Genomic DNA, 121896 nt, shown 5'->3' on the forward strand with positions numbered 1-121896 from the left:
GACATGGAGGTCGGCGAGCACGAGCTGCTCGACGTCGGGGCCGGTGCGCCGTCCCCGTTCTCGGTCCTGGGTTGCCACCCGGACAAGGAGGTGATCTTCCTCGCCGCCGGCGCGCGTTCCACGTCGTGGCGTACGATCTCGGCAGCGGCAAGGTGCAGTACCTGGGCCGTGTGATGTCGCCGCTCGCCGGGTGATGGTGACCGCCTCGAGGGCGTGGTTCCTTACCGCCCGTGCATCGTCGACGCGCTTCCTCAAGACAGCTGGTGAGTCTATTTTATTCCTTGCACTGAATGACCGCTTAATCTGTTCGCGCCAGCATCGAGTAGGCTCGTTTGCAATCCACGTTGAGGTTTGAGCCTTTGACCGTTGCTTTTTAAGCACCATGAAAGTCAATATCTCTAAATCCAGGTTGCTGCTAGCAAAATACTTTTGATTACGAATTCAACAACGCCAGTTTTAGGGTACATGATTGGGATATATTTTCGATCTCATTTCCTTTCAAAAAACCTCGAATCTCATTTGAGACTGTATGCGTGACAAATTACTGCAAGTTTTTAACCAGAGATTAACATTTCTCTACCTGGACATTGACCACATATTCATGCGTACTCTTTTTTTAAGGGTATATTCATACGTACTCGAACTAATCCAGTGTCTTCCTTATTCATCTTCAGCCTGTTCCCAAGCTTGAAGAGCGCCGTCAAGACTCAATGATTGGGCCACGGTGCGGGAAAAGATGCCAAGATTTCATTTCCCAGTTTATTCGCTGTTACTTCTAGATACAGATTGTATCATTAAGTCCATCGACAAATCTGGGCGTGCTGCTTAATGCCAGCATAAGCATAAGATTGCAAGCAATAAAGTCCTCCATTGTTTTTTTTCTTGTTTTGTTTTGACTGAGGTAAAGGTAATATTTTGTGGCGAGGAAGCAATTTTTTTTAGTAGTAGTACTAGTTGGTTTATAAAGATAAAAAAAAGTGTTGCAGGTCAGTGAATTCATACATCTCTAGCAAGGCCCACACAAGGCAGCTGAGTACTCTTGCCATTGAGAAGGCATTACTGACCAAGATGTAGTAGAACCTCGTTGTTGCCTGACTGTACATATTCCTGTAGCTCGTAGGAGTTGTCGTGTGCCAGGAGCTTTGCCTATAAAGAGGTAAATATAATCCTTGGAGAGCAACACTGAGACCATTGAGAAGAAATGTAAATACAATCCTTGGAGAGCAACACTGAGACCATTGAGAAGAAATAAACATTTTAGACCAGGTAAATCACATTATCAAATTAACATGAACTATCTGGAACCGGGAGCTAGCTCTTTCTTTTCCAATTTTTTTACTATTTCTTTTAAATTTGGGCATTGTATTTAGGCAGTATCGGAATCTCATGGTGAATGAAGTACCGAGCCAAAATCTAGAAATCCTCACGTTAATCGAAAAAAAAAAAATTACTCACCACTGCCATTACGAAAATTTTAAACTAAAATACACATATATATGTTTATAAATTACCCACCAATATTATTAAAATATATTTCTCCGCAGGTGAGCATGCTGGGCTCGCTAGATCGCCACCTAGTGCCACGCGCTGGAGCGTCTGGACCAGGGTTTTAAAATCCGACCGGACCGGCCTAACCGCCGCCCTCCGGTACCGGTTTACCGGACCGGTTAGGCCGGTAACCGGTGGAAACCGGTTGAATTCAAATCCAAATTCAAATAAATTCAAAAACTCCCATGCAACCGGTTTCGATCGGTTTATCGGCCGGTTTGACCGGTTTACCGGCCGGTTTTACCGGTTTACCGGTCGGTTTGACCGGTTTGAAATTCAAAAGCTCCCGTGCAACCGGTTTACCGGCCGGTTTGACCGGTTTACCGGCCGGTTTGACCGGTTTGATCGGTGGGCCTTCATGGGCCGGCCCATTTTTTTTCTTTTTCTTTTTTGATTTAACTTTAAATTCCCACAAACTATACTAAATGAATGAATTTTTGAGAAAATTTGACACCATTAGATTCATCACACCTTGAAGTATTTTTAGCAATTTTTTGAGAATTTTTCATTTTTTAAATTCAAATTTAAAATTTGAATTTTGGCCGGTTGGGTACCGGCCGAAACCGGAACCGGACCGGACCGGTTTGACCGGTAACCGGTCAAACCGGAGCGGTTCCCACCGGTTAGGTTAACCTTGGTCTGGACATCACTGGCTGCCCGCTGGTCACGGAGGGCCTCATCGCCGTCGCTCAGGGTTGCCCGGAGCTGAAGTCGTTGACCATCGAGGCATGCTCCGGTGTTGCCAACGAGGGTCTCAAGGCGATCGGGCGGTGCTGTGCTAAGCTGCAGGCAGTGAACATCAAGAACTGCGCTCATGTTGATGACCAGGGTGTGTCTGGCCCCATCTGCTCCGCAACCGCCTCATTGTCCAAGGTCCGGCTCCAGGGTCTGAGCATTAGCTTCTTTTGCGGTGATTAAACAGAGCCTCCACGCCTAGAAATTTCCACGTTAATCGGGAAAAAAATTAAAATTATCCACCGTTGCTATTATGAAAAAACTAGACTAAAATATCTATATACATGTTTATAAATTACCCAAGGTTACCATTAAAATATATTTCTATTTATAAATATAAATCTATCCATCGTTTTGCATATCAAGCTACATATCGTGCATACCTACAGAATACAAGCTGCACAAACAATTCACATGTTTTACCACACGTATATCTTATTATATTACCAAAATCCCAAATGCATCTTCACGATTATATTATTATTAGTCAAAATAAGCAAGATAATTCTAGACTTTGCACTATATTAAACTACCACCTGGTCTGCAGTGATCATGATGAAAGGGTGACCAAAGTTGGGTCAGCGATGAGGATCACAGAGTTGGAGGCTAAGAGCAAAGGAAGTACCGCGCCGCAAGCTTCTTCATCCTCCGTCTAGTCTGGAGACTACCCATCACCTACTACCTACTGGTGATGTTTGAATGTGCATGTCCGCAAATCCAATGCAAGCACAAGGCCACACACTGCACATCAAACCTAATCTTTTTCGCAATCCTCCTGCATCCCTATCCTTGCTGAGGGAGGGTCCTTGACACCACTCTAAAGGTTTGTTGCCGACATTGCTGCAAGACACTACCGCACCTCACAATTAACACCACAAGCTCAAAAAAATTAACACCACAAGCAGATCAGGAACCAGAACAATATCGATCAGGTCATAATTGGTATAGTAAGCTCATTAGACTTGAATATGAACATAGGTTGCTGAAATTCTGAACGGAATTTTGCGCTCTGCACTTTGGAGATTTGTTGGCTTCCAAAAAGCAATAAATTTGGATTGATTGTTCTCAAAAAGAAACTAGACCATGGAGGCATGACGCCATGCAACAGACGACGAAATTAAATATAGTAGCAACAGACAACCAATATGATCATAAAGTAGGAAAACTAGCAAAAGAACAACCGAGTCTGTTGAACTGAGCAGTGAACAGTATTACTGCAAGGGCTGGCAGATAAGAAATATGATACTACTACTACAACGAATGGTAGTAGATAAGATCGAGAAGATAGACAGTCGTGACATAATTAGGGCTGTGCGGTTGTCATTCGGCCACATCACTGACAAAGAAAGATGTAGGCAAAAGGAAGCACCACTACACTAGCAGCAGAGAAGCACTCTTAATTACTGAAGCAAGTAGTATGTGATGAGAAAGATTTAAGTTTATGAGTAATAATTAAATATAAAATATAAGATATATTTAGAATATCAATACTAGCCGTGCGAATGCGCGGGTCACCTCGCTAATTACATGTAAAAATATAGTTTTTACTCATAGCTTAAAAAGAACAAAGTTACAATAAAAAATAAAGAATATAACCTTATAACATATCTAGCCGCGCAAATGCGCGAGTGGCCCACCTAGTTATCTTATTATTTGGCCAACAAACGGAGCCTCCACATTCGCTCTCAAGGCCTAGAAATTCTCACATTAATTGAAAAAAAAGAAAAATTAAAATTACCCATCACTGCCATTACAAAAAAATTAGACTAAAATACCTATATATATTTATAAATTACCCACCATTATCATTAAAATATATTTCTATTCCGGTGTCCGGTCGCGGAAGCGCGTGTTCGCGGCGGCGGCCGACAAGCCCGTGACGGCCGCGGCGCCCAAGCGGCAGAAGCGGAGGGAGGAGCCGTCGCTGGACGCGGGGGATGTTCCGCAGGTGATCGATGCTGGGCTCGCTAGATCGCCACCGAGTGCCACGCGCTGGAGCGTCTGGACATCACTGGCTGCCCGCTGGTCACGGAGGGCCTCATCGCCGTCGCTCAGGGTTGCCCGGAGCTGAAGTCGTTGACCATCGAGGCATGCTCCGGTGTTGCCAACGAGGGTCTCAAGGCGATCGGGCGGTGCTGTGCTAAGCTGCAGGCAGTGAACATCAAGAACTGCGCTCATGTTGATGACCAGGGTGTGTCTGGCCCCATCTGCTCCGCAACCGCCTCATTGTCCAAGGTCCGGCTCCAGGGTCTGAGCATTAGCTTCTTTTGCGGTGATTAAACAGAGCCTCCACGCCTAGAAATTTCCACGTTAATCGGGAAAAAAATTAAAATTATCCACCGTTGCTATTATGAAAAAACTAGACTAAAATATCCATATTCATGTTTATAAATTACGCAAGGTTACCATTAAAATATATTTCTATTTATAAATATAAATCTATCCATCGTTTTGCATATCAAGCTACATATCGTGCATACCTACAGGATACAAGCTGCACAAACAATTCACATGTTTTACCACACATATATCTTATTATATTACCAAAATCCCAAATGCATCTTCACGATTATATTATTATTAGTCAAAATAAGCAAGATAATTCTAGACTTTGCACTATATTAAACTACCACCTGGTCTGCAGTGATCATGATGAAAGGGTGACCAAAGTTGGGTCAGCGATGAGGATCACAGAGTTGGAGGCTAAGAGCAAAGGAAGTACCGCGCCGCAAGCTTCTTCATCCTCCGTCTAGTCTGGAGACTACCCATCACCTACTACCTACTGGTGATGTTTGAATGTGCATGTCCGCAAATCCAATGCAAGCACAAGGCCACACACTGCACATCAAACCTAATCTTTTTCGCAATCCTCCTGCATCCCTATCCTTGCTGAGGGAGGGTCCTTGACACCACTCTAAAGGTTTGTTGCCGACATTGCTGCAAGACACTACCGCACCTCACAATTAACACCACAAGCTCAAAAAAATTAACACCACAAGCAGATCAGGAACCAGAACAATATCGATCAGGTCATAATTGGTATAGTAAGCTCATTAGACTTGAATATGAACATAGGTTGCTGAAATTCTGAACGGAATTTTGCGCTCTGCACTTTGGAGATTTGTTGGCTTTCAAAAAGCAATAAATTTGGATTGATTGTTCTCAAAAAGAAACTAGACCATGGAGGCATGACGCCATGCAACAGACGACGAAATTAAATATAGTAGCAACAGACAACCAATATGATCATAAAGTAGGAAAACTAGCAAAAGAACAACCGAGTCTGTTGAACTGAGCAGTGAACAGTATTACTGCAAGGGCTGGCAGATAAGAAATATGATACTACTACTACAACGAATGGTAGTAGATAAGATCGAGAAGATAGACAGTCGTGACATAATTAGGGCTGTGCGGTTGTCATTCGGCCACATCACTGACAAAGAAAGATGTAGGCAAAAGGAAGCACCACTACACTAGCAGCAGAGAAGCACTCTTAATTACTGAAGCAAGTAGTATGTGATGAGAAAGATTTAAGTTTATGAGTAATAATTAAATATAAAATATAAGATATATTTAGAATATCAATACTAGCCGTGCGAATGCGCGGGTCACCTCGCTAATTACATGTAAAAATATAGTTTTTACTCATAGCTTAAAAAGAACAAAGTTGCAATAAAAAATAAAGAATATAACCTTATAACATATCTAGCCGCGCAAATGCGCGAGTGGCCCACCTAGTTATCTTATTATTTGGCCAACAAACGGAGCCTCCACATTCGCTCTCAAGGCCTAGAAATTCTCACATTAATTGAAAAAAAAGAAAAATTAAAATTACCCATCACTGCCATTACAAAAAAATTAGACTAAAATACCTATATATATTTATAAATTACCCACCATTATCATTAAAATATATTTCTATTCCGGTGTCCGGTCGCGGAAGCGCGTGTTCGCGGCGGCGGCCGACAAGCCCGTGACGGCCGCGGCGCCCAAGCGGCAGAAGCGGAGGGAGGAGCCGTCGCTGGACGCGGGGGATGTTCCGCAGGTGATCGATGCTGGGCTCGCTAGATCGCCACCGAGTGCCACGCGCTGGAGCGTCTGGACATCACTGGCTGCCCGCTGGTCACGGAGGGCCTCATCGCCGTCGCTCAGGGTTGCCCGGAGCTGAAGTCGTTGACCATCGAGGCATGCTCCGGTGTTGCCAACGAGGGTCTCAAGGTGATCGGGCGGTGCTGTGCTAAGCTGCAGGCAGTGAACATCAAGAACTGCGCTCATGTTGATGACCAGGGTGTGTCTGGCCCCATCTGCTCCGCAACCGCCTCATTGTCCAAGGTCCGGCTCCAGGGTCTGAGCATTAGCTTCTTTTGCGGTGATTAAACAGAGCCTCCACGCCTAGAAATTTCCACGTTAATCGGGAAAAAAATTAAAATTATCCACCGTTGCTATTATGAAAAAACTAGACTAAAATATACATATACATGTTTATAAATTACCCAAGGTTACCATTAAAATATATTTCTATTTATAAATATAAATATATCCATCGTTTTGCATATCAAGCTACATATCGTGCATACCTACAGGATACAAGCTGCACAAACAATTCACATGTTTTACCACACGTATATCTTATTATATTACCAAAATCCCAAATGCATCTTCACGATTATATTATTATTAGTCAAAATAAGCAAGATAATTCTAGACTTTGCACTATATTAAACTACCACCTGGTCTGCAGTGATCATGATGAAAGGGTGACCAAAGTTGGGTCAGCGATGAGGATCACAGAGTTGGAGGCTAAGAGCAAAGGAAGTACCGTGTCGCAAGCTTCTTCATCCTCCGTCTAGTCTGGAGACTATCCATCACCTACTACCTACTGGTGATGTTTGAATGTGCATGTCCGCAAATCCAATGCAAGCACAAGGCCACACACTGCACATCAAACCTAATTTTTTTCGCAATCCTCCTGCATCCCTATCCTTGCTGAGGGAGGGTCCTTGACATTACTCTAAAGGTTTGTTGTCGATATTGCTGCAAGACACTACCGCACCTCACAATTAACACCACAAGCTCAAAAAAATTAACACCACAAGCAGATCAGGAACCAGAACAATATCGATCAGGCCATGACTGGTATAGTAAGCTTATCAGACTTGAACATGAACATAGGTTGCTGAAATTCTAAACGGAATTCTGTTCTCTGCACTATGGAGATTTGTTGGCTTCCAAAAAGCAAGAAATTCGGATTGATTGTTCCCAAAAAGAAACTAGGCCATGGAGGCATGACGCCATGCAACAGACGACTGAATTAAATATAGTAGCAACAGACAACCAATATGATCATAAAGTAGGAAAACTAGCAAAAGAACAACTGAGTCTGTTGAACTGAGCAGTGGACAACATTACTGTAAGGGCTGGCAGATAAGAAACATACTACTACTACAATGAATGGTAGTAGATAAGATCGAGAAGATAGGCAGTCGTGACATAATTAGGTCTGTGCGGTTGTCATTCGGCCACATCACTGACAAAGAAAGATGTAGGCAAAAGGAAGCACCGCTGCACTAGCAATAGAGAAGCACTCTTGATTACTGAAGCAAGTAGCATGTGATGAGAAAGATTTAAGTTTATGAATAATAATTAAATATAAAATATAAGATATATTTAGAATATCAATACTAGTCGTGCGAATGCGCGGATCACCTCGTTAATTACATGTAAAAAATATAATTTTTACTCATAGCTTAAAAAGCACAAAGTTATAATAAAAAATAAAGAATATAACCTTATACCATATCTAGTTGGTATTAAATGCAAAGTTTGTTGGTCAGCCAATCGGAACATGCAGAGCGCCTCTTCGCCCACTACGGCCGGCGCATGACGAGTCGCCCGTTCTCTTCTCTCTCTTTATTTGTCTCTCCTCTACGTAGATATAAGCCAGCTATTCATCCATCGTAATACTTGCTCTTAGACAATCATTGCACAAATCAAAGGGTATGGATTTTATTTTTACTTTTACCATTCTAGCCTTAATGAGATTGCTGTGATTTGGTTGCTTTTCCACGTGGCACATGCCTCTTTGCCAGTAAAGATTAAGAGCAAGACTAAGACTAATAGGTTTCGCCGGCTGCTGGCTGTGAGACGGACGGGATCGTGGTGGGCCCCGCTGCTCAACCAATAGCTGCAGCGGGTGTTCGCCTGCTCGTACTCTCTCTTCTGCTCGACGTCGGACCCAGCCGGCTCCACGCCGACCATAATACAGGCTCTAGAAAAAGGATAGTTGGATTGCAGGTGCCTGCATCGCCGCGCACGCTGCCCGGTGTCCGCCGCCCGGGCGATCTGCCGCTGGCCCCCCTGTACTCCGCGTCTCGTGCGCGCAAGGCGGGACCGCGAGAGCCCTCCCTCTGCACACGCGCGCGGCGCGCACCTGCGCTCCTTCACTTCGCACCGGCCAATCCTCCCAGTCCCAGACGGCCAGACGCGTTCCCACGAGAGCCGCCTCAGCCTCCCATGCGCGCGCACTGTTCCCGCCTCAACCGCACGAGCTATGCAGCCGCCTCAGCCTACGCTTCTTCCGGCAAGGCGGCGCGACGCGCGCTCCACGCGGCGGCGCCCGCTCCCGATCACAGGCAGCTCGGTGGCGCGCCGCCCGGGCTCGGTGTGCCCGCCGCGCAGCACCTTGGGTGCACGCCCGGCGAGGGCCTCCGGCCGGGCGCGCTCGAGCTCGCCGCGGCGATCAGGTCGGCCTCGTCGGTCCCGGACGGCGCCCGCGCCCGCGCCATCGGGAGGTGCCTCCACGGGCTCGCCGTTAAGGCCGGGCGCGTGGCGAGCAGCGCGGCGGTAGCGAAGGCGGTCATGGACATGTACGGGCGGTCCGGGGGCCTCGCGGACGCCCGCCTGGTGTTCGACGAAATTGCGCTCCCCGACGCCGTGTGCTGGAACATCCTCATCGCCGCGTCCTCTCGCGGCGGGCGCTTCCACGTCACGGTCCGTCTGTTCAGGTCGATGCTCGCTTGCGGCGCGGTGCAGAGCATGCCGACCGCGGTGACGGTGGCTGTGGTTGTTCCGGCATGCGCCAAGTGGAGGCGTTTGCAGACTGGCAGGAGCGTCCATGGGTACGTGGTCAAAACCGGCTTGGAATCAGATACTCTGTGTGGAAATGCGTTGGTGTCGATGTATGCAAAGTGTGGTGGAAGGAGGGCAATGGATGACGCATGCAGAGCATTTTCTTCGATTGGTTGTAAGGATGTTGTTTCATGGAATTCAATCGTTGCAGGGTACATAGAGAATGGGTTATTTCAGGAGGCACTTGGGCTGTTTGGCCAGATGATCTCACAGGGATTTCTTCCGAATTATTCAACAGTGGTTAACATTCTTCCCGTGTGCTCATTCACAGAGTTTGGGAGGTATTATGGGAAAGAAGTTCATGGTTTCGTGGTCCGGCATGGTTTGGACATGGATATTTCTGTTTGCAATGCACTGATGACACATTATTCCAGAGTGTTTGAAACGAAGGCTTTGGAGTCTGTGTTTGCAAGTATGGATGGGAGGGATATCGTATCTTGGAACACCATTATTGCCGGATATGTGATGAATGGGTATCACTCTAGGGCGCTAGACCTATTTCAGGGGCTTCTGTCCACAGGAATTGCTCCCGATTCTGTTTCTTTTATCAGTCTGCTCACTGCTTGTGCTCAATTACGTGATGTCAAAGCAGGGATTGGGGTTCACTCTTATATCTTTCGAAGGCCAGCGCTTCTACAAGAAACATCCTTAATGAATGCTCTCGTCACATTTTATAGCCAGTGTGACAGGTTTGACGACGCTTTCCGTGCTTTCACAGGTATTCTGAACAAAGATTTAATATCATGGAATGCAATTCTGTCTGCTTGTGCTAACAGTGAGCAGCATATTGAGGGGTTCTTTGGACTGTTGGGTGAAATGTGCCATCAGTGGGACTCAGTCACAGTCTTGAATGTTGTACGCATGAGTGCCTTCTGTGGGATTAAGATGGTTCGTGAAGTGCATGGCTGGTCCCTACGAGTTGGTTATACAGGTGAAACTTCAGTAGGGAATGCTATTCTGGATGCGTATGTGAAGTGTGGATACTCACAGGATGCAAGTATACTTTTCCGAAACCTTGCTGGGCGGAATATTGTAACTGACAATATAATGATTTCTTGCTGCATGAAGAATAACTGTATAGAGGATGCTGAGGTGATCTTCAACCATATGGCTGAGAAAGATTTGACTTCATGGAATCTGATGATCCAATTGTATGCACAAAATGACATGGATGATCAAGCTGTCAGTCTGTTTAATCACTTGCAGTCTGAAGGATTGAAACCTGATATTGTCAGCATTACAGGGATTCTTGAGGCTTGCATCCATTTGTGTTCTGTACAGCTTGTGAGACAATGCCATACCTACATGCTCAGATCATCCCTAGAAGACATCCATCTTGAAGGGGCTCTTCTTGATGCGTACTCGAAGTGCGGCAACATAACCAATGCATATAACATCTTTAAAGTCAGCCCAAAAAAGGACCTTGTCACATTCACTGCCATGATTGGATGTTATGCGATGCATGGAATGGCAGAAGAGGCAGTAGAGCTGTTCTCTAAAATGCTTAAACTTGGCATTAGGCCGGATCATGTAGTTCTCACCACACTGCTGTCAGCATGCAGTCATGCTGGGCTTGTTGATGCAGGAATCAAGATTTTCAATTCCATCAGAGAGATTCACAGAATTGAGCCTAGAGCTGAACACTATGCATGTATGGTTGATCTTCTTGCCCGTAGAGGACGTCTCCAAGATGCATATATGTTTGCCTTGGATATGCCCCCTCACGCAGTCAATGCAAATGCATGGGGCTCCCTTCTAGGGGCATGCAGAGTCCATGGAGAAATCGAACTTGGCAAGCTTGCAGGTGATCACTTGTTCACTATGGAGGCTGGGAACATTGGGAACTACATCCTTATGTCAAACATCTATGCAGCTGATGAGAAATGGGATGGTGTTGAGCATGTCAGGAAACTTATGAAGTCCAAAGATATGAAGAAACCTGCAGGATGCAGCTGGATTGAGGTTGAGAAGACCAGGCATTTATTCATAGCCAGTGATGTTAAGCACCAAGATAGGTCTTGTATTTATGATATGTTAGGATGTTTGTATCAGCAGATCAAAGATACCCAGACACAGAACATGGCAATGATACAATCTATGTGACCTCCAGTTGCAGTGTTGCAGAAACTAGAAGTGGAGTGCTCTTTATCAAAGATGTGCTCATTGACTTGCCTGACTCCGTGACTTGGGTTTGCAAGGCTTCCACTTCCTGTCTGCAAATTAGTGATGAAACTGCGCTTGTCTGACTGAGGTATGCAGTAACCTAAGCATGTAGCATTGATGCGTATGATGCATTCTAGCTTGTCTCCTGACTGCTGGTGCTATTGATCTGTGCGTGAAACTAATAATTTGTAGGCCTTAATGTTGATATTTTGTCAATACAGTTGTTCTGCGTGAAACTAACAAATTCATCCTATTGACAGAGCCAATGATGAGGATTTACAGTTAGGTCTATTGAGCTTCAGTTGCTTATAAGGCAATTGCTGTGATCTGTCCAAGAACAGTATGCATGTTCATGTCCTAGCAGATGGTAATTTAATAGCATCCCATGCCATCTTGATTTCACTTCTTTTTGTCTTTGTAAACCTAGGTATAATAGATTTTCATTTTATTCATGAATTTCGTTTCTGGCATTTTGTTATCTTTTATAACTTTAAAATATGTGGTAAGGGTTGGCTGTTAATTTTACTTAGATCCAGAGGCAAGAATGTATTCTGCTCTAAGTAAAATAAAGTTCTTTTTCTCTTGACTGCAATAGGCCTATACCTAATACCTCATCATAGCGTTGTGCTCATACCTGTACTAAAATCCTTCATATGGCCTACTGTCATCTTTTCCGGCTATCCCTTCTCTCTTACTAAGGTAATCTATTATGGTGATTGAAGTAGGATTTACACCTTTAACATGAGAGAGATTTGTTTCCATTTTTAAAATGAGTAAAAGAAGCTTACCTGCGCTTTCAGTTTGTTTCTTGAGCTGTTGAGCATGTTGACCTTTGTATGCATTGGTGAATGAGGCCAAGGTGAATGAGGTTCTATTTTTTTTTTTAACAAATGAGGTTCTAAAGTGATTTTCAAGGTAACTGGGGTTCATAGGAAATATAACTTGTGACTTGCTGTTAAAACATGTTGACATTTCCTTCATTCCGACCATATTTTTTTCTTTTTCGAACCGAGGCTATTACCCCATTTCCATTAACTAGAACGGAAATACAAGCGTTTGATCCCTTCAGCAAGGGGATGAAAAGGGGTGAGAATACAAGTCCATGAAGACACGCCCCCTATCCTGACTTGATTCAAGCACAGGAAAGGGGCAGGCAGACAGAGAACCCAGGATTCCCAGGCCCCATACTGCAGACAGAGTTTAACACGGTCTTAGTGCATTACAAACATTAGAAACTAGAGAAGGCAGCACAGACAGCAGAGGCGCATGTAGACATTCCAGCCATGCAAATCAAAAGATTACAGAAGATCTCCAGACATTCTTCCAGTCGTTGTTCTCCATCTTCAGTCAGTCCTTGTCATTGTCACTATCGTCGTGGACATCCGGTGGAGCAGCCAGTTGGAGCAGCGGCCTCGTCTGTCCTCGCCGCGACAGAGCTCTGTACGCATAGGAGAGCATTACCTTCACACCGTCTTCCAGCATCCCTTTCAGCTCCGCATTGTAGAGACCTGCCCAATAATTCATATATGCGCCAGCATGTAATATTATTTCAGCAGGGTTTTTAATCATTTTTTTGTCAAAACACGCCCTGTTTCTACATTTCCAAATAGCCCAGCAGACCGCTGCAAGGCCAAAGGTGTGGAATGTTCCACCACTCGGCATCCACCTCCGAATCCAATCTTTATATTGAGTGAGCCCCCGTGGGGTGTTATTAGCTCCCAAACACCTGCCAATTACCCCCCAAACCACTTTGGCTACCACACACTCAAAGAAGAGGTGGTCACGAGTTTCAGGCAAGGAGCAGAAAAAACAGGTGGAATCCCCAACCCAGTTTCGTTTGATCATATTGTCTTTAGTGAGTATAGCATTTTGCTCTAGCAGCCATACAAAGATTTTGATCTTATAAGGAATTTTTGCCTTCCATATATGTCGGAAATGCATCCCAGCATCTCCATTGGTTAGCCAATCATAGGTAGACTTGGTGGTGAAAAGACCACTTTTCTTATTCCATTTCCAAATGATCCTATCACTCTCATTAGTAAAGGGGAAGGAGTAGACTCTGTCCACTACCCCCAGCCACTATTCAAACAGAATGGGTGAGAGCCATCTATGAAAATCAATATGTCCATGTCTCAGCAAAAAGTTGTGGACAGAGATATCTTTTTCAGTACACATCTCAAATAAGACAGGATGCATTGAGCAGAGTGGGTTAGGGTCAATCCAGGGGTCCTTCCAAAAAAGGGTCTTGGTTCCATTCCCATTCTTAATGGCTCTCCCCCTCATGTAGATAGTTCTTACTTGAAGCAGATCCTTCCAGACTGGAGAATCAGTCAACCTCCATTTTGCACTACTAATCAGATCATTAGAAAGGTATTTAGCTTTCACAATGTCTTGCCACAGACCATTTTCCATTTCCAGTTTCCACCACCATTTGCAAAGTAAACTGATATTCATTTTTGATATATCTTTCACACCCAAACCTCCTTTTTTCTTGCTTTTACAAATTGTAGTCCATTTTACCAGGTGGTATTTCCTTTTCCTCCCTCCACCCTGCCAGAAGAACCGTCTTCTCTGTTTATCCAAATTTTTCACAATGGTTTTAGGTAGTAGAAACATTGACATGTGATAGATCAGGGCATTAGAAAGGCTAGAGTTGATCAGAGTCACTCTACCAGCAATAGACATGGAACTGCCCTTCCAGGTGGCAAGCTTTTTCTCATTTTTTTCCACCAAAGGAAGCCAGTCTTTTATGTGTAGGCGCCCAGGACTAACAGGTACACCCAGGTATTTTAAGGGGAGTCTGCCAATTTGACAGTTAAACAAGTCTGCATATAGCATATCCAGCTGGTCATCACCATGTATAGTAATCACCTCACTCTTGGAGAAATTAATTTTGAGACCAGACATCATTTCATAGAAGTATAACAAAAGTTTCATGTTTCTTGCATAATCAATATTATTTTGTAAGCACACAATGGTGTCATCTGCATATTGGAGAAGAACCACCCCTTTGAGTATAATGTTGCTGGCCAGGCCCATAATTAGACTTTCATTTTGAGCCTTCCTCACCATTCTTGCCATACAATCAGCAACAAAGTTGAATAGAATGGGGGAAAGTGGGTCCCCTTGCCTAACTCCTTTGGAGCTAACAAAATAAGGCCCTGTCACATCATTGAGTTTAACACTCACAGTCCCTCCAGACACAACTTTTTGTATCCACGAACACCAAGTATTGGAGAAACCACTTAGTTTCAGAACATCAAGCAAAAAGGCCCAACTGACCTTATCATATGCTTTTTCAAAATCAAGTTTCAAGACAATCCCCACTTCATTGTTTCTTTTGGTTTCATGAAGAATCTCGTGCAAGGCCAACACACCATTCATGATATTCCGCCCTTTTAAGAAAGCGGACTGAGTATTGAGAATCTTCTTGTCAGCCACTTTTTCTAATCTCAAAGTCAGAACTTTGGTTATCAATTTGTAGAGGCAATTCAACAGACATATTGGTCTGAATTGTTGAATTTTTTCAGCTTCTAGAATCTTGGGGAGAAGAGTGATAATCACATAGTTAATTCTGCTGACATCCAAAACCCCAGAGTGGAACTCATGGAAGATATTTATGATGTCATTTTTAACAATGTCCCAGCAACTCTGATAGAATTCAATGGGGATGGAATCAGGGCCAGCAGCCTTGTTTTTTTCCATTTGAAAGAGGGCCTCTTTCACTTCTGCTTCAGAGAAAGGTTTTATTAGTTCCTCATTTTCTTCCTCAGTCACCTTCTCATCACTTCCCCACAGGTTTGGATCAAGTGGGAAGGCATTTCCGGGAGCTGGGCCAAATAACATCTTGTAGTAGTCTGTGGCATGTTTAATTAAATTCTCATCCCCTTCAATGATACCATTATCGCTTTTGAGGGAGATGATAGTATTTTTTCTCCTTCTACCATTAGCAATTCTCTGAAAGTACTTTGTATTCATATCGCCCTCATGCAACCATTGCTCATGAGATCTTTTATACCAATACAATTCTTCTTGTTCTAGTATTTTCATCATCTCAGATCTCAAATAAACTTTTATGTGCATTTGTTCCAGGGATAAATGGGCATCTTCTTCATCTAGCTCCAAAGCCATCAGCTCATTATGAATATCATTTTTGGTTTTCTTCTGCTGCCCTCTCACATTGAACCCCCACCCTTTGAAGAACTGCTTGAACCTTTTCAATTTGATTTGCATTGTATCAAGTGCAGAGTTAGCATGGCATGGTTTCTCCCATAGTTTTTGTACTGTATGAAGGAAATCAGGGTGTTTAATCCACGACAACTCAAATCTAAAGGAAAGCTTGCTCAGCTGTTTCCTGACTCCATCAGTCAAAATCAAAGGGTTATGATCAGAAACTTCCCTTGGAAGTTTGTAAAGCATCACCCCAGGATAGAGATCCTCCCAATCTTTGCTTATTAGAATTCTGTCCAGCCTTTCAAGTGTTGGATTATTTTGATTATTTGACCAGGTGAATTTTCCACCTGCCATATGAATGTCTATCAGCTCCTGAGCAGCAATGATGGAGTTGAAAACCCCAGAATGTCTATGTATACCTCCACCTTTATTTTTTTCAGATGTAAACCTTAGGATATTAAAATCCCCACCCACCAGATAGGGGCCTTTATTTTTACTGCAAAAGGATGCTAGTTCTGTAAGGAATTCAACCTTGTTCTCCTCCTTGGGAGCACCATATACATTGAGGAAATTCCATTTCAATTTTCTTCCTCTGTCAAAAATGTTCAACTGTAAGATATACTTGCCTTCATGAAAAGATCCAACATCATATATGTCAGTGTTAATACCACTAAGGATACCCCCAGATTTGCCTTTGGAGGGAATCCATTTCCAAAGATAATTACCAGCGGGGTCGATGAGTCTAATGGTTTTGTCATCGATATCAGCCTGTTGCGTCTCCTGCAACCCAATAAAGTAGAATTTGTGTTCAAAGATTAGATTATTGAGAAATGCAGAGACACCTGATTTTTTGATGCCTCTGTAGTTCCAGATAAGACCTCTCATTTTTTCTTCTTATTTTTCTTAGGATGGATAGGGGGGCTGATATTGGGTTTCCCATGTCAGCCTGCCCCTTCTTCTGCTGCATACAAGGATTTTCCTTGTTTCTACCCTTATTTTGTTTCTTCCCTGACAGAATCAGTTTTTGCACAGATTTTCTGTGTCTCTTAGGTGTGACAAGGACAAAATCATCCTCCTCAGATTTTCCTTCTTCCATCCAATCTAGTAAATTTATATCATCTTCATGTTCATTTTGGGAAAGATTCATGCCCTTGTCAGTATTAGAATCAGGAGTTACAGTTGCTTTCATTTTTTCGTGGAGAGCTAGCCTAGCATTTTCAAGGTCTTTCAACATGTCAATCAATTCATAATCACAACTCCCCAAATTAACTCCCATGTGGATGCCTTTATCAATAATATCATCATGACCAAGAATGGAAAAAGAATTAGAAGAATTGATAGTAATACCTTCATTAGTCCTCTTCTTGTTGTTCTTGTCTTGATTCCCACTCAGCTTTTCCATCATGTTCATCTGAATTCTTTCACTAGTCCTCCTGTCAACCCTCTGTTTTCTGAGCTCATCACAGGGATTCACCAACTCCAGCAAGTTCATATCCTTTTCCTCCCCATAGTTGATGTTCACATTAACAGGTCCATCACTATCCACCTGAATTTCAGAGATTTTGGCTGACGATTTTTGCCCCTTGGCTAAGTCAAAAGCATACTGATTCACCAAGTCCACTTCCTGCTCAGAAAGGTTGGTAACCAACCAATGAGTTTCATTAGATCCAGATGGCCCACCACCACCCTTGAACATCTTGTTAACTTGGTCTGCAAAACCACCATTTTCATCACTGTCTTCTGTTGATTCCTCCTTTTCCAAATCATGGCTTGGTTCATATGTTGCAGCAGGTATTGTATCCTCATCAGGGAGAAAAGATGATCTATTACAACCCATGTCATTAACACCACCCTCTTTACCCTTCATAAGGATATCATATAGTACACACGTCCACACGTCTCCCCTTGTTGAGGACAGGTTTAGTGTAGCAGTTGGTATTGGCACTTGGCAATGCGTCAACTGTCAACACGGTCAATAGCATTTCCTTAGGCAGACTCTGAACAAATACCTGAAGGTAAAAAAGCATTTAGGCTTGAACCAATGATTATAATTATCTTTTCCACATAATGCTCATGGTGACCATTAATTGTCCACGTTCTATTGTTTGTCTTCCAGATCTAAATTTTTCATCGTACATGTTGCCAGTTCCGCTGCTTGAGCCTTCACGTGAGTGAAGTTTGAATAGGAAACTTTATCCAATTGGTCCAGAAAGCCACTTTCGAGAAATAAGCATGCAGAATCCTGTGCCTGCTACGGCTCTGAACTTCCTGCAATTTTGGTAAGAAGCTGATTTAAAATTCGTTGCGGATTGGTTCCTGATTATTGAATTTGGGGATATGTGCTATGGCGTCATTTTTGCGTTATTATTCTGCTGCGCTGCATATCCGTTCCAGGTTCCACTGCTGCTAATCTCAAATCCGAAGGATCTGGAAATCCCTGACCCAACTAACCGAGTTCTCGTTTTCAGGATCATATTGGAGAGGGTTATCATCTCAATATGCTTCTTCAGGCCCAAGGTCGAATTGCTCAAGTTTACCATCAATTGCTGGATCCAGTTCAAACAGCAAAGCCAAAAGGGCAAGTTCTGGTCACTTTTCTGTATGGCGCTCAATAGCTGCTCATAATGTTCTGCACTGCTGTTTGCACGTATCCTCCCAGATAAGGGGAAGCAGGAACTAACTGCTGCAGGCTGCATCATGAGGAGGAGCTGGATGGATGTTTGGTAAGAGCAGAGCAAAGCTCTCGAGAAGCAAGTCTGAAGCGTTGGCCGGCCAATGCCCCGAAAGGGAAGATGCGACGAAAGGGTCCAGGCTTGCAGCCGTGCAGGGCACGCGTTTTTTTCCCCGGAAATACCCCTGGCCGCCGTCCACGAAATTCCGAGCCCGAACAGGTCACCAACCAAACTCGGGGTCGGCCGGGCGGGGAAGACCGTTCGGCCGCACTGCTATAATAGCGTCCTCTGCGCCCACGCAGCCGTCCCCTTCGCGCCGCGCGGAGAACTAGAGGGGAAAAAAAAGTCGATTCCCCTTTGCTCTCTGCTCGCCGGGAAACTCTGTCGCCGTTGATGGATCTCGGAAGGACCAAGTCCGCCGCCGCCGTAGCACTGCTCGAAGCGACCTCCCGCCCGACCGGACTGCCCTTCTCGGCCCCCGCCACGCCGTGGTTCCGGGAGCTGTGGGTCAACGCCTCCAAATAACGGGTCTCCGACAGGTACGCTCACTGACTCGATTCGGTCGGATACGTGCTTTTTGGAATTTCTGGGGTGGATCGGGATGTTCAGTGCGTGTCAATTTTGATGGCCTTGCTGTTAAGCTGGCTTGGTTGCTGTTGGCTTTTGCAACCAGTAGTAGGTTGTCCATTCGAACTACTTCACCATTGCTTCTCCACCATACAAAGATGAATCCGATTGTCCGAATCATACTGATAACAAGTCCTGATAGTCGTGACAATGGTTAATCCAAACATGGTAGATAGAAGTGGAGCTTGATTGTAACTAGTCTCTTTTCAGCTTTCAATCTTCTAAGCCTACTCATTATGAGGAGCCTGTCTTGGGTTAAGTGAGCTGACCCTTTTTCCCTATGTTATAGGAGAACATTGGTGGATTTCTCAACTGGTGGTGGGAAATAAACCGAAGGCCCCAGCATCCATCCTTGTGATATCAATCATAACATTGGGGCCTTCTTCAGTTTACAAATTAGACTGTTCAAGAAGGCGTCCAACAGTCAAAATGCATAGACAGAAGATCCCAAACTCTGGGTGGGCTGCGTTTGATCGCAAGTGGCGCAGCACAGATGGCAGAGGGGATGAAGGTGGGGGCGATTCTTTTCCGGCTCTCTCAGATTTTGGGGCTCCCAATTCTGCTAGCAGCTCCATTACAGGAAACAGTGGGCTGAAACCAAAGCCTTTTGCTTCAGTGGTTCGCCCTAGTGTTGATTTTGGTGCTGTTAGCAATGGGGGCGGAAGAGATCATGTGGGTAATGTGAATCATGGTGCAAGTGCTGCATCTGATAATAAATATAAGCTGTTGAAAGATGCTCATAGTTGGGCTGACAGTAATTTAATCGAGGATGTATTGGCTGCTGTGAATAATGATGTCACCCAAGCATCTGATTTGTTGAAAGCTATGGTCTCTCCTGACTTGCAGACAGGAGAGGGCAGCACATGTGGCCAACTTGCTGCTGAGATGAATAAACCTCATAGTTTACCATCAGAAGATTCTAGAGCAGACAATAGAAAGCCAGGTAGCTCACATTTGTTGCCACTGCCAATGAATTTGTCCTCCATACCCTTGGAGCCTGAATTGGAGGAGCTTGATGATGATTACTTGAACTACCGGAAAGATGCATTGAAGATGATGAGGTATGCTAAAAAGTCCTTGTTTTGCTCATGGTTTGTCAAGTTGTCTGACTTAGCATAGAATATGATCTGGGTTATGCATAGGAGAAGTGTATCTACATTTTCTTTCCACAAGGAGTCAGGATGATCATGTTAACCATAGAACCTGCATATGTGACTCTTATAATTACAAACTTGCTTGAGCATTCAGAGTCAATAATTTGTAAAGTATTCTAGATAGAATTTGAGAACCATGAATTATAGGGCTGACTTGAGTCTTTAAAAATTGTTTGGCTAATAAGAATTTGAAGTTGGCCATATTTTTATTTAAAGCCTAATGGATATCCTCAAACTATTTACTGCATTCTTATGGCAGAGGTTTGTACACTTGTTTTTGTGATGATCAAAGTCAACTCTTCTCAAGTGAAATAAGGAACCTCTTTCTTTCCTTTTGGTCACAGAGCTGCCACAAGGCATTCCCAGTCCGCTAGCAATGCATTCCTGAGAGGTGATCATGCGGCTGCCAAGGAACTTTCTCTCAGAGCTCAGGAAGAGCGGGTGGCTGCTGAAAAACTGAATAATAAGGCAGCAGAAGAAATATTTCGTCTCAGAAATAGTAATAATGACATCTGGAAGATAGACATGCATGGTCTACATGCCTCAGAGGCTGTAGAAGTATTGGAGAGGCATCTTCACATGATAGAGTTCCAGCAAACTGGGAATAATTCAACTTCAGCTGAGGACTTAGCTAATTTGGAAGGTGCATATTCGGAATCAACCACTGGTTCAAATGTTGAGCTTGCTGCTGAGAAGGTAGTGTTACAGAGACCTAAGCAGGCTATTTTACATGTGATCACAGGTAATATGTTGTTCCTCTATGCATTGCTTGCTATTGCATATAGTTGGTGGTTTCATATCAAAAATTCAACTGTTTACGTTCATATAATTTTCTTGCCACTATCTTTGAAATTATGATCTGCCAATGTGTAGTTTAATGGATGATGAGAGTATCTCTCTTACAAATAATGTATTTATTTGGTTTGTTTAACAGCATAGAAGAGAGAATACTTGATCTCATTTCATTATTATCACACAAGCTTTGGTGAGCACTCATTTCTGTTTGCGCTTTACATAGGGATCGGCAAACATAGCAAAGGGCAGGCTTCACTGCCTGTTGCAGTTAGGAGCTTTCTTATTGAGAATGGGTAACAGTCTATCCCATTTGTACAACCAAGTATAACACACAAGTCTGGATGTATGATTGATAGCTTTCTGTGCTTGCAGGTATCGATTTGATGAGCTGAGGCCTGGTGTTTTTGCTGTTCGTCCCAAATTCCGCCGCCAGTGAACCTGCAGAATTTTGTACAATTGTAACATGATGCATAAGTTGTGCCTAGAATGGCAGGAGGGAATAGCAGAAATTCCAGCAATAGTCTATTTATCTTGAATTTAGCAAATTTATACATGTGTTGATGTTATTTAGTCTCACTGAACTGTAATTTCGTAGTCACTTGAGAAAAGACACATAATTCGTTTGTAATGTTCTGTAACTGTTCTAGCGTACAGATTGACATGCAACATTGTACCACAGAATTCAATTGTAATTGTCTGTAACCAGTATTTAGTTACTCTATAGCCTGAGGCTATGCGCTTGTAAACATTACCTATTGTCTTTCTTTTTTTTGAAAGATTAAACATTACCTATTGTCGCAAGTAACAAGTATGCAACTGCTCTATCTTCTTTGCGGTATGGCAATAGACACAAGAGTTCCAGATCACCTTCTCCGCTCTAACATTTGACGGCGATGTAGTGCAACTGTCCTCCAAGCTCCAAGCGTGCATTTCTCGTCCTCCAAGCTCCAAGCGTGCATTTCTCATCAAAAAAGCATGGAGAGGAGCTTTGAAAAGGAAATCCAAATGGAAACGAGAAGATAGAAAAGCAGCAGAAATAGAGTGTGGACTACGAACAGGCTTGCTGCGCGAAATCTGCCGCGAAATGAGGTATGCCCTCTGTGCAGAAGCCGACCGGAATCAGCGCATCATATCCTCGTTGCTTGTCGCTACTCCAAGCGTCTTTGGGGCCTAGTTGCTGTTTGGGCCTCCATCCCCCAAGCCGACCCCTCAAGGTGGCCGGTTACAGGCACTGTGAGAGACTGGTGGCTTAGCATGGGAACCTTGGAGGGGGTTCCGGGCAGCGGATTTCGCTCGCTCCTTCTTCTTGTGAATTGGGAGTTATGGCTTGAGCGCAATACGAGAACCTTCAAGCGTGCGGAGCGGCCTGTACATATTATGCTGCTCAAGATCAAGGAAGAGGCCAGAACTTGGGGTTTTGCGGGAGCTAAGCATCTCTCTGCGCTGCTGGAGGGTGCGTAGGTTCTCGTTCGATTTTGTGTATTTTTTTCTTTTTTGTTTTCTCGTACATGCTTTGTTTTTTCTCCTGTAAATGGTCGGCCGGGATTTTTTACTTGTAATTTTCTTCTATATTATATTAATAAAAATAGCGCAGTATGTGGGCGTTCGTTCAAAAAAGAGAAGCAGCAGAGCACTTCATCGCTGCACAGTTTGCCACGTGGCAGTCGTTTCTGCGGCACACCCCTCTCTGATCCTCTGTGGCCTTGGTGCCGCGGCAAGCTTTCATTCTCTCTTTCATGTTTGTGCAGTCTCGTGGTTCTCAAATGCCCGTGGCCACAGGCCCGCAGCGCCACACCCACGCCACGGTTAGTTGGGTTGCGGGACCCAGGCGTCAGTGTCACACCGCACGCTGCCGAAGCCTGCCTGTCTCCTCGCCGCTCGGAGGCTGGCGTGACCGTGTGAGCCGGCGGCGCGCGGGCAAGCAAGCGATGGCCTCCCCGGCGGCAGCGACGCGGCACCCTTCCCCCACCGTCCTGGCCTCCGCCCCACGCCACCGGCTTTGCCTCCGCCGCCGTGTGAGTGCTCGTATTCTCCCCCTGTCGCCAGCCCTTGCGACCGCACTGCTACTTGCCTAGTATTCGTCTGCGCCGCGTGCCTGTGTTGTGAGTGGTGACTTGGTCCGATTCCATCCGGGGCCTTGTCCTTTTCATTCCTAGGCTTTTTTTAGAGGAATTCCTAGGCTTTTATGTTGAGTCGCGTAATCCTATAGTCGAACTCTGTAATTTCGTTGATGGAATCTCCGTCCAGCGCCGCGGCCAGTGGGCGCCCAACACGGCAGGGTTTGAACGCTGCACTTCGTTCTGAAGAAGCGGGAGACGATGGGAACATTTAGGGGAACTAGTTTAGTACTAATTATCCGGATCTAGTAGAGTTGAATTACATACTCACTCTGAGTGTTTGATTTGGAGGTTGATTGAGATGGTAGCAATAGTTTGGATCAAATGTGTGAATGTGTTTACTGCAGGGCCAAATTGATGGTTTGGATCGCCAATATTTGGCTATAAGATATACACGGAAATCATGATATCTGATTGTAGCATATACTGATGGTGGGTCCATAATTTTGCCCATTTCTAAGGTTTTGGTCATACTTCAATAATTAGGAGAGAAATGGATATATCACACTGCATGTGTGCCTTTAGCATGTGTTACACTTAATGCTGCAAACTGCCCAGGTTATTCATGAATGAGTTTGGTCACTAACGATAAGGTTTATGCCCATTCTGGCATCTGTTTAGTTTCCTTTGCCTATCTTCTGTTATGTATAATGTTTGTTCATTCTGCTACAAAATTTTATTCTAAAAATTAAGTTTATTCACTCCGTCAATGTTCGTTTTCAGGGACATCCACCATTGAAACTGGGCTACCAAACATCATGGTTAAAGGTCAATGCCCTGCTTGGGTGGTTTAGGGGAGACACGACAACACGTGAATTGATCCCTCCTGCTGAATCATATACACTCTCAGGGTCAGCCTCAGAGGTGTTTTGTGTTTCTTGGGTGAAATATGTTTTCAGGACCTATGCACCTAAATCATGATTACCTTAATCATTACTTTGTTTCAGGAAGGTGCAAAACCACGTGAGGTGTCTATTTCTGTTGCTTCTTCTATCATGGACATTCCTGCTGCAGATTGGGATGCCTGTGCGTGTGATCCAGCTGGTCCTGAAGAGTTCAACCCCTTCCTTACCCATGCATTTCTCTCAAGCTTAGAGGAATCAGGTTCTGCAGTGAAGGTATGCACATTAAGCATTACTGTTGATTTCTTGCTGAGAATGGAAAGTTGGACACCTCACACTCATAGTGTGATATCTGTGCTAACCCATTTGTAAATTTATTGAAGCATTGATGTGAGTATTTTCCTTTGTCCTGTAGGTTAGTTTTCTTGTTGAATCATAAAATGGCATTTCAGTTTTAATTGTTAAGCACTCAAGCCAACTACAAACATTTGCAATGCTGTGCACATTGTTGTTGACAATATATTTGCCACATTTAATTGAGAACAGAACAGCGGACAAGATTTGTGCTGCAATGTCGCCAGACATATTGATGAATCACAGATTTATGCGTTCCCTATGACGATGGAGTTGCTTTTTCTATGTGCTTAGCCTGACCCCCACATGATTGGATGTGATGCATAATAAGTTACTGTCTTTGTAAAATTGACTCCTGTAGATTGGACAGAGTCAATGATTAGCTGTGGCTTTTGTTATGTACTAGTATGCATGGTTGCAGACTTTGTTATCTTCTTAACCTCCTTGAGACCTTATCTCCTCGACTAATTTCAGGAAACAGGTTGGTTACCTTTCCATGTTGTTGCACGGGATGAGACTGGACATATTATAGGTGTTGTTCCACTGTACCTAAAAAGGTTTAACATCATTAACAGAATATCATCTCTTGTTTTCCTACTTGCTGTGTACGGTATGCTCCTTTCATCTTATTCAATGGCTGAGCAACAATAATGTGAACTTGCAGCCATTCTAGAGGAGAGTTTGTGTTTGATCAGTCATGGGCAGAAGCTTACTACAGCTATGGCCTTGAATACTATCCAAAGCTACAGTCTTGTGTGCCATTTACTCCAGTAACTGGCCAAAGAATATTACTTCGAAGTACACCATACCGAGATCAAGTTTTTGATGCACTAGTCAAAGGTTTGAAGAGCCTGACTACCAAGGTATCAAAGTTAGAATTTTTTTTGCAAGTATTGGTTTGGAGTAATTTGCTTGATGCCTAAGAATTATAACAAACATCTTATAATGTGTATGTTCTGCTGTTAATCAGTACCGTTTCCCCCTTTTTTCTTGGGTTGTTTTCTTTTTTAAGTGGCGAGTTAGTTGGTGTGAGTTGTACTGAGTGCTGAGGTTCTCTAACCTCTGCACTCCCCCCCCCCCCTGTTTCTTCCTTAAATGAAATGACACACAGTTCTCCTGCACTGTTCGAGAAAAAATCAATTCCGCTTCCGCCTATCAGCTCTTTATTTCAAATGGCGTTGTGATATCCTCTAGGATCACCATTTCTTGATTCTTGACTCATTTTTTCTCATTTTGTTTTTCTTGACATGTACAATTTATATCAAGTCTGCTTCATTTAACTAGAAGAACTATGTTGTCTGCTTGCAGCTACAAAGCTCCCAAATCAGCACTAGGTCATTACTGAATTTGTCTGTTGGCAATAAGTCTATGATGAACTAATTAGAGTTTTCAAGATATGGCTTTCTTTAGAATCATTTCTCTTGATGGTGTTTACTGGTTTAAGTTTTTGTATATGTGAAGTAGCAATAACTTTTTTTCTCGAACAGCGCAGGAGAACTGCACGTCATTTCATTTAAGATAGGAAAAAAAAGGAAAGAGTACAGGGATTAGAGCACCCCTGTACTCATTACAACTCACACCACTTTACAGACTATTACAGTAAAGGCAAAAACATGACCAGCGCCCACCAGAGCCTAATTGGCCGGGGTCAGCGACCTATCAAGGAGCTCGTTGAGCTTGGAGGCCCCAGCCAAGCACCAAAGAACACACTCACTAGACACTCAGGAGAGGCTGAACACTTGGTTGAGCCCCCTCGAACACACAAGCATTCCGGTGCTTCCAGATTTCCCAAGTGACCAAAACAATGAGGCAATTGAGGCCCTTATGACAGTCATTAGGCGCAGACTTAACAGCGGCACACCACCAGGTGGATAAACTGACTGTCGAAGTGGCCGGCCCTCGAATGTCCAGGTTTAGGTGCTGGGAGATCAGCGATCAGCATTGACGGGTGAACACACATGTGAGCAGGAGGTGTTGGGCTGATTCTTGTTCCTGGTCACATAGTGGGCAAGTAGGTTGGTGAGGCAGACCCTTTTGGCGAGGCGATCCGCTGTCCAAATACGTTGTCTAATTGCAAGCCAAAGAAAGAATTTGCAGCGCAACGGAGCCCAGCTCTTCCATATACGCCTCCATGAAGGAAACCTGATGGAACTAACGAAACAGGCCGCGTAAGCTGATTTGCTGCTATAAGATCCTGACTGAGTTAATTTCCAACGAAATTGATCTGGGATACCCTGCTGTAGTGTAATCCCATCCACTCGATCCCAGATCTGGAGATACTCCATCAGGACCTGAACTGAAAGTTCTCCCTTAATATCACGAACCCAACCTCTATTCTGCAAAGCCTGTGCTACAGTTCTTGACTTAAACACCCTCCTTGGTATAGCTTGCAAAAGATTGGGGGCCAATTCAGCCAGAGTACTACCACCCAGCCAGCGGTCTGTCCAAAATAGGATGGACTCCCCGTTGCCGACTACTGAATCAACTGCCATATCAAAACGTAGCAATAACTTTTTAGACCTGCTACGTTCATTTATTAATAACTTCTGTTAGCTCTAGAGGAGACAACCTTTGGACGTATTGAACTAATTAAATCTTTTGGTTTCTGCTGCATTTCAGATGAATGTGTCATCATTGCATATTACTTTTCCATCTGAAGGTGAATTCAGCAAACTGAAGGATAATGGGCTGTTACAAAGAATTGGGTTGCAATATCACTGGAGAAATCGGAACTACAAAAGGTATGCTAATATAAGATGTGATTACTAGCATTTCCTTCTGGATGGTTCAATGCTTGAAGGTGGGACTTCTAAGTTCTAACCTTATTATACTGTAACTTGGGGCCAATGCCCCTTTTAATACTTGGATGGAACATTTAGTTTTTAGGAAAGTTTAATGGATCTACCCACAATCAAACTCACAGCTTGGGCGCATCTACAGTTTCGAGTACATATAACACTAAAGTCCAGTCATTTTTCTCTTCTTTTCCTTAACCTCACATGTTTCATAAAAATCATGACACTCGGTTGTTTATATACTCTGTCATTTGATGTACTAGTTTATCTTGAAATAACAATAAACCAGAGAACTTTAGCATTCTGATTAGTAGGCTATGATTTCTTATTTGCTTATTTTGATTAATTTCTTCCTGTATGAGCACCAAAATAAAATGCTTGTCTTGATCAAATTGCTGTAGCTAAGAGAACACATATAAGCTAAAACATATCTAGAGATGCGTGCACCACCATTTTAAAACAGTGGACTTTCCATGTTGTGACCTTTTTAATGGAATATGCTCTGATATATTGATTTTGCATTCTGAGTGTACATGCTCTGGTTAGCTAGTTTCTTGTAATAGCTCTATATGTCTGATACTTTCTGTTAACCCCTTCTTTCAGTTTTGATGAGTTTCTGATGAATTTGAAGCAGCCCAAACGGAAGAATATCAGACAAGAACGCAAAAAGGTTTTCCTCCTTTTTGACTCGTTGATTCAAATGTGATTGACAATTGAGGATAATGTTTATAAAACTTGCCAGATTCCTGCTCAAAATTTGCAAATGAAGCGACTTCGTGGAGACGAAATAAAGGTAATTATCAGACAGAGATAGTTATTTATTGTCACCCCATTCATTTCCTTCCCACGTCAGATTGTTTCACCAATATTTTATTATCTTTGTTGCTTTCTGGGCAACTTATAGTTGTTTTCATTCACATTGCAGGGCAGCCACTGGGACACATTCTATAAATTCTACCGTAACACAACTGATAATCAGTTTGGTTCTGCATTCCTCATTTGATACATAACATTATATGATTCCCATGGGGTTCTTGAAATGTCTGTCCATCTTCTGTGAGCATTACTACATATCATAGTCCGGCACCATTCTTGTTCGCCCACTCTATTAGACATGAATGACTTCATTAAAGGAATAATATTTTGAGTGTGCTACTGTTTAATAACTAAGAAGACCTAAAAGTAATAAGAGCAAGAAAGGGATAGAAGTATTGGAGCTTGAAGCTTACTGATAAGCTGCATGTAACAGCTAACACATAGTCTTCTATCTGGATAGGAAGAGATGAAGTTTTAAGAATAATCATAACATAATTACTCACCTTGTAGCACTTCTTTTGTTCGATAGGTATGGATTGTGTGGAGTTTGTTTGGCAGTAATATTTGCTTGCTGTATTTCCCCTCATAGCTTAATTTTCTTTGCAGCTGGGGCAGACCATACTTGACGAGGGAATTCTTTCATCTCTTAGGAGAAAAGATGGGTGACAATGTGATGCTTATTGTTGCTGAAAATGACGATAACCTTGTTGCTGGTGCTCTTAACCTTATTGGAGGTGATACACTGTTTGGTCGACTATGGGGATGCTTGCCAAATGCTTATTTTCCCAACTTGCATTTTGAAGCTTGTTATTATCAGGTAATTTGCACGTCCTTGGAACAATATAATCCAGAAAACGCCATTATTTAGTTCTCTTATGGAAATGCTCGATCCAGGCAATTGAAGCAGCCATAGAATTAAACCTGAGTAAGGTGGAGGCAGGTGCTCAGGGAGAGCACAAGATCCAGCGTGGTTACCTCCCAGTGACAACTTACAGCTGCCACTACTTCTCAGATCCTGGTTTTGGTGCAGCTATTGGAAATTTTCTTACACGTGAGACAGCTCAGGTATTTTTTGTGTCAATACTTTCAACCAGTTTCCCGCCAAAACCATGTGCTGTTCAGCACTGCCGTATCACTGTTCCACTATGCATGCCTGGCAATAATCTTTTTATGTTCGCATCTACAACGCTGCTATATGAGTACATATTATCTTTAGCTAATCAGTGTACTTTTTGCCGTCCAAATGGCAAACTCACTGCAGGTTGAGTACTTCATCTTGCATCCTTAACTGTGAAACTTGGTTTCCTGTTTTCGGGTCAATAGGTAGCAATGTGTACAGCATCGTTACCAATAAACTTGCATAGCATCCCCTTTTTTCCTCCCCCTATTTGTACACGTCGCACAGCTATGAGTTTTGTGTATGAAAATAATTTGTTGTTACCATCGTCAGACACTTTTTGGAGCTAAATGCAAATCAATGTTTGCTGGTGCTCAAAATGTAGCTAGTTGGTTTGTTATATTTTTCCTCCTAGTGATGCGCAAATGTTGATATTACTAGTATGGCATATATCTGATGTCACGCGGACCACAAGTTTTAGAATATGAAAATACAGCGTATTCTGATAGATGTTTTGCATGCCTTCCTGCCTTTTACTGAATAATGCTCTTTTCTTGTGTAAATATCAGGTTAAGCATGTTATTAAGGTCTTACATGATTCTGGTCCATACAAGGATGACATATTGAAAGAACTTGCACCTGAACAAGAGGATAACAAGTAGAACATTGAAAGGACTAGCTGGTCTGCATACATCATAGAACTAGAATGTTATATAGCGATAGGAAAATAGGAATACTGGCTGATCCCATCATGTCTCTACAAGGAGCTGATATTGTTGAAGTCAAAGAACCCCACATCTGTACATTGCTTGGAAAGTTGGAATGTAAATATTTGAGATCTAAATCTGAAATCATTGTCTCTGAGGTGCCACGTCTGAACTGTTTCTAAGACAGCATGTAGTTCAGATGTGACATCCAACTCGCATCTGCTTATTCGAAATTTTCTTGCACGTGAGATAGCTGAGGTAATTTTGTGTGAATATTTTCAACCAGTTTGTAGAGATTATTCCAAAGTTATTCCAGTTTGTAGAGTCACTATTAGATGCCCGGCAAGAATCTTTTCGGATCCTCAGTTGCCAGTCTGCCATCTGCATAGTATCAGTTGTTAATGAACGTACCTTTTGCCGTCCAAATGCCGAACTCATTGCAGATTGTTGAAGCACCACTACATCTGGCATCCTTAAATGTGAATCTTGTTTCTCCTATTTTGGGTTCAATAGTTCCACTGTTATGGCGTCAAGTTATGATGGCTGATGCGTCTCTGCGCTGCAGACTGAGTGCTCCTGTGTACTGCACCATCGCCAATGAAATCGTGGAGACCAAAGAATTAATTGTTACCTGTCATCAGTCTCACGTTCTGGAGCTAATGCTACTATGTGTTTGCTGCTGGTGCTCACGCCGAGTACAGTTGATGCTTTCGTTACTACAATCTGAACATCTTAGCAAACATGTGCTGGATTCCCCACTTACATTTATTGCTGCATGATGCCTGATTTTTTTTTTTTTTTGCTTTTCCAGCTTATTGTAGTTAGTTCTCTTTGTTGGTGCAACCGTCATGTTAAGCATGTCATTAAGGTCCAGTGTGATTCGGGTCCATACAAGGAAGGCATACTGGCACCTCAACAAGAGGAAGACTAGAGGATAACAGGTAGAACAATGAAATGAAGGGTACTGCAATTATTTTTTCTCGAATACGCAGGAGAACTGCACATCATTGTATTAAAAGGAGAAGAAGAGTCTTACATAGACTCACACAGAGACACACTCAAAACGCACACAGAAACACACACATACACACACGCACAAGGAAAACAAAAGAACACAGGACCACCTCCTGTTCAGAGTACCAGAGACACAATTGAGACCTGACCAAAGTGTCAATGGTTAGCCAACACCCATGGGCTTCATCCTTTGCCATGACCAGGGCTGCAGCAATGCTGGGTGTAGCACCATTAAAGACACAATCATTCCTATGCCTCCAAATGGTCCAACTTCCTAGGATGATCAGTGAGTTGAGTCCTTTTCGCATGTCACCAGGGACCGATTGATCAGCTTTTGACCACCATTCATCAAAGGAAGTGTCACAAGGTTGAGGGGCAAGAACAGCTAGGCCGACCTGTCGGAGCAGGTCAAACCAAAACTGTCGGGCAAAAAACACATCCAACCAGGAGATGCTGGATATCCTCTTCAACTTGATCACAAAGTGGGCAGCGTGCTGGGTGGGGAAGATTTCTTCTGGCTAGGCGGTCTGCTGTCCAGCAACGCCTGTGAGCCACTAACCACATGAAGAACTGACATTTGGGAGGGGCCCAGGACTTCCAGATTCGTTCATAAGGTGCAAAAGAAATTGCACCCTGAAATAGAGCATCATAGGCTGATTTGGCTGTGTATTGTCCTGAAGAAGATAACCTCCAGATGTGCTGATCTGGTGAGTCTTGCTGCAGCACCACCCCTTCGATGAGATCCCAAAGAACCAAGTATTCCATCACTGCATCAATTGACAGCTGCCCTTGAATGTCTTCCAGCCACCTCTGATTTGTAAGAGCTTCCAGTACAGTCCGTTTGTTTGCCCTCCTTTTAGGCACTAGAGCAGCTACCTCTGGTGCAATAACTTGTATGCTTTTTCCATCCAGCCAATTATGGGTACTACAATTACACAGCTCAATCTTACAGAAGTACTGATGGGGAAAGGTAGAAATACGTACCTCCCAAGTCCCAACTCGGTGACTATGATGTTTCCCAACTCGGTGACTATGATGTTTAATAAACATCATAGTCACCGAGTTGGGACTTGGGAGGTACGTATTTCTACCTTTCCCCATCAGAAGGATCTGGTGCTACATCTAGTCAACCTGTGTTGCCCTCTCTCATGGGATCCGGGTCTGAACTCTGAACTACAAAACCGGTGAGCAGTTGCCATCACCCAGGACGAAAAGGCAGGAAAAGACGCCCCCCGGCGTCGCATCAGCGTATCAGCCCCAAGATCCAGGCCAAAAAGGACGCCAGGTACCTGCTCGGATCGATCACGCATTGCATTTTGATTCTGTACAAGGATACAAGGGGTTGTTGGTTCCTCCTCCCCATGTCTCTCCCACCGAACAAAGGCCAAGAAGCAGCAGCAGCCATGGCCGGCTCGTCATCAAAACCCCGGTTAGAATCTCAAAGCAAACAATCTACCTAAAGGCTAGCTAAAATATCCGCGGCTGTTGGAGCCTGAAAACGTCCGGCGATCGGTGCAGCAGCGGCTGCAGGAGAAGAGCTCTGGGTTTGCATCAGTCTCCTGTTGGGCGGGCCCTGCACCGCGGCTTGCCGGGTTGTCGCTGCTCAGGCGCACCAGAGGGCGAGCGAGCAGCCGCCGCGCGACGACCATCTGTGCAGGAGCTCGCCCACGCACAGCACGGCGTAGGCCAGCACGACGAGCTTGAGCAGCAGCGGGAAGTGCTGCGCGAGCTCCACGCGCGACGAGTGCAGGACCTGGACAGAGACACGGCAACAACCATCAGCGAAACCGATCAGCGTCGCTGCAAACGGATTTATTTTTTTTCAATTTTCATTATCCTTTTCTTGTGCTGTGAGCCTGTGACGAAGCATCTGAGGCGTACCATGGCGACTCCGGCGAAGTTCGCGCGCCGTCCCGACGGCGACCCGGCGGCGGACGGCGGCAGCACCAGCGGCTTCCTCTTGGCCGCGGCGTCGCACTCGCACGGCGGGGAGGCCAGCTTGCCGGACCTGGCGGCGGAGCAGTTCCTGAGGCGCTGCACGTCCTTTCTCCGCAGGGGCTTCACGATGAAGTCCTCAGCACCAGCGTTCAAGCATCTGTTTCAGAGCCAAAAAGAAAAAGAAAAAACAAACTCGTTAGAATCTTGCAGCATTGCCTGCAGGATCATACTGCAATTCTGCCGCGCAATTGATGGTCAAGATCGTGCTTGAATGTGCCGAGCGAAGGCCGTGTTTAGTTCCAACGCAAAATTTGCAATGGAATCTTACTAATTTGAAGTACTAAATGAAGTCTATTTATAAATTTTTTTTTACACAGATGGGTTGTAAATCGCGAGACGAATCTAATGATGCTAATTAATCCATAATTAGAGGATAGTTACTATAGCATCACTGTTGCAGGCATTCATAAGGACCTCAGCCTCACCAAAGGCACCTTCATTTTTTTTTTTTCTTTCTTTCTAAGTTTGCACAAGAACTGATGCTGGAAAGAGGAAAACATTGGAGGTGCAAGGCTCACCTGCTGATCCGCTGGGGCTCGTCTTCAGACGACATGACGATCACCGGGATCGGCTTGAGGGGGTTCAGCGCCTGTCAAGTTTGGTTTGCAGCGTGCGCGAGTGAGACTGACATGAAATGCAGGAACGGAGCAGACGCATACACGGGCAGAAATGCAGAGATGCAGTGACTGGCTTCGCAGTACCTTGACGGCCTTGAGCAGGTCGTATCCGGTCATCTCGGGCATGCAGTAGTCGGTGAGCACCATGTCGATGGCCTGCTCCTGCAAAGACACCACCGGCTTAGCTTAAGCTTAGCCAAAACGTATTACTGGTACATTAAACAACTGTTGGAGGCACAGAAATAAAGGTAAAGGAGGAGCGAAAAGAAAGGGGACAAATAAAAAAAGGCAGTGAGGAACAGGATTCCGTTGGAGTCTGTACTGCAGAGTGCAGCGCAGACACCCACACTGTGCTGTCCCTACTGTGCTGAGCTTTTACAGGGCATGAGCAGTGGAGTCCTACTTAACCGTGCCACTGCCTGTAATGCAGCATCAAGCCACTAATGCTATCTTAAGCGCGGCATTATGTTACTAATGCTATCTTAAGCGCGGCATTATGTTAGGGGAGCAGCAGCAGTAGCAGTGAACTAGAGGCAGCTTTCTTCAGGCTACGGTCGTCTGTGGCTGGGAGAGGCGGCAGGGTTAATTTTCTTTTTCTTTTTTTTTCCTTTGGCCGCCATGAAAAGCGGCGACCTTTTGCTTCCAAAAGAGGGGCGGAGAACAGAAGCCGTCACGCGCGCATGCGCGCACGCGGACGCGTGGCCCGTACGGTACGGCGCGGCGCCGGCCGGCGGGTCGCCGACAGGTGGCGCAGGCGCCCATGCCCCGGTGGAATGGCGGGATGCGGCAAGCTGGTAATCGTAGGAGTACTACGGCTATGCTTGCTGCTACACTGTCGTGTGGTGAACCTGAATTGAGCATGGCGATCGATGGCGATGGCGAGGCAGGTCGTGTTTGTTACCTTGCCGTCCTTGAGGCCGAGGAGCTCCATGGCCTTCTTGGCGCTGTCGACGGCGATGACTGCACGGGAAATTGCAGGACAAGTTTATTAGAGTCTTGCAGAACAGCAGTGACAGCAAGCACCACGATGAATGAACGCTAAAAGTGACAACACCAGATGGAATTCAGAAATGAACCAATGACACGAACTACGCGATCGATTGCCATGCCAGCAGCATATAGGAGTTTCAGGATTCAGAGTTGGGAAGCAGAGGAAGAATGGTTCGAGTTGGCAGTGCGAGCGAGCGAGCGAGCGAATGAATCGCAAGGGTAGGAAATCAGGGCAAGGACCGAGGTGAGAGCGGCGGTGGCTGACCGTGGAAGGAGCCGGCGCAGGAGTCGCTGCTGAGCAGGAGCTGCGCCACCCGGCGGTCGACGGGGGAGTCGTCCACCAGCAGCACCCTCGTCACCCCCTCCCCTACCTCCGCTCCTCCTCCTCCTCCTCCGACTGCCATCGCCATCTCTGCCTCTCCCCGCAGTGTCCCTCTGATCTTCCTCTCCGACCGGCACCGCGGCAGCAGACGCAGGCAGCGGCAAAAGCTTTCTACTCGTGGCGTGGGCAAGGAAGAGGATTGCCGGTCGGGTGCTCTTATAAAGCGTGACGCCACTGGTGACCAGGCAGGAGAGAGAGAGAGAGAGAGAGAGAGAGAGAGAGAGAGAGAGAGAGAGAGAGAGACGAGGAGGAGGAGGCAATCCTCTCCTCTGACGGCTCGCCAGGACAGGGGGGTTGTAGCATGTGTCAGGCAACAGGCGGGCGTGGGAGCGGGAGACGGTGGGGCAGCGGGAGGAGAGAGAGCCCCCAAAGAAGAAGAAGAGGAGGGGGGCGCCGGAGAGCGGGGCACGGGGAATTGCTTTTTCCTCTAGATTTGGCTGTCGGGAATCTCTCCACAGCACAGCACAGCACACCACTCCACTCCACTCCTACGTTGGAGGCTGCTGCTGGAGAAAGAGAGCGCCGCGTTTGGAACTGGGGGTGCGATCGAACTGGGGCGATTCGGTTCGATTCGCCGGAGCGGGCGACGGCGACCCCCCTGGCGTTGCTGGATATGGCGGGGGACTAGAGAGAGAGAGAGAAAAAAAAAAGGCAGCACGTGGATTCGAATTCGATCGGGCTGCCATGTCAAAGCGATCGGAGCGGCCCCGGCGCGGCGGCGACGGATGATCCATTGATCTGCGCATCCCGCGACGTGTAGACATGCACCTTAGGAGGAGCCGGAGCCATTTTAAGAGAAACCGAATCGCCTAGTGAAGCTGCATTTTTTTTTTCTTCACCGTTTTTTATTGTTTCTTCAACGGTTTTGGTCCCCAAACAAAACGCCCTCGTTAAGCATCGTGGGGCGACGTTTTTTATGTTACCTCTTGTTTTGTTCTTCTTTGTTCGAGATTGCACCTTGATTTCAAGGCACAACGACATGCCAAGGGCGTGTTTGATTCATCGAGCGAAATCCGTCTGATCTGACGAGATCTTTTGCGTATCTCCCCGCGAAAAGGTGTGAGATTTGAAAGCGATCCGACACCTCCGTCCCAAAATATAAGCATTTGTTGATTATTTGTTGACTTCTGTTGATCATGTTTGGCCATTCGTCCCAAAATATAAGCACACACAGGAAATGGCGATCGCTAGGCAGAGGTCGTGGATCGCCCGTTTTGGATCGTTCCCCTTGGTGGTTTCCGGTATCCCCCTCCCCTGCATGCGGCCGCATGCCTCTGCCGTAGGCTCTGGCATCCCATAGTGCCGCCTCCATTCATTCGGCTTACTTTGGCCCCTGATGACACGGCGTACTGTGTTGTCCGCGTACCCCCACGCTGAAACGGCACGACCGGGCTTGATGATACGAGATACGGTGTCAGCGACCATGCATCATCGTGCACGAAAAGGAGGAGCACCGTGCACCGTCCGTGGGCAATGCTAAAACGCGCGCGCCCCAGGACAGTAAGTAGCGTGCGATTTCCAACAACCTCGGCATATTCCATTTTCGGCTTCGCGAACATTCCCTTTCCATTTTCAATTGCCCCGCGCAGAATATGACTGACGGCCCAAGAGGGTGGAGATAATTCTCTTTCTTTTTTGGGCCGCTCACACTAAATGCCACTATGGGCCAACAGATGAGGGCGCATTTTTTTTTTTGGACCGTTGGGATGTAGGGAGTATATTAGGGTGGGGGGAGTCAGATAAAAGTTACCTTCAAATTAATAAAAGTTTGTAAATAAAAAATTATAACTATTAAAAATGAAAAATTATTATGTCAGGAAAAAATGTAAAAATTTGTTAAAAATGATATTAATGAGAATAAAATTTGTAATAGCGATAATGTCATGTATAAGTACACGCAGACCACATAGAAAATACGTAATTCTAAAAAAGCTTATTATTTAAATCCGTTTCGTTGATGTAGACTGCCAGTTCTTTGCTTTTGAAACACCAACATGAATACATCATTTCTTTGGATATCTGAAAAACAAAAAACAAACGATATTATTAGTACCAAAAAAGTACCAAAAATATAATGTGTTAAAAGTTATGTATGACAAAATCTATTGAAAACTTGTATGACATATAACTTATGACACGTACATAAGGTAGCTACCTTTGTGTACTTAAGTTATGTCGTCCTACATAACTTGTCGAACTAATGATGTACAAATTAGGGGGGCATAAAAGAATATCTTGTATACATAATATACTATAAAACAATAATATTTTCATTTTTCTGACAAAAAATAAAATACTTACATAAGTTTGTCTCCATAAAAAGTTTTGATGCGTTAAAAGTTATGTATGACAAAATGTATTGAAAAATTTGCTGCCTTGTCTGCATAACTTATGTCGTGCTACATAATTGGATGTTCTAATGATGTACAAGTTAGGGGGCATAAAAATATCTTGTATACATAATTTACTATTATACAATAATATTTTCATTTTTATGACAAAAAGAAAAAGAAAAATTGTATACATAAGTTTGTCTACATAAAAGTTATGATGCGTTAAAAGTTATGTATGATAAAATGTATTGACAAATTTGCTGTCTTGTGTGCATAACTTATGTCGTCCTGCATAAGTTATTGGTATCTTGTATAACTTATGATATGCAAAGTTGGTGGAATAAAAAAATTGCTTTGTTATAATACATAATTTACTGTTACATAATAATATTTTATTTTTCATGACAAAAAAGAAAAAGAAAAATTTGTACACATAAATTTGAATTGTGTACATGAAAAGTTGTGAAAGCATTTGGAAATTTTATGTATGATAAAATATATTGAAAAACTGGTATAGTATGTAACTTATGCATAATTTGTGTCGTGCCACGTAAAGTATTGATACCGTGTATAACTTATGATGTCCGAGTTGGGCATCCCGTTAACACAAAAGTAAACACAGTAAACACATACTTTGGCACATATGGTAAAGTAATGTTGGAAAGAAAATATCAGAATACATGGTGTGGCAAATACGTGTAAACAAATATGTCCTAACTCGTTGAGCCGAGTATGACAGCATGACGTGACTGACCCTAACCAGTTAGGACGAGAATGGCAGTATTACGTGACTGACCCTAACCAGTATAGCATGTCATCATTAGTATATAGTTAAAATCCATTAAACAAAAAGTATATGGTCATGGAGTATAACCCTTAAAAATCCAGAGCACCCTAACTCGTTGGGCCGAGTATGATAGTATGACGTGACTGACCCTAACCAGTTAGGACGAGAATGGCAATATTACGTGACTGACCCTAACCAGTTAGGACGAGAATGGCAGTACTACGTGACTGACCCTAATCAGTATAGCATGTCACTATTAGTATATAGTTAAAACCCTGAAGCGCATCTAGGCCGATAGATGCTAATGGTAAGTTTCGGTGATTAATGACAACCGCATGCGACTAATGTGTGTTTTAAAGAAAAAATCAATGACTGGATTAGTCTCATATGAAATATGGAAGGAGACCCCTCATTTCGAAACAATCATGCGTGCCAAGGACTCAATTTGAAAGATTAAGGACCTTTCTAGTATCAAGTGTCACAAGGAGATGAAGGACACTTGATTTAGCTAGGTTTTACAGTTTCTAGTTCTTGATCGTACTATTAAGAGGGGTTCATGAGTTAGTAGCTTGATCAAAATTGAGTTGGCCTTAGAAATCTTGCACACTCACTAAAAAACAGTCTAAGATGATCAATAGAAGTTAACACAACGCTTGGAAGAAGAAACAATCGAAGTTACATTCAAATCCAAGTCAATTCAGCTGAAAACAAAGAAAAACAGCAGCACCGGTTGAACCGATGCCCTAGTATCGGAGCATCCGATGCATGGTGGAAGGACCGATGCCCTGTCGGTCTATCTTCTCTGGAAGCAGGCAGGAATAAGTCAAAAACTCTATAGCACCGGTTGAACCAATGGTCAAAAGATAAGCACCGGTGCAATGGAAGTACTTTGTTCCAGAGAGTATGTTTTGGTGGACCTCAACTCCTCTTCAGCACCGGTTGAACCGACACTTCAGAATCAAAGCACCGGTGCATTGAATGTACTATGTTCTAGAACGTTTGTTTGAGTTGATCAGTGAACCTCTTCAGCACCGGTTGAACCGATGCCCCTACGGAGCATGCACCGGTGTAATGACGCAAGCCTGGATACTGTGTCAGAACCTCAATGGCTACAATTCGGATACAGAGAGACCGGTTGAACCGACGCCTCAACTTTGTCACCCGTCGGTTCTTCCGGTGGTCACGGTTTTTCTGCAGTAAACTTCCAATGGCTATGTGACCTCCTCCACTCTATAAAAGGGCACCCCCTGGCTCATTTCAGTTGCCTTTGACACCTTGAATACCTGAGGCCACCCTTGAGAAGAAGAGAAAGTGCTTTGAGCAAAAGAGAGAAGATCTAGTGCTTTGTTTGTGCTTCAACCTTGAAGAATTCATCCTTTGCAAGTGTAGCAAGTGTGCTTGAGCTAGGGCCAACTGAGTGTAGGTCAAGTGAAGGCTTAGGAGCTTGTTACTCTTGGTGATTGGCAGCACCTAGACGATCTTGGTGATTGAAGATGTTTCTTTCGGAGCTTGCCAACGATTTTGGGAGCCCGAAGAAGTTTGTACGTGGCTTGAGCTCCACCACGCCGGGATGGTGAACAGAGACTCTTAGTGAGCGCCCTCGTCTCGGTGACTTGGGAGGTGACAAGACTCTTAGTGAGTGTCACAACGTGGATTAGGGGTGTGTGCCAACACATCGACACCACGGAAAAAAATTCGGTTGTCTCTTGCCCACTCTTTACTTTCAAGCACTTACTTTTATGCAATTATTCATGTGCTTGACCTTAGAGATCATAGCTTAGCTCTACCGTGCTTAGTTTCATATCTAGTTGTATCTTTGTAAGCTTGTGTAGTTTGCTTAGCTAGCCGGTTGGTGAATTGAGCCTTACTAGTATTGCATAGGTTAAGGTTGCTTTACTTTATTTTAGAAATTTGAAAAGGCCCAATTCACCCCTCTCTTGGTCCATCGATCCTTACAAACCCATTATACAAAAAGTATATGATCATGGAGTCGAATCCTAAAAAAATCCAGAGCACCCTAACTCGTTGGGCCGAATATGGCAGTATGACGTGACTGACCCTAACCAGTTAGGACGAGAATGACAGTATTACGTGACTGACCCTAACTAGTTGGGATGAGAATCGCAGTACTACGTGACTGACCCTAATCAGTATAGCATGTCATCATTAGTATATAGTTATACAAAAAGTATATGGTCATGGAGTAGAACCCTTAAAAATCCAGAGCACCCTAACTCATTGGGTCGAGTATGACAATATGACGTGACTGACCCTAACCAGTTAGGACGAGAATGACAGTATTACGTGACTGACCCTAATCAGTATGGCAGGTCATCCTTAGTATATAGTAAAAAACCCATTATACAAAAGTATATGGTCATGGAATCGAACCCTAAAAAAATTCCAGAGCACCCTAACTCGTTGGCCCGAGTATGACGTGACTGACACTAATCAGTTAGGACGAGTATGGCAAGAAGTTAAACGAAATTGACTCTAACCAGTTGGGATGATTGTGTCTTGTTCAAAAAGATTGGCCCTAATCAATTAGGACGAGAATGGCAGTATGACGTGATTGATCCTAATCAGTATGGCAGATCATCCTTAGTATATAGTAAAAACTATTATACAAAAGTATATGGTCTTGGTGAAGAACGAATGAAGACAAAACAAAAAAAATATTGACAAGAAATTATATGCATAATATATATAAATGGAGGCGCGGAGAATTTTTTAAAAAATAATAAGAAATGGTGAGTGTATAATTTATACGACTAACTTATATATGATGCAAAAATTTAGTTTCAAAAAATTAGAATACAAGTTATATAGCTTGTGTATAAGTTATCAACGTAATTTTAGAAAAGTTGTGCCATATAACTTTTGTGCATGTTAAAAAAAGTTATGAATACAATTTGTGCCCCACGAAAATATTATCCTATCCACGGTATACAACAGAACGCGGGCGCCATCGTAGGGCCCACCACTGCCAGTTCCCGCCTGTCGGGGGAAGATGAGATCGGGCTGGAAGCCCTCACCCCGGCGGCCGCCGCCATCTATCTCCCTGGCCAAAATAATCCATCATCCGCACCAAAAAAAGAAGACAAGCATAGAAGAAAAATCCATGACGATGTCCCAGACATATAAGCGACAGGGATCTCATCTGAAGAACAACCGGTGGAAAAGGGAAAAATAGAAGACAAAGGTAAATCCAGAACAGCACATGACCAAATAATCTGCGTTTACTGCTCCACGATCATCATGATAAAGAGGGTGAGGGGGGGAGGATATTATTTGTAGATGCTAAAAAGGTTTTAAAGACGCGTCTGAAGAGGATTCTATTTCCTTGGTTGACTTCTTGGGCCAGCAGTCACGACGCTAGCAACGTAATGGGCTGAAAAAAATGAATCAATGACGGGCCATGCCGCAGCAATAAGCCGCAGCAATAAAATGGGCCGCAGAAAAATAAACAGGAGGGCGAACTAGGCCAAACAAAAAACCGAACATGAAAAGAGAAAGAGCGCGCTCCCGCGCGCCGGATCTCGCGGGGGGGCTGTGGGGTCGGATTGATTTGATTGTTGGATAGCGAACTAGCGCGATTGCCAAAATGGATTCCGCACCGTCCGGCCGTTTGAAATACTACCTGCTGCATGCATGCATGGGGCTTCATTCAAAGCCTGTCTGAGTAAAAAAAAACTGTCCGAGTACCTGGACATCTATGTACATGGAGTACTAAATAAAATCTATTTATAAAATTTTTTCAGAGATGGGTGTAACTTTTCGAGACGAATATAATAACGGTAATTAATTGATAATTTGCTACATTGATGCTACAGTAATCACCCTCTAATCACGCAGTCAAAGGCCTCATTAGATTCGTCTCGCGATTTACACGGGAGGTGGTTTTGTAATTAGACTTTATTTACTACTCTAAATTTCTGGTCAAAAATACAAAAAGTTTTCGCGAATTTTTTTACAGGCCAAACCAAACACGTCCTGTAGAGGACCTATGAACGGATTGTAAATCGTGAGATGAATTTAATAAGCTTAACTAATCCATGTAGTATCACTCTTGCAAATTATGGATTAAATAAGCTCATTAGATTCATCTCACAATTTACAACTCATCTGTGTAAAAAGTTTTGTTAGATTTTATTTAATACTACTTGACAAGAATCTCTTTGATGTAACGGGGTGTAAAATTTTTAGGAAGGGAACTCTTGACAAGAACCTCCATGCGATGTTTGTTATGGTTTGATCACTTGATGCGATGGAGTGGTCGCAACTCGCAAGTAATGGCCGGGATTTGTACACTACAATGTCGTACGATTATCACAGTTCTACGATTACAATGTCTTGTCACTACTACAAAACAGGCCTTTGTTCCTGGCCATTTGTCCCGGCAGCCTTTGGGCCCGGGACAATAGGTGGCTTTTGTCCCGGGTCCAACGGCTAGCCGGGCCAGCGGGGGGGACGGGGGCCTTTTGTCCCGGTTGGAGACACCAACCAGGACAAAATGGGATCCTTTTGTCCCGGTTGGTGGTTCCAACCGGGACAAAAGGCCCGCGTAGCCTTTTGTCCCGGTTGGAACCACCAACCGGGACAAAAGTCCCCCCTTTTGTCCCGGTTCGTGCCTCCAACCGGGACAAAAGGCCTTGCGCCCCTTATCCCCTTCCCTCTCCCCCCGCCCGAGCCATTCAGCTCACTTGTTTTCTCTGTTCTTGGCTCGGGATAGAGGAGTTTTGCTCATTTCTTCACCACATTTGTGAAGATCTTTGATTCCCCGTCCATCCATCTGCTCTAAAGGTTTGGGGCTTGTTTTTCTCTTCTTCCTTGGCTTGTATAGCTCATTTCATACTTTAGAAATAGAGAAAATGTGTAGCTAGCTCATTTCTTGGACATTATTTTGCTAGCTAGATTGCATATGTAGGCGTAATTTTCTTTTAGATTTAGATGAGTATATGGATAGTAGAAATTTTTAGAATGAGTGTAGATACTTCATGTGATGTACTTGTATATATGACCATATTGTGGATAGTTGATTTTTTTATTCGTGAATGAATTAATGAAATGAGTATATTATAGAATTTTTTGTATTATGAATGGATTATTTTGACACTCTAGTGATGTATTTAATCAGGCTCACATTGAAACCATCTAGAAGCTAAAAAAATCTTTATTTCGAAACAAGTATACGTCGTTAATCTCCATCCAACGGTGATGGCACTACCTTTCAGGGATACACGATGCGCTATAAGGACGTCGCAAATCGGTTGGTCGCATCACCAGCACTTCCGATTGATAAGAAGACAGCATTTGACGCAGTCAGCATGCCGTTGTTGTACTGAGAGCATATGAACGAGCATGCTGCCTGTGCCAAGTGCTGTGCCTATTAATCGTAAATGTTGGTGCTGCGACTAGCCGATTGGTGACATCCTTGTACCGCACCGTGTCCCCCCGAAAGGCAGTGTCATCACCGCAGGGTTGAGGTTACTGACATATACATTTTCAGAAATAAAGGTTTATTTTTCTTCTAGAGGGTTTCTGGATATTGAAAAGAGTGTACTCCTGGAACTGAAGGGTGTCAAAGTAATTAGAAGTTATAGAGATTTCTTTCAATTAATTAGAGATTTCTTGAGGATTAATGATACATTTCGTCTTTTTTTTATATTATTTCATTGTTATTTGCAAGAGTTATTAATCTGATCATTGTAATTGTAATAGTAAATAATTTTTGCTTTGTAATGGTAAGAATTTATAATTTTGTGGAAAATAAAGGTATTTTTCAGTAAAATATGGCTTCAACAGCTGGAGGGAGTGGCGCCGGTGGGGGTGATCGTTGTCCTTCTGGAGAGAAGGGCACAACTCGAGTAGGTCGTCGGTCCAAAAAACCTAGTGCTTTTCATAGGGCAGCGCTCCGTTATTTGGAAAAAGAATATAGAGAATGCATGGCAAGGGGCGAGGAACCTCCGTTTGATCTTGAGGATTTATTGCGGCGTTACGGTTCGTCACCACCAAACTCGGAGGTTTCAGCTCCGCCATCTTATTCTGCGCCAGCAAGAAATCCGTTAGAACATTCTGCGTTCCAACGCAAGGACGGTTGAAAACCTATGTGTTGTTGACCGAATTTTTAAATTTCATGTATAGTACTCCTTTGTTAAGTTCTGTAATGGATTAAGTACCCCTTTTAATTAATCAAGATGTATGATAGATATTGCATATCTTTTAATTATTCATGTTATGTTACATTTAGTTTAATTTAGGTTTGATATATTTTATTTATTCGATACGTGTAAAGAATTCAAATCGATTTATTTAAAATGCAGATGGACCGGCAATGGATGTACAATGCTGACCGACGTTCGAAAGAATTCATTGATTGCCTGCATTATTTTTTGTCTGTGGCTGAGGCAAACAAGCAGAATGGTTTTATGTGCTGCCCGTGTGTTCATTGCAACAATAACAAGGATTACTCATCTTCAAGAATCCTACACAGCCACATTTTCGCAAATGGTTTCATGAAAAAGTATGTTTGTTGGACGAAGCACGGAGAACAGGGGGTTACCATGGAAGACAATGAAGAAGAAGATTTTGACGACCACTTTCCCGGGAATGCTGGAATCGGTGCATTCGATGACGATATTCCCATGGAAGAGCCCGAAGTAGATGTAGCAGAAAATGATCCCAGCGACGATCTGGGGCAAGCATTGCACAATGTGCAGGCAGACTGTGAGAGTGAAACGGAGAGGTTGAAGTTCCAGAAGTTGTTAGAGGACCACCATAAGTTGTTGTACCCAGATTGTCAAAATGGATTTAAGAAACTTGGCACCACCTTGGAGTTGCTGCAATGGAAGGCGACAAATGGTGTATCCGACAAGGGATTTGGTGAATTACTCAAACTTGTTAAAAAAATGCTTCCTAAGGACAATGAATTGCCTGCCACAACGTATGAAGCCAAACAACTTGTTTGCCCTTTGGGACTGGAAGTGCAAAAGATACATGCATGCCCCAACGACTGCATCCTCTACCGAGGCGAGTACGAGAATTTGGATGCATGTCCCGTATGCAGTGCATTGCGTTACAAGATTAGAAAAGATGATCCTGGAGATGTCGAGGAGGAGCCTCCCCGGAAGAGAGTTCCTGCGAAGGTCATGTGGTATTTGCCTATAATACCACGTTTGAAGCGTCTGTTTAGAAATAAAGATAATGCTAAGTTGATGCGATGGCACAAAGAGGAACGCAAGAAAGACTCGATGTTGAGACACCCCGCTGATGGGTCGCAGTGGAGAAAAATAGATAGAACGTACCCTAAATTTGATTTGGATGCGAGAAACATAAGGTTCGGTTTGAGTACGGATGGCATGAATCCTTTTGGTGAGATGAGCAGTGGTCATAGCACTTGGCCTCTATTTCGTTGCCAATGGGTTAAGCTATCTGGAGGAGGGGTAACAAAAGATGAGTATGGGATGACAATAGTTGATCTCAACAATCTTGGGTATAGAGACGAGCCATTTGTCCTAGCCCAGGATGTCGCTCAGGTTTTCTACATTAAGGACATGTCCAGCAAGCCAAAGAAGGGGATCAACAAGCAAAAGGATGAGCCTAAGCGACACATAGTTCTATCAGGAAAGAGAAACATCGTTGGAGTGGAGGACAAGACAGACTTTTCAGAAGAATATAATAATTTTGTTGCCATTCCACCTTTCGAAGTAAATGCTGATCCATGCATCCTGCTAGCCAATGATGATGCTCCATACTTGCGCCGTGATCATAATCAAGGGACATTTGTGAAGAGAAAGTCTGTTACCGCTAATCCTTCATGTACTTGAATCATTTTATATTATTGTATAAAAACATAATCGCAATTCGAATACTTTTATTATATATGTACTGTACAATTATATTTTATGTGTTATTTATATTATTTTATATATTTTTCACTTAATTACTAGACTCAATTATAATTTTCATTCAATAATGGATTACTCAACTAATTTTATTTATTTCATGAAATTACATTCACATTAACACACTATACTCTTTCACTAACACACACAATCTCACTAACACACACTATCTCTCAAACTCACACACTACTCATTAATATCATGAAATTGCTTAATTTTATCTAAAATTCACTTTTTAAACGTTAATATCGTGATAGAATCCACTTTCTATCGAAAAGCAACAGTTTGAAAAAAAATTTCACCTAATATATTTTTGCATGGTCAAAATAACAAATATGATTTCAAAAAAGTTAGATATTTCATTGACCCAATCACTTGAATGAAAATTAATTATTTTTGTTGCGTGTATCAAGTTTATATAGAGATAAGAAATTTTGTTCCATAATTTTATTAACTGAAATAACAAATGAAAGCCAATTTTAAAAGAGAAGTTAAAAGAAACAAAAACAAACATAACATTAGGCGGGAACGAGGGAAAACGGGCCCCTTTTGTCCCGGGTGGTAGATCCACCCGGGACTAAAGGTGGGCCGCGGGCTGGGAATTTTCCCGGCCCGCCCAAAAACCCCTTTTGTCCCGGGTGAAGCCACCACCCGGGACAAAAGGTCCTTTTGTCCCGGGTGGTGGTTTCACCCGGGACAAAAGGGGGGGCCTTTTGTCCCGGGTGAAGCCACCACCCGGGACAAAAGGTCATTTTGTCCCGGGTGGTGGCTTCACCCGGGACAAAAGGCCCCCCCCCATATATTTCCTAGCTTCCTCCCTCCTTCGCCCTTCCTCCCTCCCGCGCCGTCCGTTCCCCTGCTCCCCCCACCGCTCGAGCTCCCCGAGCACCGCCGCCGTCGACGTTGCCGCCCAGAGCCCCGCCGCGCGAGCCCACGTCACCGAGCGCCGTCGTCCCTGCGAGCGCCGCCCCCGGCCTCCACTCCGCGCGCACGCCCTCGTCGGCGGCCTCCACTGCACGCCGCCGCGCCGCCGCCCTGTTGTGTGGGTATTCTTCGATCTGTTCTTTTACAGATCGGGAGTTCGTGATGTCCTCATCTAGTGGATACTTCTGTCTTACTACACATGCCGATCTGTGATGTCCTCATCTAGAATTTGTCTCATACTCTTATGGTGTCACTTGACAGTGTTACCTACTCTAGCACTTCGCCTGCTCTATCAATGTCGGCTGTATTTTGTTATAGGAGAAAGTCTCGGTAGATTTTGACCCTTAATTCATCATTATATATTCTTAGTTGCTAGTTACAGAATCTTCATCATTAAATTCCTTTGATTTGAGTATGAATATAGTGATGTAACTTTTGTGCACTAAATATATATGTATATAATTTGACTAATTATTGGTAAAAAAATTGGTAAAGTTTGGTAATCGAAATACGTCTTACAACCGAGCCCTAACCTTTAATTGATGATAATTTCCTTTTTGACAACAGATATTATAATTTCTACTCAACAAATGATTCAAATTAAAATTGAGAATCTTTTGGCTTGGACTTAACAAAAAAGTGATAAAAAACCACATCCATCACAATTACCTAAAATATCATGTGGACAGGGCCAAACTTGATGGAAGCACCCCATCCATCACAATTACCTGCAGCCAAGTAGTCATTAGATAGTGACACTTATATCTAGATGTGATCTTCCAGAAAGAAAATCAAACAAAAAAATCATATAGGAAAAAAACTATACTTATTTTGACATGGAGAGAGTATAATTAGTATTGCTTTAATTAGATGAATCTCATTACAAGCTAAAACTACATTCTTTGTGGGACAAAATTTGGATGCAAAAAACTATACTTATTTTGACATGGAGAGAGTATCATATATGGACCCAATTCAATAAAGCCTAGCAAGGAAGCCCCCAATGCAAAAGAATCATTCTCTCCGTCTCTGCTCATAGCTCGCCCTGAGCCCACGTCCCCCCCGGCTCCGCGTTCGCCCCAGTGCGCCTCCGGCCCTCGGCTTTGAGCCCTTCGCCTTCGGCCCTCGGCCCTCCGCCTATCCCTAGCCGCAAATTTCTGGAGTGGATTATTTAGATAATTTTTAAGGGTTTTATTTGTATTCATATTTTAGTTACGATGGACCCGCGACACACAGACGCGGAAGACGAACAGTTCCTGTTGAATATGATTGGCGAAGGTCAAGGAGATGTCGCTGAACAAGCTGATGATGGCAGCAATACCGACATATATTTGAATATGTCCGGTGATGGAATTGAGGCACCATCTATTCAGGATGACGCTGCTGCTGAACAAAGTGCTAATGTACATATCAAAACTATACTTATTTGTAGTGACAATCATATTTTCATCTGAATCTATATGAATACTATGAATGTTTTTTTATAGCCGTCTGGATCATCGTCGCAGCAGAAAAAGACGAAGCGAGGCCCAACAAAAAAACTGGAAGGGCGGTTCATTATAACGGAAGTTGGTCCAGATGGCGAACCGATCGCTCCAGAAGCTGCCGCCAAAAAATTCATAAGACAATCCGGATGTATTGTCAGGGACCACATCCCGATCAGCTTTAGGCTCTGGAAAGCTTCCAATCCAAGCGAGGAACGGGATGCGGTACCCGAAAGAGAAAAAGAATGGTGCTGGCGGGAGCTTAAGAAAAACTTCACGGTTCCAGCTGAATCCGAAGAGATATGCAAGCGCTGGACCCTGAGTAAGATGGCCGAACAACTGCGATCATTCAAGAAAATTTTGACGAAGAAATATATCAAGACCGGGACCACACCCGTATTTACCGGCGAGCTCGAAAAGCTCAGGGGTCACTGGGATGCATTTGTGGAATACAAGTCTTCAGAGCTTGGGCTTCAGAAGGTGCAGAAGGCCAAAGACAACGCCTCGAAGAAAGTGTACCATCACACTCTAGGCCAAGGAGGCTACAAGCTTGCAGTACCCAAATGGGAGAAGATGGAGCAGGATCTGCTTGACAGAGGCATCCGACATGCGACCATGAACTGGCCTGAAAGGTCAAGGACCTGGTTTTATGGTCACGGGGGAAGCTTGGACCCATTGACTGGTGACTGCATCTATGGGCCAAACATCCAGCGAGCAGCCCAGAGACTACAGGAGGCCATACAAGCAGCGGCCGAGGGAACATTCCAGCCGGATAGAGAGAGGGACGAGCTGACTTACGCCCTTGGGAATCCAGAGCATCCGGGCCGCACAAGAGGCAAAGGCGTGGTTCCGTGGAAGTATGGGTTCAGGGAATACATTGATTCATATAGAAGCCGGCAAAGAAGAAAGAATGATGAGCGGGAGCACCTGCGAAGGCTAGAGGAACGGCTCATGTCACACGATCAAAGACTGGAGGAAGAGGTTCAACGCCAAGTGGCCGTAGCAATGAGCCAGCAACAGCAAGCGCAAACGTTGCCTCCAGAGCCTAGTGTCGCAGCCGATCACCTGTCTCAGCGGAAAAGCAGCTGCGCTTCCACAGACGTCGCCGCTGCCGAGCCCACGGGGATCCAGGCCGCAGTTGAAGCGTCGGCCCCGCAGCGATTTCCAGTGGATGAGATCACCCACCGGACACCTTGTGACCTGCAGACTGCCGTTAAGAACTTAATGTTCACTGTTGCGTACGGTACCGCCATGCCAACCGAACCAGGCGACGTGTACCACGAGCAGCAAATTCCGCCTAGATACACAAGAGTTGGCGTGGAGCAGGTGTGCCAGGGTTGGGAGACGCTCGAGCTTGATATTCCTGGAGGCGATGGGGAGAGGACACTAGCAGAAGCCATTCATGGCTACATCCTATGGGATAAGCGCTACATTGTCCTAAAGTCGGATGATCAAACACCAAGACCGGCATCTCAGCATGCCTCTCCAAGACCGGCATCTCCGCAAAACTCCCCAAGGGCAGCACTGTCTCGGCAAGGTTCACCGGCACATTCTCCATCACCATCATCTCATGCGCCGATGAACACTCAAGCGTCACCGTCGCCTCCATGGTCACCCCCTCCGCCGCCGGCAAAGAAGCAGAAACGGCCGCCGGCAAAGAAGGTAGCTGCACCGGCTAGGGAGCCTCCAAAGAAGAAGGAAAAGAAGAAGAAAACCAAGGAGGCTCCTATTAAACCCTGGGACATGAGCCTTGAAGAATGCGATCGGATAACTCAAGAAAGAGTTAAAGAGCACTTCAAGCCGAAGCCGAAGCCGGAGCCCGAGAAAGTGATAAATCCGATAGATTTGAAATTTTTTAAGGGAATGTGCGAAGCAAATAAGAGAAAATTCATTCCGAGAGACCCCCCTTCAGACTACGAACGCACAATTATCAAAACTACTGAGAAAAAGAAGAGACAATCAAAGTCGTCGTCGTCCGACGTTCCACAGCTCGGAGCCCAAAAGAAACAATCAATAGAGCCTCTCGTAGTGGGACAGACGACGCAAGAACAAGACTTTGTTACATTTCTGAAAGAATCAAACCTGACGGCCGCTCAGATTGCAGGGGGAGAAGATATTCCAAAGGCCGATGTGGTCGTCAAATGGACGTTTGAGATCGGCAAAACTCTTGTACCCCCCGAAGTAGTGTCTGTGCTTCCAACGCAAATGTATAAGCTGCACCAGCACTACATGCGTGCGATGGCCGATTGCATCTTCATGCAGGGCGCAAAGATTAAAGATGACGATTTCTTACGGGGGGAGGCCATTATATGGATAAACTGGGAAGAAATTTACCAATTATTCCATCAGGAGGCCCTCGACATCTCTATGGTCGGCTTGTGGGTTCTGTAAGTATTTTACTGTCCTTACGTATTGTTTTGCATGATCTCAACATACTGATCTCTTGATTTATTCGGTATCATGTAGAATGGAGATACATACTTGCAGAAGAAAGGGATACTCTCACCTCGGCTTCATCGACCCAATTACTTGTAATTGGAGGCTTCTACGGGACAATCCCGATGACATATTCCAAAACTTGTTCAAGTACATAAGCGTTCATCACAACAAGCAAATGATATTGTTTCCTTACAACTTTGCGTGAGTGATTCCTTCCGTCTAACTCTTTCTATTCTATAATCGAATTGTTTAAACCTTAACTACCAAGAACTGCCTCCGTATAATCTTGCAGTGAACACTTTGTCCTAATTGTCATAATTCCCGAGAAGAGCCTACTCGTGGTTATGGACTCATTGAGGAGACCTCCAGAACAATACGAAAATCTTCTTAACATGATGAAAAAGTAATTCTACCACTACTCCGTCCATGACCGATAATTTGAATCACTTTGTTACTTGACTATAATTGTTCTAATCATGCACAGGGTTTGGAAAGAATTCGCTAAAAATCATCCAGGCAAATTTGACAAGGAATTGAAGATCAAGACAGATTTTCCGGTACGCGCTTGGATGATTCGTTGCACGATTCATTAGTTTTATTATATATTCATGTAAATACCTGATAATTTCTTCTCTCTTAAAGTGTATGAGGCAGAAACCAGGCACTGTATTGTGCGCATACTATGTATGCGAGAACATCCATGGTCTGGTAGGTCCTCCAAAGGGCTGGACAGATTGGGAGGAGGAAGTAAGTAAAAAAACTTGTTAATATTTGAACTCGTATTTTAATTAGTCGAAATTAATTATCCCCTTTTTCCATAGGTCGGGGAGATGCGCGATAAACTCATACCGGAGGAAAAGGTTATGGCGATTCAAGAACAATTCTCCGGATTTATTGTTGAGCAAGTCCTCGATCCAAAAGGCGAATTCTACTATGATGGAATATCTAATATTGACAATCACAGTAAATATGACAATATACGCGTATATATGTAATTAAGAACGAATATAACTATGTAAATATATATGTGTGTCTATGTATTAAATTTCTATTTATGAGTATGTATGTATGTATTAAATTTCCAAAAGGCAAATTCTACTATGTAATTAAGAACGAATATACCTATGCAAATATGATGGAGTATGTATGTATTATATATATAAGCACTCCAATAATATATATGTGTATATATATATATTTATATAATATTGGTCCTAGACATTTTCATATGTAAAGGAATTCACATGTATAGATATGTGTATACATATATATATAAGTGAATTAATTTATATATGAAAACTATCTAGGACAAATATTATATAAGTAACTATATATATGTATATATTAGTGGAGATCATACACACTGAATTCCAATACATAAGTTTAATTGAAATGCAAAAGTATAATTGAAATAGAAAAAGAATTGAGAAAAGAAAAACATGAAAAAAAAAGAGACCTTTTGTCCCGGTTGGTAACACCAACCGGGACAAAAGGGTGCGCCAGCCACGTGGGCGCTGGGGCACCTTTTGTCCCGGTTGGTGTTACCAACCGGGACAAAAGGTCCTCTTTTGTCCCGGTTGCCACAACCGGGACAAAAGGGCACCCCCTTTTGTTCCGGACAGGCGTTCCCGGTTGGGAAACCGGGACAACAGCGGTTTCCCAACCGGGACAAATCAACGTTTTTGTAGTAGTGTGTGTCTGCCCTAACTCGCTACCCTTCGTACGCAGGCGGACAGGGCATCGATCGAGTGCAGCCATGCGTGCCCCGAGACCACGCCGTGCATGCAGCGTGCAGGGCCGGCCATGAAACAGTCATGCAGGACGCTTGCTGGGGGGAGTAGAATCTCCGGCGGCGGCGGCCATGAAACAGTCAGGGAGGGTGGCGGGCTGGCGGTGGCGGCGTATCAGAGGTAGGATCCCCGGCGCAGCAGCGGTCAGCCGGCCGGCCGGCCGGCGCATTCATTGCAGGCGACCTCATCGCAAGTACTCCTCGCGCGCGGGGACGTGGGGATTGCACGCCGGCCGCGCACATCCTTGCCGCCGGTCGCGTGCGCCGTGCGCGTGCCGGACCACAGCAAACTATCTTCCGAGGGGGAATAAAAAGGCAAAAAAAAAAAAAGGTGTGGGAGGGACTGGAGGAGGGAGCGGCTTACTTTTCGAAGCTGCAAGTGCAAGCGAGCTCCGTGTCCTCCTACTTTAAACCTGCACTGTTTGCGAAGTTAAGGTGGTGGGGGAAATGAGCTGCTGCTCGTATTTACGCCCATTACGATGCCACTGTTGCGCCGTTAAGTAGCAGAGAAAAAATTTGAAAAATACCCATGGGGGACAATATAATCAAGTATTGCAGCACTCTCTAACCCAAAAACGAATGCATCTCTCACCTTCCGAGGAGTCAAACCATTTAAAATTTGATCAAATTTATACAAAATAGTATTAATATTTATGTTACAAAATAACTATGGTTAGATCAATTATGTAATATATTTTCATTTATCTGAATATATAACTATATAAATTTAGTCAATTTAAATTATTTAACTTTTGAGTGAAAGAGAGTTGCATTTTTTTTAGGAACTTACTCTACACGGCTAGAGCTTGCGTTGACTCAACGGATTTTCATACGGTCCGTCTGGTGCGCGTACGCTATACAAATTAAATAATTTTTGCAGAAGAGGGAACAACAAATATATATATCACCTCACCCCACTGGATTTCAAACGGAGCTTATCCAGCTCAAAGATTTGCGATTTGCAAAGGCGGGTAGCAGCTGGCCGAAAAGTAAAAAAAGTTGGGCCCACTGGATATCATGATGACGTGTGCAAAAGTGAAAAGGAGAGTAGGAGACCCTCTAGAACTTTAGACCTTTCCGTTGATATTGTTCTCCCAAAAGAGGTACTCGTACTTTAGCTTTCTTGAAAGATTTAAAAAAAAAAGAAAAAAGAAGAAGAAGATCGAGGTACTAGATCCGGTCGATCGATATAGATGGCACGCGCACGCGTGTCGAGCCCGCCCGCATCGGAGCATTCATGAGGTCACGACGAACAGGCCCGCAAAGGCAAGACCGCGGCGTCGGTCGGTCAAGGCCTCTGAGATCTCGCAGTTCGACCTCAACGATCGCGGATCTCTCCAACACTGGCTGGCCCTTTTTATTGTGTCGCTCGCGAGTCACACTGCATCTCAGCGGCTTTACTGCACAGAAGCGGCGCTGCTGGCCATGGGATGGATCATGGATGGAGGGGAGGCAGCGAGGCATGCTTGGCCTGCAACGAGGTCGATGCATGCGTGTACGACGGCACTGCAGCCGATCGAATGGAAGATCTGGGCCGGCCCCGGATCGCATGCATGGTTCTGGACTTCTGGTTCTCCAAAGAAGAGGATGGATGGCACTGTTAGCGGAAGATCACGTCGTTCTCCCCGGGGATCTCGTACGTGTCGCCGGGCGGGCAGGATTTCCCCGTCAGGAAATCCCGGGAAAACGATCGCGCGTACTGCGTGCGTGGGGGGATCCCAAGCGGAGATTCTCGGGCGATGGCCAGCTGATGGGGGATGGGATGAGTCGGGGAGAAGCGAGCAAACTCCGATCCAAATCCGCGCGGCTGGCAGGGGGTGTGATCGATCGGGGCGTGGGGGCAGGGCTTGAGCGCCGGGACGTGAGATCCTCGATGGAGCGGAGCGGGACAGCGGGTCTGCGGGTGGGTGGTCCGGCCGGGCGGGCGACCGTCCTGCGCTCGCGGAACGTGGACACGGCGTCACGGGGCTCGTGGATCCGCTCGCTTCTGGTCGTCGCTGTCTCCTCGCGCGCGCTCGCCGGAGCCGGGCGGGCCACCAGGGACCAGGCGGCCACCTACCCGGCCGGCCGCCGAGGTTTCTTTCCCTCTTGCGTCACGGGGGCTGCTGAACAGTCAGTTCCAGGTTGGACCCCGGTCGTCGTATCGTAGGCGTAGCTATGGTCACCCTCGCGAGGCATTCAGGCATTGATGCTCTTTGGCCTACTGACTTTGTATTACTGGGCGGTAAACTGTCGTTGTGCCCAATCAACGATGCTCTCGGCTTACGTTCTCTGCCACCGGGAGTGCTCCTTCGCGGCTGGCTCAAACTTTGCGGCCAACTGCTTCGAACTTGCCATCTTCCCCCGTGTCAGGCCAAAACCGTGCCGCGCCGGATCCCCTGGCCGATCGATCCTCTCCTGCAGATGATGCCCCCACCCAGGCCACGCGCGCGCATTGAAGCGCCGGAAAAAAAGGGGTCGGGTGGGCCACTGACCGCCCGGGATCCGGCGGTACGGCCCGGCGTACCAGCGGGTTTGGTCGCGGGGAGCGTACAGCCAGGCACCAGCAGCCAAAGCACAGGGGGCGACCAGCGTACGAGCGGGCACGGAAGCGGAGGTTGGGTGCTGGGTGGGTTGGCGGATCCCCGAGGCGATCCGAGGGCAGCCACACGCATCAGATCCGTGGCAGCTAGTGTTGGGTTCTCCATGCTGCGGTCCACGAGATCTACTTGGCAGAACAATTATATTGGCAGTATATCCCGATTCCCAACGGGTGCTTTTACCGATCTCTTTGGGGATAAATGAAGTGGAGTGGAGAAGTACTACGCCAGGCGAAGCGATGGCACATGCCAGTGCCGTCTCAGCTTGCCCAGCATGCAGACCAGTATAGCTTGCCCGGCCAGCATGGCAGCATGCACTCTCGTTGCGCGATTGACCACGCATGCAAAGCACTGAAAGGACTCGCTCGCACACTCCCCGGAGTAGATACGAATACGATGCTCAATCCCAGACCACTGATAAAGCAACAGAAAGAGAGAGAGAGAGAGAGAGAGAGAGAGAGAGAGAGAGAGAGAGAGAGAGAGAGAGAGAAATGACTGACGGGACGAGACTAGATTGCCACGGCCCGGACCGGCGCAGGGGCGAGCGTCCGTCCGTCCACGGCGGAGGAGAGAAAAGAGCCCGTCCGGTCGCGCGCCAAGCGCACGCCGGCGCACCCATCGGGGAGAGCCGCGGCCGCCCCGGCGCGAGCGCGACGCGCGGATCGGAGGTTGGCGTCGCCGGGGCGGAGCGGATCGCGAGGAGGATACGGTACGGTGCTTTAGAGCAGGTCTAATGACCACGCCGGCCGCGCGCGTCTGGCGCGGTGATCTGGCGCGTGAGGATGATGAACCTCCCTGGCATTTAATGGATAGGGGAGAGCTCACCCAACCGCAGGTTCCATTCCGTCTTCGCCGGCTGAGCGCGGGCGCCTCGCGAGACGCCCGTCCCGCTCTCTCTCTCCGTTTCTCTCTCTTCGGTATTGGTTTTCGCCGGCTTCTTGCCGATTATTAGAATTGCTCTTAGGTCTCCTCCAAAGGTAAACGCTGGTACTAGCTTAGAGCTAGTGCACGTAAGCAGTGAGAAAAAAATACATCCAGCAATTTATCCTTTATTAGTACATGTGGGACCCATTTGTATTAATTTTTTATAAATTGACTTAGCGCGGGGTTTTAGAGTTGGTTTTATAAACTGACTTAGTTTGACATCGTAATTAGAGGTCAAAATTAACTACATTTGCTTGGGAACCAAAGGGCCTGTGCAGGGGCGGAGACAAGGGGGAGCGGGCAGGGACAGGCCCCCCTAACGTTGCTGCAACTCCACATAAAATCCCCTAATCTCGTTGCTAATATTGCTCATTAATAAAGTGTGGCCCTCCCTGATTTAAATTGGCCCCCTATATTTCAATCCTGGCTCGGCCTCTGGGCCTGAGCTTCTGCTGCGGGCTGCAGCCTAGTACGGCTAGGGAAAGAGGTGGGCTCCAATTCCAAGACAGGAAACCGTAAAGGATCTTTTGCTTGATGGTCTGCCCTGGCGTGGAAGGCAAGGCAATGCACACGATGCTGCCTCCCAGTATCAATTATCAAAGGTTTTGCTTCAAAAAAATTATCAAAGGTACTATATCAACATGCCATCCATTCCTTAAAAAAAACATGGCATTCACAAAAATTCTTCTCGCAGAGTAGATGCACTCTTGGCCACGTAGAAGCTAGCGACACAAGAGTGAACCAGCCATCCCCCTGGCCCAAGGCCAAGGGGCAGCGAAAGAGAACAAGGCTACAGACAATACCAAAGCTCAAACATTCTCCACAGACACAGAATCTAAGGCCCTGTTTAGTTCCCACCCCGTAAACGCAAAAACACAAAATTTTGCGAATGAATCTTACTAATTTGAAGTACTAAATGAAGTCTATTTACAAAATTTTTGCATAGATGGGCTGTAGATCGCGAGACGAATCTAATGAGCCTACTTAATCCATAATTTGTAACAGTGATGCTACAGTAACCATCCGCTACTTATTGGTTAATCATATATTAATTAGCATCATTAGATTGTTCTCGCGATTTACAACACATCTGTGCAAAAAAATTTGTAAATAAACTTCATTTAGTACTTTAAATTAGTAAGATTCCGTCGCAAATTTTTTTTGCGTTTACATCTCACGGGAACTAAACACGGCCTAACTCGACAGTGTAAGCTACTAAAGTGATGACGATGGAAGAGCTTGTCATTAAGAAAAGGTTGCCATTATTAGTGCCATCGGCATTGCTGATGCACTCCACACTCCACAGAGAGAAGAAGAGGAAGAAAATAAATACAAAAGAGAAGGGCATGGTCCACCGACAGCCAGCGGCGGATCCAGGGGGGCTGGGGCTGGGAGCTCCAGCCCCCCTAAGAGCACCTAATTACACTGTAGTAAAAAGCCTCAAATTACCATTAAATCTTCACACAAATCAACATATTCATTGTTTCAGCCCCTGTCTCTCATCCTGCATCCGCCACTGCCGACAGCGATGGGTTTCTCAAATAAAGAAAAGAAACCCGGGCATTTCTGGCAGCAGGGATACACAGGGGAAGCAAGCATCATGGTGTCTCCCTCGCCACTGCTCGCAACCTTTCTGTTCGTGCCTGGGGGCTGCCTCGCATGGGGCACTGCCGCGTGGGCCAGCCGGGCAGGCCATGTTTTTGGTTGTTGGGGGTCGGGGTAGATGCCGCCACCGGCGTCGCCGTCAAAGGATCCCGGCGAATTTCCGGGGATCTGGAGAGATCATGAGCATGTGACAGCAACAAATACGATGTCGTTTCTCGCCGGCATGCGGACAGCCGGATCGTTCGCCGGAGTTTTCGACTTTTCGTGACAGATAAGGTTTTCAGACTTTCAGGTTCTAGCTGCATGACGACTGCATGTTTCTACTTGGAAATGAACATGCTAATAAGTGGTGTTAATCAGCATGCTTAAATTTGACAATTGCGCATCAGAGAAGTGTCGTCCAGGTTATTTGCACAAGGTAACAAATTTGACGCTGACGTAAAGTTTTTTTTTCTTTTTTGAGTGGGAATGTAAAGTTCGAAATTCAGTGCCCTCTGCGGAACAAAGTAGGCGTGCATTTAGAAGACTACTGCTGAAAAATTCAGTGAGCATGGACTGCAAAGGTCCATGTTAGTCTTTTTTTTTCTGGGCACTTTCAGACTATTAAGCCTTCGGCGCATAACTAACGACTCCACATCGACATGATTTTTTTCCCCCATATCATCTTTCTGAACGAAAAAGAGAGAAAGAAGGGCCAATATCAGTTGGCCACTAGCTTGTCCTCGTCGAAGGCTCAAACCACTGAAATTCTTGTCCAACCCACTAGCTCCAAATGCAGGCAGGACGTACTATATGCAAAAGGAAAAGGGGGATCCTTAAGACCTTTCCGTTGATATTGTTCTCCACAAAAAGGTGCCCTAATGACGAGCAGGCGTGCCAAGCCCTACATCGGGGCGTCATAACGAGCAGGCACGTACAGGGCCTAAAAGGGTAGTACCTCTTCTGTCCTCTGCTACTGCAGAGCATCGAAACCTTTGCCGCTTTTGAGATCTCGCCGTTTGACCTGAGCACAATCTGCAGAGATCTCGAAACTGACCAAATTATCTTTCGACCAACGTTGATTGCGAACCTGACCTGCTGCAACAACAACTATACACCCACAGTGGCACTGTAAGTTCGATAGATCCCGCGCGCCTTTGCTACAAAGAACGCTGCTGCTGCGCCCAGTGGATAGATCACGTACGCGGGCGCACGGCTCGCCCATAAAACCTCGGCCACGTACGCGCGCGAACTGGTCGGCGGCACACCGCAGGGGGTGTGGCGCGGCGACCAGGCAGAGAGCCCGCAGGGGGCCGAGACGCCGGGTGGATAGCGCATTGAAGCGCCACCTTTACTCCCCCATGACCATGGATCCGGCGCTACGACGGCACGCGACGCCGACCGGCGTACGAGCGGCAGGGCCGGCCTGGGGGTTGGCGCGTCCGGTTCGCCGGATCCCCCCGGCGCCCGGCGGATCGCGAGAAGGATCCGGCGATCTGAGGACAGGCACACCAGACACCACACACACCCATGATGCCTGCTTGGGGGCGTTGCTGTGACCGTGCAGCTTTGTTCCCCCGTCGGTGCCGGTCTGTTTCTGTTCCCGGCCGTCCGGCTCCGGCCTGCCCGTCAGGACTTTGGGGTCCACAGGATCTGCCAGCAGGGATGGCAGTTCCTCCTTTTCCTTTTCTTCACCGGCGACGATCTTTCGATGGATCCTGGCCGAGACGCTCGGCAGGCACGCGCAGCATCAGGCCGACGACCCATCCCTCCCTCTCGCCGCAGCCTTACCTGATCTGGCGACCTTCCGCTGGATCCCGCGACCGGCTTGGCCGGCCGGCCGCCGGACGGCCGGGTGATCAAAAGAAGCAAGCGCTCAGCGCTGCACGGGGTGTGGGGTGGGGTACCACCGAGACCGTACAGCAGGGCCTCGTTCGTACACTCGGCATGGAGTATTTTTCTACCGCGGCTGATGCGTAAAGGTTCCAGAAGCTTTTTACTCGGCATGGAGTACTTTTTTTTTTAGTTTCGAAAAACTACCCCAGACCTCCAGTTACTTCGTGGTCGAGCACTTGACATTGAGGTAAACATTTTGGACATTCAACTGCCGGCACACGGTTATGATTGTCATGTAAAAGAGTAGAATTGCAAAGAATATACTTCAGCTCTGTTTGTCATATAAAACAATTTATTCAAATGTATTTTTTAAACAAAAAAATTTTGGTCAACGTAGCTTGGTTGTAATTTTAGATTTTGAATGGTGGATTTCGGCAGAACTTTGAAGTAATAAATGTACTAACATAATGATCTCTAGGAAGGTTCAAACTGGAAGTGAGGAGAAAGAGGAAAAAATACTAGTAATATCGAGAGAATTATTTGGCCTAAAAACACTTGTGCTTAGTTTCTTGACCCTTTTTCTCTTGAACTTAACTATTTGGCCCCAAAACGAGTTAGTGATTTATTACTAACAATATCTTCTTTTAGTAGTTCAAATGGTATGTTAGTTATTTTTGTTGAATCCAGAGTAGTTAGTTATGACTTCACTGAATTTTTCATTGTTTCACCATATTTTTGTGATTTTCTGTTATTTAAAACTGAAAATAAATTTACAAATGCCTGGAATTATTCTTAGTAGTGGAAAATACCAAAAAATTCACGAAAAATTCCTTTGTGTTATAATTTTTCTGGTTAAAAAAAATCTAAACTGATGCTTTGAATATAATAAGATTGTAAACCTAACTGCAGCTAACGGAAGGGCCATGAAACTAAACAATACTTGTTTTGGAGGCTAAATAGCCAAGTTTAAGAGAAAAAGAGAAAAAAAACTAAGCACAACTTATTTAGGGCTAAGAAAATAGTTCTCTCAATAATATCCTAGTGACTAGATGTTCCTGATGTGGCCTAAGCAATCAGCCCCAACTCGAGGACAACAAACTGCACACTAGCAGAGCAATGCTGATGGCTGATGCCCTGATATCAACACATCATCCGCGAAAATCTCCTCAACGTGATGTGATCTTGACCCAATGGGCACAAAACATAGTCAAAGGTCAGAGCCTTTAGACACAGTAGTTTCTCATGCTGTTGCGTTCCAGATAAGAGAAAAAGAAAAGAAGGTAAAAAAAAACAGAGGAAAGGCATGGTCAATTGGCAATGATGGGTTTTCCCGGCGAGAAAGATGGTTTTTTTTTTTGAGATCGAAATATGGTCATTTTGGCAGGCGAGATACCGCATGCCGGGAAATACAGTAGCAGCATCATGGCGTCTACGGTCTGCCCTGCCGCCGTTCCCAGCCCCCCCCCCCTCCTGCCCGTGTCCTGGGCCACTGGCATGTGGGGCCGCGTATCGCTGTGGTAGTTGGATCGGTAGATGCCACCGCGGTCGCCATCGACGGATCCCGGCGAATTCCCCGGGGATCTTGGGAGATCGTGGGCATGTGACAGCAACAAATACGATGTTTTTTCTTGCCCGCCTTGTGGACAGGGACAGCCGATCCACAAGCAACGGCATTTTTTGGGACAGATGTTCTATCCATCTGTCTCTGTATGGACACGCCTGCATCTTTTTTTTTTATCTTGGAAATCTACATGTTCATACACGCACAACAAAGAAGCAATTCTTTTTTTTTGTCGAAATTATCTGCACAAGAGAACAGATTATACAGTGATACATGGACTGATGCCTGCAGGAGCATGGTAGCACACGAAAGGCACAGCTGAGCACAACATGAGAGTGCACTGCACTGCAGGATTTTTGTTGAAGTTCCGCAATAGCATGCGCTACAAAAATCCACTCAATTGATGGTTGGGGAATCGGATCTTTACAGCAAATACAACATTATTCAATGATTTCAAGATTTTGGAGTAGTCTAGAAGGAATGGAAAGGAAAACAGAGAGGCAGAAGAGCCCAAGCAAATACTGCACAATCCAGCTTCCTTTTCACACAGCTAGCTAGTACAGGCCTACAACTACAAGGCACCAGCAAACAAAACATGATGCTGAACGCCTTCCTCAATGTGACCTGTGGAGATCTCTGTAAACCGTTGCCTCGTCAGGATTCCAATGCAAACAATGGGAGGTCTCTGTAAGGAGCAAGAAAGAAATTAGTTACAGGCACACAAGTTTGTCAAAAAGCTCGACTAGTTATGCAACAATATGAATCAAAAGAATGCCCAGCGCTGCAGTGTTTTGATCACTGGAGCAAGACGTGAAGGAAGGAAGGGAACTCACCTCTGGGATGTTCTGCACAACCAAGTGTCGTTCTTGGATGGAGCTGGGCCTGGAGAAACCAAAGGGACCAGATCTCTGCAGCACGAAGCCAGCTCTGACTGGTTTTCACCGTCTCTGTCAATGTCATGAAGCCGTTGCCTTTTCAGCAAAACTTCGCAGCGCCGTCGCTGCAGGCAGGCACCAAGCAAGGCAGGCGCATCACAGGAAGAGCGAGCGGCCGCCGCCGGACGACCATCTGCGCAGGATCTCGCCCAGGCACAGCACGGCGTACACCAGCAGGACGAGCTTGACGAGCAGCGGCAAGTACTGCGAGAGCTCCACGCTTGACGAGTGCAGGACCTGCAGCGAGCGACAGCACCAAAGCGCATGAAGCTGGTCAGCGTTGCGCTAAAAAAAGATTTCGCCATCTCGATTTTCTTCTGCAAGTGCCGGCGCCGGTGGCGTACGTACCATCGCGACTCCGGCGAAAGGTCCCCGCCGCCCCGACGCCGACGCGGCGGCGGCGTGGTGGTCGGAGGGCGGCGGCGGCGGCATCGGCGTCCTCTTGGCTACGGCCTCGCACGGCGCTGAGCCCTTGGGCCTGGCGGTGAAGCAGCTCCGGAGGCGCTGCACGTCCTTGCTCTGCAGGGGCTTCACGATGAAGTCCTCGGCGCCAGCGTTCAAGCATCTGTTGTTGTCAGTATCAGAGAGTTAAGAGCTCTATCGCCTGCTGGTCAAGAATCTGCATGAATGCACAAATGAAGACGAAATCTTTGTCTGGTACCATCACCAGTCCTTGAGAACTCATAATTAGAGGAATGCAGGCCCAGGACTGCAGTCAGGGACTGCCTGAATTTTTACTGAGCAAAGCAACCAAGATTACCGCCGAGCGTTTTCAAGCAGGCTTTCAGAGAGAACAGAAAACGCAGCTTTTCCTCTTCTTTTTTTTTTTAACCGCATCAACTTTGCACAAAAACTGGTACTGAAAAAAGAAGAAAGAAATTGAAAAGGAAGGGCAACCTGCTGATCCGCTGGGGCTCGTTCTCTGACGACATAACGACAACCGGTATCGGCTTCAGGGGGGTCAGCGCCTGGAGAACACCCATGAAATTCGCAGCGTGTGAGGATGAGATGAGACGACGATGAAACGCGTGCGCAAATGAACTGATCGACGCGTGTCAGAAAATGCAGTGGTTTGCATCATGCAGGTGTGGTGGACTGGTGGTTACCTTGATGGCCTTGAGGAGGTCGTAGCCGGTCATCTCCGGCATGGAGTAGTCGGTGAGCACCATGTCCACGGCCTGCCCCTGCGAAAAGGCCCGGTATTTTAAACCAGTGTTGGAAGCACTTCACTGAAATAGAGGGGACGCAGAAAAGCAAACGAGGAAGAACAGGATCGCGTTGGAGTCTGGAGCACTGTCCCTACTAGGACTCGGCCACGGGCTACTCCCCCATCCGGTGCTGTCTTGCTGAGCTTTTGCAGGACATGACGGCGAGATGTCACTGAGGCACTGACCCGGGCAAGCTTCCCCTAATGCAGCACTAACACTATCTTAATCATGATATTTTCTTTACTAACACTAGAGTATTAGGGCAGTGGTGCTATACACTAGACAGCTTTTTTCTCAGGCTGCTCCGCTGCTGTGAGACGGCCCCTTTATTTTAGACGCCATGAAAAGCGGCGACCATGTTCTTCAGTGTGCGGGCGAGAGAGAAGGGACCATGCTTGCCGCGACCATGCATGCTTGCCGCTGCTAGTCACAGCACGGCTGAAATATTCCTCTTCGCATCAGCTGGCGAGAGATGGATGATCCCGAAACCGGCAGTGGATAGTGATGCGAGCAGGGGCCTCTTTACCTTGCCGCCCTTGAGGCCGAGGAAGTCCATGGCCTTCCTCGCGCTGTCGACGGCGATCACTGGAACAAAACCGAGCTGGTCAGACTCAGACCCCACCACACAGCAGCGGTAAGAGTCGGAAAAGAGCAAGGAGCAAGAGGGACGAGAGGTGCAGTGGCGGAGTGCCACTGTGAGGCTCGTGCTGACCGTGGAAGGCGCCGGCGCAGGAGCTGCTGCTGAGCAGGAGCTGCGCCACCCGGCGGTCGACGGGGGAGTCGTCGACCACCAGCACCCTCGTCACCCCCTCCTCCGCCTCCGCTCCTCCAACCTCCATGCCTCTCTCTCTCAGCTATCTGCAATCGAAGCGGCGGCGGCGGCGGGGAAAGCTTCTAGTCGTGGTAGAGAAAGAGGGGTTGCCCGTTGCCGGGCGGCTGCTCTTCTTATAAACGCGCGCGCGTGACGCCGCACCACCGAGGAATCAAACGAAGGCGAGGAAAGAGGAGGGAGCGTGCGGGCCCACCCCCCGGAGGAACATGACGTCCTCTCACCGACAACCGGGCCCACACGTGGGAGCCCGCATGTCGGCGGGGCGGAACTCTATGACGTCCTCTCACCGACATGCGGGCCCACACGTGGGGGCCCGCATGTCGGCGGCTGGGGAACGTCTCGCGTGCGTGTCACGTCACGGGGAGGGAAAGTTGCCTTCTGCTCTAGATTTTGCTGTCGGGGAATCTCCTCCCCAGTCCACGCTTCGAAATCATTTTCGCCTCCTTTCTTTTCTCCGAGGCATATATTCCTGGATCGCCACCAAACAGGGGTCGTTTTTGGCTCTGCCTCATGTCTGCGAAGGGCCCCAAGGGGAAAGAAAAGGTTCTTTCGAGATTCAAAATTTTTCAGCGTTAACTTCGAATGTATGATCGCTAATTAGAAGTATTAAATATAGATAACTGACAAAATCTATTCCATAACTCCAAAATGTAATTACGAGACGAATCTTTTAAGCATAATTGGATTATGATTAGACAATGTCGTACTACAGTCAGCACTAATGATAGATTAATTAGGTTTAATAGATTCATCTCGCGATTTTTCTGTTCATCCGTGTAATTAGTTTTATAATTAAATCATATTTAGTTTTTCTAGTCTTCGGTTGAACTGCTACAGTGAATTTCTTTCATATTTTTACCGGATCTAAACACAGTGTAGCAGCACCGCCGTCCGCCACTAGTGTATTGACTACCGATTCATGTGCCACAGCTGCCAGTTTGGTGGTGGTGGTGTCGTGGTGATGCTGGTGCTGCTAGCCTACCTTCATATTCTCTACGCTACTGTCCCCGACGGCCTCCAGGGTCATTTTCTGAAGGTGTTGAGGAGCAGTCGCTGGACGTGTTGCTAGCGGATTCAGATTGAATCTTTTTTTAGCTAGCGGACACGTTTCTAATACGTAACTCTGAATCTTGTGAACGTGTTGCTTTGTTTCTTTGAAATAAAGCGGGGAGATTTTCTCTATAAAAAAATTCTCTACGCTGCTGATGCCCTCTACATCAATGCCACATGCCAGGGCTGCATCAAAGCCGCACTGCACAGGCACAGGGCCTGAAAAGGCTCTCCGATCCGCATAAAAAGTTGAGATGTCGCCAGCCATTTGACCTCGCCCAAGCGATCGACACGTCGGGCCGTGGCCACGCAGTGATGACCCTCCCTTGGGCTGGGCGCACAGTGATATCTCGTGGCTTCACTGAAAAGAAAGACAAAACATCCTGCCGCGTACGGGGCTGGCTTATTAAACGCCGGCTGGCTGGGAGGTCGCGGCAAGATCCTCGATGGAATAATGGAGCTGGTTGGCGTCCGGCAGGTGGCTGAGCCCCCTCTGCTCGCGGAGCGTGGACGTCGACGGCGGACACGTCGTCACGGGTTGGATGGATCATGGATCTGCCTGTCCGTTCGCAGGCCCCTTGTTGCTGACCAGCCAGCCGAGTAAGTAGAGGTCTCCCGTTGGAATTATGGGCTTGCCCATTTATTCTAATCAATACAATAAAAAAATTTAAAATCCACTATTAAATGCTAGGGAATCAATTGCTTAATTCTGTACCGAAATTTGAGGAGGATCTCAACCGACTTAAAGGGTGGACTTCATGTACACCACTTGTGAAGCCGATAAGAGAAGGTCGGTGAACCACACGCGCGCGCTCGCTCGCCTCGCCGGGCCGGGCCGTGGGCGAGGCTGAAAGGCCCTTGTTTGGTTTTGGTAATTGAGTGACAACTTATGTGGACTAATAAGTGTTTATGTTGAGATACACATGAGATTAGTCCACACAAAGACACTAGTATGAGCAACATGTGCCATGGAGGAGAAATGGCTAAGTGTTGATGCTATGCTCATATAGTGTGATCGAGGAGCTCATTGCATATGAGACATGACATGGAGTTATGTGACCAAAGTGGAGAAGATCAAGACAAGGCTTGGCTTGATGGACCGGTTGCAATGGAGAAGGGCAAGTCAAGGCTTTGAAGCGAGAGACCGCGAGGCGGTGAAGCTTGGGCAAGATTTGGCGCCAATGGACCGAGGCAACGGTGAAGAGCGAGCAAGGTCAAGATCGATGGACCAAAGAGGTCATGTGATGATATGGAGTGGATCATATCATTTAAGAAAGATCAAGCCAAGTGTTGACTCATAATGATGATCAAAAGGCTTGATGGAGTTTGGTGCTTGTGTGGCATCAACATTTGGGAAGATGAAATGGAATGCGCAAGGCAAAGGTATGACTTGTAGGGCATTTCATTTCACCGGTCAAAGGTTGTGTAGAGAAGTGCATGACCGGATTTAGGATAGATGGCCGTACTATCAAGAGGGGCAAGCTTGTTTGCATATCGGTCATCTAGTGCCACTTGAGCGATCTAACATTGCGATGTTGCTAGGATCGAGTGGCGTGGTGAGATCAAGTGAAAATCCTTTGAAAATGATTGTGAAATGCTAACACACATGCACATGGTGTTGTTCACGTGGTGGTGTTGGCACATTTGCAAAGGAGAAAGAGTTGGAGTTGATGTTGATCAACTTTGGGAAGCAAGAAAGGTCTTTTGGTTTTCTCCGGAAATTAGGTTGTCTCTTGGAGTGGAATACTGCTTTGATCCATTGTGTTTTGGATCAAGAATTCAGTTGGGTTGTGTAGCCCTCTGAATTAGCTTTCCATAGAGTCCAAGATCACCTAATTTGGACATCGGAGCTAAGAGTTATGGCCGTTTTACCGAGGTACATTTCTGCTGGAAATAGACCTGCGGACGGTACGCCCTAGACCTGCGGACGGTCCTCCCTTGAGGGGCGGACGGTCCGCCGTTATCTCGGTTGAGCTCAAACAGAACCGTTTTTGGCTCTGTGGGTGGTCCAAAATGACCTGCGGACCGTCCGGTCCATGGGGGCGGACGGTCCGCCTTTAAAAGCTGAAACAGGCGCAGAAACTTGGTTGTTCTGTCTTGGGTGCCCAAAATGACCTGCGGACCGTCCGGTCCTTGGGGGCGGACGGTCCGCCTTCTACTGAAATTTCTGGGACAGAAACACTGCGGTTTCTGTGTGTGCTCACGTTTTGAACTGCGGACAGTCCGCCCCTGGGGAGCGGACAGTCCGCCGGTAACTTCCAGATTTAGTCAGAGACGTTTGCAAATCGGTTGGTTCGAAGTTTTGAACCGCGGACAGTCCGCCCCAGGGGCGCGGACAGTCCGCCCGGGGCTCTAACGGTCGACTCTAACACATAATCATTGCAGTTCTAGCCGTTGGTTTTAAATGGCGGACGGTCCAGTTTTTGTGAGGCGGACAGTCCGCGAAAACTCAGTTTTCACGAGATTTGAGTGTAACGGCTAGTTTGGGGCCTCCCTCTATAAATAGAGGGTGTGGCCGGCCATTTGAGTGGTGAGAGCACCTTGGGGACTTGGTGTCCATGTGTGAGAGTGCTTGAGAGCCCTCTACTCACTCTAACTTGATAGTAATCATCCGATCGAGTGAGAGAGCGATTCTAGTGCGATTGCTTTGAGAGATTGCATCGAGTGGCACTAGGTGATCGTGACAAGGCACAAGTTGAGCAAGACAAGGCACCCCAACTTCAAGTCAAGATCAACCATGATGATCAAGTTGATGATTTGAAGATGATGAAAAAGAGAACAAGAAGGGGTGGCAAGGCAAGAACAAGGCATCCAACTCACATTCAAGATGCCAAGAAGTTGAGCAAGAACAAGATTCAAGAGAAGAATCCACATGCTCACATCAAGTGCCATAGTTGTGCAATATTGGGTCACCTAGCTTCGGGTTGCCCAAACAAGCTTGAGAAGAAGGCTCAAGCAAACTATGAGAAGCAAGGCAATGAGAAGCATCAAATGAGTAAGAAAGAAAAGGCTCAACAAAATAGAAGATGCTACTTATGCCGGGAAAGGGGACACATGGCTTATTCATGTCCTTTAGGTAACAATTCTAAGCTTATTTCAATTGATGCAAATATTATGCTTAGAAAGGATGGTAATGGTACCTCATTTGTTACTATTGCAAAACATCCCGCTATTCATACTAAGGCTTTGCCAAAGTATGTTGCTCCTAACTTGAGAGGACCCAACCTAGTTTGGGTACCATCAAAACGTAGATAAATGTGTGTAGGTACCAATGACATTGGAGGCTTGACTCAATTGGTTTTATCTTGTTCATCATGTGATTGAGTCAAGTAATTGAAGCCTAGTGCTATTCTCATCCCAATGTCAAGTCAAAACAATGAAGTCCAAGTACTACAACATACAAGTATCTTTTTCTAGTTGCGATGATTTATTGGAAATATTTGATGGCTTGCAAATTTATTTGAGTTGAATCTTGTTTTGGATGAAAAATCATTTTGCATATTGGAAAATGAGTTAAATGTCATTGACTTCTCAAAAATGATTTGAAAACTAGTACATATAACATTTGGTTCTTATGTATACTCTTTGTTTCATTTTTTTGATTTTTTGAAGCAATTTTGAGCCATTTATGAGTTTTCATGATTTTACTCATTTTATTTTTGAATTCTTATTGTAACTTGTTCATATGAGTCTTTGGAAGGTTTTCATGCAAGATTTGAGATTTTTAGATTTTTATATGAGCAATGATACAAATTCAAAATTGAAATTGTGAAAGTTGGCAAAATTTTGGGCTGTCTGAATTTTGGTAGCGCGGACAGTCCGCGGGTAAGAGGCGGACAGTCCGCCGTTCATGGGACTTGTTCACCAGAGAAGTTCTCAATCGCAAAAATACACTGCGGACAGTCCGCCAAAGGACCGCGGACGGTCCGCCTGTGTTGGGCAGTATTTGCCAGAGGCAGTTTCAGTCGAGCGGCAGTGTGAAAATTCAAAGGCGGACGGTCTGCTAGGATATCGCGGACAGTCCTCTAATGGACAAAAAGGAGTATCCTGACAGCTGAACTTATCATGAGCTACAAAGGTATATCCCTAGTTGATCACATTCATTTGGGTGAATATGAGATGTTTGAATTGGATATATATGCTCGTGTTGCTTACTATAAGATGTTTGAATGGATTAAATGCTTAGTATTCAAAATTGAGTTAATTTGAATGGATATGATCATGAGATGACATTTAGTATGCGATATAATTGAATATATGTCTTGTGAGAGTATTCAAACAAGTTGACATCAAGTTTTGATGAAGTATAGCTCAATTGCTCAAAATCTATCCTTTATTGAAAATCTGAGTAAGCTGAGAAGATAGCCATAGTTGGATGACCAAATCTATTTGGATTGGCTTGAAATTTGGTATGCATGCCCTACACTTATGGTACTAGTTGCTGTACAAATTTCATGAGAATATGATGAGAAATACTTTAGTTTTGGAGTGGATCTTGTCAATGTATGTGCAACAGTTTTCAGCATGCACCCATGAGTGAAGATGTGAAATCTGGTAGCAATCTAGAAAAGCATTGAAGCTCAATTTTTTATGGCTACTAGATGACTTAGTGCCACACATCTCCACAAATTTTTGTGGCAATTCAACATGTACTTTGAGAGATTTGATGTATTCTTTGAGAAGTACAAAATCTGCCAGAAAAGTGACAAATGTTGGATTGATCTTGAGTCACTTAAATTGAAAGGTCCTCAAGTTGGAATCATCGTTACAAGTGGTTGAAGAACTTAGGTTTGGTTTTGAGAGGAGCTAGAAGCATGACAAGAAGCATGACAAGTATTAGGTACAAGGCCATTTGATTGTAGAGTGTACTTATCACATTTTTGGTACTAAAATTGGAAGATCAAGAAAAACAAGCAATACCCAATATAGAGAGATTCATGATAATTCAAGTATATTCAAATGGTATTCTCTCATGCAAGCAAGGATCAAAGAGATGAAGCAAGCCAACCATAACAAGATAATGCATTTGATGATAAGTGATATTCATTTCATATGGGTGAAGGATGGTATTCATTGTCTTCACCAAGCTATTATAATTGGACTTCATGATGCTAGTTGGAGAACTAAATCGGAATCTAATGACTATCCTCTACTCCAACATAGCAAGGTGAAATTGCTTGGCATATGCATTCATTATATGCTAAGGACATGATTAGTGCATATAGTCATATATAGTGATCATTCATGAAAAATAAAATATTTTTAAATGTTTTATGATGCCACTATTGCTTCTATGGTTGATATGATCTAGTGGTAACATATGACATGTTCATGAGCTAGTAAACCCAAGTAGTTGATCTAGAAAATGAGTTTTCAAGTGTTTAACTCAACATTGTCAAGATAACCCTTTGAATGAGGTGTGAAGAAGCTTGTCATTGGTTCAAACCGAGTTGAATTATTTGGGCAAGTAGTCTAGATCAAGTCAAAGAGAAAGAAGCTCATGGAAACAATCTAGTTCAAGAATTGATTATCAATGTCAAATTCAATAAAGTGGTCCATCATGATTTTACAAGTGATACTAGATTCAACAAAAGGTATATCATTGTATCTCTACAAGTGATATACATGGTCATACAAGTAGTATTCATTCAAGTAGACCTAGTGCAATAATGTTGGTTCCACAAGTGATCATCAACTTTAAGTGATCAATTCAAATCAAGAAAGCTATCCTCATCAAGAAGAGCTCAAGATTCAAGTAGATTGACAAAACACTTTGACATAGGGGGAGGAGCCCCACTACAAGGTATCAAGGTCAAGGATCCTACTAGTATCCTGCATGTGGCATTTCAAGGTGATCTTCATGCTTCCACATGTTGTTGTTACAAGTGGTGTCAATTCCAATCAAATTGAAAGTGTCCATCAAAAATGAAGATTCAAGACTCAACCATCTACCCAAGTCCAACTCTTTGTATCAAACCACAAATGCTTCATATGATTGCCTACAAGGGGTGTTCAAGTGGTAACCCTATAAGTACAAGAGGTACAACCTCAAGTGGTAGCCATTGATCTTCACATGGCCAATTTCATGTGGTTTCGGCCTTTTTATGGTCATTGATGACAAAGGGGGAGAGAAATGAACAAAGATATGAATTATCCTTGGATGACAAAGGGAGAGATGAGATGAGAGTGCGATCATGGACATGGATCAAGAGGAGCAATATTGAGGAGGATCAATATTCTTGGACAAGAGGAGCACACAAGTAGGGGGAGCAAGCTCATGAACTTAGTTATTTGTATTTGATATGTGCATATTCATGTGCTTGTTTGCATTTGCATAAGTTTTAAAATTTATATATGCATTGCTTGTGTGTGATGTATGCTAGTCATAGAACTTGGTTGATGATTTGATAACTAGCATGCATAGATTGTAGCTAGACTTTTTTTTACAAGTGAATCAAGAGCCTTGCTAATATTGTTGATCTCATGAGGTATCTTGAGTTTTTTTGATAAATGTCTAGTTACTCATTGATGCTAAGGAATGAACTTCAAGGATGCAACTCAAATTGGTATCACGCTTCGAAGGTTTATCCTATATACCTTAGCATCGCTTAGTAGTGATAACAATTCCACAAATTTCATATTTATGCATGTGTGGGAGTTTAAAACCAAATCTCTTGAGCACACATGTAGGGGGAGTTATCACTACCAAGTTGGATTTTTATGGTGCTTATCCAATATTTTACAAGTGGTCTTAATGGTGGATAAGAAACATAAAATCCAAAACAAGTTACCTATTTACACGTATGTGAAGTGCTAGCTTGGAATATCCTTAATTTCCATATCTTTGTAGAGTTGTCATCAATTACCAAAAAGGGGGAGATTGAAAGGCCCTTGTTTGGTTTTGGTAATTGAGTGACAACTTATGTGGACTAATAAGTGTTTATGTTGAGATACACAGGAGATTAGTCCACACAAAGACACTAGTATGAGCAACATGTGCCATGGAGGAGAAATGGCTAAGTGTTGATGCTATGCTCATATAGTGTGATCGAGGAGCTCATTGCATATGAGACATGACATGGAGTTATGTGACCAAAGTGGAGAAGATCAAGACAAGGCTTGGCTTGATGGACCGGTTGCAATGGAGAAGGGCAAGTCAAGGCTTTGAAGCGAGGGACCGCGAGGCGGTGAAGCTTGGGCAAGATTTGGCGCCGATGGACCGAGGCAACGGTGAAGAGCGAGCAAGGTCAAGATCGATGGACCAAAGAGGTCATGTGATGATATGGAGTGGATCATATCATTTAAGAAAGATCAAGCCAAGTGTTGACTCATAATGATGATCAAAAGGCTTGATGGAGTTTGGTGCTTGTGTGGCATCAACATTTGGGAAGATGAAATGGAATGCGCAAGGCAAAGGTATGACTTGTAGGGCATTTCATTTCACCGGTCAAAGGTTGTGTAGAGAAGTGCATGACCGGATTTAGGATAGATGGCCGTACTATCAAGAGGGGCAAACTTGTTTGCATATCGGTCATCTAGTGCCACTTGAGCGATCTAACATTGCGATGTTGCTAGGATCGAGTGGCGTGGTGAGATCAAGTGAAAATCCTTTGAAAATGATTGTGAAATGCTAACACACATGCACATGGTGTTGTTCACGTGGTGGTGTTGGCACATTTGCAAAGGAGAAAGAGTTGGAGTTGATGTTGATCAACTTTGGGAAGCAAGAAAGGTCTTTTGGTTTTCTCCGGAAATTAGGTTGTCTCTTGGAGTGGAATACTGCTTTGATCCATTGTGTTTTGGATCAAGAATTCAGTTGGGTTGTGTAGCCCTCTGAATTAGCTTTCCATAGAGTCCAAGATCATCTAATTTGGACATCGGAGCTAAGAGTTATGGCCGTTTTACCGAGGTACATTTCTGCTGGAAATAGACCTGCGGACGGTCCGCCCTAGACCTGCGGACGGTCCTCCCTTGAGGGGCGGACGGTCCGCCGTTATCTCGGTTGAGCTCAAACAGAACCGTTTTTGGCTCTGTGGGTGGTCCAAAATGACCTGCGGACCGTCCGGTCCATGGGGGCGGACGGTCCGCCTTTAAAAGCTGAAACGGGCGCAGAAACTTGGTTGTTCTGTCTTGGGTGCCCAAAATGACCTGCGGACCGTCCGGTCCTTGGGGGCGGACGGTCCGCCTTCTACTGAAATTTCTGGGACAGAAACACTGCGGTTTCTGTGTGTGCTCATGTTTTGAACTGCGGACAGTCCGCCCCTGGGGAGCGGACAGTCCGCCGGTAACTTCCAGATTTAGTCAGAGACGTTTGCAAATCGGTTGGTTCGAAGTTTTGAACCGCGGACAGTCCGCCCCAGGGGCGCGGACAGTCCGCCCGGGGCTCTAACGGTCGACTCTGACACATAATCATTGCAGTTCTAGCCGTTGGTTTTAAATGGCGGACGGTCCGGTTTTTGTGAGGCGGACAGTCCGCGAAAACTCAGTTTTCACGAGATTTGAGTGTAACGGCTAGTTTGGGGCCTCCCTCTATAAATAGAGGGTGTGGCCGGCCATTTGAGTGGTGAGAGCACCTTGGGGACTTGGTGTCCATGTGTGAGAGTGGTTGAGAGCCCTCTACTCACTCTAACTTGATAGTAATCATCCGATCGAGTGAGAGAGCGATTCTAGTGCGATTGCTTTGAGAGATTGCATCGAGTGGCACTAGGTGATCGTGTTGCAAGCCGGTGTGCTTGTTACTCTTGGAGGTTGCCACCTCCTAGACGGCTTGGTGGCAAGAGACTCCGTTGAAGCCCGCAAGAAGTTTGTGCGGTGCTCCGGAGAAGAGTTTGGGAGGGGTATTGTGCTCACCCCGCGGGAGCCGCGAAGAGCAACTCTAGTTGAGCGAGACGTGAAGAGCAACAAGTGGTCCGGCCGGATCATGTGCTAGAGCTCGGTGTGAGCACTCCACGTGGGAGAGTGTGACTTGAGAGTCACCACTAGCAAGAGGATCGGCCGCAACCTTGGAGCTTGTCTCAACGGGGATTAGCTTGGTGGCAACCAAGTGAACCTCGGGATAAAAATCACCGTGTCAACTTTGTCTACTCTTCTCGGTGGTTTGCATTCTCCAAATCACAAGCATTGTATTTACATTCTTCTATATCTTGTGCTTGTGTAGTTGCTCTCTAGTGATTAGTTAGCTTGTGTAGCTTGCTAATCATCTTCTTGCTTGTGTAGCTAGAAGTAGAGATCCTAGTGTATCTAGTTAGCTTGTGTAGCTTAATTAGTTGCTCTTGCTTAGATTGTGTAACTAAGCAAGTTGAGCTCTTGAATTTGGATTGTGTATCCTTGTCCTTGAGCATCTAGTGAGCTTAGGTTGGCTTTGTGCTTTTGCTCATTAGAATTGTGTAGGAGCTCCCCCGGTTTGTGAAGTACTAGTGCTTAGGCTTGTGTGACTTGGCATTAGAATTATATGATGAGCTCTTACTAGCTTGGCACTCCATTTGCTTTGTGTAGGATCTTTTTGGAGGTGCCTTAGAGTTATTGTTAGAGGGGTGTAGTCTTGGCTAAGCGAATAGTTTCAATTCCGCATAAGTTTCGGTTAGCCGGCGCAATTAGTTTTAGAAAAGGACTATTCACCCCCCCTCTAGTCCGCCATCTCGACCCTACAGAGGCGCGGCCGGCCGGGCGAGGCAGTGCGCGTGCGCGGCCGGACGTGCAGGTGCGGTGCGGTGAGACGTCATGTACTGAGAAGAGCATTAAAACAGAGAATAAACGTTGACAGTAATGACTGGAGTATCACACCAGTAACTGCCGCTCATCAAAGCTCTTTACGACCAGTAACTGCCGCTCATCAAAGCTCTTTACAACGTCCAGGTTCGTTGAACCTGAGGCACCTCTACGCCTATATAAACCACCCCCTTCCTCCTCTCATTAACACACACTTCAGCACTTGATTCAGGTACTCCTGCTTAGGAGACCTTTCCCTTCTCCCTCTGGTGCTTTCTGCCGTTCCCATCGCTAGTGCTGCGCGCACAGCTCTAGCGAGAGCAGGCCTCCGGAACCTCTGCTCGCTGAAGGTCCTGCACGGGGCGCGGGCAATCCGGTTTTTGGGGAGCGTCTTGACGCGACTGCTCGCTCCCTGATCGACTACTTCGTCTACTTCCCGGCGTGAACGAACGACTCCTTCGTCTACTTCCCGGCGTGAACGAACGACTACTTCGTCTGCTTCCTGGTGACTGTTCGTGGGACTGCACTGCGAACCTCTTCCTGCATCGACATCGTTCGGCTACTTCAGACAAGGCCAGTCGAATAGCATGTCTATTCCAGCTAGTAACGGGGCAACCGGTGCCTCCGGCACTGGTCCCGCCTTGGGGTACACTCTAAACCTATTCTGGTTTAACTTTTTGTTCATGCTTATTAGTAAGAATAACATGAACACATACACATATCTTATTCACACATTATCACTCATTTATGCCATGAAATTGCTAATAATATTTGGAATTAAAATATACCGAAAATTGCCTAGTTATCTAACAATCCAAAAACCTAATTTTGTTAATAGGCTTTCGGTATCTAGCTTTGCTGCATCAATCAAACTACCACTTTTTGATGGTTCAAATTACAAACGTTGGCAAGAGCGGCTTATACTATGGTTAACAATATCGAGAGTGATCCATGTAAAAGAGGGTAAACCTGAACAGTTCACTCCAGAGGAAGCGAGTGTGTTCGATGAGGCTGATACCCTCTTTCGAGGCTTGGTCATTAGTGTTCTTGGTGAAAATCTGGTGGATTCCTATGTCCGGCTGTCAACTGGCAAAGCGTTGTGAGATGCTATTGAGGCTCAATATGGAGTGTCTGACGCCGGCAGTGAGTTGTATACGATGGAGCAGTTCCTTGAATATAGGATGGTCGAAGACCGTTCTGTGGTGGAACAGGCTCATGAAATACATATTCTGGCAAAAGATCTCAAAAATTATAGCAAAGAGTCCCCATGTGTGTTATCCAATAAGTTTATGGCCGGAGGTATTATCTCTAAGCTGCCATCTTCTTGGAGGGACTTTGCTACTTCTCTAAAACACAAGAGACAGGAGTTCACCATAGATGGACTCATAGGGACTCTTGATGTTGAAGAAAAGGCGAGAGCAAAGGACATACATGGGAAAAGAGTTGTTGGTGCTTCTAGCGCCAATCTTGTTCAGAAGAACAACTCCCACAAGAACAAGAAAAAGCCACCGCAGAACCAACCAAAGACTAAGCAGACAACCACCTTCAAGAAGAAGAAGAAGATGGGAGCTTGCTATGTGTGCGCTAGTACGGAACACTTTGCTGCAAAGTGTCCGAACCGCAAAGGCAACGACTCCGCCAACATGGTCATTAGTGAGCCTGGAGGAACATCGGGGTACGGTAATTTATTACCTACAGTTCTTTCAGTTTTTTGTTCACCCGAATGGTGGGTTGACACTGGTGCTAATATTCATATTTGTGCTTATGCTTCTTTGTTTTCTTCTTACCAGGACGGCGGGACTTCCTCCTTGCTGATGGGGAACGGATCGCATGCGCGTGTTCTTGGTGTTGGTATGGTAAATCTGAAGTTTACTTCGGGAAATACCGTGCAGCTGAAGAACGTGCAGCATGTCCCCACCATCAAGAAGAATCTAGTCAGCGGCTCTCTACTATGTAGAGATGGTTTTAAATTAGTCTTTGAGTCCAATAAATGTATCTTGTCTAAATTTGGTACTTTTGTTGGAAAAGGTTATGAAAGCGGAGGCTTATTCCGTCTTTCTTTGTCAGATGTTTGTAATAAAGTTGCATACAATGTTATTAACGTTGATGAAACAAATGTTTGGCATTCGAGGCTTTGTCATGTTAATTTTGGTTGTATGATGCGCTTAGCTAATTTGAGTTTAATTCCAAAGTTTACTTTTGTCAAAAATTCTAAGTGTCATGTATGTGTTGAATCAAAACAAACTCGCAAGCCTCATAAGGCCGCGGAGGCGAGGAGCTTGGCACCCTTAGAATTAATTCATTTCGATTTGTGCGAAATGAATGGAGTGTTGACAAAAAGTGGTAAAAGATATTTCATGACTTTGATTGATGACAGTACTAGATTTTGTTACATCTATTTGTTGAAGTCAAAAGATGAAGCTTTACACTACTTTAAAATCTATAAAGCTGAAGTAGAAAACCAACTTGAGAGAAAGATCAAAAGAGTTAGGTCAGATCGTGGTGGCGAGTACTTCTCAAATTTATTTACTTTATTCTACGTGGAACATGGTATTATTCATGAGAGGACGCATCCCTATTCACCTCAGTCAAATGGGGTTGCCGAAAAAAAGAACCGCACTCTAACGGATTTGGTTAACGCCATGTTAGATACAGCGGGACTTTCCAAGGAATGGTGGGGTGAGGCTATATTGACTGCATGTCATGTCCTAAACCGTGTTCCTACAAAGAATAAAGAGATAACACCATTCGAGAATTGGGAGAAGAAAATGACAACACTTTCATACTTACGTACATGGGGTTGTTTGGCAAAAATGAGTGTGCCAATAACCAAGAACCATAAGTTTGGACTTAAAACTGTGGATTGTATCTTTCTAGGTTATGCTATTCACAGCGTTGGGTATAGATTTTTAATAGTGAAATCTGGAGTACCTGACATGCATGTCGGTACTATAATGGAGTCCAGAGATGCTACATTTTTTTAAAACATTTTTCTCATGAGAGATGAAACAAGTTCATCTAGGCAAGAGTTCATCAAGGATGATAGCTCTACTGAGCCGATAGAACACAATGAACATACACTTGTGGAAAATCCTGAGGAGGATAACAATGATGCTCCGAGAAAGAGCAAGAGACAAAGGATTGTAAAGTCTTTTGGTGATGATTTCATTGTATACCTCATAGATGATACACCCAGAACCATTGAAGAGGCATATTCATCTCCTGATGCTGACTATTGGAAGGAAGCAGTGAGGAGTGAGATGGATTCTATTATGTCTAATGAAACCTGGGAGGTCGTTGAACGTCCTTATGGATGTAAACCGGTTGGATGCAAGTGGGTGTTCAAGAAAAAGCTTAGGCCAGATGGTACTATTGAAAAGTACGAGGCTAGGCTTGTGGCCAAGGGTTATACCCAAAAAGAAGGAGAAGATTTCTTTGACACTTATTCACCAGTTGCCTGATTGACCACAATTCGAGTGTTACTTTCCCTGGCAGCCTTTTATGGTCTTCTCATTCATCAGATGGACGTTAAGATGGCTTTCCTCAATGGAGAATTAGAAGAGGATATCTATATGGATTAGCCAGATGGGTTTGTATCAAAGAGTCAAGAAGGAATGGTTTGTAAGTTGTTGAAATCTTTATATGGTCTCAAGCAAGCGCCTAAGCAGTGGCATAAAAAGTTCGACAGAACTTTGACGTATGCTGGCTTTGTTGTGAACGAAGCTGACAAATGTGTGTACTATCGCTATGGTGGGGCTGAAGGAGTGATTTTGTGCTTGTATGTGGATGACATACTGATCTTTGGCACTAGCCTTAATGTGATTAAGGAAGTCAAAGTGTTTTTATCTCAAAGTTTTGAGATGAAGGATCTGGGAGAAGCTGATGTTATCTTTAATATAAAGCTGGTAAAAGAGAGCAATGGTGGGGTGATTCTTACACAGTCTCACTATGTGGAGAAGGTGTTAAGTCGCTTTGGTTATAGCGACTATAAACCTGTCTCAACACCATATGATGCCAGTTTAATTCTTAGGAAGAACAAAAGGACAATGCGAGATCAGCTGAGATATTCTCATATCATTGGTTCATTGATGTATTTAGCTAGTGCTACAAGACCTGACATCTCGTTTGTTGTAAGCAAACTGAGCCGGTTTGTTTCAAACCCAGGAGATGATCATTGGAAGGCTCTTGAAAGAGTAATGCGCTATCTAAAGGGGACAATGAACTATGGAATTCACTACACCGGGTACCCAAGGGTATTAGAAGGATATAGTGATTCAAACTGGATTTCTGATGCTGATGAGATAAAGGCCAAAAGTGGATATGTGTTTACACTTGGTGGTGGAGCTGTTTCCTGGAAGTCTTGCAAGCAGACCATCTTAACGAGGTCAACTATGGAAGCAGAACTCACAGCATTAGATAACACCACTGTTGAGGTTGAGTGGCTTCGTGAGCTCCTTATGGACTTGCCGATAGTTGAAAAATCGATACCGGCAATTCTAATGAACTGTGACAATCAAACGGTGATTGTCAAAGTGAACAGTTCAAAGGATAACATGAAGTCATCTAGACATGTGAAAAGACGGTTGAAATCTATCAGAAAATTGAGAAACTCCAGAGTTATAGCCCTGGACTATGTTCAGACGGCTAAAAATCTGGCAGATCAGTTTACAAAGGGTCTTTCACGAAATGTGATATACAATGCATCTATGGAATTGGGCTTGAGACCCACGTGAGTCATTCTATAGTGGAAAGCTATCCTATGTGATCGGAGATCCCGTGAATTAGGATGGTGAAACAAACTAAAGTCTGACTGAGAGAAGTGAACCTTTGTGAAAAGGGCTCATTCCGTGTATAAGGTGCATTTCTCTTCTAATATATGTGGCAGGTTGGTCTATATCTTAATGTGTTCCAGGTGGTTTCTTTAAAATAAATGAGTTGTTTTATTGAAACAAAGATGTTGTCCTACAGAACATCTGAAAGGAACACACCTATATGAGTCTGACTACTAGTCATGGTCTATGAGAACTGGGTATTCTCTAGAAACTCATGAAGGCCCTGGAATATGACTTATAAGCTCCAAACCGCGGGGATGCTTTTGCAGCCTAGTACCAGTGTATGGCTCTGGTCAAACTTGTTTGCACAAGACTGGCAATTCAAGGCATAATCCATTGTACAGTTGTGAATAAGTGTAGCTTTTGTCCTAGATGGAAGTTCAACTTAACAGTCTCTGTCAAATACTGGTATATCAATGAGGGAATGTGGGCATTTCTAGTGTGGCTTGAATTTCTTGGTGGGGATTGTTGGAATTATGGACTTGGCCCATTTATTCTAATCAATACAATAAAAGAATTTAAAGCCCACACTATTAAATGCTAGGGAATCAATTGCTTAATTCCGTACTGGGATTTGAGGAGGATCTCAACCGACTTAAAGGGTGGACTTCATGTACACCACTTGTGAAGCCGGTAAGAGGAGGTCGATGAACTACACGCGCGCGCTCGCCCGCCTCGCCGGGCCGGGCCGGGCCGAGGCCGTGGGCGAGGCGAGGCGCGGCCGGCCGGACGGGCGGTGCGCGTGCGCGGCCGGACTTGACGTGCAGGTGCGGTGCGACGTGATGTGCTGAGATGAGAAGAACGTTTTGCTGTTAAGAGCATTAAAACAGAGAATAAACGTTGACAGTAATGACTGGAGAAGCACACCAGTAACTGCCGCTCATCAAAGCTCTTTACGACTAGTAACTGCCGCTCATCAAAGCTCTTTGCGATGTCCAGGTTCATTGAACCTGAGGCACCTCCACGCCTATATAAACCACCCCTTCCTCATCTCATTAACACACACTTCAGCACTTGATCCAGGTACTCCTGCTTAGGAGACCTTTCCCTTCTCCCTCTGCTGCTTTCTGCCGTTCCCATCGCTAGTGCTGCGCGTATAGCTCTAGCGAGAGCAGGCCTCCGGAACCTCTGCTCGCTGAAGGTCTTGCACGGGACGCGGGCAATCAGGTTTTTGGGGAGCGTCTTGACGCGACTGCTCGCTCCCTGATCGACTACTTCGTCTACTTCCCGGCGTGAACGAACGACTACTTCGTCTACTTCCCGGCGTGAACGAACGACTACTTCGTCTGCTTCCTGGTGACCGTTTGTGGGACTGCACTGCGAACCTCTTCCTGCATCGACATCGTTCGGCTACTTCAGGCAAGGCCAGTCGAATAGCATGTCTATTCCAGCTGGTAACGGCGCAAGCGGTGCCTCCGGCACTGGTCCCGCCTTGGGGTACACTCTAAATCTATTCTGATTTAACTTTTTGTTCATGATTATTAGTAAGAATAACATGAACACATGCACATATCTTATTCACACATTATCACTTATTTATGCCATGAAATTGCTAATAATATTTGGAATTAAAATATACCAAAAATTGCCTAGTTATCTAACAATCCAAAAACCTAATTTTGTTAATAAGCTTTCAGTATCTAGTTTTGCTGCATCAATCAAACCACCATTTTTTGATTGTTCAAATTACAAACGTTGGCAAGAGGGGCTTATACTATGGTTAATAATATCGAAAGTGATCCATGTAAAAGAGGGTAAGCCTGAACAGTTCACTCCATAGGAAGCGAGTGCATTCGATGAGGCTGATACACTCTTTCGAGGCTAGGTCATTAGTGTTCTCGGTGAAAATCTGATGGATTCCTATGTCCAGCTGTCAACTAGCAAAGCGTTGTGGGATGACTGTGGCCTGCACACGCCAAGTGAACGACCTTGGTAATCAGACGGTACGGACATACGGTCAGCATGGAGCAGGAAGAAAAACTCGGCGCCGCGGCGGCCGTGCCGGGGCCCGAGGCGGCGGCGCGCGGACGAGGCCGCATTGAAGCGCCGGAAACGGGAGGCGGGCCTCTGCACCCGGGCCCCGGGATCCGGGGCTCCTGCGCTGCGCTGCTTGCTTGGGTCCGGGAGCGGCGCGACCAGCGGCCGGGAGGGTACAGTGCAGAAGGGCAGGCTGGCCAGGCAGGGGCACGGAAAGCGGAGGCTGGCGCGTCCGAGTCGCCGGCGGATCCATCTTGCCGGGCGAGGCGGATCGCGATCGCGAGGAGGATCCGGAGATCCGTGAACAGCAGGCGCACTACCAGGCCGATGGCTGCTAGGCCCGGCGCGGCGCTGCATGCAGTCCGCCGAGATCTAGGTCTTAGGTCTCCGTGTTACTTTGATCGCTAATTACAATATCAAATAAATTCAGTTTATAAAATCAACTTCAGAACCCCGCATTATTAACTCTGAATAATTTAATGAGGTCTTTGACTGTGCGATTAGATGATAGTTACTATAGCATCACTGTAGCCAATCATCGATTAAGTACCGTCATTAGATTCGTCGCGAAAAATTACACACATCCCTAAAATTTTTTTACAAATAGACTTTATTTAGTATACTATGCATGCGAGATTTTTTTTGAGAAGCGTGCGCCCTAGAATCTTTGCGGAACCAAACAAGACCCTAATTGGCCCGATTGGCAGGTGGGCAGTTTCGTTCTATCCATGACTTTTGAGGCATCCATCCCTGTGACCACCGGCACGGTCGAGCTCGTCCGGGGTCCGGGCGGCAGGCGTACTCCCGCCCTCACCGCGCGGCGGGCCTCGAGCGATCGGGACGCAGGATACGGTGTCCGGCCGGGGATCGACGGCAGGACCGCGGCCTCAGGAGTACGAGGAAACGCCGCAGCGGCTTTTAATGGTATCACAATAGAAATCACGCCCCAGCCCCGACAGCCTTCGGTCCTGGTTTTTATTTTTTAAAATTTAGTTAATTAGAAGAAAAATCACGTGTCGAGTTCTCATAATAAGCTATTTAATGGTATCACAATTCAAATTGGTAAAGAAAGTGCTTTTCAAGACTAAGCTTATGCTTCCTCGTGATCACTTTCTTCAGTTTTGTTTCTTTAAGAAAAAGGACCTTTTGAGGGTAGCATCAGTGACCACAGATAGTAGTACGTTGAGCGAAACTTTTACGCATTCAATAGTCTTATAGTCATGTAGGGTTATATTTATGGTACAACACTAAGAAAGTAAAACAAATAATTGCTTTTTATGATGTGGATCAATCTTGTAAAATTTACTTTTGCAAGTAAAAATATGCCGCTTCATTAAAAGTTTGTTCTCAGTGGAAGAACTTTCACCGTATTTTTTTTAAAAAAAGGAGGTGTGGTACTCATAGGGGCTAGTAGTGTTTCCTAGATTCCTAGCTAGTGCACTAGATTTCTTGCAAGTTGGATTTCTAGGCTAGGAGGTCAGCTCTGAGACAAGAAACCGCAGGGATCTTTTGCTTGCCTCCCATATCAACATATCATCATCAACAGAAATCTTCTCGCAGAGTAGCTGCAGACATGCTGGTGTAGGATGTAGAGCTCATTGGGCAGTCTCAGGCTCTCAGCATGATGGTTCTCGTCCTGTTTGCTCACATGGGCTGCAACCATGCAACTCAACCAGCAGCCATCAGCCCATAAAGAAAGGCACAATGGATACAGAGCAAACCAAATCAAAGCCCAAAAAGTCACTGGAGACACAGAATCTCCATCCAATAATTAAAAACTACTGGAGCTGGTAAAGAGTTTGTTGAATTAAATTCCTTGGCGCAATCGGCATGCTTTGCAAGATGCAACCCGCACAGAAAACACCAAAAAAGGCCATGGCTGGTCCATGGCGAATGACGAGTTTCTCAAACGAAAAAAAAACCCCGGCAATCTGGGCAGCTGAGACGCCACACATGCTGGAATAATGGAATATACATGGGCAGCATCATGGTGCCCACCTGTCACTGTCCTCAGGCCCCATTCTGTTCGTGTCCTCGGCCACTGGCATGTGGGGCCGCGTGATGCTTTCCTAGTTGATAGATACTGTAGGTGCCACCGGCGTCGCTGTGGAAGGATCCCGGCGAATTTTCGGGGATCTTGAGAGATCGGAGACGTGATAGCAACAAATAATAGATGTCGTCTCTCGCCGTCATGTCGACAGCCGATCCGTTTGCTCTGCATGCAACAGCATTTTCGTGACAGATAGGGTTTTCGGAAACACAAATAAGAGCAACTCCAACAGATTGATCTTCCCCTTTCTTCTTTCTCAGTATATAGGGAAATTTCTTTTCTCAATTTCAACATATATATAGAAGAAGTGCTCCAGCAGATTGATTTTCCCTATTTCTATATGAAAAGAGAGATGCGATGTATCCCCTTTCTATTGAGGATTGGAGAAAAATTATTGGGGATTGAGAAAAAATAAAGGTGAAAGAAAGATGGAAAATCAATCTGCTGGATTAGGTTTTTTCAACATCAATCCCCTATATTGAGAAAAAGTGGAAATGGGAAAAGGGAAGATCAATCTGTCAGAGGAACTTTAGCCAATTCTCTTTTAAAGTAATTATAACTCTGGAGATCAACGTGTCAGTTAACACTTAACATGCACAACAAAGTAATTTTCTGCACAAAAAAAGACTAACAAATTTGACAGAGTTGTAACGGCAGAACTAAGCGCCCTCTGCTCCGTGCAAGAGCGTGAGAAGCGCACAGGTGAAGACAACACTAGTATGTTTGCCAGGTTATTATTGAAAATCTATAAGATGGACTGCAAAAATCCATTCAATTGCTGATGTGTGAGATCAGCTCTTTACAACGAATACAATATTATTCCACAGTTTTAAGATCTTGGAGTACTCTGTAATAAATACAAAAGGGAAAACAAAATGACAGATGGCAAACAAAATGCCAGATGGGGGCACCAAATATTGCACAAGGCAGCTTTCTCTGCATACAGCTAAGCTACAAGGCAAGAAATAGCAAACAAAACATATGCTTGATACTTCCTCAGTGTGACTTGTGGACATTCGGGAACAGCCCGTGAATGTGCTCCGGCATGAAATCGTGCCTCGTCAGGATTCCGACGATAGGTGGTCTCTGCAATGATACAAAATAGAAATTAGTTAATGGCGCAAGTTTGACAAAAAAAAATGTGACGGGTTGTGCAACAGCATGGACTTAAATGTCACGCCCCTTTCAATTTTTGGCAGTCAAGACTGGAGCGTAGAGAAAGAGAGCTCACCCCTGGGGTCTTTGGCACAACCAACAGATGTCTCAATCCTAGTGCCCTGAAAAGGACCGCAGCCTTCGCGAGTGACATGGTCTCAACCACTGTGTACGGCGAGGTATTTGTAATTGGATGGAGATCAACATACATATCCATTTCCTCATCTGTGAAATCCAGGTCCTCGATCTTCGGACCTTTTCCAGACCCAGCCTTGGCAAAATCAAAGGCACCAAACTTTTTCAGCACGAAGCTACCACTGGTTTTCACCTTATCTTTCATGAAGCCCTTGCCTTTCAGCAGGACCAGCAGATGGGACCTAAGCACGAGTCCAACGAGCTCTGGAGCCTCTGATAGAGGTGGTTCATCCACCACAGGAAATCCATTGTGGCCTGTGATCCTCAACGCCTGAACAATGTTACCCACTCTCTCAACGCCTGAAAAGGAGATCAGTGGTCCAGATACAACATCACCAGCAACCAAGTGCCTCATGTATGGTTCGGCATGAGCCTCCAGGAACGGCATTCCTTTCATCACTATGATTTGGTCATAAACTCCTTTGCTGAAGCTGTCCGCTATAGTCTTCGATATCAGAAGAACGAGCATGACCAACGGTAGCATAAGGAGGTCATTTGTGAGCTCCAGAAGTATCACACAAACTGAGACGGTCATCCTCATTGTTCCACCAAGGAAAGATGCCGCACCGAGAAGTGCAAAGAGTCCAGGATCAAGGTCTGATATTGGACCAAGCAGCGTCCCCACTATGCGCCCATATGTAGCCCCAGCAAGTATAACAGGGATGAAAAGACCAGATGGGACAGCAATACCGTACGTCACAAGTCCAAGGCAGTAAATGGCAGTGAAAAAGACAAAAAGAGTTGACATTTGGAATTCTTTCTCGGTACCACTGCTGAACAGATTGCGTATGGCATCGTCATTTGTGTTAAAGAAAAGTGATGCAAGACCGTTGTAGTGACCTGGTGGGCACTGAAAATTCTTATAGTTTGTAGAGCGTCCAATGGAGGGGCATTGCTCCACAGCATCAGCTGGGCATGGAGTGCATGGAGCGAGCCAAGGGAGCCCATACGAGCATGCTGATGTGATAATCGATATTGTGATTGTAAGAAGGATCTTGTATGGAGCACCTTTCCTGAAGGCAGACAAGCAGTGAGAATAATGTAAATGGCATTGCATCTTGAAGGAAAATTTGAGAGCGTAAACTAAATGCACACGATGGATCCATACTCATTGATAAAACTGTAGGCACGGAGAATCTTATCCAAGAGAAAGTTGAACAGGCCTCCAAAGACCCCTCCGATGATCCCAAGAACAATAATTGCAACGACATCTTGAGCACTGTAAGTAGGTATGGTTGCACTAAGATCAAACATAATCAACCCTCCTTGACCAAAGAGACCACATTTTCCACTACGGCAGAACCCGATCAGGCCCCTCAATACAACAGCAACAACAGCAGTTGTAAAAAATGTTCTCCATAGGAGAGCACTTCGCCACCTGAAAAATGGAGGAGAGCCCTTTAGCCATGGGGAAAAGCTGGATAAGAAAATGCAGCAAAATACCACATCACCCATCTACTGCAGTTGCAATCAGATTCGTCCATTCTCGAACAGTTCTCCAGTCACTGTATTAACCCAATGTAAACTATGATGATTCCTACCTAGAAGATGTGCCAATATAGTGGAAGTCATATCTAAGGGATACAGCTACTGCATTTGTGATCAAGATCTGCATTTTTTTCTTGGTCCTCGGTGATGAGGTTCTTATAAATCCAAGGGCACGTGGAAAGATTATAATTCCTGCTAAAATATGAGTTAACAGTTCCAACGAGAGAAGAGATTATACCATGATGCTGCTTCCTCAAGAGCAAAGAGCACACCACCAACAGGTGCACGGAATGCTGCTGCAACACCAGCAGCAGACCCACAAGTAATCAAATCCCGCCTATCTCTGTCATTCTTAAAATATCTGAGCCAGTTACATGTAAGATGGTACTTGCGTGACCCCCCTTGACCAAGCAAGTTAGCAATGCATGCTCCTGTATGTACCATCGGACCTTCCTTTCCAAGTACAAATCCAGCTGAAACTCCAAGTATTGAACCAAATATCTGCAGAGCAATAGAAGTTTTCAGAAACTTGTGCTATTCTAACAACAATTAGAAAAACATGGGCTCATGAGTCATGATATAACTAGTACGTGTCACCTACAAACACAATAATTCTGAAGACACTATCGGTCATAAACACTACAAGCTGTCCTAAATTCTAATTGAAAATTTTGGCCTAAGCATAACAAAATAGTTAACTATCCAAAGTAAGAGTCCATTTGGCAAAACATATCTAAAGAAATACCAGCAATGACACTCTTTTGAATTTGTTGTAGCTCAAGGTAGTATGGCTGCTCTCCAAGTATAAAAAAAAGCCTGTCGATTCAGCTTCATATGGCCTAGTAGTCCTTGAATGGGAGTTCTACAACATCTTTCAAGGGGGCTTCAGGAGATGTAATGCAAATGATGGAAAATAGTAATTCAAGTTTGCTCTAAAAGTTAATATAGGGAAGAAACGATCAGAGATTAAAAGAATCAAACATAAATGATTAGATAGTAAGAAATCAAACATTGGTCCCTGTAAAAAATGTCCAACATGGCTGCATGTATTTCATGCTGAGTTGGACTTTACCTTCACAAAGAGTGTGCTAGGAGCTAATATAGCGTAAGCATCAATTCCATTAAGGTATGCTTTAACTTCAGGGATACCAGACCCAGCAGCAGCAGGAGCTATGTAAGCGCAGATTGCTGCAGCACTGGCTGCCAAGACTAAATTGCAGCCTCCATATGCCAGAAAGGCTGTGAAGTACCTGCACTGGAAGCAACAAACAATTTACGCTTCACATTATTTAATTAACCGCTTATTTATTAATATAAACCTGGCAAATCTCATGCCAGCTTTACGTTTCAAAAAACATATGATGCAAGCCAGATAAACCTTATGCAAGTTGGTCTCTGTGTTTTGCATTGAATTGGTGACAAGTTATGTAGACCTTTTTTCAGCGAACCAAACTAACTTCTAGTAAAATGTAAAATGAAAAAGCACCAGAGTGAAGCTTTACCTCTTCTGGAGCATTAGATCACTTGTGAGCAACAGTTTGAACCCAGCAATGTTTTCAACTGCAAGGTTGTTGAAGAAGCCAACAAGTCCCGTACACAAGCCAATGAGAAGAACTAGGGACCATTTCAGAACAATATACTGGAATATTTGCTGCTTCTTTCGTGATCGCCAATCTTGCTTGATAAGGTCGTTTTCCACAATTCTAAAACATGCATGCAGTTGAAAGAACTCCAGATGGTAAGCAATAATCTTGCTAAAGTTTACAGACTTCTTTTAGGAAGCTACAGTCTGCAATTTACTTTTGCCAGTTATAAACCAAGGAACTTTAGCAGTCGACATCTTCTCAATTTATTAGCAGATATCCTACTTATGCATGCTACAGCCTGATTTAAAAGCATATAAGCTCATCAATACTAATTCATACCGTATACCACATGATTGAAACGTGTTGTTTGTGTGTATATTTGTCGAAATTGAAAAACCACTGGAGCAGAGCACGGTTCATAACCCAAATAATTAGTTTAATTCTTAGTAAAAAATCCCAGATTACTTCTAGTGGCCGTGCCAAACAATAAATTAATAACAACGATCCGTCATCAAGATCACCACCATGGTCCACGAAACAATCTGGAAAGGTCTCGAGGAGCCGAGAATATGAACGTAGGAGAATACGTACTCGTAGTCAAGGCTCTCGATGGGGCAGACGTTGGCGCCGACGATGGCGATCTGGGAGGTAGTGTTCGTGGTGCGCTTCCGCAGCAGCGGCTCGCGCGGGCCGTCGTCGTCATACCGCATCAGCGCCTCCGACGCCGTGTGCGTGCCGCGCCATGCGGCGTCCGTGCTCTCGATGTCGTAGTTGAAGCTGCTGCGCCGCTCCGGCTGCGCCGGCGGCGGTTGTTGGGAGGGGGGCAAGTGGTTGCCGTCCATTACTGCCGTCCGCGTGGGTGGTGGCGTGGCTAACGCTTCCGCTTCCTTCTGCGCCTCTGCCTGGTTATGTGGAAACCAAAATGGTCAGGAAACATTGAAACAAGTTAGACGAGGGAAAAAAAAACGAAATGGAATCATGGTCAATTATTTGAGCACAAATTTGCCATAGCAGTGAAGAATTACAATTATTGCCTAGTTATGTGTTTGGATCTAATCATCATGATTCAATAATCCAAACCTAAATTGAATCGTCAATACAGAGCAAATCTAATTTGAAGGTAACCTTCTCTGAATTCTTGGAGTCGTGTTGGTACGCATTTCTAGCTCTAGAGCTGTTAACTGATCAAGCAACTCCTAGGAGACAAAACACAGGTGGAACAGCATGACGTTTTTCTGTGGCGATCTGGCATTCACCATTCAGACACCCCAGAGGGCCCGTCATTGTCCCGGAGCAGAAGAATCCGGAAATTGGGTGCAAAGCGATGCGGCAACGCGACAATCAGAGCGCACTGCGCGGGGTCGACCCCCGCCTACCACCTGCCGCCACTTGTCACAGCCACGCCACCGACCGCCGTGGAATTTCGCTTCCGGTGGTCACAAAGCGGAGGGAGGCGCCTCGTTCCATTGCCTAGCTGCGACTGCGAGAAGTGCCGTGAGCTTTCGCGTGCCCCACATGAAGATAAACCCCGGTTGCCATGCTCCCCTGTCCTTATCTATCACTTTCATGAAGATACTGGCTACACGTTCTCTTCTATTCCGACCTGAATTTCTTTCCCCCACAAGGTGTTCTCCGGAAAGTGAGAAACAAAACAGAACGATTGTCGCCTCCGGCAGAAATAGTGCTTGGTTATTAGTGGTGGGAGTGGGGCAGGGAGAGGTCGCCGCCGTTTTTGCAGGCTCCGAGATGTGGTCCCCCCCCCTCCTCTCTCTCTTTCCCCCCGTGTCATTAAGTCATTAACCCGACCGACCCAACGTAGCGTTCACGTGCCGTGCCGTGGTGCCCGCGGCCGCAATGATCAGCGTTGTTTCCGTTCGAGATGGATGGATGGAAAGAACAGAGAGGCTGACGCGCACGTCTCACCCGAGAATCAGCATCGCACGGCGTAGGAACCTGCAACCCTGTTCCGTCCGCTGCTTGCCAAGGCAAAAGGCAAATTGCTTTGGTCCAGCGCCTACACATAGCAAGCAACAACTGGACCAATTCCTTCGTTGATTCTAGCCCAGACCAAACCACCCGCGGCTCTCCGGCGCCGGCAGCTCGCGCTCCTCCACCGAATAAAAAAAAAAGTGATTCGAAACGCAACCCCGGCACTCCGCAACCACTCTCCGTCCAACCCGATGATCCGGACCACGTGCAAAGTCAATGGATTCCTCCCGCTCCCGCGGGACAAAATAATCCGAGAGCCCCACATGGCGCGGCGGCAGGCAGCCTCCCTCCCCCAGTCCCCCGTCGACTGCCACTTTTTGCCGGCGCCATTTCCCTCACGGCTCGTCGCCGCTGGCCTGATCCTGATCCGGACCCGGATCCCACTTGGCTTTTCGATCAGTAATAATAAATAAATTAGCTTGGCCTCTCGGAAAGGGAATAATAATTCGTACCAGGACTAATCGGCCAGCTGATGCTGATCCTCTCCTCTTCCTTCCCACAGGTGGCTGCCGCGGGGAAAAGGGCACCTTCTAGTTTGCTCTAGAAATGGTTTATTTATCACGCTCGATGCCAGGCCACGTGCTATCTCTTCTTCCATTCCATCCTCCCTCCCTCCCTCCCTCCTCTCACTCCAGTCTCCACTGGTTTCCGGTGTGATCGGTCAGATACTACTCGGATCAGAACAAGCTTGTCCTTTCTCCCCTAGTGTGATAGTAGTGTCCGTGCCCCCTCACGTTTCTGCACCAACTCACATGAACGCCATGAGGCGAAGGGAAATCAACCCAACCAAACCCAGTTTTTCTTTAAAAGGCACCCGAACCCAGTTAGTTGTTCAGCAAATCAACATTTCACTAGTTACCTCCTTAATGAGGTTGGCGCTATACAGTGCCATGATTGGCAAATACTCAAGCCTGGCCTGTTTGCGGTCTGCCTGCCGGGAACGATCTGAACAGCAGGAAATGGAAGGGGACGGGACCGCACTGATGCACTCAGAATCTGGCTACCTTATGACTTGAATTTTTTTTCCCCATCGGGTTAAGAATTCACCAATGCATTCCACAACTGCAACATCTAGTTCAGCGCCTTCCCAATTATATATTCCACCGCCCTAGTTAAAAGTCAACTACTCTACAGCATGGTCTGAGTTCAGCAAAGGAAAATGAAAATCGGTTGCCATCCTGCCGCTACGAGAGCAGAACATGCGTGCCGGAACAAGCGCGAGCGGCTCGGAGCGGTGATTTCAGACGATCGAGTAGCGAGGTTGGGCGCGCACCTTAGCAGCAGCGATCCCGGCTCGACGGACGAACTGGTCCGGCCGCCACGGGCATGGATGGAGGCCGAGGGATCAACCAACCACCCGGGCGCGCGCGCGCGCGGGGTCGGCTCCTCGCTCCCCGCGTCGGCGGCGACTTCCTGGCCAGACCGGGGGGGGGGGGGGGGGGGGGGGGGGGGGGGGGGCGAGTGGTTGGAGAGGCGGGGGCGAGGGCGCACAGCTCCCTCGCTTAAGGGTGTGTTTAGTTCGTGATTTTTTTATTTGATTACTATAACATTTTTGTTTGTATGCAATTAGTATTTAATTATGAATTAATTAGGTTCAAAAAATTCATCTCATTATTTACAGATAAACTGTGTAATTAGTTATTTTCTTTAACTACATTTAATATTTCATGCATATGTCTAAAAAATTTGATGTGATGGGGAATCTTGAAAATTTTTGGAAACTAAACATGACCTAAATGAGCTGACACGACGCACCCCCATCTCGAGCCAGGGTTAACCAAACCGGTGGGAACCGGTCCGGTTTGACCGATTACCGGTCAAACCGGTCCGGCCCGGTTTCGGTTTGGGCCGGTACCAAACCGGTCCAAATTCAAAATTCAAATTTGAATTAAAAAATAAAAAAAAATTCTAAAAAATACTTTAAGGTGCGACGAATCTAATGGTGTCAAATTTTCTCAAAAATTCGTCTATTTAGTATAGTTTGCTGGCATATGAAGTTAAATCAAAAAAGAAAAAGGAAAAAAATGGGCCGGCCCATTAATGCCCACCGCATATGGCAACCGGTCAAATCGGCCGTTAAACCGGTCAAATCGGGAAACCACTTTTAAACCGTCGGATTTTTTGGTTAAAACATCGGTAACCAGTCAGACCGGACCGGTAAACCGGACAAACTGGTCAGTATACCGATCGAAACCAGTTACACATGCGTTTTTGAATTTAGATTTGAATTTAATCGGTTTCCGAACCGGAGTAAATCGGTAGAGAAGGGCGACGGTTTGACCGGTGTCTCGAGCACGGCGTGCAGCACTCGATCCAGAGATCGTCACGTCTCGTCTCGTTTCGTCTGGGCCTCTCGCCTCGGGAGGCCGCCGGGCCGGATGGCGGGGGCACGCGCCCAGGCCCACCTACCAGCGGAACGGGTGTGCGCCAGCGCGCTACTGATGACGACGAGGCCACGCGAGGCTGCAGTCCGGACGGGGGGACACGTGGGACGCGCCAGGTGACCTTGCCAAGCGGACGGCAAGCGCCAAGCAGCTGGTTTCTCTTCTTGTTTTTTTTGGGGGTTCTGTTAACTACTGGTAGGGATAAGGGGGAAAAACACGCTTCTTTTATCGGTTCATTTTTATTTGCGACTGGCCGGATGGGATACCTCGGTGAGCTCGATCAAAGATGATGCACTGGATCGCCCCTGTGCTGGCGATGGCGAGCCAGCCGACCCCATCCGATCCTTGGACGAGAGAGGGGGCATCATCCGACGTGCATCATGTGATCCTGATGCAACGCGCGGCAGCGTGCATCCCGGGGAGGCTCCAACTGTCCGAGCTGGCCCTGACAGCGATCAGTCCTCAACGGTGAAAAATGAGTTGGTGTGGACGGAGATGGAGGGTGCATGCTCAATTTGCCAGTTGATGAATGAGGTAATTCCAGGCGAACCAATCACTGCAGAAGATACCGGATACCAGCATGCGAGGGGGGTGGGATGCAGCCGTGGTTATGGCTTAATTATGGCCTTACGGGCATGCCCTAAAGCAATCCGCGCATGTTTCAGAACGGCAGGAGCAGATATATAATATGCGAAGCTAGAGCTGAATCGAGGGGTGCTTTATCCATGCTTCTGCTACTAGCTCTCTAATTTATAAGGTGAAAAGTTGATAATTAGCATTGAGTTTTCACTTCGGCGTGGGTGCCCGGGCAACCCCTGGAGCCAATGTAGCTCCGCCCCTGATAATGTCGGAGCTACACAGTTTGACAGTAAAACAATAAACGGCAAGAGTGTATATATTTATGCGATTCTTCCTTCACACGATGTTGTTAAACTCCCTCCATTTTTATTTACATATCTCGTTAGATTTGTCCTAAGTTAAAGTTTACTAACTTTGATCATCTTTCGAAAAAACTAATTTTGACCAAATCTACAAAAAAAAACATAGCAACAACTGCACTATATATCCAACATATGCGCTATCGATATATACTTTATGGTTGATTCAATAAAACAAATTTGGTATTGTAAATATTATTATTTATTTCTATAAATTTGATCAACATTTATTAAATTTAACTTAGTACTCCCTCCTTCCCAGTTTATAAGGCATACACGTATATCAAGATTCAAATCTTCTCATCTTTGACCAATAATTTGACTATTAAATTTTTGTTTTTATAATACAAATTTCATATGATTGGATTCATAATCAAATATAGTTTACAATGATTATAAGCTTATAATCAAAAGTGATATAATATATGATAAATAAATGGTCAAAGTGTTGTTTAGAAGACCGTGTCATGTTCTATCATGCCTTATAAACGGGGAAGGAGGGAGTAAATAAAAATAGAGGGAGGATATCACAGGGACGGCCAACTTAGTAATAATGGTATTCCCGCCCTTCTTTGGATCCAACACCGGGTCCTTCATTCTGAAACGAGATCCATCGATCAAGCTGCTGCCTCGATCGACGCGGCGTATGATGTGGCTTTTTGTCGACCACATTGGCTAGCTAGGGTCCCTTGTGTTGCCGCCCTTGGCCCCATGCGGCATCTTCACTGTTGGCGAGAAGGGAGTCATCCAATTTCGGTATTCGGTAATTTAGTGCATTTCGATTTAGCCCATGTATAAATCCCAAAGTTTCGTCCTAAGGCTAGTTGTGTTATCGAGGTTCGAGTCGATGCTGCTACAGTAGCGAGTAGTGTTATGCTTTATAATCTTTGTGTGGAGCTAGAACACAGGGACTAGTGTTATGCTTTATAATCTTTGTGTGGAGCTAGAACTATAGATGGCAACGGGTATTTTACCCGCGGATACCAGTGTCACAAACCCGCACCCGTGAGCAAAAATCCACACCCGCACGGGTAGCAAGTTACGCCCATGCCCGCTATCCGCGGGCATGCCTTGCCCGCGGATATGCCGGTCGGCGGGGTCGGCGGGGCGATGCGGATGGATGCCGGGGCCATGGTGTCGACCATCGGCGGCCAAGGCGATGGGGCGACGCGGATGGTAGCCGGGGCGATGGGGTCCACGGATGGCGGCGAGGCGACGGGGTCCACGGATGGCAGCGGGACGACGGGATCCACAGCTGGGGCGGATGTAGGCGATGTGGACGGCGGCCGGGGTGGATCTGGGTGACGCGGACGGCGGTCGAGCGGTGGAGCGGCGGTCCAGGGGCCCGAGGAGGAGGGAGGGAGCGGCGGCCGGCGGTGGAGCGGCGCCCGGCGGCCCGAGGAGGAGGGAGAGCGACGGCCGGCGGTGGAGCGACCCCCGGCGGCCCAAGGAGGAGGGAGGGAGCGGCGGCCGTCGGTGGAGCGACCCCCGGCGGCCCGAGGAGGAGGGAGGGAGCGGCGGCCGTCGGTGGAGCGGCGCCCGGCGGCCCGAGGAGGAGGGAGAGCGACGACCGGCGGCCTGAAGAGGAGGGAGGGAGCGGCGGCCGACGGTGAAATGGCGGCCGGCGGCCCGAGGAGGAGGGAGGGGCGGGGCGCTGGCTGAGGGGCGCAGGAGGAGGGAGCGACGCTGGGGGCGCGGGGCGCTGGCCGCTGGGCTTGGTGGGGGGGCGGCGGCTGGCACTGGGGAGTGGGGAAGGAACGAGAGAAACCCTAGAGAGTCTAGTAGAGATGATTTATATATAAGGATGTTACTGTGCTAGGGGCCACATGTCAGCGGGTTTGCGGGTTTTCGGGTTCGGGTATTAAATTTTCAAACCCGTTATGAAATACCCATTGGGTTTAGAGTCGTACTCGTGCCCGCGCCCGCGGGCACAAACCCAGACCCGAATCCGCGCCCAGCGGGTCGGGTATCTGCGGGTACGCGGGTATTTTATACCCGTTGCCATCTTGAGCTAGAACATAGGGACCATTAGTAAAAATGTGGTGTTTGGTTGCCAAAAGTTCCTAGACTAATTTTAGTCTATAGGCTAAAATCTTTAGTCTCTACCTGTTTGGTTCTAGGGATTAAAAGGGACTAATGGTTATTAAATGAGTGCACAAAGTACCATATTGCCCCTAATCTACATGCATCCAAGAGATGTGGATTGTGGGTAGGGGCTGGAATAGTAGGTCTCATGTAGGCTTTAGTCCCAAAAAGCTCATAAAGAGGAATTTCTCATTCTTTAGCCCCGAACAGCATTTTAGCCCCAAAAAATCTATCATGTTTGGTTCTTTAGCCCCTAATAAAGTCCTAGGAACTTATACAAAAGTCACATGAACCAAACAGGCTCTAACATATTGCAAAAATGTACTTATTCTTAATTTCTAAGCGTCAGGTACTCCCACCATTTCAAACTGTAAGTCCTCGTAGAGTTAAAATATTTCAAATTTAACCAAATTTATACAAGAAAGTACTAACATTTATGACATCAAATAAGTATCATTAGAATCTTCATTACTTTAATAGTATATCTATCGGTGCTATAGATCTTTTTAATATTTTCTATAATTTTGGTCAAATAGAAAAATAGTTTGACACTTCAAGAAAGTTAGAATGATTTACAATTTGAAACGGAGGGAGTAGTACTAGGTTAATGGGTTTTGCAATTGGCAAGGAGGGCCATGACGTTCTTTTGCCTACATGTAGCACCAACAACTAGGGATGGTAAAGTGTTTTGAAATTTGACTTCGATAATTCAAGGGTCGGGCCCTAAAAGGGCTGAACTCTAATCCTATACAATTTTGAGCTAAAAATGTACAAGAGCTAAATATGATTGTGAAGAGATTACGAGGGTCATAGCCCATTACCACACCTACCAACAACACCCTTATTAGGGGGGCACATGTTTAGCTTTGGAGTTTCTACGCAACTCCATCTATCGTGGTCTTACACTGGCTGTATTATATATGATGGTGTCATGTATTATATATGATGGATATAGAGGCTGATTTATCTCTTTCTCTTACTTAAAAAAAATCGTGGTCTCACATGACGCCATCACTACCAGTTTATTTAAACAAACTTCGTTGAGTAACAACTAACAATAGATTCTCACTCGTATGTGGGATACTGTTTCAGATCTACCAAAACATTTTCTTCTGAGGAAGGAGATGCTTGCATATATATGTTGAGATTCCTGTGGTGTGGTGCAGATGGCAAGAGCGTTGCTTATGCTCCACGATGGGCTTGGATATGCGTTTCGAAGTGATCGTCAGTTCTGGAGCGTCGTATCGATCTTGCATTCTTGCAGCATATACGAAGTTTTCGGGTAGGAGGATTGTCGTGTGTCTGACATTTTGCATAGTATCGTCTAGGCACCATGACCGGCACCGGAGAAAAGAAACATGAGAAGTCTCCAACAAGTTTCCTCTTTTTTTTTCTTTTCTTTTTGCGAAACATCAAGTTTCCTCTTAATTTTCTTGTCTTTCGGGTTTATTCATATAATCTAAGGAGAGCAATAATTTATGTTTAACATAACTCTCCCATTCGGGGATTAAGAAAACTACACCAATCTCACTCCGTTATTAGGCGAGACCGAGACAGGCCACGCGCGTGCCGCGGGGCGCCATTGCCGCCATGTGCCCGTGCTCCGCAGCACCTCGATCGCGCGCGCGGCGAGCAGATGCATCATGCATGGCAAGGGCAAGCGGAACAGGCCGGCTGCCCTGATGCGTGGTGCGCCACTGCACATGGGCCCGTCCGTCCGTAGAAATGGCCGCACCACCCCGAGGCGCCGACGCCTGCACTTTCTAGGACATTGACTGTCCTCACAAATCAACACCAATCTTTTCTGCACACTTTGTCCTCACTCGTGCGCACCCGGGAAGAATTTATGGGTCGGTCACCCATCTCCAAATTTCTCCGGGCCAAGCACGCTTAACCTCGGAGTTCTTTGAAGACTGGCTTCCGGAAAAAAAATTACAACTTATTAGTATGAATATTCTATTAATCCTATTAAGTCCTAGGCTGGAGTGTCACATTAATCCTATCCTAGGATCCTACTAGCTGATTTGACCAGCTCGCAGTTGCAAGTAAATGTGCGCGGGTTGATCCGCCGGCTGTGGCCTGTGGGCATCGAGAGTACATCAACTTGGAAGTTGGCACTACATGCTAGTATTCTACTAGTATCTACACATGTTCTTTGTTTGGGTAGGCACCGGGTCAACTAACCAGAGCTTTTGGAAGGCAGGAGAAGTTGGTATCGAGCACGCTTCACTCCTGGACGGTGCGAAATTATTGTTACCGAGAGTTTCGAGGAAAGTGTTGGAGAAAGAAGAAGGACGATAAAAGACGTGCCAGGGTGTGTCTCCGTAGTTGTGGTTCGTGTGCGTTTCTTCTTTAGCAACCAACAAAGCCCACAAGATGTTTCGAGGCGCCATAAAGGCCCAATGCAAGCTATTACTACCAGTACCAGGCTTCTGGTGGGTGGGCCCGGATCAGCTTCGGACGTGGTTAATTAACGTTTCCAAACACCCCTAAAAAGAATTGACGTTCCAAACGGACACCAGGTTTTATTATACAGGCACCACCATGTGTAATTAGTCCCGTACCGGACACCGAACACCAACGGGGTGGACGCGCTGGATATATATGTAAACTATGGTGCGGCGTTGAAACATACTTACCTGGACAGGGGTCGATGGGTGATCAAAGAGGCTCATGGCCTAGACCAATGGCCTGCATTGCACTTGGTAGGTGTGTTGGTCTACCATCTCTCCGGGAGAGTGGACGTCATAATTTGTGGAAGAGAGGGACTACCAGAAAACGCTTATTCGTCGTGTGCCACTTATTCATCATGTGCCAGAATCTTTGCCGTGTGCATTTTATCGGGCACACGGCAAAGAGAGGATTTGCCGTGCGTCTGCAAGAAAACACACGGCAAACAAAAAACACACGGCAACCACGCTCTTCGCTGTGTCAACCCGCAGGCACACGACGAACATGAATCACATGGCTCGCACACGGGTCTGCCGTCAAGGGACCGTGTGATGGCCTCACGGCCGTCATTGTTTGCCGTGTGCTAGAGTCAAGCACACGGCAAACTCAAATCTTCACCGTGTGCCATATGTCTGGCACACGGCGAAGATTGTATTTGCCGTGTGCCTCTATCCAGCACACGGCGAACACAATTTTTTTTTTATGTTTTTGCTTTTAAATTTTTTCTACACTCTCCATATTTCATTTGGTACTCTAGGTTTGAATATGATATTTTTATAGACATATTAGTTGTATTTAACTAATTTATTTCTTTCCAATGTTTTTCCGTATAAATCAAATATAATTCCAAAGGGCATGAAATAATAGGAAAAAAATTGTAAAAATGATTTTCATGATATTGACTGTAGTGTGAAATCTTAACTAGTAGTTCAAATGAAATTTCAAAGTTTCTGGTAATGAAACATTACGACGATCGTGGTGGCAAATAGTATTTAAATTCTATAAAATTAGAACGACATCAGAAAATTATGAGATTTGCCGCAGCTTCATGCTATCATACGTGGAATGTATGGTAAAAATTTGAGCATGATACGAATATTTTGTCACGATGATGCTTACAAATTGAGAGTTTTCCGAAGAAGTTTCAAAGAGAAGAAGAGGATGAGTTTAGATTTGTACGTGTCATGATAGAAAAAATTAAGTTTGACTTTTAAACTTTTTCTATAGACAATATGTGTTAATGATTCCTTCATGTTGAATTTTCATATTTTTTTCGGATCCATTTGGTATTTTTAATGTATTAATTGCAAGTAAACTATTTTAATTGACATAATTAAAATATAATCAATAATGACATGAAACAATGAAATTTGAGTTAGTCAAAAAATATTTATCATGCCATTGAGACCATATAAAAAATATGAGTGTTTAGGTTTAGTTAATTTTTGAATATTTCATTATCAAACTAGTTGACATAAAATAATAGAAATTAACTTTGTCGTGTGTCTAGAGTCCGACACACAGCGAAAGTCTTGGATCTTGGTACACGGCGAAGTTGAACCTTCGCCGTATGTTTTGGATTTAGGCACACGACAAACTACGGCTCGTGACTTAAATCCACCGACCCGCTCCGCTTCCGCGCGCCGAGCTTTCTCTCTCTCTGATCTTTCTCTCTCTCTCCGATGTCCTCGCTGCCGCCGCCGGCTTTCATCCATGGCTGTGGCAGAGGTCGAGGCCCGTGACTGGGCAGAGATGCCGTCGGACGCGCTCGCTGCCGTGTTCGGGAAGCTGGACGTGGCCGAGATCCTGACGGGAGCCGGGCTGGTGTGCCGCGCGTGGTGCCGGCTCGCCGCCACGGACCCCACGCTGTGGCGCCGTGTGGACATGTGCCACCAGGGGGACCTCCTGGAGGCTGAGGAGGTGGAGGCCATGGCGCGCGCCGCCGTCGACCGTGCCACGGGCACCATGGAGGCGTTCTGGGCCGACACCTTCGTCACCGACGACCTCCTCCGATACATCTCTCAGAGGTAGGGGGCAGCTTTACCTCCTCCTTTTGCTTTTCTTTTTGTTAAATGATGGATGATGACACCTGTTTTAGGCAATCGGTGGTTCTCACTGTGAATTGCATGCTTACCACAAACAATCTAGACGGATTATCTTATCTACCTACAATCTTGACGGATTACCACATCGGATGAAGCGGGCGCGTGCGGCGGCGGGCGGCGCGTGCGGCTTGCGGCGGCGGCGGGACGCGTGCGGCGCGCGGCGGCCGGTGGCTATAGCAGAATTTTTTTTTAATTTTTTTTCAATCTTTGCCGTGTGTCAAGATCCCTGGCACACGACGAAGTTCAAATCTTTGCCGTGTGCCAGGATACATGGCACACGACGAACTTCGAATCCGGCGCCGTCTCCTCGTGCCGTTACCGTCCCCTGTGGCCGACCCTGCCGTCATGTGCTTTAGTTTATCGTGTGCCGGCCCAAACACATGGCAAAGGTCTTTGCCGTGTGCCCGATAGAAGGCACACAGCAAAGCCGGCTTTGCTGTCGCACCTGGTCGCCGTCGGCCGCGCACGGCAAAGCTCTTTGCCGTGTGTTTTCGTTGTTTTGCTTCGTTGTTTTGCCGTGGCACACGGCAAATAGGCATATCCCGTACGGGTTCGTGCGGCCCCTATCTATGCAATTTAAATTTTATTCTTTGTTCAATTTTTCATTGTATAAAATACAATACAATAATATTTTGGATTTGTGGCCCCTAGCTATGCAATTTAAATATAATTCTTGGTTCAAATTTTTTGTTGTACAGTATACAATATAATAATATTTAGGATTTGTTGAAAGTTTGATATTGCTGATCAATTATTCGTTCCCTCGTTTTTTGGGTTCCAAGAGCATGAGCTCAGTAGTAGGTGATGTTACCATCCATAGCGAGGTGTCTGTGGTGATTTCGTCAATTTCGAGAGGATAATAATAAGTTTTTTTTGAGAGGTAGGATTTTGATAACTTTTCCATTGCATGAAAAAGAAAGAAAACAAATCAATGATGGGTTAAGGCTGGCGTGGGCCGAGGGCTGTTCAGAGGCACTATTTCGTGTGCCAGATCTGTGGTCGAGATCATGAGGACGACGAGAGCGTCGATCTACTTGGGATGTACAAGAATTTAAAGTTTGAATCCACCAAAGATGCAAACAATCCATCTGCAGAGCATTGCCCTCGACGAATGCGGCTTCGGTTCAGTCCTACAAGATATTTGGTGATGCTGTTGTGATTGACACCACTCAACTCATCGGTTATCTGCAACTGAGACATGGCCTTTGGAACTAATATGCGTTGGATTGAACAACCACGGAATGTTCGTTCAAAAAAATTTCTTTCGTTAAAAAAAACAACCACGGAATGCCTCGCTTCTTTACTTGCGTGCTTCCATAAGGGAAGAGAATCAGGAATCATTCGCACGGTCATTTCCGGTAAAAGTTCAGGCTGAAAACTCAAGTTTTCCTCACTTGAACTGTTCTCTCTGGCTTGGAATGATCTAATCATCAGCTACTCTCTATTTACCGTAATGAAAGCGACTCTTGCATTTGTGCCATCTTGGAGTAAAGTTTTGGTGATGTCTCTATTTACTGTGGGTCAGGTTCTTAAGCCTCTGAAAAACCATGCATTGCACGAGCCGTCTTAGCTCAGTCGGTAGAGCGCACGGCTTTTAACCGTGTGGTCGTGGGTTCGAATCCCACAGACGGCGCTTTATTTTTTTAAATAATTTTACGTTTTTTTCCAGACCATTTCACTGCCGCAGCATTTAGCACGGGTACTTATTTTAACCCGTTGGAACATTGTCTTGTCTCTCTCTCTTGATGATTGAGCAGTTGCATACTTGCATGACAAGTCAACGCCTCAACGGACACAATGAGATGCTCCATAAATTAGTTTAGCTTCTTTTTTCTTCTTGAGTGATTTTTATTTTGTTTCACTAATCTGTAAATTTTAATTTCTGCCGGATTTGAGTCGAGATGTACTACTAGTATTGATTTCTGTTGAGAAGACAAAAAGACACCAGTGAAATTTCCAGTGCAAATACGATACAAAAGAGAAATTAAAATAAATCGTAGCATGAACACAACCTTCGCCTAAATCCTAACAAATCGCGACCGGCTGACTACTCTACCAGAGGAAGCGAAGCATCGACCGCCGGCGCCGCCAATCCGGCGAGGCACCGGGGGCTTGACTTGAACCCGACGACCGGGAACGACTTGGTGATGGGCCCGATGTGGACGGTGACCTCGCCGCCGGCTACCTCGACGCCGGTGATGGGCACCCAAACGAACAGGACGCGCACGCGCACGCCCCCGAGCCCCGTGACCGCCCCGCGGGACACGGTGCCGGAGAGCTTGATGTCGTAGCCGACGCGGTAGCCGCCCGCCTCGACCACGCAGCCGTCGTCGAGGAAGAGCTCGAAGGTGCCGTCGTTGTGGAGGAGGTACCGCCGGGCGGTCTCCGGGAGGAGCGCGCGGGGGAGGCCGAACCGGTCCATGAGCTCCGGCACGGTCGGCGGGTGGTACGGCGCCGTGGCCGAGGTGGAGGCGGCGGGCCCGAGCAGCAGCAGGAGGAGGAAGGCGGAGGCTGCGGCAGCCACCGCCATGTTGACCAGCTGGTGGTGGTTCTTGGTTTTGGGCGTTGCCTCCTCTTGGAAGGATGGGAAAGGCCCACGACAAGCTCTTTTGTACTAGTTGAGTTTTAGAAGAGGGAACAAAGGCGAGGACTATTGAGCATATTCTATGAGACTGATTCCAATAAAGCAATGCAAAACAAGAGAGACATTTGTGAGTTTGCCTCGCGTACAGAAATTGCATCGCGGTTGCAAAAACACCAATCTCCAACAGCGCACGCAAAAAAAATCTGCCTCTCCGTCCCTCACTCTCCTCCGGTCCTCCCTCCCCAGCGCCGCACCTCCTCTGCTCCCTCCCCTGGAGCTCGCCGCCGCCCCTTCCTCCCTATCCCGCACGCGGCCTGCACCCCATCCCACCGCCCCTGCACCCCGACGGCCACCTCCTCCTCCGCCGTGCGAAGGCGGATCTCACCGCCTGTGCGGGCGGCGGGGCCGGTGCAGGCGGATCCCGCCACCCCCTGCTCCCCGACGGCCACCTCCTCCTCCTTCGTGGCGCCTGTGCGGGCGGATCCCGCCGCCGCGGCCTGCTCCCCATCTCGCCATGGGGCCGGTGCAGGCGGATCCCGCCGACCCCTGCTCCCCATCCCGCCGCGGGGCCGGTGCGGGCGGATCCCGCCGCCCCCGCTCCCCGACGGCCACCTCCTCCTCCGCCGTGCGAAGGCCATGGCGCGCCGGCCACCTCCGCGCCCTCCCTCCCTCGAATCCGCGCGCGGCGGAGGCCATGGCGGCGGACGGGGTGGCCATCGAGCTCCGGCCATGGCGCACGACCCAGCTCGAGCTCGAGCTCCCTCGTCGGCGCGCCCCACCTCCGGCCTCCCTCGCTCCTCTCTCCTCCGCCACCGCGCCCCTCCTCCCCGACGACCACCTCCTCCGTCGCCGCGCGAAGGCCATGTCGCATGGCCCAGCTCGAGCTCGAGCTCCCTCGCCGGCGCGCCCCACTTCCGGCCTCCCTCTCTCCTCTCTCCCTCCACCACCGCGCCCCTCCACCCCGATGGCCACCTCCTCCTCCGCCGCGTGAAGACCATGGCGCGCCGGCCACCTCCGCGCCCTCCCTCCCTCCTCCTCTCTGTCTTGGCGGAGGCCCGCACGGCGTCGAATCCGCGCGAGGCGGAGGCCATGGCGGCGGACGGGGCGGCCATGGCGGCGGGGAGGCCATGGCGGCGGACGGGGCGGCCATGGCGGCGGGGACGGGGACGGTTCCGAGCTGCGGCGCGAAGGCGAGGTGGTTGGACCCCGGCGCCCCTGCGGATGCGTTTGAGGAGTGAGACGATGCAATTTTGCTTCGCCTCTCTCCTCGAAGGCAGATTGCCTCCCGCGTGTGCCTCCTCTGTTGGAGGAGCTGCCTCGCGTGTACAGTAGCAGTTGGGGAGGCAAAAATGCTTTTGCATCGTCTGTTGAAGTCAGTCTTAGGAGTGAGAATAGCGAGACAAGCAATGCAAGTCTTGATGTACTATTCCAGGTCTTTTCTTTCAGAGACAAAAAAAAAAGATGTACCACTCCATTGGTCCTAGATGGCTAGAGTTGTAGGGGCATATTTTGTTTCTCTTTGACAGGATTTGGACCGGCAAGAACAAAAGATATTTTCACCAGCAACTTCTATTAATTTGTCTTTTATGATATAAAATTTTAATCATAATAAGTAATTAAATTTTGTGTAAATCTGACAACACCAATTTATTTACATTAGAAAATTTGTATACTAATAAAGTAATTGCTGATCAAAGATTTGTTCTTTGGAGAGTTTTTTTCCTTTCTGTTTGGAGAGGTTTTCTTTTTCCTCTCCCTCTGTTTGCTTTCTCGTCCTCTGCCTCTCCCTCGCTTGTACCTCTCTTTAAACTCTGTATTGTTTTCCTCTAATGGCATAGTTCAAGTTGGTCCAATGGAGCCGCCGTAGTTCCCGTCAAAAGATTTGTCCTAAGAAAATAAAATTTGGGCAGAGCGAGTACTTTATAACTCTTGGCGATTGGTTGTGTCTCCAACAAGTTAATTTTTAAATTTGGTCAATGTCAAATTCAGGGAAGTGAAAATAAAACAATAGTCCATTGGCGATCCTTCTACGAGAATCTGAATGTATTTGTCCTTTCCTTTTGTAAATTAGATATTAAATATTTATTCTTTTCTTCAAATCGAATCTCGACTATCATATTGTTCCAATGCAAAACCATCATCCTTCATCCATCAACAATGTTATACATTTCTCCCCTGTCCCGCCCCACCACCCCTTTCATCTTTGAAGATGCTCCTATATCACCGTTAGATTTTTATATGATCGTCACGCACCACCTAAAAACATGTTTACACTTGCATTGACAAACCAAATCCCTCTTTTCGAGAAACCGGAGAGCATGAAGCAAGAAACTAATGTCTTTGTTTGTGACCAAGCTAAGCTTTTGTCAAGCTCTATTCAGGACGTGTCTCGACCCCAAGTTATAATGTTCCCCATTTGGCTGGGCGTTTTTTCTTAGAGCATGATCAAACTTCAAGGCCAAGCGAAATAAGAATAAATTTCATTCTTGGATTTCATTCTAAGTCATGGATGTAGCACGTGTGTCCAAAATATAATAGGTCTTCCGAAGCAAAGCACGTAGTAGGGCCGTTTGTGCCATGTGACTCTTACACTTGTAAAAATGTCGGAAAACTTTCACATGAATTAATTTATTTATTTTACTTGAGTTGGAATAATAGGACCCGAGTTGCAAGGCCTCTATGGACAAGTTGAACTGAACAAAGTCAACTCCATTCATTTTCCAAGCATTCATAATCTTCATGGCATGATATAAGTCACTTATAAGCCGCTGGACCTGTCACCGAATGGCATATCCTTGCAACAAACACACTATAAAAGGGTAGCAGTTTTACAAATGCCCCCCTTTATCTTCCATCAATTGATTTGCAACTCATGCTACCACCATCTGGTAGTACATGTCCGTAATGGTAATTTTTTCCTCCCCATCTAACCAGCAGTAAGATGTTCAGCGGTCGTCGACGTGGTCAGCAGTCAGCGGCCAGCCGGCTTAGCTCTTGTAGGCGCCGGCGAGGTAGGCGAGGCAGCCGACGAGTGGCGCGTTGGTGTACGTGGTCGGCTCGGACCGCGCGTAGTCAGCGCGGTCGTCCGGGAACGCGTCGTTCTCGTCGGGCCCGCCGACGACGGCGCCCGTGTGCACGTTGGGGTTGGCGGCGCCGGAGTAGAAGTAGCTCTGGTACCCCTCCTGGCACCCGATGCGGGCCGGGTGGCTGGCCACCGACGGCAGGGACGACGCCCGGTGGTGGATCCGCTGCGGCCACCGCGCGCCGAAGTTCACCATGTACGACATGCCCTGGGGGTTCGCGCCGAGGATGTAGTCCACCTGCTTCCTGGCGAGGGCCCTGAGGGACTTGGGGCCGACGGCGAGGCCCTGGCAGGAGAAGGTGTGCCTGGAGACGGCCATGTACTTGGCGTAGGTGGCGAGCAGGAAGCTGGCCGAGGCCACGTACTGCAGGTTGGCGTCGCCGGACTTGTGCATCAGGCCGCCTGCCGTGTACCGCGTCGTGGAGGACGGCGAGCCGGGCAGGATCCGGCAGAAGAAGTCCTCGGCCTGCTGCCGGAACGGCTCCAGCGCCTTGTCCCCGTTCACCAGAGCTCTCTGCATAGAATATGCTCAGCTTACGTGTAACGTGTTCGACCCGTGTCCGTGCTCAGATACAGTGTTGACCGGCGTGGTTTGGCCCTGGCCCTGGACGGCCGTGCTACTGCTACGTACCCGTGACAGGAGCACGCGCGCTCCGGCGAGCTTGTTGTCCCAGCTGAACATGTCGACGCTGTCGTTGTCGCCCAGGGAGTAGAGGTAGCCGAGGTACGAGGAGTTCTTCGTCGCCCAGAGCAGCCACGCCGACCCCCACAAGAGCTCGTCCTGCACGATCACGCGTCCAGTTACCTGATCACGTGTACGCGCACGCGCGCAAAGTGTATTTACCGTTCCGGGAGCTAGTAATTAATGAACCTTGTAGCCGGAGTAGGACTGGTAGTAGGCGCCGATGTTGCCGCCGATGACGTCGCTGTACTTGCCCTGGTTCCGCACGGCGAGCTCCATCACGTCCCGCGCCGCGGCGAGGAGCCTCCGGGAGTAGGCCGGGTCGGCGGCCCTGAACACCATGCTCGCGGCGGCGAGCGCGGCCGCGGTCTCGCCGGCGACGTCGGACCCGGGCGCCGACGCGGACACCGCGTACACGGTCCGGGGCGTGTCCATGTCCTCGGGCCGCTCCCAGCACCGGTGGTCCGCGTCGGGGTCGCCCACGCCGACGTAGAGCGCGCCCGGGGTCTGCGTCGCCGCCTTGAGGAGGTAGTCCGCGCCCCACCGCACGGCGGCGCGCGCGTCGCGCACGCGCGCCTTCATCCTCCCGCCGTGCTCCAGGACGCTCCACGACAGCATCGTCGTGGTGAAGGCCATCGGGAAGCCAAACTTGGCGTTGTCGCCGCCGTCGTAGTACCCGCCGGTGAGGTCGACCTGCCAGCCACGCACATTTCAGAGCTGGGTCAACAGAGCCCCAGGTCAACGCGGCGACCATGGTCAAACACGCGCGTCTTTTACCACAGGAAGTATCAGAGGATCGGAGTGCGCAGTGCACTGCGGCAGCTGGGCTTAGGCCGACGACGTACGTTCGCGGCCGAGCCGTCGGAGAGGCCGGAGTTGGACCTCCACGTGACGACCTGGTCCGGCGGGAGCTGGCCGGACCTCTGCCCCTGGAAGAAGAGTATCGCCTTCCCGAGCGCGTCGGCGTAATCGGGGTGCCCGCCGGCAGCGACATGGCTGCAGGCGGAAAGGAGGGAGACGACGAGGCCGGCGACAAGCACGAGGGCCCGCGCCGACGGCCGCGGTGCCAATGCCGCTCGGTTCGACGAGGCGGAGGCGGAGCTCATCGCCATCTTCGTTCTCCTCCACTGTCTAGCTAGCGCGCTGCGACGCATGCCAATTTATACGGCTGGGCTTGCTGCATGCGGCGAGGCTAATTTGATCCTAGAAACTGCATGCGACGGCGGCTTTGTTAATGTTATCTCGAGATCGACCTTTTCTCCGGGACGCGCGCGAGTCAGAGCGGCCGATCGCCACGATCCAAGATTGGGTCCATGGTTGGTCATCATGATGGCGCCTGGATAGCTCCATGAGTATTGTTCTGAAGCTAATCATGCTGCAAGTGAGCCCTGCTGGTTCTATAAACTGCTGCCGCGATCGGGGTAATCATCCCTATTTTTCTTAGGGAGTAACGACACCGATACCGCAAGAGCATTTAAACGGATGAGGATCTCGTTCGGCGCGACCTCCTTCGGATCGGGATGGTGCCTCGGAGTTTGGGGTCTCCGCAGGCGCTCCGGTGGTGGTTGCTTGAGTGCCACTTAAAGGTGCAGGGCAATGGTGGAATCAGGCTGTGGCAGTTACAGTTACTGGCGATCATGTGAAGGATTGGAGTGCCTGTACGTGGTTCTGTCAGTAAATTGGAGAATGCAATTGCCAATTACAGTAGTTGCTTTGAGTGATACGGCAACGCAGGGTACGCCAAATTGGATGTTGGGTGGGTTTTTCGTCGTATAGGTGAAGATCGAGCGAGAGGCTAGTCATATGAATGCAAGGTCCGAGGGACAGAATGCACCAAAAAGAAAGGAAAAAGAAAAAGAGGTAAAAAAGCGTGGACGGTAGGATTCGAACCTACGCGGGCGAAACCCACATGATTTCTAGTCATGCCCAATAACCACTCTGGCACGTCCACGAACCTGCTTAATCCATCGCAGAGTATTTTATTTATCGTGTTTCCCACGGATGCTGGTGTCCGTTTGCATCTCTCCTGGCAAATCATTGGGTGCACTCCCTAAAAACTCAAGCAAACACGACGTTAGTCGCGGGCGGGACACTGGGCCTGTGAGGCTGCGAATCGCCGACGTCCAAAGCCGTCCTCGCCGTACGCGTGCGGTCCAGTCACGGTTAAAAATCCCGACCGGAATCGATCTGGTTTTACCGGTAATTGGTCAAATCGGTCCGGACCAGTTCCGGTTCCGGCCGGTTTCAAACTGGCCCAAATTTAAATTCTAAAAAAATGAAAAGTTTCCAAAAAATTTCTAAAAAAACTTCAAGTTGCGAAGATTCTAATGGTGTCAAATTTTTTCAAATATTTGTTCATTTAGTATACTTTGCGAGCATTTGAAGTTAAACAAAAAAAAGCGTGCATACAAAAATATACAAATATATTGTATTAATATAAAAATAGTACAAAAGAGAGTTAGAGGGTTCATTTAGGCTAAAACATGTTATACATACATTCATTTAGTATACTTTGCGGGCATTTGAATTTAAACCGACCGGTTACCGCTCAAACCGGACCAATATACTAGTCTAACCGGTCGGCTTACCGATAGAAACCGGTTGAACAGAGATTTTTAATTTAGATTTTTAAATTAAATTGTTTTTTACCGGTAACCGGTCAAACCAAACCGGTTTACCGCTACCCGGTGAACAGCAATTTAATCCCACCAATCGATAAAAAAAACCGTGGATCCAGTCCGGAGCGCCGGGCGCATCAAGAGGCGACACGCGCGCGGCTAATGCGAGCCCAACCTGCAACCACGGCTCCACGGCGCTGCCGCTGCGTCCTGCGCAGGGTTAAAAAAACCGCTCGGAACCGGACCGGTTACCGCGGTTACCGGTCTAACCGGTCCGGCCCGGTTCCGGTTCCGGGTGGTCTAAACCGGGGCAAAATTCAAATTTTAAATTTGAATTCCAGGAAATGAAAAAATCCCAAAAAAATCACAAAAATACTTCAAGTTGCGAGGAATGTAATGGTGTCAAAATTTTTGAAATATTCATTCATTTGATATATTTTGGGGGCATTTGAATTAAAAAAAAACAGGCGGCCCATTAAGGCCCAACGGCCCGTCACCGACACATAAGGCGCCGCCACCCCCCCCAGAACCTTCAGACCTGCGCCCCCCACCCCATTTCCGCCTCCCTCTCCCTCCAGGCGGCGCCAGGAAGCCCGACCGCCGGTGACCGCCGGCCAACCGCTCGGTTAGTGCGGCTAGCCGGCCGGCAGAACCATTTAGCCGACCCCGGCCCGGATCTAACCGGCCGCGCCGGTTAACCGGCCGGGCGCAGCGGTAAGCCGGCCGGAATCAGCGGTAAGCCGGCCTGGGAGGTCGGTAAGCCGTTTGTTTTTTTCCCTTTGAGTTGATTTGCAAGTATTAGATGATTTGTTTTGGGATTTAGATGTATGATCTAGGTGTAGTTAGGATTTAGGTAAGATTTAAGTGTATGACGTAAGGATTTAGGTTCATTTAGGATTTAGGTAGAATTGAATATTAAGGTGCATATATGTTTTTAGGGTTTAGGTTGATTTAGGATTTATGTGATTGATATGTCTTTGTTGTCCATTTATGCAGATAGACAATGTCAGGTAGAGATAAAGATATTGTATGGGAACATGGTGAAAATTTTTATCCCGGATGGCGGTGCAAGTATTGTAATACGCAGAAAGCAGCAGGTGGTGCGACTAGATTGAAACAACATTTGGCTCACCGCGGGGCGGAGGTGGTCCATTGCAGGAATGTGCCACCAGATGTGCGGGAGTATTTTCAGCGTGACATTGAGAAGGCTAGGAAGGCAACTGCTGAACGGGCTCGAGAGAGGTTGAGACGGGAGAAGGCTGTAGCGGAGGGAAACTATCCCGGTGAAGAAGAAGATGAGGAGACTCAGCTGCAGCGTGCCTTGGACCAATCGAGAGCGGAAGCAGTGTACCGACGGGGGGTGGAACAGAGAGGAGGTGTATACGAGCATGGAGGGGATAGTGGTTCGACGAGGGGGAATCCTTTGCAGAGGATGTTGCGTAGGGCAACTTCGTAGAGGGAGAGTCCTGCAGTGGAGGATTATAACGTGGCATCCGGTGGGAGAAGAGGAATGACCCAACAAAGAATTGATACAGGCTCCTGGACGCAGAAGGGTAGGAATGCAAAGGAAGCTATTGGTAAAGCTTGGTCAAAGTTTTTCCATTTTGCAGGAGTACCTGGAAGACAGGCTGACAATCCTTACTTTGTCAGCGCGGTCAGGGAGACACAGAAGTGGGGTATGTTTTCATTCATTCGTATGACACCTATGAGCTTACATTTCTGTATCTCATGATTTTCATATATTTGCAGGTGAAGGTATCGCATCACCAACTGGACGTGATATTGATGGCAAGTACCTTGATCAGAACGAGCAAGACTTGAAGACGAGGTACGTAAAGTTTCGGAAAGACTGGCCCTTATTTGGCGTCACGTTGATGTGTGATTCATGGACTGGGTCGACGAGGATGAGTGTCATCAACTTTTTGATATACTGCAATGGAGTCATGTGGTTCCACAAGTCTATTGATGCGAGTGGAAGAACTCAAGATAGCACATATTTGCTTAGGGTAGGCCCTAAACATGTCCCATTCACTATGTCCCATTCACTTTGAGTATATTTTGAAACTTACTAAAAAATCCTACCTATTTTGACAGGAGATTCGAAAGGTGGTGGACGAGATTGAACCGGAGAATGTCGTGCATATAGTCACCGATAATGACTCGAATCACAAGAAAGCTTGCAAGGCACTAGGAGAGGTGTATGAACACATTCTTTGGACACCTTGTTTAGCACACACCGTCAATTTGATGTTGAAGGATATAGCTCGAAGGCCCGAACATTCTGGTACGATCAAGCAATGCAAGCGAATTTTTAATTGGTTACACAATCATGGTCAGTTGAATACAATGATGAGGAACGCAATCGGTGGTGAGTTGGTCAAGTGGAATGCCACTCAATTTGGAACCAATTACATGTTCTTAGAGAGCATCTATCGGAAACGTGATCGTTTCATGCAGTGGATGGCATCTACTGAGTTTTTACAAAGCAAATGGGCAGATACCGAAGATGGTCGATTTACTCATTCCAGGTTTTCAAATTTGGAGTGGTGGGACGGATTGAAATATGTCATCGACACAGTTCAAGCAATATACAAGTTCCTTCGCTTCGCTGATCAGGACAAGCGGCCCAACATGTGCGAAGTCGTGATGTCGTACCAGAATACGAGACAGGAGTTGCAATCTTTCTTTGAAAATAATGTTTCCACTCGGGACGAGTATCTTAAGGTTATGGACGATAGGATGCGTGACCTTTTCATAGGCACGTATGTGGGTCCAGGTAAAACTATACGAGTCATCTATTTTGGAACTCTATGAAACTTATGCTTATTTGAAGTGATTTATATTTTGCAGCTGCTGTCCTAAATCCGAGGTATTCATACACGATAGAACCAACTCAAGAAATGTTCCGTGGACTCAAGGATACATTTGAGCGCATGACGGATGTCCAGAGCACCGTGCAGGCATTGCAGGAGCTTGAGGTGTTTCGGCAGAAGGTTGGCGAGTTTGGCAGTGAAATGGCAATGAGAATGGCGATGGATCCAAAGACATCCCCATGTAAGAGTTACTCCGTAACATATTGTTGTTTTCTCTATATTTGAATATATTGCTTACATACTTGGTTGCACATACAGCGTCCTGGTGGATGATGTTCGGATCAAGCACTCCAAAGCTGCAGTATCTTGCCATGCGGCTTGTTTCACAATGTTGTTCGTCCAGTGAATGCGAGCGCAACTAGAGTACTTTTGCCTTGCTGCATACAAAAGTTCGCAATCGATTGTCGCACAAGAAACTTAACAAGCTGGTCTATGTCAACTACAACCTTCGTCTGCGACTAGAGGAGGTCTCCGGCCCACCGATACGTGAAGAAGGTGATTTTATCGACCAGCTGGCCCATCTTTCATTTTATGATGAGAATAATCCGGTGCGGGAATGGATGGAATATGGTCGATCTAACCGCGCTCCAGTTCTGGACGAGGATGATGATGACGGAGACGTCCCTCTCCCGTCTCATATTGTCAGGGATCAAATAAACCTCTCAGATCTACGTGACACTACGGGGGATGCTTGCATCAGCGATTGGGCACGTAGACATGTGGGTGACACTCACCTAGGGAAGAGGAAATTCCAGAGGGGGCATACGAAGGGTGACTCGAAGCGTCAAAAACAAAAAGGAAAAGCAACAGCAAAATCAGTGAACAGCGACACGTCCACAGATGATGGCGATGGTGAGCGTAGTCCACCGTATCAAGAGACTGGGGATAGCAGCTCCGCTGGTGATGGTGACGGTAGTGACGGTGCAGATGCTGCTGGTGGTGGTGGTAGTGGTGGTGGTATTCCCATTCGTTTCACAGGTATACATTGCACCTATATATGCACACATGTTTCTGATTATGAGTACTAATTATTATATATGGTTAATTGCAGGGAAGACTCAGTTCACACATGCTACACAGGACCCCGATCATGGAGCACCGGAATCGCCGAGGAGAACGGTTGGACCGACGGACAACGATACTCCACAGTACTCTTCTTCCTCCTATAGCGATTCCAGGCACTCTTTTCACTATCCCATACCTGATATCAGCATGGAGCCACAGACGAGATGGGTGTACGAATGGGAAGACCCCCATTTTTATACTATGTTAGTTCAGGAATGGGAGACAACATCGGCGTGGACAGGGCAATCTTGGCAAGACTACAAGGCTGAACTGCTTAGAGTGCGAGGTTTGAATGTGATGTCCATCGCCGAATACCAAATGGCGTCCAGAATGGGGGTCTTCCCATTCTTACGTTGAACTATTATTAATGTGTATCAGTGACTACTGTATTTGTAGGCACGATTAGGATTATGGTATTTGTATGCACGCGCATTAATATTGTATATTTCTGCATAATTATAAATTGTTACTTTGGTGTGGTATTTTACATTAATATGTGCATAGTTCATACCAAAATTTCCTTTTATTTTACACCACGGAACCAATTTAAAACTATCGGTTTATTTTGTTCAAAGGCCGGTAACCGATGCAACCGGTCCGGTTTTACCAACAAACCGGCCGGCTAACCGATACTAACCGTTACAACGGGAACTTTTGAATTTGGTTTTGAATTTGGCCGGTCGGAACCAGTAACCGATCCAACCAGTCCGGTTAACCGGAACCGGTGGCCGGCGGTACGATTGAATCGGTCGGATAAAAAAACCTTGGTCCTGCGACCTCCAGCGACGCGACCGGTGCCCGCCGTGCCATCCGCCACCTGCTCCGCCGGTCTGACTCCGGCTCCAGGCCCGCCGTCTGACATCTCACATCTGTCACGCGCACGGCACGTGCCTACGGATAGCCTACCCAGGAAACGAAGAAAGCGGCCGTGCAGAAAACCACTTCCATGCGGAGAAAGCGTACTCTGCTTCGAAGCCGCCCGTTCCCGTCTTCCCCTCGCCTCCTCCTGCTCCGTTTCCCTCCGCCACCCCCTTCCCCCTTTGCCGTCGTGTTCCGTTCCCCCCCTCTCGCGGCTTCTCCTTCGCGAACACCGTCACCACCACCGGCCTAATTCGACCGCGCAGCCGCAGCGCGCCGTACATGGAGCCCGCGCCGCTCTCGTCGCTGCAGGAGGAAGTGGAGGGGGAGCCCGCCGGGGAGGACTCGTCCGCCTTCTCCGCCGCCGCCGTCCCTCCCCGCCCGGCCACGCAGTAAGCCACCCGCGCCTCCCGAATCTCCATCTCCTCCCTCCCTGCTCCCTGACTCGGTGCCTCCGCAGCAGCCACGCGCTCCACAAGTACGCGCCGCTGGACTGGTCCGCCTACTTCGACGAGGAGCGCCGCGTTGTCATCCCCGGCACCGACGATGTGCGTGCGCTTGACGACCAAAAATCTCAGGGTAGCTTTTCTGTTCCGCTGTCCTGCCTTGATGCGATCTAAATGCTGGGCCGTTTGTTTTTTGTTTCTCTTCCCTGTTCTGGGGTTTTCTCCAGATCTTCAATGTGTACACGGCCGGATCGGAGGGCCCCGTCGTGTTCTGTCTGCACGGAGGCGGCTACTCGGGGTAAGCCTGCGCCACGGTTTATTTTCTGCAAATCCTCATCATGTTTTGCTGCTGAATTGCGCTAACATTCATGCATTGAGACTTGCTGGAAATGCTTAGCACTGAGGGTGATTGGATTGGGTATAATCTAAGTGGTAGTATTTACTTTTACACTGTAAAGGTACTGCTGAGGATATATATTATAAACGAATTTTTAACAACTACTGCTACCTGTAACATTCAAATTTGTGGGAGCGAAGAACTTGCTTCAGGGCTGCGTTTGAATAGCCCGTTGTGGAATGCTTGCTTGTCTAATGAAAGGTTGCACACTTGCATCTTGCTGAATTTGTAGAGCACGCCTTCTGGATTCCCCCCCCCTCCTGGGTGCTACTGAAAATGTAGCAATAACATCGTCTGCTGCAGTTGTGAATGGTTTTTGTCGAATTTCGTTTTTTTATTAATGATTAATAGGACAATGCTAAAAAAATCTAGAAATGTTCCTGAAAATGCTGCAATCAAATTGATTTTGCTCCAGAAAATGTTCGCAAGTGATCTTGATTCACAGTAAGCTTTTAATTTCTAATTAGCTAGCTATAGCTGTGTGACACATGCCGTTATAGGTGCTGTTGCGTATTTTGGCACCTTTGCCACTGTAAAGGCTATTTAAAACCTTGCTTGGTAGGGAAGCATGCGAAGGCAAAATTTGCCTTTTATTTCTGCTAATCTTGTAACGCCTGCAATAATAACTTGACCTTCTTATGCAATTTTGCCATAGCAACATTGTTTATTAAACAAAGATGTGCTTACGTTACTGTGATTATTCTTTGATCTCTTAGGCTTTCATTTGCTCTAGCAGCACGTCAAATGAAGGACAAGGCCCGTGTTGTTTCCATGGATCTACGGGGACACGGGAAGTCAACAACAAGCAATGATTCGGATTTGTCCATCGAAGTATGCAAACTTGTTTGTTATAATTGGTGATTACAGTCTCATACTTACGAGTTGATTGATGGTTACACTCCCATTACCAAATTTGTTTCAAGACTTGTTGCCCACTGCTGGACACAATTTCAGTCTTTAAAAGTGTTTTGTCACCACTGCAGACTCTTACCAATGATGTCATAGCTGTGATACGTGCCATGTATGGAGATTCACCACCAGCAATTATACTTGTTGGACATAGGTGAGCCAGCACCATGCACTTTTCTGTCATCATTTTCTTCTGTGCATGCATCTCAAGTTACTGGAAAGTTGTAGCTTGGTACAGCTGAGGCTTTCTAAAAGATACATCAGCTGAGGAGGGAATGATCCTGAAAAGTTACTTTTTGTCGTTTTGAAACTACCACCAAAACACCATGCTCTTAATCACTTCCAACTTGGTTTAATATTTTTCTGCTTTATAGAATGCCTCTTTTATCTTTTAGCTGTTTGTTTAGCATATTTCGACCAATATCTCTAAGTATCCGAAAACCTTTTACTATGGAATGCTCGAACTTCCTTTTTAGCATGGGTGGTTCAGTGGCTGTACATGTGGCTGCAAGAAGAGAAATTCGAAATCTTCATGGGCTTGTTGTCATTGATGTTGTTGAGGTTTGTAACAGTTATTCCTTATGTAGCATCTTACGTTTCTGTATAACAATCTTAATCATTGCTGGTTTTGGGCACATTTCCTTTTTAAACAGGGAACAGCAATGGCTTCGCTGGTTCATATGCAGAAGATCTTATCCAATCGGGCACAGCATTTCCCTAGCATTGAAAAAGCAGTATGTTAATTTCATCTACATTGTTTCTGATAGGCCTTTCTGGTAACATCAAATCAGCTTTAAATATGTATAATAATTACTCATTACTCTCAGCATCTGAAAAGATATTACGTTCATTTCCTTCAGCTGAAATGAGTTACTAACAGATAATTTGAATTGTGCACGACATCACAACAAACGTGGAAATTATGAACAAAAATGAAGGGCAATTGTTGGATGAAACTAAATTCAGTTTTGAATCAATGTCATGTGTACTAAGCCATGTGATCGTAACCATTCTTACTAAGGAAGCAGTAGTTATTAAGCCATGAGATTACAATTGTTCTTACTAAGGCGGCAGGAGATATTGTTAGATTTACCCCCCTACCTTGTTTCTTGTTTGATCAATTTTGAAATTATGCAGATTGAATGGAGTGTCAAAGGTGGGCCGTTAAGAAATATTGAGTCTGCTCGTGTGTCCATTCCGTCTACCTTGAAATATGATGAATCACGGGAATGGTGAGCAATAGTTTGCATGTTGTATGTTTGTAGAATTGTGCCTTTCAGGTTTGCACTTCGTAGTATTGCTTATTTAAGTATACCATTGTACTTTGTTTCAGCTATATGTATCGCACTCCTCTGGAGCAAACAGAAAAATATTGGAAAGGATGGTATGCTTTCAATCTGACGATTTTCTTTAAAACGTGTTTTTCATTTTAGTAAAATCATTTTAGTCTTCTCATGCCTTTTTTGACTAAATACTATAACATTTCTTTGATAGGTATGAAGGTCTTTCAGACAAGTTTTTATCTTGTCCAGTGCAAAAGATCCTGTTATTAGCTGGCACTGATAGACTGGACAGGTTTGTTATGCCTGAGTATTCGAAATTTTCTATTTTCTAGTCCATGTCCATGAGTTTTGCCCAACTTCTAAATATCGCCACTTTTTGCTAGTGACATAACTTAGTGTCATTCATTTTTTGCTGCTTCTCAGTTGCAAGTTGCATCAGGATGGGTTGCAAAGCGAGCTCCTGGCATATTCTATGGTTTATAATCTGTTTATTTAAAGAGATTGCATTAGCAATCGAACTATCATGATTATGACTGGCAAAATACAGAAATTTCTTGCTGGGCTTTGTCGCTAGAGCTTTTGAATGGCAAATCGGATGGTGGTATTCCACTACTGAAATGCTGCTTTCATTGAAACCAAACCTATTGTAAATTGTTTGTCATGTTCTGAAATGCTTCTTTCATTGGATGTCCAATCTGAATATCCTACTGCCTTTATAGTTAGTACTGTTCTGTAATGTGAAACACCTCCTATAACTCCATGATAAACTATGGAGGACAAATTGTGTAATGTATTGGTTAATACATTTTGCAGAGCTTTAACAATTGGTCAAATGCAAGGAAAGTTTCAAATGGTGGTGGTTCGGCACACTGGGCATGCCATACAGGTTAGCTCTTAATATGTTTGAATTAAGATATTTTAATATGAGTCGCTTGGCAATATTTCTTTTATGGCTAGGAGCTTTTGCGCCATTCTCACCTTGATGCTCTAGGGCCACTTAAAAGAAATTTCACAGATTCTCTGACATGTAGGTATAGCAGGAACCAGGAATTAGCAACCAAAGGTTCATTTGTTGAGCGCTGTTTGTTGTGTTGTGCTATAGTTTGTCAACTTCTTTTCTTTAGAAAGCATTGGTTTGAGCAGTATAGTTTTAACCAACGAATTACAAACCTTTACGAGTTTTGACACATTATATAAATAATTATTTTCAGGAAGATGTACCTGAAGAATTTGCGTCGCACATACTGAACTTCATATCTCGCAACAAAATAGGACCTAACGGTGTTGAGGTCAGTAACTAACACTACCATAGTCCCTCATCCTATTTGATACATGTACAATCTCTATTTTTTTCTTTTCTCCATGACTCCATGCATTAACCCAATGTTTGGTACTTTTCTTTTCTCAGATACCTGGCCTTATTAAAAAATGGGGACACTAGATGGGATGCACAAGGAACTGTTCCAGTATTGACAATATTTAGGAAAATGATGAGTAGATCTGCCTAGGTCTTTTGATATGGAAGAAAAGTTCTGATATAAAGGTCCGTGGTGATCATGCAGGCGAGAGCAATCAATCGTTGGTTTCATCATTTGGTGGCGACTCCAGCGTCGCACGTTTTTTTTTTGTGACATGTTTTTGCGACGTGTGGCCGTGTGGGTGCCTTTTGTACAAGGTTTCTTATATGTTGTTTGTAAGTAAAGCTGGGCGCATTATAATGCTTTCCATGAAGTTTCACTCATACCGAGTCAAAAAAAAAAAAAGTTCCACTCATACCAAGACGATAAGCTCGTCTCGGATAAGCTCATAACATGAATGTACGCAGGAATAATCTGTGCGACGATAAAAAGAAAGGAATGATCTGTGCAAACGGGGTAAAACCCAAATGAAAACATCGATGTCACGGTTAACAGTTGATTAGCTGAAGATAACCCAAAATGCAAACAAGTCTTACTGATGATATATGTTCGAGTCTTTATAAAAAAACGGGTATGTCTATCAGCCACCGCTCATACATTTAACACATGGTTAACAATTCAGCTACAAGGTACAAGAAGGTCTACGAACAGCCAAGGACGTACTTTTTCTGCATTTCTGCTTCGTGAAACTAATCGGCGTGAACGTAATGCATATGCAAAACTTAAATGGGTGAATTACTAAAATGCGAACTAGACTTACTGTTGACGATAGACTTCAGCTGGAAAACAATGCCAAGTAAATGTAGATACCGAAGCATATTTAAGCTAGAAAATCAAATGAATGCGCAGGAAGCATCTTAACTTGTCTACCAAAATTGGGGATATCGCTCTAAAGGATGTAAGCCCAGTCGTCCTAACTGCCAAAATGGTGGTCTTCGCTAGGATATAAGCTCAGTCGACAGACTGATAGTACAAGCTTTACCTCAATGTACAAAGTAAACTTTCACTAAGGAGCTATTTTACAGGAGTTCTCAAGCTACATGAAGGGGGGAAATCTAATACTAGAATGCCATCCCTACTTTAATCTGTTCTATCTCAACAAAATTCCGGAGTGAAGTCACAGCTGCAGTTGCAAGACTAAATATGGCCACAGCCAAGGGAAGCAGAATGGAAAACCCCCTCAGTTAGTCCTTGAACAAAACACTGAACATTATGTCAAAAGGCTATCATAGGATCATGTCACGACTTGCTTGCATCTCAATATGCTCCTGATCACCTATGGCAAAGGTATCAGCAACCGGAAAATAGACCAGAATAACAATACCGACCATGGCAGCAAGCATCAGCACAAGGAAGGAGACAAACACAAGAGCCTCATGCACTTCACCAGGCCAAGGAAGAACTGTTAACCCAAGAAGTGTTGCCCGGGGAAGTAATATTCCAGTGGCGACAATCAGCATATATATCCTACGTCGGAGTCCCTTGTTGATCACCAGCGATAGCATTTGACCACCGACAAACATGACATAAAGAGCCAAAATGGTGTAGAACACCCCAAGGAATATGCTGCTCAACAATGGGTATGTGCATGTAATGTCGCCGTTGTGAATTGCAGAGGCAGAATACCAGTACTTTGCAAGCTTTGATGGTTGACCATCATCTGAAGAAATATAAGCACCAACGAAAATAACACAAGCCTCCCAGATGAGAGAAGGCGAGCATAGAAGGAATGCTGTACGTATGGTCTTCCGATTCCATTTACGGTTCAAGGTACCAAGCTCTTGCTTCTGCAAAGCTGCGCTAAGAAGGAAAGACAGCAAGAGGAACAATCCTGGTTCTGCAAACCCCAGATTTGAGATGATGTAGAATTTGCACACATTCACTTGCCAGGCCCGGTCAGAAATTAGCCTCCCCTCTCCGTTCACAAAGGTGAGCCGGAGTACCTCACCAATACCCCACCAGAATGCAACCAGCATCAATGCTATCCGAGTCAGCCATGGTCCGTTGAAGTAGCTAAGCCTCTGGTAACCTCTTCTTTTGATCCACAGTTGGAAGTAAACCGAGCGGCAGAGGCAGATCAGGCCCAAGATGGAGACTATGGAGATGAGAGCAATGGTCACCACACCAATGATATTGGTGAAATATGTGATCAAGTGCATCACATAAAACACCACAACTTGAGACCTCCAAGCATTCTCACTTTTATGATCAGTGCAGGGGCTGTTCTAACATCCTAAAAAACGAACAAAACACTAAGACAGGAAACCTGCAAGGAATGGGGAGCAAGACAAATTATCAACAGATGGAACTTGGAAGATATGCACAGGTAGGTGCCAGCAACGCTGCTACTTATATGCAACAATAGATGAAAGACAATACTTGTCAATGGTAGACTTGAAATGGACAACACTAACAAGTGAAGCTTCCAATCTACTTCGTGCTTATCTTCCACATGGCTCTATTCAACAAATATTGGACGTGTTCAGCATCACACATTCACACACGTCCATTACAGTTTTGCTACACCCCTTTTAATTGTCTAACAATGCTTCATCTCACTTACCATCCACAAATGACTTCTATAAACATCCAAACATGACTTTCATAAACAGAACTCTCTCCAGATCCACCAACTATTGCGTTATGATTAGGTGATCATCCATCGCCCATTACCTAATCACATATGCAACACCAACACGACAGGGGAAAAGAGAAGAAGCCGACAAGGACTCCAACAAGAAAACTTATGCAGATTGACGCAGGAACGCTGACCAATTCAGAGAGGTAAATCAACTACATGATCTCAACTTAAAGCTCACGGGCATATACAAGCGAAATTCCCGAATATCACCGCAGAACTAAAGCCGAATTATAAAGCACACAATCTATAGCTTACCCTACCATCCCCCATTTTTAGCAGAAAAAATCCATCATAGAGTCCGCAAAATTAAAGCCCTAACCGTATGATTGGAAAAAAAAATTCAACTAATGCTAATAAATTGAATCTCTAGGCCACCAATCAATAATCATACATCGAAATTAATTCGAGAGAGAAGAGAAGCTGGAAGGTAGTTTACCAAACGAATTTTCGAGATTGAGCAGCCGAGGAAGCGTCGGTTGAGCCGGGCGGCCGAACAATGCGCCGGAGAGCCGAGACGAAGCAGCGGGGGGCGGTAGCGCGAGCCCCCCCAGCCCCCGGCGTTTCGGCTGTCGGCGATCGGCGACAGGGCGCAAGCCGCGCGGGTGCACCGTGCCGCCGCTGGGATCGGTCTCTGCGTCCTCCTCTCCCGCAAGGCTCGATGTATGTCCTCGTGGGAATCAGAGTTGCAACGGAAAAGGAGGAGAAGACGGAGGGGGGAGAAGAGGTGGTTGGTCGAAAGAGGACAATTGCTTACAGCTGTATTTTATTTTGTTTTCTAACAATATATATATTTTTTGCGGAAACGGTAGAATTTCGTTTCATGGGTCATAAGGAAAACCTGAAAAAATATTTCGCGAGATTCCTATATCTAACTGTTCATTTCATTCTTTTTTTTAACTTATAACTATATGAAATCCAGTCTTTTTTCTTTTTGAAGAAATTGCGGGACGGAGATATGAAATCCATCGTTGTCGCAAATCCCCAATATTAATATTTATAAAGTTGGTGGCTAGTGTTGCATCGGTGCTAGCGAGGCAGTCCAACAAGCCGTTATTGCCTTTCTGAGTATCGTCGGTACTGACTACTGACCGTTGATATAGAAGATTATACAACTAGCTACGGTACTAAATCTAGATTCCTGACAAACCGATTTTTCGGCAACTATTTTTAAAAAGAGAGAAAAA

General features: G+C 46.0%; 10 protein-coding genes, 3 non-coding genes and 1 pseudogene across 23 annotated transcripts; 7 read left to right on the forward strand and 7 right to left on the reverse strand.

Annotated features, from left to right (window-relative positions):
- The first annotated feature begins 8602 nt into the window (after positions 1-8602).
- LOC120683952 (putative pentatricopeptide repeat-containing protein At5g08490) lies at positions 8603-19834 on the forward strand. Of its 5 annotated transcripts, none has more exons than XM_039966038.1 (5): positions 8603-11662; positions 11835-11941; positions 17864-18026; positions 18216-18958; positions 19336-19834. In XM_039966038.1, exon 1 carries the CDS (start codon positions 8797-8799, stop codon positions 11512-11514), a length of 2718 nt encoding a protein of 905 aa, XP_039821972.1. In that variant the 5' UTR covers positions 8603-8796; the 3' UTR covers positions 11515-11662; positions 11835-11941; positions 17864-18026; positions 18216-18958; positions 19336-19834. The 5 variants fall into 5 exon arrangements, with proteins under 5 accessions (XP_039821972.1, XP_039821973.1, XP_039821974.1 ...); XM_039966039.1 differs by having other exon boundaries at positions 17894-18026; XM_039966040.1 differs by lacking the exon at positions 17864-18026.
- LOC120683953 (polyadenylate-binding protein-interacting protein 7-like) lies at positions 18970-21796 on the forward strand. Its single transcript, XM_039966043.1, has 4 exons — positions 18970-20107; positions 20545-20942; positions 21219-21288; positions 21368-21796. Exons 1-4 carry the CDS (start codon positions 19476-19478, stop codon positions 21429-21431), a joined length of 1164 nt encoding a protein of 387 aa, XP_039821977.1. The 5' UTR covers positions 18970-19475; the 3' UTR covers positions 21432-21796.
- Positions 21797-22752: 956 nt separating this feature from the next.
- Positions 22753-30025, forward strand: LOC120681026. 2 transcript variants are annotated; one of them, XM_039962583.1, is made up of 12 exons: positions 22753-23010; positions 23836-23976; positions 24060-24230; positions 24783-24865; positions 24973-25171; positions 26928-27049; positions 27707-27773; positions 27846-27896; positions 28029-28081; positions 28526-28736; positions 28814-28984; positions 29606-30025. In XM_039962583.1, exons 1-12 carry the CDS (start codon positions 22759-22761, stop codon positions 29696-29698), a joined length of 1614 nt encoding a protein of 537 aa, XP_039818517.1. In that variant the 5' UTR covers positions 22753-22758; the 3' UTR covers positions 29699-30025. The 2 variants fall into 2 exon arrangements, with proteins under 2 accessions (XP_039818517.1, XP_039818519.1); XM_039962585.1 differs by having other exon boundaries at positions 22772-23010; positions 23836-23963.
- A 2018-nt stretch (positions 30026-32043) lies between these two features.
- Positions 32044-35304, reverse strand: LOC120681027 (two-component response regulator ORR1-like). Of its 2 annotated transcripts, none has more exons than XM_039962587.1 (6): positions 34628-35304; positions 34274-34332; positions 33457-33528; positions 33274-33344; positions 32639-32852; positions 32044-32510 (listed from the first exon to the last, which is right to left on the reverse strand). In XM_039962587.1, exons 1-6 carry the CDS (start codon positions 34770-34772, stop codon positions 32361-32363), a joined length of 711 nt encoding a protein of 236 aa, XP_039818521.1. In that variant the 5' UTR covers positions 34773-35304; the 3' UTR covers positions 32044-32360. The 2 variants fall into 2 exon arrangements, with proteins under 2 accessions (XP_039818521.1, XP_039818520.1); XM_039962586.1 differs by having other exon boundaries at positions 33457-33534; positions 34628-35235.
- A 25916-nt stretch (positions 35305-61220) lies between these two features.
- On the reverse strand, positions 61221-63958 carry LOC120681028 (two-component response regulator ORR1-like). The gene is made up of 7 exons (XM_039962588.1): positions 63744-63958; positions 63558-63616; positions 62930-63007; positions 62721-62791; positions 62172-62388; positions 61722-62060; positions 61221-61573 (listed from the first exon to the last, which is right to left on the reverse strand). Exons 1-6 carry the CDS (start codon positions 63868-63870, stop codon positions 61920-61922), a joined length of 693 nt encoding a protein of 230 aa, XP_039818522.1. The 5' UTR covers positions 63871-63958; the 3' UTR covers positions 61221-61573; positions 61722-61919.
- Positions 63959-84214: 20256 nt separating this feature from the next.
- On the reverse strand, positions 84215-91311 carry LOC120681879 (chloride channel protein CLC-c-like). Of its 4 annotated transcripts, none has more exons than XM_039963531.1 (9): positions 91167-91311; positions 88496-88806; positions 87821-88021; positions 87391-87568; positions 87064-87180; positions 86557-86819; positions 85939-86208; positions 84712-85843; positions 84215-84566 (listed from the first exon to the last, which is right to left on the reverse strand). In XM_039963531.1, exons 2-9 carry the CDS (start codon positions 88744-88746, stop codon positions 84477-84479), a joined length of 2502 nt encoding a protein of 833 aa, XP_039819465.1. In that variant the 5' UTR covers positions 88747-88806; positions 91167-91311; the 3' UTR covers positions 84215-84476. The 4 variants fall into 4 exon arrangements, with proteins under 4 accessions (XP_039819465.1, XP_039819467.1, XP_039819468.1 ...); XM_039963533.1 differs by lacking the exon at positions 91167-91311 and adding an exon at positions 89030-89048; XM_039963534.1 differs by lacking the exon at positions 87064-87180.
- A 6620-nt stretch (positions 91312-97931) lies between these two features.
- LOC120684087 lies at positions 97932-98085 on the forward strand. The gene has a single exon (XR_005679072.1). It is a non-coding gene; the product is annotated as a U1 spliceosomal RNA (small nuclear RNA).
- Positions 98086-99414: 1329 nt separating this feature from the next.
- LOC120683681 (F-box protein SKIP19-like) lies at positions 99415-99975 on the forward strand. The gene is made up of 2 exons (XM_039965770.1): positions 99415-99778; positions 99850-99975. Exons 1-2 carry the CDS (start codon positions 99465-99467, stop codon positions 99947-99949), a joined length of 414 nt encoding a protein of 137 aa, XP_039821704.1. The 5' UTR covers positions 99415-99464; the 3' UTR covers positions 99950-99975.
- A 1441-nt stretch (positions 99976-101416) lies between these two features.
- Positions 101417-101489, forward strand: TRNAK-UUU. The gene has a single exon. It is a non-coding gene; the product is annotated as a tRNA-Lys (tRNA).
- A 257-nt stretch (positions 101490-101746) lies between these two features.
- LOC120681148 lies at positions 101747-103078 on the reverse strand. Its single transcript, XM_039962680.1, has 2 exons — positions 102695-103078; positions 101747-102470 (listed from the first exon to the last, which is right to left on the reverse strand). Exons 1-2 carry the CDS (start codon positions 103076-103078, stop codon positions 101904-101906), a joined length of 951 nt encoding a protein of 316 aa, XP_039818614.1. The 3' UTR covers positions 101747-101903.
- A 2145-nt stretch (positions 103079-105223) lies between these two features.
- On the reverse strand, positions 105224-107310 carry LOC120683019 (annotated as a pseudogene).
- A 763-nt stretch (positions 107311-108073) lies between these two features.
- On the reverse strand, positions 108074-108155 carry TRNAS-AGA. The gene has a single exon. It is a non-coding gene; the product is annotated as a tRNA-Ser (tRNA).
- Positions 108156-113745: 5590 nt separating this feature from the next.
- On the forward strand, positions 113746-118394 carry LOC120681944 (protein phosphatase methylesterase 1-like). Of its 2 annotated transcripts, none has more exons than XM_039963635.1 (13): positions 113746-114010; positions 114082-114166; positions 114292-114362; positions 115178-115292; positions 115445-115524; positions 115847-115931; positions 116024-116104; positions 116508-116602; positions 116704-116754; positions 116865-116945; positions 117467-117539; positions 117865-117942; positions 118062-118394. In XM_039963635.1, the coding sequence occupies exons 1-13, from the start codon at positions 113901-113903 to the stop codon at positions 118092-118094; spliced, it is 1038 nt and encodes a 345-aa protein (XP_039819569.1). In that variant the 5' UTR covers positions 113746-113900; the 3' UTR covers positions 118095-118394. The 2 variants fall into 2 exon arrangements, with proteins under 2 accessions (XP_039819569.1, XP_039819568.1); XM_039963634.1 differs by having other exon boundaries at positions 113747-114010; positions 114079-114166.
- A 591-nt stretch (positions 118395-118985) lies between these two features.
- Positions 118986-121449, reverse strand: LOC120681946. The gene is made up of 2 exons (XM_039963636.1): positions 121149-121449; positions 118986-120337 (listed from the first exon to the last, which is right to left on the reverse strand). The coding sequence occupies exon 2, from the start codon at positions 120228-120230 to the stop codon at positions 119298-119300; it is 933 nt and encodes a 310-aa protein (XP_039819570.1). The 5' UTR covers positions 120231-120337; positions 121149-121449; the 3' UTR covers positions 118986-119297.
- Between the last annotated feature and the right edge of the window lie 447 nt (positions 121450-121896).

Source organism: Panicum virgatum, chromosome 7N (assembly GCF_016808335.1).
Source record: "Panicum virgatum strain AP13 chromosome 7N, P.virgatum_v5, whole genome shotgun sequence".
NCBI classification, from domain to species: Eukaryota; Viridiplantae; Streptophyta; class Magnoliopsida; order Poales; family Poaceae; genus Panicum; species Panicum virgatum.

Coding starts and splice junctions, on each gene's coding strand:
- LOC120681027 (XM_039962586.1), bottom strand. CDS start 34,772: ATGGCGATGGCAGTCGGAGGAGGAGGAGGAGGAGCGGAGGTAGGGGAG. Junction 34,333..34,627: donor CTGCGCCGGCTCCTTCCACG/GTCAGCCACCGC, acceptor TTTCCCGTGCAG/TCATCGCCGTCGACAGCGCC. Junction 33,535..34,273: donor TCGGCCTCAAGGACGGCAAG/GTAACAAACACG, acceptor GTGTCTTTGCAG/GAGCAGGCCATCGACATGGT.
- LOC120681946 (XM_039963636.1), bottom strand. CDS start 120,230: ATGCACTTGATCACATATTTCACCAATATCATTGGTGTGGTGACCATT.
- LOC120681026 (XM_039962583.1), top strand. CDS start 22,759: ATGCCCGTGGCCACAGGCCCGCAGCGCCACACCCACGCCACGGTTAGT. Junction 27,774..27,845: donor TCAGACAAGAACGCAAAAAG/GTTTTCCTCCTT, acceptor AAAACTTGCCAG/ATTCCTGCTCAAAATTTGCA. Junction 28,082..28,525: donor CGTAACACAACTGATAATCA/GTTTGGTTCTGC, acceptor TTTTCTTTGCAG/CTGGGGCAGACCATACTTGA.
- LOC120683952 (XM_039966038.1), top strand. CDS start 8,797: ATGCGCGCGCACTGTTCCCGCCTCAACCGCACGAGCTATGCAGCCGCC.
- LOC120681944 (XM_039963634.1), top strand. CDS start 113,901: ATGGAGCCCGCGCCGCTCTCGTCGCTGCAGGAGGAAGTGGAGGGGGAG. Junction 114,167..114,291: donor TCATCCCCGGCACCGACGAT/GTGCGTGCGCTT, acceptor GGTTTTCTCCAG/ATCTTCAATGTGTACACGGC. Junction 116,603..116,703: donor TATGATGAATCACGGGAATG/GTGAGCAATAGT, acceptor ACTTTGTTTCAG/CTATATGTATCGCACTCCTC.
- LOC120683681 (XM_039965770.1), top strand. CDS start 99,465: ATGGCTGTGGCAGAGGTCGAGGCCCGTGACTGGGCAGAGATGCCGTCG. Junction 99,779..99,849: donor CTCCGATACATCTCTCAGAG/GTAGGGGGCAGC, acceptor CACCTGTTTTAG/GCAATCGGTGGTTCTCACTG.
- LOC120681148 (XM_039962680.1), bottom strand. CDS start 103,078: ATGGCCTTCGCACGGCGGAGGAGGAGGTGGCCGTCGGGGAGCGGGGGC. Junction 102,471..102,694: donor CAGGGGAGGGAGCAGAGGAG/GTGCGGCGCTGG, acceptor AAACTCAACTAG/TACAAAAGAGCTTGTCGTGG.
- LOC120681028 (XM_039962588.1), bottom strand. CDS start 63,870: ATGGAGGTTGGAGGAGCGGAGGCGGAGGAGGGGGTGACGAGGGTGCTG. Junction 63,617..63,743: donor CTGCGCCGGCGCCTTCCACG/GTCAGCACGAGC, acceptor GTTTTGTTCCAG/TGATCGCCGTCGACAGCGCG. Junction 62,792..62,929: donor ACCTCCTCAAGGCCATCAAG/GTAACCACCAGT, acceptor GGTGTTCTCCAG/GCGCTGACCCCCCTGAAGCC.
- LOC120681879 (XM_039963531.1), bottom strand. CDS start 88,746: ATGGACGGCAACCACTTGCCCCCCTCCCAACAACCGCCGCCGGCGCAG. Junction 87,569..87,820: donor GATCTAATGCTCCAGAAGAG/GTAAAGCTTCAC, acceptor CTTCCAGTGCAG/GTACTTCACAGCCTTTCTGG. Junction 87,181..87,390: donor CTAGCACACTCTTTGTGAAG/GTAAAGTCCAAC, acceptor AAGATGTTGTAG/AACTCCCATTCAAGGACTAC.
- LOC120683953 (XM_039966043.1), top strand. CDS start 19,476: ATGCATAGACAGAAGATCCCAAACTCTGGGTGGGCTGCGTTTGATCGC. Junction 20,108..20,544: donor GATGCATTGAAGATGATGAG/GTATGCTAAAAA, acceptor TTTTGGTCACAG/AGCTGCCACAAGGCATTCCC. Junction 21,289..21,367: donor AGCTTTCTTATTGAGAATGG/GTAACAGTCTAT, acceptor CTGTGCTTGCAG/GTATCGATTTGATGAGCTGA.